Consider the following 128,907-nt stretch of genomic DNA (forward strand, 5'->3'; position numbering starts at 1 on the left):
AGCTGTTTAATTCTTTTAAACAGTTCCTTTTGTTCCTTTCCCTATGCCCATAGTTCTTCCTTCTTTATTAGCTTCGTAAGTGGCTTAATATTCTTTAACTATTAAGCTATAAACCTTCTGCAGTAATTACAGAACCCTAAAAATAACCTTAACTGCGTTATATTTTCTAGTTCTTACCAATTTACTATAGCCTTAATCTTTTTTAGATCTATGCTGAGTTAGCCTAGTTTAATAATAAATCTAACAAAATCTGTCTTCTTAGTGAAGAACTCGCATTTCTCAATTGCTACTAGCATTTATTCCTCCTATAGTCTCTTTAAAACCCATTCGACGTGTTCTCTATATTCTTCCTTACTTATTAAGTAGATGATAATATTGTCGAGGTATACCATAATAAATTTATCTAAGTGTTCTCTTAATATATTATTAATACGCTTCTAAAACGTTACTAGTGCGTTTATAAGCCCGAATTGTATAACTAATGGTTTATACAGTCCTTCCTTTAACCTAAAGACTGCTTTCCATTTATTGCCTTCCTTAATTCTAATCTAATGGTACGCCTATCTCAGATCTATCTTTATAAAGATTTATACGTTACTAATCCTATCTTAGATTTCGCTAATTAAGGGTAAAGGATACCTATCCTTCCTAGTGATGCTGTTTAACTATCTATAGTTAATATATAGCCTAAGTTTTCCTTTTTTTTTTGGTACGAATAGTACTGGATATCCTGCTAATAACTACAATGGTCTAATATATCCTTTTTAAAGATTTTCCTAGACAAACTCCTTAAGTGCCTATAACTCTTTTTCTGTTAATTTATAAGTTAGGTAGAACCTTAAACTTATTCCTAGTTCTAGCTCTATCTTATAGTCCTATACTACATATTTTAACAGCTTTTTACTTTCTGGTAACCATAGCTTCTTACTATATTTGTGGTATCTTTTTAGTATATAGCTTAATCCCTAATTAGTTTCCTTATATATTGCTCTAACTTAGTACTATACTAACTTAGTTTATTATCGTATCTTACGTTATTATATATCTCTAATATTAACCTAACCTATAACCTAATTGATCTTTAGATTATATTCCTATAACTAAGGCATTCCTAACACTACCTTATTATTTCCTAATAGTAATATGTTAAAAGATATCTTGACTTATCTCCCTTTAATGGTTATCTAAATTAGTCCTATTTTGAGATTAATAATGCCTCCTCTATAGGCTATTAGATCTCCTAAAATTGTTACTAATAGGTAAGGGTGCTCCTTTTGCCTATATGGCAGCCCCATCCTTTTAACTGCTATTAGTAAGATATAGTTTTATATTACCCCACTATCTACTAACACTTCAAACTATTAATCTTGCTAATTAACTTTTAGGTTTAGGTGTTGTCCTTAAATTCCTTTAAGGGTTTAAGGCTCTACTACTGGCTCCCTTTAGTCCCGTGGGCCTTTACTTTTCCTAACTATTAGCTACTTAATCCTATTACGCTTAGCTTATTCTTTAGCTAATACCTAGTTCGCTTTTTATCTTTAATATACTATAGATAGGTGTTCTCTAAACATTCCCACTATTATCGTCTATCTAAGCATTCTTCTGTAAGGAATCTTCCTGGTTAAAGTATTAAATCTCCTTCCTCTTAAACTTCTGCTAGATGCTAGCTGTATATATACTTAGCATTCCTATACTATTATTTATCTGTTATCTAGTATATCCTTATAAAATATTTCCAATTCTTTTCCTTTAAATTCTTGTGCATCTCGTATATATCGTCTACGTATACAATCCATGATAGCGTATAGTATGCTAGGTGCTTTAGGTTAACTCTTAGCTCGTCTTTATCTTTAAGTTTAAACCTCTATCGCACTAATCTAAACGTTATAACTTTATTCGCTGGTACTAAAACGCGTCTTTCGCTTCTCTAGTCCTCTAATTATTCCTTTAAATCCTTTAATATAATAATTAAGGCTCCCTTAATATAATTCATCGCTTTTTCTATAATTAGGTAGTCTTAGATAACTTTCTCGTCCAACTATATATAGAAATCTTCCTACTCGTTATTATGTCGTTGCCTATACCACTTTTAGTATAGCTACTAGAGTATATACGGTCTGTCCGTAAGGAAGTATCTTCTTATTACTGCGTTATAACAGCCCTTTATATGTTGTTCTTTAAACCTAATTAGAATCCCTAGATCCTCTTCATTTTCCAGTTTAATAAGCCACTTAGCCCTTAGTATGCCTATTCTTAGCCTATTAGTAATTCTTTGTATAGGTACTCTGTCTTTTATACGTCCTAATATGCTAGATTTCTTATCTAGTTTCTTTTCTTGCTACGCGATAATTCTTACTCTGAATTCTTCTATGGTTTCTTTTGGTTTGCGTCTTGTAACTAGATTCTTAAAGTTCTCTTACTTCTTAATCGCTGTATTAACTTTTTAATCTTTAGGTTAAACACTGTATTTACCTAGTAAGTCTTCTAGGTTTATATATCTGTCTCCTATTTTAACCGCTATTTATACTACAGATTCTCTAATCTATAAAGAAGCTCCTTGCCTCTTGCTTATAGGTGTCCTAATTTATACTCCGAATTCTTAACCCCTTAGATTCTTTAATCCTAAGCTTACTTCTTTCTTAAGCTGCGCTCTAGCCTTAGTCCAACTAGGCTTTATTAGTATTCTCATCTCGTCTTAAGAGTCTTAAATCTCGCTTATCTCGTCTTAAAAGTCTTGCGCCTTTAGGAAACTTCGTCCTAAGCTTATTCGTATGTTACTAAACTAAGCTGTTACTCTATCCTATCGGTTTTCGTCTATTATAGGTTCTTAAGCATACCTTATCTCATCTTAAGAATCTTAGTCATCTTTTATCTTGTCTTAAGAATCTTAAGCCTATGGCCTTTTGCCTTTATTAAGTAGTAAGCTAGCACTAGCAGTCGTCTACTTGCTTAATTGTCTCTAGATATTACTCCTTCCGTCTTATAAAGCGATGGATGCCGTATCTAACGGTGTTATAATACCCGTTACTAAACCTTGCTCTATAGCGGTCTTAGTCTCTACTTCTATTACGTTATTAAGGTTTAGATACCCCTAGTTAGTTCCTTTACTATCCTTATTGCTGTTAATTAATAAGTACTCTAACTCTATTGTTATTATTACTAATTATTATCCGTATATTACTATAACATCTTAATCTAGCTTATAGAGTTAATCTTATTCTTTATCTAACTCTTTAGTTTCTTTAAGTCCTTTTAACTCTAGCTCCTGTAGCCAATAGCTTATACCATACTTAGCGTCTTTATAAATTTGGCATGCGTTATTATAATAAAACACAAAACTTTTAATTAAACATTCTTTTGTTCCTCGCAGTATACTATCATCTCTCTATATATATGTGTTACATACTATTAGTCTAGTTCCCTTTACTGCGTAATAACTTTAACCACTTCTATAGTCTTTGGCGAAATAACCCTATTTTCTATAATTTATATAAGCTCCTTCTTTAAACTATTACTTTTATTGTGGAGTTTGCTTAAACGTCTTCTATTGCTAAGATCCTTGGTTTAGCCTATGCTCCTTAGTCCTATAATTACTCGATCCTTAACCTCTAGGTTTTTATAGTTTCTTACTTTATCTCTTATAGGTTTCTCTGGTACCACTTAGGTCTATTAGCTCTACGCTATACCATAGTTTCTAATTTGGCTTTAGTCGTTGCGTGCTCTATATCTTATATAACTATAGAACTCTATCCTAGCCTCTTTTAGCCTATTCCCTTTAGAAGATCCTATTATTAATCTTAATCGCTTAATCTATTAATTCCCTTAGAGTATCCGCATCTTCTATTAGAATAATTACGTCCTAGACTTTAGCCTTTAGTCCCTATTTATATTATGCCATAAGCGCCTTATTATTCCATTTAACCTATATAGTAAGTATTTAAAACTATATCGTGTACTTAATTACTAAAGTTCGCTATGTTAGGTCCTAAAGCTTTTTCTTTACTATAGTTATTGCTTCCGGGTCCCTAAATATCTATATTAATTATTTCGCGAATCCTACCTAGCTAGAAAATACAAATCATACCTTTTAATTAGTAGTAGTTATTCCGTTAGTCTGTATTTCCGTTAAGTAGGGCTTAAACCATTTAAGTGCCCGTCCCGTTAGGAATAGTCCTACATAGGCTATTTAATCCATTGTCGTGGCTAACTTGGCCCCTTCTTACATGACTTTAAAATACATTTATGTTAAGAATCCTTTAAGCTTCAATCTCTCCCCTAAGAATTATTTAATTAAAAGTAACTTAACCTTTACTACTCCGATTCCATTAAGTCTCTCTTTAAGTATTTAGTTGTTCTCGTTTAACCTATTAACAATTTCCTATAACTACCCAACCGTAACTAGTTGTAAGTTAGTATCTTGTATACTTATATCTCCACTTAACCTTAAAGTAGTTGCTGCCGTTAACGGCGTCGTAGTAGCTGCTTTTAGTGGCATGTTATTTAACTTATTAAAACTATAACCGTAGTAGTAATTATGTAACGGAGCCTTATAGTAGGAACTACGGTGGACTTATTAATGGGCTAGGTATATAGGTATTATAAGTAAGTTAATAACGTAATAATAACTAGTAGAGTAGTTGCCTAATAGATTAACTCCAATTATATTCTAAGAATTACTACGAGGAAGGAACTATCTAGGTAGGGACTAAAGGCCCTTAAATACACAACCGTACTCCTAAGAAAGTCGTTACTCTATCTGCTCTGCCTGCTCTATTCACTCTATTATAGATCTCGCAGATTACACAGATTACACAGATCACATCACGTGACTCTACTTACCATTCCTCGTCATATGGTTCCACGGATTCCATCCTAGGCCGTGCTTATATTAACTAACTAGCTTCCTCCAACTCTTCTCCAAGTAGTCGTAACATTGTACTTAAAGCGTCCGTAACAACTCGCGCGCGTCCACTAGAACCACGCCTAGTAATAGCCCTCTATAACAAGAATGGGCGAATACTATACTATAAAGCGGAAAGACCTTTATTAAGAAGGTATCTAATAAAATATAAAGCCTATTAGATGTGTTTAGTATCCGTAGTTATAGGGGAGTAACCGTTAGCTATAATAAACTAATATAGCTAGTAGAATGGCTCCGCCAGTCTAGCGAACCTTAGGCGCCCCTCTAGTAAACCCTTAATTAAATCCTCTAATGGCTAAGTAAAATTAAAAATAAATATAACTTTTTCTTACCGGCGAACTGCACCTGGGCTACTATAACTGCGCTTCTATAATATAGAAAACCTACCCCCCTAAAGATAATATCTAGGTATATAATTATAATATAACTAAATATAGAAAAAGTAGAGGGGCTTAGGGGATAATTAGAAATAGAAGTCCTTATAGAGATTTATAAAGAGGTCTATAACGCTGTTATAGTCCAATACCTTAGGAGTGGAGATATTAGAGTTACCTTAAGGGACTAATAGGTAAAGGAACGAGCCGTAAGGGTAGAGGATAGGCTAGGAGAACGTATTGGTATAAAAGTGCTCTACAAAGATTACCTAGTTAAAGTTTTAGCGGTTTCCCTAAGCCTTAGGGTAGAAAAGGGACGCTAGGCGGATAATATAGTAACTATATATAAGATAGTAAAACAAACGGAACGCCTTATACTAGGACTTAAGATTACCCAAATCTAATGGCTATAATAGGAAAATGTAAACTAAGTATATAATGAGAATAATAAAAGAATATAAGGGTTGCTAGAGACTTGCTAGGGAGGCGCCGGTTAAACGCATAGCTCCCTTATCGTCAGCATATATATACTAGGAATGCAAAAACTCCTTATTTAAAAAGGTATTATTATAAATGGCCTTATATATAATATAAGGCTCTATAACTACAGACTCCGCCTAGAATAATGCTATCGCTATATATAATAGGGATATACCTAATCCATATGCGCAGTATAGGTGTGCTGCGGCTATTGTATAGGCCCCCACGATATAAAATATTGCTTAAATTAAGACCAAATAAAATGCGCAAACTGCTACCGAAGCACATATAAGGCGTAGGAGAGAGAAGACTGCATTAAATATAGGAGACGGAAGGTAAGNGCTTAANAGCTNCGGGAATAACTNNACGCTAGGTTATATAAATGGAAACAATAGGCGATAAGCTAGGGGGGCGTAGGTGCCTTTTTAGCGTTTCCTACCTTTAACACTGGGGGGCTAGGCTAACTATCCCAAGCCTTAACGGGCTAGAAGTGACGCTGCGTGATATTACCAGACTATATAGGGATATAAGGGTTATAGGGAATATAAGGGAGAGGACGCCCTGTAGGAAGACCCTTATGGACAGCTATAGTAAGCTTAAGACTAGGATAATTAAGAATTAGACTTAACGCGGTAAATATAATATTTATAGCTGACTTTTAAAGGGTATATAGCTAACTAGTAAGAATAGGGGAAGAACCAGAGATAATAATAGATTTAGATATAGAAGCGCTAATAGGAATATAAGATATGGGAATAGAAAGCTCTATATAAAATGAGTAGTAACTAGGGTGTAGATATAAGAGATAGAAGTTCTAAATATCCTAGAGAAAGTGGAAATAGAAAAAGCGAGGAACGAAGGAGAGGCGAAGGACCCTCGCTAGGGGTCCGCTACCTATCTATTATATAGTATAACTGCGGTAATATAAACTACCGTCTTATAAGGCCCTTACTAGATAGCCTAGACCTAAAGAAATACTATATCCTTACTATATAAGAGCCGTATTATAATGCCTATATATAATTAATATACTACCCCTAAGGATTCTAGCTCCTATATAAACTAAAAGCAGCTATACGTGTATGCTTTATAATTAGTAAGGCTATTAGCCTGTCCTTGTGGTTCTAGTAGGCAGTTAACCTAGATATTGCAGTAATAATAATCTAGATATATAGGGGACCGGTATAGATTATTAATATATATAACCCTAGGGTTAAAGGGGTCCTATAAATAGAGAATATTATATTAGTAATAAGCTTACTAGAAACTAAAGGTATAGAGTCTATCCTATTAGGAGATATAAACCTCTACCACCCGCGGTAGGGGGGTATCTATATTGCTGCTAAACGATAGGTAGAGTGCCTACTAAGAGCTATAGACACTAGGGGCCTTAAGCTAGCCACCCCCCTAGGAGTAATTATATGGTAATAAGGCACCGCTAAAAGTATAATTAACCTTATATTTATGGACGAAGGCCTATACTAAAGACTTAAAAGGTATAAACCTAAAGAAGAATGGGCACTCGCCTTAGACCATATCCCTATCTAGATATAGCTAGATCTGAATATTAAGGCGTAACTAAATAGTAAAAGATACGCAATAAGAAAGCTTAAGATAGATAGCTTCCTTAATATAGTTAAATAATAACTTTAAGACCTAGAAGAAATCCACCCGATACTAAACGAGCGAGGCTTATTAGCTACCCCTAAGGAAATTAACTGAAGACTAGAAAGGATCTAGGCAGTAATTAAAAACGGGCTAGAAGAGTACTGCCCAGTCTTAAAACTGGGCCCCTATACGCGACACGCATAGTCCGTATAATGCGCAATTTTTGTCACCAGCTAATAACGAGCAAGAAGAAAATATATAAGTAGCTATAATCCTAAAGATAAGAGATAATATAAAGACATAAAAAACTAGCTAAAGAATACCCTAAAAAAAGAAGTAAGGAATAGCTGGAGATGGTTTATAAATAAGCATACTACTAACCCAAGCCTCCCCCATAATAAAGGTCTTTAAAGGATAGTAAAATGGGTAAAGAAAAAGGTGGGATATTTAGTAGAAGACCTATACCTTCCGCCCCTGTAAAGACTAGGTGAATTACTAGCTATAAGCGATAATAATAAGAAGGTAAAGATCCTTATAGAAAGATTTTTCCCTTAACTAGCTTTAGTAGACCTTAGCGATATTACAGGCGAAGCACCGGTAACTCGTTTGAGGGTTAATAGTGACATAACAACTAAAGAAATGGCTAGAACTATTAGCCGCCTTTTAAATAATATAGCACTAGGACTAGATAGGATCCTAAATAAAGCCTTAAAGACCTGCGGATTACTAATAGCACCTTAGCTTGCGGATATAGCTAGAGTATGCTTTATAATAGGCTACTACCCAAGACTTAGAAGAGCTATAACAACGTTTGTTCTATATAAAGAAGGTAAAGCAGACTACTCACTCCTAGGAAGCTACCGCCCTATTGCCTTAGAGAATACCCTTAGTAAGATCTTAGAAAGGGTAATAGCGGACCGTATAGTAGATATGGCTGAGGAATACGCCCTACTACTATAAAGCTAAATAGGGGTAAGAAAGAACCGCTTAACACTATTAGCACTTACGCTACTCGCTACCACTATTAAATCTGCATAGGTAATGCGAAGGGACTTTATAGTATTAATGCTTAGCCTAGATATTAGTAGCGCCTATAATAATATACCCCACAAGCGTCTCCTATATATCCTTAGGGTAAAAGGCTTCCTAGAATNGATTATATAATTTATTTAAGGGTTTATAGGTTAAAAAGAAATATTACTAGTCTTTAGCGGATACTAAAGCCCCCCTATTATAGTTATAATAGGAATACCATAAGGATCACCCCTCTTGCCTATACTCTTCCTTTTCTTTATAAGCAACCTACTTAACTCCTTTAAGAAAGGGGCGACCTAGGGGATAGGCTTTATTAATAATATAAACCTAATTATATACGGGCTAACAGCCGTAAAGAATTATAGAACACTAGAGAAAGTATATAATACCTATATAGAATAGGTAAGATAATATAGAGTCTAATTCTTACTAAAGAAATACCAGCTAATCTATTTTATAAGAAAACGTAACTAATCTATAGATCTCTAGCATATAATTCGCATCTAAGGCTTTAGGGGTTAACTAGTTTAGGGCCTAAGAGTATTAGGAGTATAGGTAGATAGTAAGCTCCGGTGGAGCGTATATACGGCATAAGCGGCCCATAAGGGCTAAGTATAGTATATCGTATTATCTAGGATCGTTAATTCTATATAGGGTCCATGCTTTTAGAGGTCACGCCTACTATATATAGCAGTTGTCTGGCTAACTATAACGTATAGGTCTAGTATCTGGGCCATTAAAGAATCTAAGAAAGGCCCCCCTAAATCGCTCCTTAAACTACTCTAAAAGGTCTAAATAGCCTGCCTTTAGAGTATAATAGGCGGATATAAGCGAACGGCCACAGCTCTGCTTAAGAAGGAAGCTAATATTCCCCCCCTATAACTATATATTAAAGCCACTATAATATAAAGGGCGTAAAAGGAACGCAACTTTAATGTTATAAAGTATATTAAGATACGCCTAAATAAACTATAGAGGGACCCTAGGGCGCCTTATAGGAGAACAAACTAATAACCCTAAAGTAGGGAAGATATATTAGAGAAATAGGTGAAAAAAGCAGAAGAAGAATGGTGCTGCTTTAGGGCCTAGGCCTATATAAAGGAGAAAGGAAAACGCGTAAGAGGCTAACAAGGACAATAGTAAGAGAGAGAAAGGAGCTAAAGTAGAGTATAAAAGAACGCCAGGAAACCATCTACTGCAATATAATACTAGCTAAACTAACGCTAAAGAGGTATATGGGAGTTAAAGGTATAGAGGCTGACTAAGGCAAGAGGAACCTAAGCCGTAGCATAGTTAACGCTATGGGGGTAGATACCCTAGGGCTCTAAAAAGGCCTAATAAAGGCAGAAAATATAATAGTAACGCTCTTAAGAACAGGAATAATAGGACTAAAAGACTAGCTCTACTAGGTGGGTGTTCTAGTAGGTAGCCTAAGATATAAATATAGCTAGCTAAGACAGACACCAAAACACGTAATACTATTATGCCCCTTATGCACTAACTAAGAAGTAATACTTTTAGTAGCTAGCATAGAGAACTATAAGACACTACTTTTAATATAAAAAGGCCTTAAGGCGGTTACCTAGTGGCTTATTAGCTAAAATATACTAAACTAGTTCTAGGTCGCAAAGGAAATAATAATAGAGGGCAGGGGGGCGAGCAACGGGCGCCCCCTGATGACCCTATAGTAGCAGAGTAAAGTATACAATACTAGCGCGTCCGTAGGCTAGTTACGGTAGCAGTGGTTCCCAAGGAGGTTAAAAAGTAAAGTAGTAAGAGCACTATAGGTGACTCGCAGGCGCCTTACAGGCGCCTCGTAGGCGAGTCCCAAGAGGCAGGGAGATGGATTACAGGGTTTTCTCAAGTTAAGTCTTTCTTAAGTTGAGTTTTCTCCCTATATGTAAATAAGGAGTAGTCCGCGTGGGCCTAATACTAGGGATCCGAATCGGACGTTAAGCAATGAATTATTATTATATACCTCTTCTTCTTCTTAATATCTTCGTAATACAGCATTTATTCAAGTTTCGGGTCAGAGGTATTTGTTCAAGCTATTACAGGTGTCTCGCACCTGACATAAAAGTCGATTTTTAAACATTTAGTGGCTATCAAAACGACGTATAACCCCTTAGACGCTCAAGGGATAATTTAAGAGGGATAGGGAGCTATATACTTTCCCTACCCCGTAACTAAATTCTACTACGGAGCCTCTAATTTATAAGGTAACTTAAGGCCTTATCCTATAAATTAGGCGCTCCGTAGTAGGATTTAGTTACGGGGGATACGTATATACTACCTCTTGTCCCTTCTAACGGTACTATTCGTCCTACCGTTAGTGTTACGGTACTGACGCGTGTAACCTAGATAGGGCCTAGTTAGGGGGGTTCGCTTACGTCTTGGCTCCATGTATATAGACGTGTCCTTTCCACGACCTTTTTCTTCTCCTCATCTTAATATCCGGGTCCATAGACATTTCAATTATATAGGCTTGCATACGTTCTAAACGGCGCTCGTGCCTCGATTGACTGAGTCGCTGTGATAGTTAGAAGGGAAGGGATGCCTTTTAAATTATCTATAAAGCGTCTAAGAGCTTGTAGATATTATTTTAATACTAACTAAATATTTTAAAACTACCTCTTACTGCTTTTTATAAGATATAGCTTAACTATAATAGTTATATTATATATTCGTAATGTAATAAATTCCATAAATAACTATCTGCAAGGTGCCACTCGACTATCTCTATATATTAAAAAGGTAACCTAATATCTAGTATACTTGCTAGATACGCTGCGTAGAATAATATATAAGATTGATACGGGTTATTAGCAGGCCGTAGACCCCAGCCGTAGACCTATTGTCAGCTCGTCTATACCCAATCACTTTCTATCTATCTCTCGCACGGCATGAATAGGTTATAGTCCATTTCAAATATATCGATTGTGGGGGGTATAGGCCTATAGGGCGGGATCTAGGCAATATCCTAGCGTTTATAAGGCTTTTTAGGCCTAAACTTCGGAGATCTAGCCTAAATCCTACCCGGTGCCCCTAATGGGATAGCCCGCCGCTAGACCTAAACAGGACTATAAGTAACTAATCTAATATATATTATAAGGGGGGTAGGTAGGTAAAAAGAATAACCTATTAAGTGTAGTTGTAAGCAATAATGTTATTAACCGTATTGAACATCTAGTTAAATACCTAAGTTATAGGGTTTTCGGCCAAGTAATGTATAGACACATAATATCTATCTCTCGCATAGCATGAATAGGTTATAGTCTATTTCAAATATATTGATTATAGGGGGTATAGGCCTATAGGGCGGGATCTAGGCGATATCCTAGCGTTTATAAGGCTTTTTAGGCCTAAACTTTGGAGATCTGGCCTAAATCCTACCTAGTGCCCACTAGCGAAGCGCCTACTACCTATAAAGAATTAAGTTAAAACGGGAGCGATTTCTGTAGTATAAACTATATAATAAAATTAAGACATTATATAAGGAAAGAAGGTAAGGAAATAAGGAGAATGGGTATATATTATTAACTTGGTCGCTTAGTTAACACATTACTATAGTCCTAGTAGAATTTGGCAGACTTAGCAGAATTTAGCAGAATTTAGTAGAATTTGGTAGAATTTGGCAGAATTTGGTAGAATTTAGTAGAATTCGGTAGACTTGGCAGAATTTGGCAGAGTTTAGCAGAATTCGGCAGATTTAATAGAACTTAGTAGAGGTTATAGATATTGCTAATATTGTAGGTGTTGCGAATATAGGATAATTTTACGGTGGTAGGCAGAATATAGCAGAATATAGCAGATTGCGGTAGAATGCGGCAGGTAGCATATATAAGGTGTTATGGGGTGGTCCCATAATAAAAAGTATAGAGTCCCTATATTAGGTCCCTAGCTAGTATAGGTATACTCCGCTAGAAATTTAAGTTTAATTAAAGTCGTTTAGTTTTTAAGGTATTATAGTAAAGTTTTACTATATCTAATGTCCATTAACCTAACTGCGCCGTTTATAACTCTATAAAGCCATAATTATACATATGCTGCGCTATACCCCTACGGAAAGAGTAGTTAGAGTAGCCGTTAGGTAGGATACCGCTGGCGGCTAGGTAGGTTAATAGAATCTTACACACTGCTAGCGCCGAAAATGCTTTATTATTAACGCTAAATAATAGATCTAATAGAGGCCAGGGGTTACGGTTAAATAACCGTATTATTACGGCTATGGGGTATAGATAATCTCCTAGTATAGCGGCGATCTGGATATTAACGCTACTATAGGTTTTATCTATCTTACTCCGTTTTAGGTGGAAGACTATTAAATAGCCGTTAGGGGCGATCCTAATATTATTATAGAGGGCCCTTATAGTGCTAAAGTCCTTAGCTTTCCTATTTGGGTACGTAATCTCTCCTATATATAGGAAACCCGTAAACGCTATTATAAATGCCGCGTCTATGTTTATATCCGCCTTATAGGGTCTAGAGGTAATAATCTTATCTAAGATATCCTTTATAATTGGTAGTTTAGTCTTTTTAGTAGATAGGAATAGTAATATAACCCCCACTAGGGCCCTTTTAATAGTATAGTCTTTAAAGGCGGCGATTAAGTGACCTAGGTCTATATAACGAGATTAGATTATAAAGATATAGTTAGAGAGGGTTTCTAGCTTAATCCTGCCTATTAGAGGGGCGGCTGTACTAAACGCTTATTAAGTAATCTACTTCCCTAAGTTTATCCTCTTAGCTAGATATAGTAATAAACTATTTAGGGCTAAAAAGGCCTCCCAGCTCTTAATAGCGGAGGAGTAGCCTTTCCTTATATTAGCTGCTAAGCTATGCTATATAAGTAGTAAAAAGTAATAAAACCTACTAATCTTACTTTAGAAGGTTAGGGGGGGTTAATTAAATAACTCTAGGTTAACTGTAAGAGTTAGCAGCTACCTAGAGGAGAGATATTATTTTTCTAGTAAGAAGCCTTTATTTATCCGGTAAGAAGCCGTCCTTTATTTAATAAGAAGCCGTTATTTATCCGGCAAGAAGCCGTTATTTATTTACCACTTAGGGCACAGTAATAATAATTTCTTATAGTTAAATTACGAGAGAGTATTAGTAAGCCTATTATTGGCGCTAGAGACCTATATAGTTATTATAGTAATATTATTTATTATTAAGGATATAAGTATCTCTTAGAGTAATTAGTTTCTAAAACCTTTTATAATATTATTCTAAATGCCGCTATAAGTAACTATATTGTCTATATAAATATAGAGAGACCTATACTACTAGACTAATAACTACTTTTTAAATGCCTTCGTAATAGTATATATCTCTTTTAGGTTAATATAGTTATCTACCTAGTCTAGTAGGGGATAATAGCTAAAGGCCTAGGTTTAGGGTAGGGAAGCCATATAATTAGGCTAGTGGCCATTCTCTTTACTAAAGTAGAAGCCTTTATAGCCTTTAAGTAATAAGGCATTAGTAAATAAGTAAAACTATAGCCTTTCCTTATTATTAAAGAATAGTATACCGTTACTTAATATAAGAACCTCGAGCTAGAGGTTAAGGTCTTTTTTTAGCTCTAGGGGGAGGTATTAGGGTATATTTCTTAATAACCTAATAGGCCATTTTATTAATTAATAATTAATAATTCATCGCTTAACGTCTAATTTAGATCCCTATTGGGCCTACGCGGACTACTCCTTATTTACATGTAGGGAGAAAACTCTATTTAAGAAAAATGAGAAAACCCCATAATCCATCTCCCCGCCTTTTAGGACTTGCCTACTTAGCGCCTACAAGTCGCCTATAGTACTCTACTACCTTACTATTTAACCTCTTTAGGAACCACTACTGCCGTAACAAGCCTACGGACGCGCTAGTATTACAAACTATTACTCTACTACTGTAGAGTTACTAGGGGGCACCTACTACTCGCCCCCTTACCTTTTATTGCCATTTCCCTTGTAACCCGGAACTGATTTAGCATATTTTAACTAATAAGCTACTAGGTAACCGCCTTAAGGCCTTTTTATATTAAGAGTAGTGTATTATAGTTCTCTATGCCAGCTGCTAAGAGCATTATTTCTTAATTGGTGCGTAGGGGGCATAGTAGTATTACGTGTTTTGGTGTCTATCTTAGCTAGCCATATTCGCATCTTAGGCTACCTACTAGGATACTTACCTAGTAAAGCCAATCTTTTAGTCCTATTATTCCTGTTCTTAAGAGTGTTGCTATTATATTTTCTGCCTTTATTAGGCCTTCTCGGAGCCTTTAGATATTTACCCCCCATAGCGTTAACTATGCTATAGCTTAGGTTTGTCTTGCCTAAGTCAGCCTCTATACCTTTAACTTCTATTTACCTCTCTAGCGTTAGTCTAACTAGTATTATATTACAGTAGATAGTTTCCCAGCGTTCTTATATATTCTACTTTAGCTCCTTTCTCTATCTTACTATTATCTTTACTAACCTCTTATACATCTCCTAAGTTCCTTTTCTATATAGGCCTGGGCCCTAAAGCGGCACCATTCTTCTTCTACTTTCTTTACCTATTTCTCTAATATCTCTTCCCTACTTTAGGGTTATTGGTTTATTCTCCTATAGGGCACCCTAGGGTCCCTCTATAGTTTACTTAGGCGTGTTTTAATATACTTTATAACATTAGAGTTGCGTTTATTTTACGTCCTTTATATTATATAACAGCTTTAATATATAACTATAGGGGGGAAATATTAGATTCCTTCTTAAGCAGTACTATAGCCGTTTGCTTATACCCGCCTATAATACTCTAAAGGCAGGCTATTTAAACCTTTTAAAGTAGTTTAAGGAGTAATTTAGGGGGGCCCTTTTTAGTTTCTCTAATGGCCCAAATACTAGATCTATATATTATGGTTAGCTAGACAACTACTATATATAATAGGCGTGACCTTTAGAAGTATAGACCCTATCTATTATTCACACGCTTGCGGAGAAGAGGATTAATTAATCTGATTGGTGGGTACGGGCTTAAAGGCATCAATTGAGAATGGGTATATTCGCAAGGCCATTTGCAGGGGATTGCCCTGCCTTAACTAAACGTGATGCCTATGGACCCGTGCGCAAGCATATCGCTACAGTATCTATTTATAAAGCCCAAAATATACAACTAAAGAAAAAGGTGTGGGTAGGAGGGAAAGTAAGCAAGCAAGGCTCAATTTTGTAAATGTTGATGATGTTAGTGTTGCTAAGATACAGGGGTGCTACTACAGTGCTCGCTTAGCTATATAGACATGTCCATCTATTATTTACACGCTTGCGGAGAAGAGGATTAATTAATCTAATTGGTGGGTACGGGCTTAAAGGCATTAATTGAGAATGGGTATATTCGCAAGGCCATTTATAGGGGATTGCCCTGCCTTAACTAAACGTAATACCCATAGACCTAGAAGTGCAGCGCCTATACCACACAAGGTAGAGTAGGGGGAAGAAAAAATAAAAATAAAAAAGGGGGGGAAAGAAGAGATTTAAGTTAATATATTAGAGTGCTAAAATAGGCACTCTTATACGCCGTTATGCCTAAATACCTTTGCCTATTATATCTAGGGCGAGTAACAATAAAAACGGTATTAGCGTTCTATGTTAGAAGTTTACACTTAGCCGGAATAGGTCTTTTAGGGATAATAAACAGTAAAGCTAGAACGCTTGTGAGGACCACCGGCCCAGTTGCTATATTTAGCCGTCCGTAAAACCGTTGTCTTAAGCGTATTAAGCAGCACCTTTCCGAAATAAGTGTCCGTTATAGAGCTTAGAGTAGAGGCCAAGAGCGGCGACTCTGCACTTTAGCTTATTCCTAACTGCGTAGCTTATAAAGGCCGATCTCTTAAAGTAAAAGAGAGGGGTGTTTCCGGGTTAGGGGTTATTTTTAAATAGGTATTTTATAGCTTAAACTGCGCATTTAGGTTGCCCTAAAGCGGCAATTGTAATTAAGACTCCTTAGTAATTAACGTCCGTTTTACTCTACTTTAGATATAATGTTATATAGTCCTTTACTAGCGTTATATTATTTCTAGTACATTTTATAGTAAAGAAGGCGTGGCTATCTTTCTAAGCCTTAGTATAGGTAATCTCGCTTAGATAAAGGAATCCCGCAAAGGCTATAGTAACGGCGGCGTTAAAGTTAAGATCCTTAACGGATTAGGTATTTAGGGTGACCAATTAGGCGAGGATATCTTTGGTAATTAGTAATCTTTTAGCTATAGTAAAGGGATTTATAGATATTGCACCGTCTAGGATCCTCTTAATGATAGGATTATTAAAGACGGAGGTGTCATAATTAGCGTTAATATAGTGGGATCGAATTGCGGAGATATAGGCTCTAACTATAGTAGGCTTAATACGGCTTATTCCTAGACTAGCATTACCGAAGATCTGTTAGGTAATCTATTCTCCTAGGTAGTAAAGGGGCGCTAGGTACTTTACCGCTCTATAAAAGTTGCAGTAGCCCTCCCAACTCTTAATTACGGGATAGTATAAATCTCTCGTTCCATTGGAGAGGCCGTGCTATAATAGTTGGCTAAAGCATTCTAAGGGGGCTTTTACCTTAATCCAGAAATTAGGTAGGGGGTTTTTAAGAGGGACCAGGTCTCCTATTTCAGCGTTAGATTAAATATAATAAAGAAGCGTATAGTAACGGTAAATTAGAAGTATCCCAATATGGGCATAGTAATAACACCCTATCGCAATTAAAACGAGATAGAGTATTAGCTAGCCCGTTTTCTGTAGAGGAAACCTACTCCGCATAGAGCGTAATATTATAGGCTGTAGCTAGTTAGAGGATCTTACGGAGCGGGTAATTACCCAGTCCTTTTACCACCGTATTTTAGAATCCTAAGAGTGCTACCGTGTTATCCGTATAGATACAGACTAAGCTATACTCCTACTATATTGCCTAAAGCTGGAACGAGGTTATAATCGCTCGGACCTCCCGCTTATTAATTAGGGTAAGGCGGTGTTCTACATTAGGGTAGTAGCTTAAAGAATTGTCTTAGGGTAGAGATACCGAATAGGGCGGCTATATTGTCCCTTAAGAATCCTTAAGGAAGAAAAAGGCCCTATAACTAAGAATCCCGGATACGTCTAAGAAGAGATAGAATTATTTTTAATCCGTATCGTTAAAAAAGAGGATACTATTTAAAAGGGTAAGAGCATCCCTCTACTATAACAAGTCTTAGCGAAGTTCAGCTGTTAGCCATTAGTGAGGATAACCACCTGCCTTTATAAAAGTGGAGATAAACTCCTAGATAGAGCGGTTATATAAACGCCTAAGCCTAATTACCCGGGCGCTCTAAGCGAGTCTACTAGCCAGTTTTTAACTCTAAACCAGCGTCAGGGATCTACCACTTAACGCTTTATCAATCTCCTTAATCGTAGTAGCCTGTTTCAAAGGAGAAAGACGCAGCTTAGACTTTAGAGTATCTATAATATAACCTAGGACTTTAGCCGTAGTGCCTTTAATATTCTTTAATTCGTTTTATAGAATACCTAATTTATCGCTTAATTAGTTATATACACTAAGCAATTAAGGGAGGATAGAAGCGTTAGAGAGTATAAAGATAAAGTTATCTAGATAGTGCTCTAAGGCGGCGTTCAGGATATATTAGATAAGTATCCAGTAGAATCCCTCCGTAAAAAGATTAAATAAAAAGGGTGCAGTTTAAAGGCCGAATAAGAGGCAATATTTAAAATACACTATACCCTTCCAGGAGAACCCTATAAGGCGTTAAGCTTTAATAGAAAGTGGGATATTCCAAAAGGCGTCCTTAATATCCCTCTTAATAATTATGCAACTACGGCCTATATATATAACGTATTAGAGAACCTAATCAACTATTAAATATTATAGTATAGCAAATGCTATAGGGATTAAGTCGTTAACAGATTGGCTAGATAATAAGGATAAGTTATAAATACGGCGCCATCCCCTATCCGCTTTAGGTACTAAACCTAGCAGCAAGGATATAATAGGAGACGTTGCTATTACAATCCTGCCTATGTCTAGATCGGCGCTAATCTTCTCTAAGATTAGGACCGTATTTACGGCTATTAAGGCTTAGTTCTTTTAGAAGAGGAGCTTAATTTCTAGGTCTACCCTAATCTAGTATCCGAACTTTAAGATACTAATAATATTGCGTTAGAGGTTGCTAGGGTATAGGGATAGATGACGCCCCTATACTTAAATAATTAAGGGGGAGGGAGAGTCCTGTAGAGGAGAGGAGGGCAGGAAGACTAGAAATAATGGTATAGTATTTAGCCTACCCATACTATAAGGGTAGAGCACAGTTTTAGCGGAGTGTAGGTATAGCTTAATAAAATCCTCTTCCTTCTCTTCCTTTTCCTTATTAACACTTTCCTCTAGTAATTGCTACTTGTAATTCCTCACAGCATACAGGCTACCGCACTTACTGTAGGTATACGGGAACTTGCAATCCTTGCCCAGGTCATACTTCCCTCTATTAAAGCTATAATAGGTCCTTAAGATATCGGTACTTACTTACGCGCGTTTTAAGATAGATGCGGATTTATAAGTACTAGGATTATAATAAATATCCAGGAAGTTACTAGAGATCTTCTAGTTAGCTAGCTCTAACTAGTTCTTTTAAATAACCATAAAGTAGTGCTCCAAGGCCATAGTCATTAAGGGAGCAATTTAGTAGGTAGCAGATAGCCAGATAACTTAATTATAGAAGGCAAGCATTTAGGGAATAAGATCTACCAAAAGATTCTTATATATAACAATCAAAATTATTATATAGTTAAGGAAGCCCTCTACCCACACTTCAACGGACAGGTAGTCCTTTATTATCCCTTCTTTCGGTCTTATAGAAAGGACGCTATTAACAATAAGGATATTATTCTAAGGCTTAGACCAGAGCTAGTGTATCCAGAGGCGAGAGAGGTTATTAGGCAAGAAAGTACCCTAAAATACCTTAAGTATCTCTTTATTCGGGACGCCAGGGAGGAGGGTATTTAGGATATTAGCTGTAGATGGGAGCAACTCACCTAGTTTATTAATTGGGGTTAAGGATAACACTACCGTAGCTAATCTCGCTATTACCGTAGCGAGGCTTAATATATGGAGTTCAGTTACCCAATCTTCCTGTTCTTTTCGGACGCATAGCATTTTAGTATAGTCCTCCTATTCCTAAAGGAGTCTTATTTTCTAGTTAGTTGCCTAGTTCTTAACCTCTTTTACCTAAGCTCTTCTAATCCTTAGGTCCTCCTTATATAGTTACTAGAGCCGTTCTTTAGCTTTTTTAGCGGCTAAAGTCTCACGTTAAGCCGCGGAGAGAGGCGCCATTATAGAGGATGGAGACTGTAACGCCGGCGTATCGCCTAAAGGTGTAGGGGAAGGTAAGGGAGACTGGTAGGTAACCTCTAAGGAGTTTAGCTTATTAAGTGTGTTATTATTAATTGAGTTTTTAAGGTTTTTACGGACAATTCGCGAAGGTTTAGACAAGCGTATAGGTCGTTAAGTCATTAACAGCAACAATCAATTATTAGAAATTGAGTAAATAAGGCATTAGCTCTTAAATGAGACTAATATAGAAAGCAAGCAAGCAAGGCTCAATTTTGTGAATGTTGATGATATTAGTGTTGCTGAGATGCAGGGGTGCTGCTGCAGTGCTCGCTTAGCTACATAGACATGTCCATATAAAATTAACAATCCTAGATAAAGCAATAAACTGTACTTAGCCTTTATAGGCCGCTTACGCCGTATATACGCTCTACCAGAGCTTACTATCTACCTATACTCCTAATACCCTTAGGCCCTAAACTAGTTAACCCCTAAAGCCTTAGATACAAATTATATACTAAAGATTTATAGATTAGTTACGTTTTCTTATAAAATAGATTAGCTAGTATTTCTCTAGTAAGAATTAAACTCTATAATGTTTTGCCTATTCTATATAAGTATTATAGGCTTTCTCTAATATTCTGCAATTCTCTACGGCTATTGGCCCGTATATAATTAGGTTTATATTATTAATAAAGCCTATCCCCTAGATTATCCCTTCTTTAAAGAAGTTAAGCAGGTTACTTATAAAGAAAAGGAAGAGTATAGGTAAGAGGGGTAATCCTTATAGTATTTCTGTTATAACTGTAATAGGGGGGCTTTAATATTTGTTAAAGACCAGTAATATTTCTTTCTAGCCTATAAACCCTTAGATAAATTATATAATCTATTCTAGGAAGCCCTTTACTCTAAGGATATACAGGAGACGCTTATAGGGTATATTATTATAGGCACTACTAATGTCTAGGCTAAGCATTAATACTATAAAGTCCTTTTGCATCGCCTATATAGATTTAATAGTGGTAGCAAGTAGCATAAGTGCTAATAGTATTAAGCGGCTCTTTCTTACCCCTATTTAGCTTTATAGTAGTAGGGCGTGTTCCTCTACTATATCTACTATATATTCCGCTATTACCCTTTCTAAGATCTTACTAAGGGTGTTTTTTAAGGCAATAAGGCGGTAGCTTCCTGGGATTAAGTAATCTACTTTACCTTCTTTTTATAGGACAACTGTTATTATAGATCTTCCGAGTTATAGGTAGTAGCCTATAGTAAAGCATACTCTAGCTATATCTATAAGCCAAGGTGCTATAAGTGGCCTATAGGTTTTTAGGGCCTTATTTGGAATCCCATCTAGTCCTAGTACTATATTATTTAAAAGGCGGCTAATAGTTCTAGCCATTTCCTCTATTATTATGTCGCTGTTAACCCGCAGGCAAGTTACTAGTGTTTCGCCTATAATATTACTGAGGTCTACTAGAGCCAGTTAGGGGAAGAACCTTTCTATAAGGATCTTTGCCTTCTTATTATTGTTGTTTATAGCCTATAATTCTCCTGCTCTTTATAGGGGTAGTAGGTATAGATCTTCTGCTAGGCGCCCTACCTTTTTCTTTACCCATTTTGCTATAGCCCAAAGGCCCTTATTATAGGGGAGGCTTAGGTTAAAAGTATACTTATTTATAAACCGTCTCTAGTTACTCCTTACTTCTTTTTTTAGGGTATTCTTTAGCTAGTTTCTTATGTCTTTATATCGTCTCTTATCTTTAGGGTCATAGCTACTTATATATTTCCTTCTTGCTTATTATTAGCTGGTAACTAAAACTGCGTATTATATGGACTATGCGTATTGCGCATAGGGGCCTAGTTTTAAGATCGGGCAGTACTCTTCTAGCCTATTTTTAATTGCTGCCTAGATCCTTTCTAGTCTTTGGTTAATTTCCTTAGAGGTAGCCAATAAGCCTCGCTTATTTAGTATTAGGTGGATTTCTTCTAGGTCTTAGAGTTATTGTTTAACTATATTAAGGAAACTGTTTATCTTAAGCTTCCTTATTACATATCTTTTTCTATTTAGTTGCGCTTTAGTATCTAAGTCTAGCTATATCTAGATAGGGATATAGTCTAGGGTAAGTGCCTATTTTTCTTTGGGGTTGCACCTTTTAAGTCTTTAGTATAGGCCTTCGTTTATAAATATAAGGTTAATTATACTTCTGGCGGTGCCTCGTTGCTATACAATTACTCCTAGGGGGGTAGCTAGCTTAAGGCCCTAGATATCTATAGCTTTTAGTAGGTACTCTAACTGTTAATCTACAGCAATATAGATACCCTCCTACTATAGGTAGTAGAGGTTTATGTCTCCTAGTAGGATAGACTCTATACCTTTAGTTTCTAATAAGCTTATTACTAATATAATATTCTCTATTTATAGGACCCCTTCGACCCTAGGGTTATATATATTAATAATTTATACCGGTTCCCTATATATTTAGATTATTATAACTGCAATATCTAGGTTAACTACCTGCTATAACTATAAGGATAGACTAATAGCCTTACTGATTATAAAGCACACGTATATAGCTGCTTTTGGTTCATATAGGAGCTAAAATCCTTAAGGGCAGTATGTTAATTATATAAAGGTATTATAATACGGTTCTTATATAGTAAGGATATAATATTTCTCTGGGTCTAGACTATCTAGTAGGGGCCTTACGAGGCGGTGGTTTGTGTTACCGCAGTTATACTATATAATAGATAGGTAGTAGACCCCCAGCGAGGGTCCTTTAACTCTCCTTCGTTCCTTACTTCTTCTATTTCTACTTTCTCTAGGATATTTAAAGCTTCTATCTCTTATGTCTACACCCTAGTTACTACTTATTTTATATAGAGCTTTCTATTCCCATGTCTTGTGTTCCTATTAGCGCTTTTATATCTAAATCTATTATTATTACCAGTTTTTCCCCTATTCTTACTAGTCGGCTATATACCCTTTATAGGTTGGCTGCGAATATTATATTTGCCGTATTAAGTCTAATTCTTAATTATCCTAGTCTTAAGCCTACTATTGCTGTCTATAGGGGTCTTCCTATAGGGCGTTCTCTCCCTTATATCCCCTGTAACCCTTATATCCCTAATTAGTCTAGTAATGTCGCGCGGCGTCGCTTCTGGCCCGTTAAGGCTTAGGATGGCTAGCCTAGCCCTCTAGTATTAAAGGTAGGAAACGCTAAGAAGGCGCCTGCGTCCCCCTAGCTTATTACCTATTGTTTCTATTTATATAACCTAGCGTACAGTTATTCCCGCAGCTGTTAAGCCCTTACCTTTCGTCTCCTGTATTTAATATAGTCTTCTCTCTCCTACGCCTTATATGTGCTTTGGTAGCAGTTCGCGTATTTTATTTAGTCTTAATTTAAGTAATATCTCGTATTATAGGGGCCTGCATAGTGGCCGTAGCATACCTATACTGCGCATATAGATTAGGTATATCCCTATTATATATAGCGATAGTATTATTTTAGGCGTAGTCTATAGTTATAGAGCCTTATATTATATATAAGGCCATTTATAATTATTCCTTTTTAGATAAGGAGTTTTTGTATTCCTGGTGTATGTATACTAATAATAAGGAAGCTATACGTTCATCCGGCGTCTCCCTAGCGAGTCTCTGGCGACCCTTATATCCTTTTATTATTTTTATTATATACTTAGTTTATATTTTCCTATTAAAGCCATTAGATTTGGGTGATTTCAAGTCCTAATATAAGGCGTTCCGTTTATCTTACTATCTCCTATATAATTGCTGTATTATCTACCTAGCATTCCTTTTCTACCCTAAGGCTTATAGGAACCGCTAGGACTTTAACTAGGTAATCCTTACGGAGTACTTTTATGCTAATACGTTCTCCTAGCCTATCCCCTACCCTTACGGCTCGTTTCTTTACCTATTAGTCCTTTAGGGTAACTCTAATATCTCCGCTCTTAAGGTATTAGACTATAATAGCGTTATAAACCTCTTTGCGTATTTTTATAAGGACTTCTATTTCTAATTGTCCCCTAAGCCCCTCTACTTATTCTGTATTTAGTTATATTATAATTATATACCTAGTTATTAACTTAAGGGGGGTAGGTTCCCTATGCTGTAAAAGCGCAGCTATAGCAGCCTAGGTGCGGTTCGCCGGTAAGGGGGGGTTATACTTATTTTTAATTTTATTTAGCCGTTAGAGGATTTAATTAAGGGTTTACTAGAGGGGCGCCTAAGGTTCGCTGGACTAGCGGAGCTATTCTGCTAGCTATATTAGTTTATTATAGCTAATAGTTACTCCCCTATAATTCTAGATACTAGACGCGTCTAATAGGCTTTATATTTTATTAGATGCCTTCTTAATAGAGGTATTTCCGCTTTNTNGTGTNGTATTCGCCNNTCTTTNTTNTNGAGGGCNATNNCTNGGCGTAGTTCTAGCGGTCGCGCGCGAGTGCGAGCCACCGTTGTTCGACGTGTGCCTCCCCTGCGATGCATGCATCTTAGGGGGATTCTCTGGGTGTTTTTCAGGGTTCTTTTGGTTGGTTTTGGTCTTTTTGGGCCGGGTGCAGCAAGAGCTCCTTTTACGAAATTTTTTTTATGGCAATACTAAGTATATACACAGCTGGCTAGGCCATTTTATTATAAAGTCCTATAAGGAGTAAGAGTATAAGCGCCTAAGGCGGATAACTCTTATATACTATGCTAAGCGGCCCGCTAGTTGTTAGGCTTGCTATAATAATAGCTAGCCCTTTTAGAGGGCTTTGGTTACCTAATTAATAGCTTTTTATTACTTAGCTGGTAAGAGTTTTATCTCTATCGCTATAGTGTTAATAGTATAACCTAATACTTCAGCCTCTATACCTTTAATATTCTTAGCATTATTTTAGGGTACCCCTAGCTAGTTAGTAACTAAGAGGTATACCTCCCTTAGTAACGGCAGTATAGTCGGACACTTAACCACGAATATAAAATTATTAAGGTAGTGCTTAATAGTGGAGTTAATCTATTATGCTAGGATTTAGTGGAGACCTTTAGCAAATAAGTTAAAAAGGAATGGGGCTGTTTGTAAGCTAAATAGCAGATAGTATTTAATATATATAACTCCCTTCTAGATAAAGCCGAGTAGGTAATATAACCGTATTAAAACAGGCACTATCCAGAAGGCATCTTTAATGTCTTATTTAACTAGGTAGCAGCCTCTACTAACTATAATTATATATGCTAGTATAGTCTTTATCTAGGTATAGTGTAGTACTACCTAGGCTAGGTTAATAGAGTTATTAACTAAGAAGCCCTTAGGTGAAGAGAGGTCGTAAATACAGCAAAAGCCGCCATCTACCTTAGGCACTAGGCCTAGGGGTAAGGTAACTATAGAGTTGGTGGCCTGTATACGGCCTAGGGCTAGGTTAGTAATAATCTTTTTAGAGATAAGGTCTTCGTTATTGTGTAAGGAAAGGTGGTTTTTGTAGATATTAGGTAGTATAGGTAATAAGGGACCTATCTCTGCCCTATAGGTAAGGATATTTTATAAAATTGCTGGGAGATTTCTAGGGTACCTATAAAGGAGCGTGCTCTAAGCGAGAGGTCTTAGAGGTAATAGTGAGTTAGCTAAGAAAGTCGTTTATAAGTAAGTTTTAAAAAGAGGTACTAAATTAGGCCTGCCTTAGAGCCTTGGCGTCTATAGTAGGTCTATCTAAATAGTTAAACCTAGGAAGATGTCTTTATCTACTATCGAATTCTAGGTCTAACTACTTACGGCAGTGAGCTACCTAGGGCACGACTTTAATGGGTGGTTTTTGTCGCATTTAGAGCATACGTGGTGGTAATGACATAGATCTTCTCTATAAGCCTACTGGTTGTTCTAGCTGTAACAGGGCTTACTAAAGGGGAGGGGAGGGGAGGTATTCTTTCGCGATCTTTTTAATGCTATACTATGGACTTTAAGTCCCTGGCTCTATGCCTTTATATTAGCTGCCCGGTAGTATAGGGCCTTAAATTAGGTAGGCATGTCCTAGTTACTAGGCTTAAGCTAATTACAATCTATAATATACCTATAGTAGTTAAGCGCGAGGTCTAGGATAGAGGTCCAGTTATAGGTTACGGAGTAGTCGCGGATCTTATTTATCTAGAGCAACATTCTTATATAGAGGTTAGTTGGGCATATACAGAGAGTGCTTACGATCACTATATAGTTTATAAATCTAGTAAACTAGACCTCCTTATTCTTATAGACCTTACGGCTAGTAGTAGGTCTCTTTAAAACAAGCTTTCCGTTTTTAATAGTAGCCATATTAGAAAGGTCTAGGCGGCTAAAGTATACCTATAGACGGGCTAGGTTCTCTAGGCGGAAGNATCCTTTTTATATATTATAGAGGTCTCTTCTAGCTAGGCTAGGGAGGTTAAGCTTAAGCGTGCCTAAGCCTTCTAGTAGGTTATAGGACTTACCTAGTTTATCTGCCTTAGTAGTAGAGGTATACTCTAGTGGAGTAGGCTGCTTTAGAGCAGCTAGCCTTGCCTAGTGAAACTCCTCTTCCTATTCTATCTTTTGGATCCGTGCCTATTCCTCCTGCTCTCTCTTTTAAATCTCTAGGTTATAGAGTTATTGGGCCCTCTTATCTTATTTCCTAGCTCTTTCTTCTTCTAAAGATAAAACTATAGTATGTTTAGTAGATGGGATGGTAGTAGATAAGGAGGTAGATAATAGGGCGGTTAAGCGAGGAGTTTTTGAACGGGTGCTATTGGCTGGAAAGTCGGTTATAGGCCTTGATAATTATCGCCACTAGGAACACTAATCGCAAGCAATCTATGATGAAAAGAACGACCTATTGAGTGCAGTTGCAAGCGATGATGTTATTAACCGTGTTGAACATCTGGTTGAATACCTGAGTTGCAGGGTTTTCGGCCAAGCAATGTATAGACACGTGACATATAATTACTCTTGCCCTTATAATCGCCCTCACCCTTCGATTCGCCCTCAGATTCAGTCTCAGACTCGGCCTTACCCTCACGCCTACCCTCGCCAGGCTGCATTATATAAGGTGTCTAAATCTATATGTGGGGCGGCCCAGCTGGGTTTTCTCATGTCAGGGGGCAGTTTTCACGGAGCCGGTCACCACCGTCCTTCAAGCGGTGGGGAAGTTTTTGCTGGTATTGTACGAGCAGAGTAAGCACACGGGGATTTTCCCAGACTCGGATGGAGCTCCCACATTGTCCCACGAGGCATCTCACATATCCTTATGACCATAGTAGATTAATTGCAATGCAATGAGGTTTTGCATCAACGTGCGCAGCATATATTGGAGTAATGAAAGTATTGGGTTGGGTTGTGATGGACCTAAGGTCCCAAGCTTCATATCTACTCTATCCAAGTAGAGATTGTTGATTTGGAAGTAATAATTTAAGAGAGATTGAATTTTTAGGGAGGGAAGGCTAAGGAGGCAGGTGGCGAGCATTTGTATTAGGGTTCGGGTGAGTATTTGAGAGTGTTACTCTCCAATTATAGCTTAGTTGAATGACGTGGAAAGCAGAGCGAACTACTCGCGATCCGGCAGCACTGATCGAAGACGGGAATTGTGCCCATATTCACAAGTAGAAGATTAATGGCAACAAAATTTGTGAACTTTCCAACCTTGAGAAGCTACATAAGTCGACAGGAGGGGTAAGGATGCTACAAGATAGCTGAATCAAAAAACATAAATGGCGTAAATCTCTAGTAGCTCATTTCCGCCTGATTTCAACGCCGTTTGGAGCTTAGCGGCCCAGGGAATTGTTTGTTACTTCCGATTTCTGCCACTGTATACAAGTCCACAGCGTATATGAAATCTGACCAACGAGTCTCAGTGTGAGAAGTGTCTATAAAGAACAGATCACCGTAACCTAAACCCGGTTCTAAATCTAAATGCCTTCGCGCATGGCAATTTGAAGAGTTTGGGAGAATGCTCTCCCCGAAATCGATAGCAGATAGGTCCTGAAGTAAGGTCCAGTTTCGGGCCGAGCAGTCTAGACCTGTTCCCAAACCGAGAAGGTCATCGCTGTATGGAAGCTGAGCTGACGTAAGGTCCACGTTGCCCTATGGCGCTGTTAAGATTACAATTCTAAGACGAAAGAGTTGACACATACCTCGAGCCTTGGTTGTTCAAGAAAATCCAACACATCGCACATTCGTTTGGCATCTTGCGTCTGCTGTAGCGATGTTCCAAAGGTTGTTGGCTTGCGCCCGATGATGTAACCAAAGTCGGAATGGTAATTCGGATTCCACTTGTCGATTGCTCCTGTAAATAAGGTAGCTAATGAAATATCACAAGCTGAGTCAGCGGCCTTCGTAGGATTTTCGGAATCGTGAATAGTCGTAGGAGCAACTTTGGGCGAAATGAGATTTGGGGAAAAACAAGAAGTTTTTGGATTTAGGGATGGATCTAGAAGAGCGATTTGGAGTCGAAGTTTTCCAGGATTCCGATTCTGCCGAATACAGGACGAACAAGAACCACAACTGAACTCAGGAGGTACACTTCGAGTTAATTCTGATGCGGTTGGTCTTTGAACAGGATCCTGTTGAACCATCGAACGGCAAAGATCTAAAAGCACTCGGAGCCCAGCTGCGCATTGAGGGCGCAACGTGGGAAAATGCAAAGAGGTAGTCCACTTGAGGATTGGAATTATGTTTTCGTAGTACGGCTTTGGTATTGGCTCTTTAGGAATCACGGGACCGAAAGCCAGATTGTGCGTCATGGAGTAGTCTGGAGGGTTGTTCAAGTGACTCCTGAGCCTATTCATCGATCCTTCATTCGTGACTGCAATAATTTCCAGAAAGACAAGACCTAGCGAGAACACGTCTGCTTTCGTGCCGTGTTTTCCATGCGCAGCAACCTCTGGAGCAGCATACATCGGAGTCATGGCACTGATACTGTCAGTCGTGGATTCGGCATCTGTCCACGTTTTGGAAATGCCAAAGTCTGTGAGAAAAACTTTGGAGTCTTTAACTAGTATATTTTGAGGCTTGATGTCTTTGTGTCGGACGTGAACTGAGTGAAGATATGCCACTGCAGAGGCCAAGCATCCAATAGACCTAAGCAGAACATGGTTCTGCGGCAACGTATCCGGGTGATCAAGACATTCTTTAAGGTTGTGCTCTGCTACCGGGCTCATAACAACATGAAGTGATGAATTACCTACGTACTGGGCAACGAACTGTATGATGTGCGGGTGATTCAAGCGCTTCATGATGTCGACTTCCGCCCGGAATCGCTCGATGGTTGAGGTCCCCTTGCCTGGGTTGCGTATCGTCTTCCTTGCAAATGTCCGACCGGTAGGGCAATGCTCAACCTTCTCGACAATGGAGTGAGACCCGTAGCCAAGCATATCGAGCGTGTGAAACAGTATATCTGGCCTAGGAACTTGATTACCACGATCATCTTTGCAATTTGAACTATAGTTATGATGGCAGTGACCAGGCTCCCTTTCAGGGCATGGCAAAAGATCCTGAGCATCATTTTTTGACGAGCCGCTAGGCTGTTCGAAATCCAACGCGCATTTCCTGGAGGTAGAGCTATGTGGAGCTCCTTGGGATGGCCCACCCCAATCCCCACCCCCATCCCCACTTCGATTGCTGGAACCAGAGCCGGAGCCGGAACCGGAACCACCACGTCGGTCGTCCGAGGGTGGTGCACCGGTACCTCCATTTCCAGGTGAATAGTCAGGGTTATTATGGTCATTATCCGGCGGACCGGTCGGGCCTTTGGCATGCAGGGACCTTTTATTTGGAGGATCAATCCAGGGATCCTTCCATTCCTCCATAGGTTGCTTTTCAAGCTTTCCAGTGAAATGCTGACCCACGTGGTCGCACCTTTGTTTCCACGAGTGAAAGGAATACCCACAGAAACCGCATCTCCGCCTGAATTTAGAATAGTTCACCTTATGGGGAAGAGGTGATTCAACATCTGCGTGTGTATCTTTAATGTGCTTTTCCCACTTGTCCTTTCGATGATGTATCCAGGGTTTGGCCGCCGGACACGACAAGCAAATAAAAAAGCTTTGAGGTTGATTAATTTCTTCGTGCCTCTTCCAGTCCCCACATCTCTTGAAAGTACGTCCGCATCTGGAAGTACATGAATACGTCTGATTTTCGGTCTTTGGCTGTTTCGACTTGTGACACCTGTTTGGGGATTCAGCTAGATATTTGTCGACCACGGTTCTCGGCCACCCGTCCAAATCCGGCGGACGCACGCCTTGGATTGTTCCGCGTGTGATTTCGGCAGCATGATTTCCGGGAGCAATATCATTCTGGTATGCAATTCTATCCTCAAATTCATCCGATCGATGTGTCAGGCATATCTGGGCTGGCTCCACAGGCGTCCTTTGCGTTGCTAGAGTTTGGCCAGGCTGCATTCGTTGCTGTCCCCTCTCGAAATGCCGAGGCAAATTCGCGGGACTCAGCAAAGTAGGATCAATATTCTCCGGAGGACACATAAATGATCCGGTCTGTCCGGTATACGTCATTGAATTTGATTCACCATTTGGGGAATCCTCGTTGGCATTGAGAGAACGTTTCTTCCTAAACCACTCTCTGACATCGTCTTCTAGGAGCCCGCAGAGAACAACGAAAGACTTGATTTGTTCAGGAGTTGGGTCCGGATAGCCTCTGGCGGTGTACCAATCTTCCAACACCTTGAATTGATCCCCAGCAAACAAACCCCCCGACAGAGGCACTCCAACATCTGTATCTGTGGCTGGGAGGAGGCTAGCAACACCGCTTGGCCCTGAATAGCCTAGGCGTCTTTTCTTCACACCATTGTTAGGCCACTCCCCGGTCAGCTGTTGTGCGGGCCGTCCCATTGACGGTTGGACTTGGGCTGGATAGGAGACGGGCTGTGTCGACTCTCCAGTACCAGAGTTCACTTCACTAGTACCATAGGCCGAGTCGTGAGTGCCAAAGCCGACGTCGTTATAGCTGAAGGCACTATAATCGGAGGGCTTATATAACATGAGTAAATGTAACAAGAATATACCTATCAGAAGACTCACCGCGTTGGAGGAGAGAAAGGGATGGTATACAGGATTTTGTGTGGTCCCATAACCGTAGATTTGGGCATCTTGGTTCATTACTTCCGGCCATCGCCCAAGGCCATCAAAGGCTCCCGGGAATTGTTCGGATGCGTCCATGCTCAGACTTAGCCGTAGGCAGTCATCCAATTTCCATTTATCAGAGACTGAACAGAAGGCAATTGTATGAGCGAAGCACTGATTTCCTCGCAGAAGACTAGGGAAAGGCAAAGGAGATGTGGTTCCGTGGATTGTTCGAAGAGAGGCACGTCGGGTTTTGCCAGCACTGACTCCCCTCGCAAGGGCAAAAGTGGCGGCTCAAGTGCTTTTGACAATAATTCGACCGCGCGGTCATGATAAGAGTAATTACGAGGGCGATTGAGGGTTTAAGTGCAAAGTTGAGGGCAAAGTTGACGTATTGGGAAAGGTTAAGGGCGAAAGACAGGCCAATTCCGCACCTTCGCCCTTGGCCGGCCATACCAGAGGAAGATGATGAAGTGGCGTATCTATTAATTCCGAAAAGCTCTTCATGGTGCTTCTGCTGGTAAAATAGCACTGGGGGATTGTAGAACCAATAAAGAAGGAGAAAATAACGTGGTTGTCTAGGGTGGGTATTATCTCGAGATGAGAGGAGTTCGAGTTGTGGGAACTGATGATGAGGGCAAAAGGTGGGTGGGAGGGGGTGGCTTGTGAACTCCCTTTGGTGCCACGTCGTGTATCGGCCAAAGTGGCTGCAGAGGGCTTCAAACTAAGGGCTTCGAGCTAAGGGCTTCGAGCTAGGGCCTCCGCTAGGCAGATAGGTTCGCATTTTGGCGGCCCCTCGAGCAAAGCGGTCAGCAGAGTGATCCAACTACCTTTCCCACCCTCTCTACCGCCTTTCTCCTTAATTGACTTACAATCTTGTTTCACAGTTCGAAACTCTTCCAATTGTATGGCCGTAGCGGCCTATAATTCCTAGGGTTGAAGTTCTAATCCGCAAGTGCGGCTTGTAGCTTTCAGAGCAAAGTTGTGTAATCGAGATCTAGGTCCTATTCACGGCTCCATTTAAAACCTGACACCAAGAATCCCACTTTTCGTACGCGGTCACAATACCTATACGCTCAAAAACGGGCTTCCTCTTCATCTATAAGCCGCAAGATTAATTAGATGTCACCCTATCCGAGCTCTCTCAATATCCTCAAGCACTACATGAGATAGCCATCGGGTACATAATGAATTCCGTCTTTCCTGAGATTGTAGTCAGCCTGGAAGTTCTCAACCAGAATATCCTTCGGCAGAAATCTGGACCTTGTAGATGTCACTCTCGTCTGCAGCTCCATTGCTGACCACATAAGTATTCGAGCGTTGCAGGGGCGAGGTAGCTCTGCACTTTGGGCTGGTCACCGGAAACTTCGCCATGAGGGTTAGACCCACTGATGTAGCATGGGGGCCTCAAATCTCAGCATATACATCCTCCATGTTCTCCGGTGAGTGCCCGTATTGTAAATTTCTTGAATGGTGGACCAGGATTACGTGGATCCGGTTACTCTTTCTGGTCAGCCAGAGTAATTTAGAAGCCTATTTGTGTCAACTATTCATAGTAATGCCGGGGCAGGATCTTCTTCCTAAAGGCCTGCAAGATATTTGACCATTCGGTACGGTTGCATCCGTTTCGCAATGCCAGAAATGGCTGGAAAGCGGTCTTTCTGAAAGTGAGATTCAAACCGGCGTACTTCTCTATAAGAGAGTACCGCCACATTGACGGCCTGAGATTCTCAAGATTAAAGCCGGATGCATGGCGGGCCTTGGGGTGCCTCTCATCCCGAAGGTAGTTGCCGTCATGGGATTAGAGCGGTAAGGCGGGGCCTCTTGAAGAACAGCAGTTTTAGCATGGACGAACATACTATTTATATAATCACAATCCGTCTACTCACTCTGGTAACTAGAGAATAGTAGACCTGGGATAGCTCAGATATCTCGATATGTTGGTTTATGAATGCTGTCTGCGTATCAATTCCTAAGGTATGCAGGTTATACTGAACGTGCATTCTTATTTTTAGTCGATGAACTAAACCACTCTAAGAAGATCCGTATGCTAAAATATATGAGTTCGTTTTATGTGGGTCTTTAGTAGCTGATCGTTAAGCAATCAGTTTCATATTCATGCAAAAGCAAGGATGAAGGTTATCTCGTGGTACAGGCTGTCATGGCCGCGCTTACTAACAACCAACCTCACCCAGGTGTCCCTGGGGTCGCCATCGAAAGAAGCCTGACCAGCTCCGTTGGACTTACTCCCAATTGGAGACGGGTGCAAAAGTACTTGCTTCATGCCTCTGAGAGTCAGGGCTACAGAAAGGCAATGCCATATTGTTCTTCTGTGAAAGCTGCGCAGAATATGGGCTGTTCTGCTGGACTGCGGTCTACCTGGATTGCCCTTTCGTACCGCTAAATCCTCGTGCAACGTTAAGTGCCGAAGAGGTCCAACATACGCTCAAACAAGTCTGTGGTCTAATATCCGCAGAAGATATCAACCGTAGTGTTTCGGTATTCGCCTTTGTGTACAGTATTAGTGCAATGCGATTTTCTAGTACGGTTAAAAAGAGGTTTCAGAAGGATATTTCAGTGGATGATTTGACGCAATGCTCGACTATTCAAGAACAAGCTCGAGTCCTGGACTCACGTCAAGTAAGGACCACTGAAGCTATTCAAAAACGATTGGAGCCTCCAAGCGTAGAGGGTATGGCCCATTGCTCCGGGCAAATGACCAAAGCTTCGCAGACTGGAGAACGAGCTGAAACTTTCCTAGAAAGGCTCGGACTATCCTGGAACGATGTTGAAGATGTTATCCCAGCTCCAGAGACGGTGACCTCAAACCTGGACACAAAGGGATATGCATTGCCCGACGTGCAGATCATGATCAGTTAGTCAACGCATGGAAAGCTACACTGTGCCATCACCCAATGCTCCGCGCAATCCCATGTGACTTACCTAATGAAGAATACACATCCTTGGAGATAGACCCACACCAGGCTCGCGTTAAACGCTTATTCATTGTGCTTCGGGGGAACGATCGTCGGAGAAACTGCTCCATACTCACCAAAATCGACGTTGAAGAACCCCAGCGGCTTAGTTCCACATTCCTCGATGAATGGGCAGATTTAGATATGGGCCCCTTAGTCCACGTCGCCTTCGTCAATATTTGCAACACTAGGACTGGTGCGTTTACTCGTTGGCAACCACGCCGCTTACGACAATCTCTCGATGAATCTCCTTTTGGAAGATCTCAACTCCGCCTTAGATCATGGATTGACAACGAAAGATATGCCACTAGCGCCTGGTCACACACCATAATATAAGGATTTTGCTGACACATACTACCCTGCATCGAAGAGGCAATTTGGCTATGGAGGCAGTGACATTTCATGCCCAAAGGCTCCGTGGCATTGGGAATCTCAAAAGTCTCTTTGGCCAGTTCAGCGAGCTCCTCATTCTTAAAGTGGCAGTGTCTCTATTCAACATGGCACGCATGGACACAAACGCCACGCTATTTGCAAACGTAGAAGCGGGGCGCTCATGGCCATTTGTAAAAGACTGAGTAACTCCAGGCGAAGCTCTCAGTATTGCTAGCCCTCTTTTTCATGTTGTTATCAATCGTATTGACCCCGACGAGAAAGTTGTCCACCTTTTGAGACGCGTACAGGGGGAGCAGGTTCCTTAGCCGATACTGCCAAGCTCCCTTGTTCGAAATCCAAAGAGCGCTTTCACCCGAAGGCGTGAAGGTCATAGACGAGGTAGTGTTGCACCAAGGTTATAACTAGGCTCATGGAATCCAAAGCGCGGCGTCCGAACAGAATCAAAGTACTGAACAGTCCCCAACATTAGTGAAGTTCCAGAGAATTGCGTACGGTGATATAAGTTTCGCTTGGACATGTGATCTGTGGGATCCACAGACATTATATGTGAATGCAAGCTACGATGATTGCCAATTGCCTAAGGCAGAGGCGATGCGGGCGCTTGAAGAAGTGCTTTTGCACTGGAGTATAGCTACCAGATCCGAATAATGCCGAGAAAAAACTGTCAGATTGTGTCTTCTGGGGTATGGAGGTAAGGGAGGTGAGCGAGTTGATCAAAAGTTTGGAATGAAGATGAATCACAGTGCGCGGCTGTTACGACATCCGGAATGAAAGCAAATGCACCTGTGTCTCTTGTATTGAAGCGTAACAATCACATGCGAAATGCGAGGTAACCGTATAAAATAAGCTCAAGCCTGGCGAGGTTCGCATTCCGAAATTGGGAATTTGTGAGCCTTGGCATGGTGTTCATTCGCTTCCTCTCCTCCACTTTTTCATGCCCCGAATCTGCCAAGCCCACTTCTGTTTGCAAACCATCTCCGCCCGCACCTACACTTCTCGTCACTAAACCCGTCATAATGAGCGGCACGGGCGAGAACCGGTAAGCATCCGTCTATGTAAGCCATTTAAGCATTATCTAACCAGTCAGTAGCGGCTGGCGGCGGTCGGGTCAGCCCCAACAGCAACGCCAAAACCAGGACAGATCCTCAGGCACGAACACTCCCACAAGAGACAACGCACGCCAGCAAGCCATGCCATCTCTTTCAGGTAATTCCTGGGCGATGTCCGACAAGGGAAAAGGTGGGTCGACTGGCGGTGAGAGACCAAGAAGTATGCAGCCGATGCCGGTACAGGGGGAACAACATGTTCCCGTGAGGGACTTCAATGCTGCAGAGGTAAAGGATTTCTTGAAGAAGCGTATGTCTCAGCTTTCGAAATTTCCTGTCCTGTTTTGTGCTTGTTAAAAAAGGAGGCTGTAGAGGTTACCTATGACTCCGCCTCTAGCAGCAGTACGAATAACTTTTCGAATTACAAGCTAACTTTGCATTCAGGTTATCAGGAAGCAATTGCAGGTACGATAATCTAATCATTTACGGACAAAGCCTCCTCGTTCGAATGTTCCTAACGCACTTCTCCTATCCAGACCAACCATCGCCGTATCACAAAGCCGAAGGAGATTCTGTTGCAAAGAGATATAGTGGAGCCTGGAGTTCAAAGGGTATGTCCCTCAGCTGTCTGCAAATGATATGTGGACAGTTGGCTGACAATCTCAGCTATGAGCCACTTGATGCCTAATGGGCAGGACTTCTTCACTCAATTGAAGAAGCAGCTACAGGCCCTCGAACAAGGGAAGAACACTTGAAGCTAGGCTAGTCTTCAAGCATATTGTTGTATTCAGCGGCATTCTTGGAGCATTGCCGGAGTTTTTTGGGCAGTTACATTTGTGATATAGGTTGCTTAGTGGCCTTTTGACTTAACTCTAGTCATTGAGGGCTGCACATGTTGGTCGGACCACTACTGTTCACGGAGTTGGAAGGAATCATGGACTGCTTGGACTGTATGTCTTCCTACACATGGTGGTCAATGATACCCGTCTGGATTGTCACGATGGTGTAAGCTTCAGTCATGGTCGAAGTATCTTTGGGCGCGTTGGGTTGTACTCCACACCTATGTAAAATAGGGTAGCTGGATTGGCTTATTGTTACGCCTGCACTGAGCGATACACCTGTTGTTCCCCTATTGCTGTGATTGCTGCTATGATCCTTGGAATATGTGACTTAAGGGCCGGGATGCTGCAGTATTGATGGTCACTCGGCGAAACTCGCCAGCAACGTCGTGCTGTGGACTTCATACGAACAACACCAACAACAGCACATCTCCATATCTCTCCACACTTCTCTAGAACAGCTGCCTAGCTTGCTCCGACTATAGCCCCCATTCATTCGCTTCAGCATTCGGAGAAGCTTCAGGCAATTTTCAGGCAGGCACACTCGGGAATTTACTTTGTCCCCGTTCACGGCCGCCAGCCACGAAGCCCATTAGCCAAGCCACCACCTCCGCAACGAATCCACACCTCCACCTTACGCGGGATCACCTCCGAACTATTGAATATTTACAATTTCGGAGATAAAACCTTACAGCAAGCATGTCTTCACCTCCACAGACCCCGTCGCACCGCCCTAATTCGCATCGGCGACATCCCTCAAGCCTTGACCTGTCCTACAACAACAATGCTACCCCTTCCCGCTTTTCGCTGAGCCGTCGCTCCTCCGCAGCATATTCACCGGTGACACCTCGCTCGTCCCATGGGTTTCAGACACACAGCAGCCCCGCACCCGATTTTGGTGACGGGGGCGGAGAGGATGGGGGGGGGTTGGGAAATTTGGCGGATGAGCTGGCAGACGCGTGGGATGACGAGGAGGAGCTAGCTGAGGGAGAAGAAGGCGAGGATCTCTCTGATATTCCGCGAGAAGAGGTTAATGGGCTTGGACTTGCGCTCGATCATGACGGCTCCGCTGGCATCAATGGTATGAGCGTGGGGATCAACGGGCATCACATTCTTGAAAGCGCTATTCGAGACAGTGGTATCGCGCTCGAATCTTCACCTTCAGCAGCCTCGAAAGCGACGCTTAGTCCAATTAGAGTGCCAGGAGGCAGGCATAGGCGGAATCGGTCCAGGTATGACGGATCTGATTACGGCGGTGATTCGGATTTGGAAGTCAGCGAGGGTATTTCTGCGGGATTGGAGGCAAGAATGGCAGCGGTGGAGAGTTTGGCGAGGAGGGGCATGGAGGAGAATGGAAGCTCTACAGACCAGGTGGTGCAAAGAGTTACGGAGAAGTTAAGGGATCTAGGAAGTCAAGCTGGGGTGGAGAGCGGTGCTACACGGTAAGCCTACAAGACTCCTTATTTCCCATTGTAACCCCGTTCTGGAAAGATTCCGTAGGACGTATCATGTCGCTAACAACGTTGAATAGGCTCACAACCGCGCACTCAGCCCTCACTACACATCTGGCCCACCAGACGCGCACCTTAACATCCCTCTCATCTTCTCTCTTCTCTCCTCTTTCTACTGCTCCGGACCCTGAAGCTATCGACGCCCTCCTCCCTCTCATAACATCTACCCTAGACCTCCTCCCACACCCCCCTTCCACCCCTCTCTACGCCCTCACCTCCCTCACCAACTCGACCCGCGAACTACTCCAAACCCTCTCCTACCTCTCCGACTCCCTGCACATGTCGCGCCAAAGCACCGGCATCGCGGGCCGGCGGCTGCGCGGCGTGAAAGAAGCGCTGGCCGAGTGGCGGAAAGAGACGGAGATCCGCGAGGAAGGCATGCGGTGGATCGAGCGCGGGGAGTGGGAGAAGCGGCTCGAGGAGCGCGAAGCCGGCCGCGTATGTGGCGACGTCGTCGGCGGCTTCGAGGAGGTGTGCGGCATGTGGCGGCGGCGGCTGTGTGAGGGGTTGGGCGTGGCCAGTGCATGAGCTGGTAGCCCCCAATCCCAAAACCCACCCCCCGAATCTTTACGAGGGGGGGATGGCGGGGAACGAGGAATGGGCTGGGATGGTGGCGGGTTCGGGACGACTTGGAGGCGGTGTGCGAGGGATCTGGAGTTCGAGTTTGCTGGGGCTTCATATCCGCGTTCGACATACCCCTCCATCTTTCTTTTTCTGGTAGACGGGCGTTCTAGCGTTTTGGGGAAGAGGCGCTTTTGCGCCCTCTTAAAGACTGGCGTGAGCTGCATCAGGCGTACCAGCGCATCTTTTCGTATGTAGATATTAGACCGCCTAATTTTGGGCCCAGAAAAATCGTCTTAGTCAATATACATAGAAGCGCTAGAAATAGGTTCTAACCCCGTCTTTTCCGTTCTAAATGCTACAATCTGATTATATATGGTTAGTTTACTCACGTATGCATAATGGCATGTCTTGAAATGCGATATTGCGACCCTCCTTGTCCACCTCCAACGCCGACCCAGCCTCCCAACAGACCATTAGCCAAGGAGCAAGAATCCTCACACTATCCAACAACCGTCCCCATCCCCTCTCCCTCTCCTCTCCCCAAATACCGCTGCACCGCCTCCTCCTCAGCCTCGCTCTCCTCCTCATCATCCCCAAATGCCGCACTGCCCTCCTCATCCGTCCCATCAAGCTCAAACTCCGCCCCGTCACTCTCATCCAGCTCTGCCACACCACCTGCGTCGACTTCCTCGTCCTCCACCCCGCTATCGCCGACGAAGACGCGCGACTGACGCCGGATCTCCTGCAGAAAGCTGCCGCGCCGCTCCCTCGGCACCGTCTGCTCGCGCGGTGAACGCAGCTCGAACATCGAGGTGGACCGCTGGTCCGTTAGCGCGTACGGCGGCCCGCTCCGCGCGCCGCCGTCGCCGCTGGACTTGCGGCTCGGAGGGCGCGGGCTCGTCGGCGACGCGAGCGCGCTCCACCACCCCGAGAGCCGCTTGCTGATGGAGGGGCTGTCTTGTCGCTCGTCGCGTCGGTTATTGGTGCTCTTAGAGTAGGCGGTAGCGGGGACGTCGGTGGGGGGTGTGGCGGCGGGCGTGGCGGCGAGGGAGAAGCCCAGGGGAAGGGCGATGGGGGAGCCGGGCCGCGGCGAGGACGACGACGATGACGTGGTAGAGAGCGGGTTTGCGCCCGCGCTGTCGTCCTTGGCGCGTCTCGAGGAGCGCAGCAGCCCGCGGATATCGTCTTCAGAGAGGATGTTCGCGATGCCGCCGTCTTGGGTGCGGGCGGGGCGGGTGGCGCGCCGGCCTTGTTGGATCAGCCGTTCGAGCTTCGCGCGGTTGGCGATGAAGTTGAGATTCGGGAAGGTGGATTGCTGCCCGACGTGGATCATGCGGGCTAAACGCTGCGGGGAAGGGTCTGAGAGGATGTGGTAGAAGTCTGAGGGGATGGATTTGGGCCAGATGGTTATGGTGCCGCTGAAGCGCTGCAGCCAGATTTCGCTCCAGTCCTGGCCCATGGGGCGTGGGAGAAGCTCAAGATGGCGTAGCACTTTAAGCCATTTGGTCAAGTCGAGTTTCAGATACTGCTCAGTAGCGGAACCAAGAAAACCGCCGCGCCAGCCACGGCCCCGACGATGAGTAACGGGATGGCCGACAGAGCCACGGGAGGAAAAGAAGAATAGATTGATATGTGGGTTAACCTGGCTGACGATGCTGAAGCGTACGTTAAAGTGAAGGTTGAGCGTTTTGAGGGGAATGTCTGTGCGGAGAGAGCCATCTTTCCATTTATGTCCAAATGAGTAAGGAGCCAGAGTTCCATCTCTAGTCTTCTTCATAAGCACAACAGGGTTGAGGATGCCGGGGACGGCAGCGGAGGCGAGGACTGCAGACCAAATCACACAGTCAGGGGAAGTGAGATAATTTGCCAAGATAGTAGGAGAGTGCGGATCAGATGGTACGCATGAGACGTTGAGAATGCGTCCAGTCCGATTGTAAGCTTCCCGGAAAGTCATGCTGCCCCTACAAAACCATGCACAGCGCTGTGCCCAATCAATGCTATCGAAGCGGGCACCGGTACGATACCAACGCTTGATCCATGTAAGGGTATCGTCATGACATGCAGTAATGCGATGAGCTAGGGCTGGGACAAGGAGCTTCTTCAGTTCGTCGTCTGTACGGGTGGCCAAGAGAGCGGCAACGAGTGCACCCCCTGAGGTACCAGTTATGACTTCCGGTATAAGGTTGGCATCCAGAAGAGCCTTGGCAACTCCAAAATGGTAGAACGCAAAGGTGGCGCCACCAGAAAGGCAGAGCGCGGTACGTCCAAAGTTCGAGCTAAGATGTTTGAACATTGTTCTTTTGCTTTCCTGGTCAATCTGTTTGGTTCGTAGAAGTAGTTTCAAGGAAGATTCAACTTCATCCACGAAGCTCTGCACCAGGTCTTTTGTCCCGTAGTAAGTCTCGCTGTAGAGTCTCGGGTTCTCGAAACCAACGAAATTGTTCTTTACGCAAGCTTCCAAAAGACCTCGCAGTTCCTCGACAGCCTTTTGAGGTTCATGGGAGGCCTTACCATTACTATTACTATTTCCTGTTTCATCCGATTCTACGCGCGACCGCAGTTTGGCCAACTGCTCTATAACCCTCCTAGTCGTTTTACTGTCGTAGTATGCATACTCGTCGACCATTTTCCACGCATCATTCCCAAGATATTTATCCAGCTCTTTGGCCGCATCCACCCACTCCTCATATGTATTTGTACTTTGTAAATTCCTCCGTAACCTCTCTCTTCGCCCTCGCCATGTGACCCAGTGCTCGTAAAGATAAATATATAGTCTTGTGAGCAAGTAAGATGTACTTAGAAATAGCAACCAGCCGAAGGCCACTATGAGGAAGGGCCATTTCAGCAGGATGTAAACGAAACCCTCGCGAGTCTCATCCCTACCACGCCGAGCCGATCGTTTCTGCTTCCTCCTTCTCCGAACCCGCTGATGTATGGGCCTCCAGTCGTTGAGCGCTGTGATGAAAGTTCTCGGTTTGGGAGCTTGGGCGGTGAGGTCTTCCGCGGAAGGAGAATTCTCGGGAGCCGCGAGAGCTCTGGAAAATTGAGTGAAGTCGTCCTCGATCACGAAGTCATTATCGAAATCGGGAAGAAGGGTGAAGTCGAATGCGGGGGCGGAGTAGGGAGCAGGGCCATCGGTCTCTTTCTTGACATCAGCCATGAGGAGAGGAAAAGCGTTCGATCATTGAAGCGTTGGTGAAGGGGTGGTCGTATAGGCTAGGGGATATTTTGGCGGAATGGTGTGGTGACAGTCGGCGTTTGTTGGTCATGTCCGTAAAATCGGCATTCCATGTGACGTCGTTACAGGTACATATGCAAGACCGCGCGAGACCCTGAATGGTCCGGGCTGTAAGGCGACTGCGCCCGTCGAGAAAGCTTCTTTTGCTATCGACATCCCACCGACATCCCACCAATATCCTACCAACAACCTGACCCAATTGACCCCTATGCGCCCGTCTTCACTCCTCATGCGTACTCTCTCGCGCACTCGTGGTCTTGGTTCTATCCTCCCAGCAAGAATATCTCGCATACTTGTGCACAACAGACGGCCACTCATTACTCTCGCCATAGAAACATCATGCGACGACACTTCTGTCGCCATACTTGAACATAGGGATCGCTCACGGTTTCCCAGGGCTGTTCTCCACTTCCACAAGAAGATAACCTCGAACAATTCTGTATACCAAGGTGTCCATCCCATCGTATCACTTGAATCGCACCAAGAGAGTCTTGCAACTCTTATCAACGAAGCCATACAGGAGCTTCCCAGTGCAGATCTCCGCGAAGGTGATGATGCAATTGCCGTCGCAAACCAAGCATGGCGAAGAAGAAAACCAGATTTCATCTCCGTCACCCGTGGCCCTGGCATGCGCTCCAACTTGTTCACTGGGCTCGATACCGCCAAAGGGCTAGCAGTAGCATGGCAGGTACTTGATACTAGACTGGGGGAAAGTAAATGGATTGAAGGCTAATGGTCTAGGTTCCTTTGGTAGGAGTACATCATATGCAAGCACACGCGTTGACACCACGTCTGGTTGCCGCATTGCAGCCGTCTGGGCAAGTCACTTCAGCGGGAGGCTTGAGTTGGAATATTTTCAGAAGTAACAATGGACCTGGTCCGAGCTCGAATAGCCCGGACTTTCCCTTCCTTTCCGTACTTGTATCCGGTGGTCACACCCTTCTCATCCACTCGACTTCCTTGACGGACCATAGTATTCTTGCATCGACGTCCGACATTGCTATCGGCGATTGCTTAGATAAAATTGCCCGCGTTGTTCTTCCCGCAAACTTACTCACAACTCCAGAGGGTACTATGTACGGAGCACTGCTTGAGAAGTTTGCCTTCCCAGAGATGGTGAAGGAAGAAGTGTTGCAAGAAGATGACATCGAAGAAGATGTTGATTATGACGATTGCGAAAAATACAAATCTCCATACTTTTTGGAGGATCGCCCGGCCAAAGATTACGGCGAGGAAAATGCAGCTGCACAGGCATATGCTTACACAGCGCCAAAGAGCCGCGGCGAAGAACATACAAAACGAGTAACTGAGTGGGGCTGGGGATTCAGCCCGCCTCTTGCTAATTCAGCCGGTGGACTCAAGTCCAAGAGCATGGAATTCAGCTTTACTGGGTTGGTGACAGCTGTGGAGCGTGTTGTCCGGTTTTCTATGGACAAGGCAACGGGGAAACTTAGCAAAGCTGAACGAGCAGCTAGCGACATTACGGAGGGAGAGCGAAGGGCCATTGCACGAGAAGCCATGCGAGCTGCCTTTGAGCACCTTACCGGCCGGGTGGTCATGGGTTTGGAAGAAATTAAAGCCAAAGATCCTGAAGCTGCAAAGTCAATCACATCCATAGTTGTAAGCGGCGGCGTGGCTGCCAATGGATATTTGCGACACATGTGAGTCAAGCCGTTGAGCAGTATTCTCCCTTGCTAATTGACCAGAATTGGACGCATGCTCACCGAACGTGGCTACCCGAACATGCGGCTTATTTTTCCGCCTGCAAGTCTTTGCACAGACAACGCAGCGATGATTGGATGGGCTGGTATTGAAATGTTTAAAGCTGGGCACACTGATACGCTGTCGATTCGAGCTCTCAGGAAATGGCCGCTTGATCAACTACTACAGCCTCCAACGGGAAATTAGACAAGAGATCTTGCGACGGTCTTAAGAGTCGCTCTACCTGCCCAGCTATAGGTGGAAACCGAGCACAGGATTCAGCTGGCGCGTATAAGTCAGCTGGGAACTAGCCGACGTGGGCGGTTTTCCGTAATAGCCGCTATGTACCCACTGTCTAGGATTCTAAGGAGCATCCTGGGACGAGTGACCGAGGCTCTGCGAGTTCTAGTAAGCTGAGATGCAAAATTTGCCATGCACGACCTTCATGAAAATTAAAGGCAGAAGGTCAGCGAAGAACTATCGCCTCCGGGGCCTGGATGAGCAGGCTCGGCAAGTCGGTAGTGGATCGCGGCTGTGGAACGGAGATATTGTTCTAGATAGTTCAGAGTTGGACACGTTGTCTGTAGGTCATGAGCAGCCATGAGCAGATGTGAAGCTTCACGCCAACGACAGAGAGAATTTATCCCTGGGCCAACCCCACATATGCAGGGCTTATATATATACAAGCTTCGTGTTCCTAACCCTAACGCTGGGCGAATTTCGGTTGCTGCCGGATCCGCGGAACGATGCTCATCAAATTTACACCAGTTACCCGGTCCACTCCGCTTCCCCATATTCATCCCCACTATATTCTCCGTGCACTGTCCTATTTATATCTCTCCTATCATCCCACCCCAATCTTTCTCTCTCCTGAACTTAATACAAAATTACCGAATCAATGACTCGGCTCCCTACCTGCGGATGACTTTCCACTTGCGGCCCGTAATGCGGTCTGTAATGCAGCCATACAGAGGCCGATCGCATGTGAATAGATTATAGGTGGGACACAAAAGCTCAATTTCTCGTATTTTTCATCTGTCGTGAAGGTAACATGTCGGTCTAGACGGCAACAATACTCGTCGGGCAATGAGGCCAACGTCATATAACATTCCGCACTTCTCTCAACCTCCTTCCGTGACACCGTCCCACATCTCGTCATCGTCATCGTCATCGTTTTCTCTACAGCAGACTATCCACTAGTCTCGACGTCACCTCCAACATGCCAAACCTTCAAGCCAAGCTGCTAGCTCTCGCAGCTGTCATTTCAGCGTTAGTTCCCATCTCCAACCCAATTCCAACCCTACATCTCTCCACTGACAACCCCGGCCCCCCCCAGCTCCCTCGCCGCGGAAAACTACAGCGCCTGCGCCCCCGAGCCCTGCTACACCATGACCGTCCCCGCAATCCTCCACTGCCCCATGCTGCCCGCCCTGACAACCGCCTGCCTCGAGCCCGACTGCATCCTGCTGACCACGACCACGATCCCAGGCCCCAACCCGGCCTGTCCAACCACGCCCACCGTCACCGCCTCGGGATCCTGCCCCACGGCCGCCACGTGCCGCCGCGGCTGCGAGGTCTTCACCTCTACCGTCACCGGCCCCGCCTGGAGCTGTGCCTCCGGCCCTGACGCGACCAGCACCGCGGACGTGAGCCGGTACCGCCGCTCCGCCGCTCCGCACAACAAGACCTGCGCGATGACGACGACGACGGTCACGCGCCCGCTGCCGTGCCCGCTGCTCGTGCGTCCAGAGGAGCTGGTCGCGTGTCCGCTGGCGGTCGAGGAAGCGGTCGAGGTCCGGGAGCGCGATGTCGTGGCGGCTACGACCGGATTGCCCCGTTACGGTCGTGACGGCGACGATGAAGTGTCCGACGTGTGCGGTTAGCTGTCCGCCGCTTCCGGCGTCGAAGATTACGCCCGTGACGCTGGCGCCGGTGCCGGTGCTCTCGACGCTGGTTAGTGTGCCGAAGTCGACGGCTTGTACGGCGTGATAGGAGGGGGGAAAGTGGGTTGGGTGAGGGCAGGCTTATGGACTGTGGGTGAACGTCACGCAGAGATGAAAGAATTCTGAAGATTTTGAGGGCGACGGGCATGCGAATTCTGCTTCTGATGTATGAAAATTACTGTGGTTTCGTACTTTGAAATAAAAGGCCGATGCATCGAAAATGGATGAATGATACTAAGTCGTTTCGAAATTGTTTCAAAAGTGATATTAACAGATACTATAAATCTGTGGCAGAGCTTCATTGGACTGGAAATAACCGCGAAGAAGGATGTTTAAGAATTAGGGTATATGTGCCCACCCAAACACCGTCAAGACTCCCGCCCATTTCCTGGCCATGTTCGTACAAGTTTGAAGCAACCTTGAAACAACTCGCCACCGCAAATGCTCATCATTTACGGGACTTTTATTCAACAAGCTTCACTCATAGTCGATTAGGCTATGCCTACATTTCGTTCTCTAGGTTCGTTGCTCCAGCTTCTTAGGCTTCTTCGGTTTGGGAAACCCTTCAGCGGCTGAATCATTCTTCCCTTTCTCACTCCCCTTCCCATCCTCCGAAGACGCTGGCGACGCATTCGCCTTCGCTTTCTCCTCCTTCACAGTCGTTGCCCCTTCTTCACCGGCGCGGCTTTATTAACTTCACAAGCATGAATGTGGTATTCCTCAACTTCGTTTGTTTCGCCATCTGGCCGCTACCCTCTACACTCTGTTATTTAGTAAAGCAGGTTTCAAAAGGCCCAGGATCTTCGTCCTCCTCTAGGATGATCCGTTGCTGCAGACCAGTATGTGCGGTAACGCCGTGGCTTCTCTCATCCCCTGAGGCCGAATCGAGTCCGTCGCTGCAAGGGCTGTTATATATATATACGTTAGGACTAGGACTATTTCCCTAAGGGCGGCTCCGGTGAAGGCTTGACTCATAATACTAGGTGCGAGTTCTTGTCCTGTAGATCGTGACCTATGTAGGTTTGAGGATATACCAGCTATTAAAAACTGATCCATACCATCATCAGAATGATAAGGATAAGACAAAGGAGGGCGAGGATGATGAGGGCAAAGACGCTGTTGAGGGCCACGCTGTTGGGAGAGTAATCTTAAAGTCTCCCACTCGTCATCATCATCCCACCAGTCACCCAGGCCCCTTTCAGAAAGTAGGACGTTGGAATGAATGAGACTCGTTTTTGGCTTCAGTATGGGAGTACGAACCCACCGTTTCTAAAAGAGGAAGGGGTTGAGGTAATTTTATTTCCTGTCCCGCGCACGTTTCTTCAACTACATGATTACGTGGTATGGAGCTCCTGTTGGGATTGGTGATTGAGTGAATATGCCCCAACGCTATTAGCTCGCGGGCTTTCATGCGGCGCGCATGTTCAAATAGAATTTCCGTTTCATGTGTGTCCAGTTCACGAAGTATTATGACATATTCGTTATCCGCCTGTGAATATTTTGAGCAACCCGGGGTACCGCAAGAATTCACACAAAAATCAACCGTACCTGATCTTATTCCCAAGGAAGGCCGTAATGGCGTAAAGTATCAATGCTAAGGTGGCGCGTGTGAATCTTTACATACGGGCTTTGGGTTTACAATTTGTTGTAGGTAAGTAGCCTGTGTCAGTCCAGGTAGTGGAGGTCATTTTCCTCCCGTTTCCCGGAACCTTGCCCCGATTCAAATTGAATAATCGGAAGAAGGTAGTCGAAGTCCCGGATAAAAGACGAGCGCTTTTGGTCGGGCCGTATCCCCGGTTGCTTCCCGGAAGCCATCGCCCGAATTTCTGTGAAGGTTAAAGTCTGCTCCTTAGCGGTCGCCATCCTGATATCGAATATAGAATCCAAAGTCAGTGACTGCACGTTAGGCTTTGCAGGCCGGTACTGGCCCAACTTATCCTCATGGTCGATATTTGCTACTTGTAGGTCTCCAAAATCTTTTCTCACAAGTTCCTCCGCCGCTTCCCGTACACGCTGGATTTTCTCATCCAACTTCCCCTCAATCTTTTTCAGCTCTTCTTCCTTTTCACTTTTGTCTTGCTCTACCTTTATATGTTCTAGCTCTAGTTGGAGAAGAGCATTAGAGTCGCATTCCTCCCCAAAGGGTTTTATGTAATCCTCGCACTCGATTGTGGTTTTGGTTTCATGTTTGTCGAGGTTCGCGATTCTTTTGTCTTCTAGGCCTTTGTCCTCAGCACGCCCGAGATGGCGTAGACCCTATATTTAGATTGGCTTAGTGTGCGCTGCGTAAACTCTGTTACAGCCGATGCAGACGCGCCGATGCGATGTCGTCGGAAATTTGTGTGTCGGATATTTGTGTATCGGTGACAGCGGTTTGAACCAAAAGATATGGTCATGCCCCCCAACAGCTTTCAGGCCCGGATCCTTGTGCTGACTCTCGACTTCTGCATCTGCTATCTCCAAATCTCCAAAGCCCGGTTTATGCACTTCTCTTGCCTGTCTTTGTAACTGGTTAAGCTCTGCCAATTCCTGCTTCATATGCTCCAATGCTTCCATTTTAGGGATATTCAAAATCCTGACGCGAGCAAAATCTGAAATTTGATCTTCGGGTGGTCCGATAGTGGCTTGACCAGGTATGGCGGGCTGTGGAGCAGCCGTTTGATATGAGATCATGTCGGTTTCGGTGACTGAGCCTAAATCCTCTATTCTTAAAGGTTCGACACAACGATAACACAGGCCGAAGTTTTCACTAGGTTACCGCAACAGTAAGAATGAGGTACGGTAAGGTGATGAAGAGAACGTTTTAGTTGCCGAAGGCATGCTTACCGCATAGTTTCAGCGATAACTTACCAATTAGTATCAGAACGTGGTAATTCTAGCACAGGCTCCAGGCACTTTGGACACATAGCCTGCTTACTCCCCTTTAATTTGAAAATCATACTCATATTAATCCTGCGTCCAGGTCTGAATGCTTTTTCGATTGCTCCTGATCGGACAACATCGGCCTTGGAGAACACATCATGCAAAACATATTCGCCTGTCTCGATTTTTTGTAGCCCAGGTACATTTGAGAACTTCCACTTCAACACAGTTTCAAAATGCTAGGTAATATCAGCCAACTCTAAATAAATAGCTCGCACGTTTCAGCGCTTACCTCCCAGGTATCAAGCCACTGTATGTTAAGAGGACACAAGCGGTTATGGGCGTCCTCAAAGGTGACGGGTTTGTCAAATTCAACTTGCCGTGGCATTCTACTTAAGCCAAGTACGGTATCAAAAATTCGGAAGTTAGTTATTAATATCATTGCCATTACGCTGCGGAATTCTTCCCAGTAACTGCATAATGGCTTAGCACTTGAGAACAAATAAACGAGTTTCCAAGTCTTACCGTGCGAGCGCTGAGACAATAACTGCGTGCGCCATTAGTTGGGTGACTTCACTCCGATCCACCTTAGCCCCTATACGGATAAGCGCTGTTTTGGTGTCATTATGAGCGGCAGTTGCAGAGGACCTAATTGGGTAAGCTGGTAGAAACTATGAAGGTATTAAAGGTCCTAGGTTCTTACATGATTATTTGGGACATCAAGATATTTAACGAAGCAACATGGCTTTGCAGCTGGGCTTGAAATCTTCTGACATCGTCTTTAGTATATAAGCTCCATTGAATTTTTCTTAAACCGTCCCTCCACTTCTGTATAGAGCCACCAGGCCTCAACGAAGGCTCATGTTTTTTAAGCCTGCCGAGGTATTCCAGGATTGTTTGACCAGCGTTTGCTGCGACGCATTTCAAGCCTTCGATCTGATCCTGGTTTGCGACTTCGAGACGATCGACACACTCCAAGGCCATTTTCAAGCTCTCTAGCTCTCGCACAACTCCATGATACTCCGCAGCAGCTCCAGTAGCGTCTTTAAGCGCGTTTATAGCTGTCACAAAGGTCTCTATGAACGCGATAAAGTCGCCGATCGAGACGCCAAATGGGAACATTGCCAAACAGACCGGTAAGGTTAAGAGGTGTATGGTTCTTCGTTAACCGCCCGTAATTAAGGATGTTAAGGAACTCTTAAGGCTGAGCTCGTGGCCTTGCCAGCTGATGGGACGGGGCGCAGCTCGGCGTAGTCACGGAAAAACTCGGCGTGGCCGGAAGGTTAAACTGAAAGTTCTGGCCACGCCGAGTTTTTCCGTGACCACGCCGAGCTGCGACCTAATAAGACACCTGTGCTAATTAGGGGTGCGATCCGTCCGAAATGTGAATCCTGATCTAACCGGATTCGGAAGGTCCGGATCCTGACCGAAATTCTGAGCCGGATCCTCTATCCCTTCGACCGCTGGCGTCCAACGCCAAGGCCGCACGGACAGCTATACCCTGATGGCAGCTACACAAAAGTACATATGATTGGCTAGATCCCTTATCGATAACGTTGGACCCAACTCAGCGGTCGAAGGGATATTTTAAAGGCCTAGATTTTGACGATTCTCCGGGTTTTATATAAGAGATTTTAGAGATAATATTACGATGCATGACGTTAGGCGATTATAGGATTTTATTCTAACTTTGTTTTAGCTGTAGTTCAGCTAAATCCTTTGCAAATAGTAAGGCTTTGTATTTCTCGCAGCTAGATAGGTAAGCACGCAGCATATTAGTTTTCCACGATCGTTCGTAGCCGCAATGGGTGCATTGGGCTCGCTTAGTCTTCGCGCCTTCCTTCCTGAACTTCCGGAAGGCGACTGCGATATTAAGATCCTTATTTCTACCACGTTTAGTAGACATATTAGTGGTAATAGAGCTTTGAATCGTCGAGAAGATGACGATTTAGTTTTGGTGGGGGGCCGTGCGAGTAGATTTGCACGCTGACATAATAACTTAAATTAAGGTTACACTAATCAGAGGCCTAGGATTTTAAAAGACGCTAGTGACTGTGCGAAACCTGACCGAAATTAATTCGGACGTCCGCAAATCCACCCCTAGTGCTAATATATCGAACGCTATGACTAAAATGGCGTAGTGACAGTTGCTTTTTTGGCAACATCAAACGGTAGGTACTCCGTATCCCGTCAACTATCCTACGTTATCGATAAGAATATGGCCAATTAGACAGCATGGATTAAGTACGGTTCCTTAGTGTTATATGCACGGGCCATACATTATTGATACTGTAGTACCCTAACGGGAAGATGTATAAATTTAGGACACCAAGGATTAAAGACTATGATTATTTTGTTTTAATTACCTCTAACTTTCGATGCAATTGTATACCATGGCACCCAGCTATCTACAGATGTGGGTGTTCCGAACGCTGTAAATCTATTCCCGAGAGCAGGGTTTCAAATCAATCAACGAGATTTCAATATTGAATTGAATTAATTGCCAAGACTCAATCAATTCAACCAACTGAGAGTTCGTTGGCTTGGCAACCCAATCAATCTGGAGGCCCTGATTGAATTGATTTAGTTAATAAATAATAAAGTTTTTGATATTATATAGATATATTATATACTAGAGTTAACAAGTCATGATGCCCTAAACCTTATTTTTCTTGATCTCCCTCACAAAAAAAAGTTTACCCGAGTGTTTACACCGCCACATCGCCGCCAGAGTCTCAGCAGGTAAGGAGAGCTCTATCACCACTATGGTTTCCAACGCGTCAGATAATGACCATACGGCGATTGGCTTGCACGAGCAGGTTACCCTAAGGACATTCAATGTACCAATCCGATTGCATATTGGCAAGCCGGGGTGAAGGAGACCCTATCCACGACTCGCTCGCATGGCTCTCGATTTGACCAATGTCGTCAGACCCAACGCATATCTAGCCTCACGGGCTTGCTCCTCACTGCCAATCGCGCACGACTACAATCTGATATAATTGGAGCCTCAATGGCGGTAGGATCATGGGATAAGGAAGGCGTAATTGATATGGTAGATGGGCAGCTGAAGCGGCCGTAGAAAGGAAAGGCATAGATGCGGCAGGAAGGCAAGTCAGCACCACCATGTCAAGACTCGCGATAGCTGCTGACTCCTTTACCAGTTGAATTCAGTTGAAATGGTTGCCAAGATCTCAATATTGAGTCAACCGATTCAACCAACTGAGCTCTCTTTACAAAGCTTTCAATTCAACCGATTCAAGGCCTCAGTTGAGTTGAGTTGAGTTGATTGATTTGCAACCCTGCTTGAGAGTTCGTTCACGATCCCAACTCACAAACCTCAGAATCCATTCTAGAAATATATATATACAGCAAACGAGGCAAAAAGAAGAGTATAGAATGTACAACAGCAGGTATTCGCTCAAGGTCACCCACCGAACTACTAATCCACCAGTAGATAGCTTAAATATGCCGGAGCGGACGGGACGGCTTGCTTCCTATCTCCTATGATCGTACATGCCAGGATGACTTTCAGGCACGATACTTATTGCAAAAGCCTTTGTGACACAATTTTGAGTCATAATCAACTTTCCGTAATCAATGACTTCCAGGTGGAACACCCGACGAGGCCACGGTGATAAGACGGATTACATGTACCTGCGTCTTCCAAGTATTCGAGTATTCGACCAATCTTGGGTGTTCTAAGTTATTTATAGTGACATCCATGTGGCGGGAAGCACCCACTTTTCGTAAGTAGATCTTGCAGCCCGAATGGCAGTTACAGTTAGTCTCCGTGGAGTTCATGGTGCTCTGGTGGCAGCCTTACCCAGTTTGGCTCCAACTAGAGAGTTCTAGCCTTCTTTGCAAGCAGGGCCAATATCGGGCAAGGTGTCTGAATGTTAATCCAAGAAACTAAAACTCCGTGTAGAGAAAAAGCAGAATACTCCTCAAGCAGCACTAAAAAATAATATATTGTGGACCTTTGGGGTGATGTGCGCATCGTATAAGCACTTCAGGGTATGCTGTCTTTACGCCATTTCACAGCTTTGCGCCAACCTCCCTTTTAGCTTGTTCGCGCAATATACGCTTCAATATCTTCCCACTCGGTGCCTTCGGTATTACATCAACGAACTTTACGCCTCCGTCCAATCTTTTATACTTCGCCAAGCGTTGCGCAATATAACTCCTTACATCACCTTCGGAGAGCCCTTGGTCTTCAGGCTTGGGTACAATATATGCGCGGGGGAGCTCCGACCCACGATTGGGAGAATGTATGCCGACTACTGCTGCGTCAATGATTTTTGGGTGGTCGAGTAGCAAGCCTTCGATTTCCGCTGGTGCCACTTGGAAGCCACGGACTTTGATGAGCTCCTACCCTTTCGTCAGCGAGTCCACTAATACGTTAATACAATCCAGAATAATATACCTTCTTCCGATCAACGATGTACCAGAGTTTAGTCCTATTGTCACAATAGAGTATATCGCCTGTATGAAAGAAGCCGTCTTCATCGAAGTCTCGCGCGTTGGCCTCCGGGTTGTCAAGGTAACCCCTAATCACCCCAGGGCCCCGTACGCATAACTCTCCTCTAACATCATATGCAGTGATTTCCCTGCCTTCATCATCTACAAGTTTAACATCAATATTGGGAACGAAACGGCCCACACTCCCTGTATCGTCGTTCTCCGGGTAGTAAAACAAGCTAGCAAGACAACTCGTCTCAGTCATCGCCCAGATCTGCGTAAACGGCGTCGCGGGATCAAGCAATTCCTGGAAACGCGCTTGCATGATCTTGTCGAGAGGAGCGCCACCTGTTGAAGCGGCTTTCACAGAACTGAGAGCCTTGATTTTGTTTGGATTGGGCGACATGACTATTGAAACGACGATTGGCGGAACGAGCAGGAGATCGGTGATTTTGTACTTCTCTATATTTTCGAGGAAGGTGTCGACTTCAAATCGACGCATGATGTAGTTCGCATGACCGGATCTGAGGGCGCTTGTGTGAGTCGAGGGCGCCGTGGCTGCGTGAAACATTGGCAGAGTTACAAGTCTAGAAAGCTAAAATTTGCCAAGTCAACATATTGTAGAATGGAGGTAGCTCCAGACGCATCCCTTGAGACATACCTCATATGGCCTTGGCCGATGCTCAAAAACTGTAGTGTGCTGGGCTACGAGGTTGTAGTGGGAGAGCATGGCGGGCTTAGGCAGCCCTGTAGTTCCGCTCGAAAATAATAGCATGGCAGTCGTGTTCTTCGATGTTTCGAGGTTGTCGAACCTAACCCATTCCTGCTCTCCATGATTCAGCAGCGTCTTCCATGATGCGAACCCAATGGGAAGAGGCTGGTTGGCGGTATCGAGTATTAGAATATGGGATTTTGGAATCCTGAGTTCTCGAGCAACATCGCTAATAGTGCCTACAATCTCGGGTTCTGATACGATGAAACAGGCTTTCGAACTTTTGACATGGTGCTTAAGCTCGAAAGAAGTGTAGGAGGGGTTTGTCCCAGTGAAGATTCCTCCCGCACCAATAATTCCTAGAACAACGATGGGATAGTAAATATTATTGAAAGAATGCAAGCACACGCAATCGCCTGCTTGAAACCCTGCTCTTCTAAAACCAGCAACAAGTTTGCGGATAAGCGCCCATGCTTGAGCGGCAGATATGGACTGTGATTGATCCGCCGCGTTTATAAAAACCTTTGGTATGAATGATAAGTTATTGGGTATTCATGCTCGTTGAAGATACCTACAGGCTTGTTGATGTCAAAAGTAGGATTGTCACACATCCATGAGAGGATATCTTTTGCAGGAACCGGTATATGTTCTTGGGCAAGAAATGGCATGATGAGGAACACGAAATGGTAGTAAGATCACAGAATTTCTAGTAGTAGAAGATGCGAACCACGAAGCAAAAACAGAGGTTTATATGGAAGTTGAAAACACTGGGGCTTACGCTAATCTCATCAATGCTGATCCCTACCATAGCTTACCAACCAATGATGATTCGGGTCGATAAGAACCAACCAATTAGATTAGTTGAATTCGATGTCCGTACTCAGGAATCTGGGCAACGGCCAGGGCTTAAGGTGGGGTTTTTTGGCACTCTGATTCGGCCGAACGTTATACTAAATAGGCTAAACAAGGTCTATATCGATTCTGGCACGATTGGAAGGCATAGTAGTGGTGTAATCGCGTTATTTTGATTCTGTTGTTCGCGCACGGACCACCTACCTCGAGGACCCAATCGTTAAGGGATACCACCACATCTCACATTGTAGAAATTAGGGTAGGATAACTTCGTAACATGACGGTGAGACTTTCCTAGTGGTTGTCTAAGAAAATCGAGCTGGGGTGAGCAGACGTTTCACGGATACACCTTGTGCACGCTTTTCTACCCTACTAAAAAATAATTTTATTTAAAAATATAATAATTAATATATATAGCTATTATTACGACCTAGTCTAGATTAGCCTAGACTGGACTAAGCGGTGCCGAGCTGGACTAAGCGGGGCCGGACTAGACCAAGAGGGGCCGGCTCGGCTAACGGGGCCGGAGCCAACTCTAAAAGCTTCTTAAAAGGAAGGCCCACTTAGAAGTTAGAGGAGGTAGCGGTTCGTAGATAAATAAGGCCGCTACTAGTTACACACCCCCTAATTACTGCGCGTACACCCCCCCAATTAATACGCGCACATTCCCCACTAAACAGGCTTAGATCCTTCCTCTTTAGGTTCGAACGTCACGTGTGTTTAACTTATGCATCTGCATCGCAAAAATCAAAACTTTTAAAATGCAACTTCTGTGACTATACCACCACAATCAAGTCTTAATTTTAACTATAGTACAACTTGTAGAGTTCAAATTAGAGCTGGAATGCGCCAAAGGACCCCTTAGTAAAGTCGTGCTGAAAGGGCAAGGCCCCACGACCGCTGTGAAATATTGCCGCTAACACTTGGCCAGCCATCTGCAGAGGCATCTTAACTCCCACCACTATTCTTACCACCTGTAATACCACCTTCAGCGGAGGTGGGTTAAGAGCCATGGTAGATGTAGGGAAAAGGTTGCAAATGCGAGGTGTTAATTTAGGTATGGGCGCGTGGTATTGTTTTCGCGATTTGCGTGTAAACAAGTCAAATATACGTGACGTTCTAACCTAAAGAGGAAGGATTTAAGCCTGTTTAGTAGGGGTATGCACGTATTAATTGGGGTGTACGCGCAGTAATTAGGGGGTATGTAACTAGTAGCGGCCATAAATAATTAAGATATCCCCCTAATCTAGAATAGAGTAGTTTAAACCCTGTTATTAAATCCTTTTTAACAGCTATATAATAAGTTTAATTTTAATTAAAAAAGTACTTTTAGCAATTCTTTATTATATAAAGTTATGATTTCAACATTTGATAATATATATTTGATTTTTTATAAGAAAATCATTAAGTTGTAGATAGTATAAAACGTGTAGTTTAGTGGTTTTTGGTGAGAAAATGCACGCACGAGGCTTATGCGATGGAGCCGCTCGTATCCATTAATTAGCGTGCAACTTTCTCTCCGGCAGTTCGGATACGTGTAACTATCAATCGCTTATTCACTTCAAACTTCAGAGAGATGGCCTCGCCGCAGCAGCTGCAGTCTCTCAGCGAGGCTAATACCGCCTCCCTAACACGTATCCTTAATCGCCTCTTCTCCGCCTTCGACCCACACTCGATCCACATCACAAATTTGACAGCCCATGGCATGACAGTCATCTACGCCAATGGCACCCGAGAAACCTACCTCCTGAACTCCAAACGAGAGATACCATTTGACCCACCTCTCAAGTCCCTGGACGAGGCACAGGAGCGCATCAATGCTATGGCAGCCGACGAGATAGTCGGTTCGGCCGGGCGAAGTGATATTACAATTAAGGAGCACAGATGGCCGCAAGGCGCAACAAATCGGACCATCGTGGGCTTCGGAGCATTGATGATAGTATGCATATTTATACGGGGCATGTTCGCGCCTGGAAGTGCATATTACGAAACTTTGGGGCTAGATCCGAATGCCGACGCGGCGAAGTGGTGCTACAGAATATTATCCTTCCTCTCCATAGGAACCTTGGTCACACACATTCTCGAAGCAAGCATCATACTCGCGCCCAAATTGCACAAATACAATGTGCCGTTTGGTTCTGGGCTGTGGTGGAAGTGGTATTTGGGTCACATTGTAGGAGGTATAACATCAGCATGGACATTGGATGAAATTGTGAAAGAAGAGGAGAAAAAGCGGAAGAGGGCATAAAGAACCAGAGGTCATATTCTGTTTGGTAGCTGAGTATACTTATCAGAATAATTGGACACGATTCATTTAGTCAGTACCACGCAAATGGGCAGACTTCTGATAACATACCGGATCTCAGGTCCGCAGTATTACCAGAACTACGCTGTGATGGAGTCCCAAATATACTTTTATGCGCAAAACTGAAGGAGCCAGTAAGCAATAACTTAATACCTCACTCATAGATGATAAACGCCGCCTACCTAATTCATGCTAGTATCTTAATACTCACCCGGGAGGGTGTCTCAGCCTACTTCAACAACTCACCTTCGAGATTTATCATTGGATAATTTCGTTTATAGTGCCCCAAATTGATAGGATATAGTTATATATTTGGGATTTGCTCCTCTGCGTCTGGCATTTTGCGCAACTGCGCCGACCGCCAATGGCTTACCGCCGGCTCTGAAACATACCCTGTCTCTAAACAGAGCACTGGTGGCATGCTATAAGCTTCGAACTTCCAATTCTTTCCCCATAAATGTTCCCTGATTTTATCTCAGTTGACCCTGGCTTGAAACGTCTCCATTTACCGTACCTCAACCCTGTATTCACTTCCCAATACTAACTTTTAGTTTACTATTTGCAAGCTCCGTATAATGCTCCAGAGCCTATACCCCCAACAGCGTATTACCAAAAATGCTAAAACTCCACCTAAAGCAACGTGCTTCCTCGCCTTTGCCTAAACGCGTTAGAGTTACTGGTCCTACAAGGACCAGTAACTCTCTGAGCTCCAAACCCATAAAATCAAAAAATTCAAGTCTAGCAAATGCATCTACAAGAAACGTCCCTGAAAGCGACCTCATCCCGCCAGCGGCTACGGTGACTAGCCATACGAGCACGGCCCTTCATACCAGTATACAATGGTCGACCGAGGATGACGAGACTCTGATGAGCGCACGGGCTTCGGGACTCAGCTGGCAGCCTATTGCCTCCAAATACTTCCCCTCGAAGACCGCTAACGCTTGTCGAAAACGGCATGAGAGGCTAATGGATCGCCGTAACAACGAGGATTGGGAAGGTGGAAAACTTGAGCTCCTTGCCAACGAGTACATGAATGTACGCCGGGAGATGTGGAGTATCCTGACGTCGCGACTGGGAGAAAAATGGACCATGGTAGAAGCCAAGGTAAACTCCTTGTCTTTCCCGCAAGTTGACAATTGCTAAGATCCTCCCAGTGCATGGAACAGGGACTCAAAAATCTCCAACAAGCTCACCGTTCTGCGCAAAGGAAGAATCGAATCGATTACAAGCAGGATAGCAGAATCAGAGTGTCCGATACTGAGCATAACGAAGGCCATTCGCTCCAGCACGGTGGGTCAGACATTCAATCTATGCTGTCGACTACTCCAACAGTCCCATCTCAGCTTTGCCCAAAAAATCAATCTGCTCTAGGTAAAAGTTCGCCATCCGTGCCAGACGTATTGAGCACCCAATCGCTTTCACTAATTCCCGAGTATCCCATGGACAATGTATCGGAGAGTAGTGCAGAGGATTTGACACTTATGAAATCCCGGCCACTTCCCCCCGACTCCTCCAAGCCTCGTAAGGCGACGCTAGCGATTGACTTATCGGAAGCCCCTTCTCAGAACGAGGGAGGCCTAGTCCCCTCTCCTCTAGAGAACCTTTCTGGTGCATCTTCTGGCCGTGTCAACCACCATGAGCGGCGGCAAGGCTCAGCACCCATCGTTGTGCTCCCTGAGCTCTCTTCTTCGTCTCCTCGTATCTTCTCCGACAGCTATAACACAGAATACAGCAGCACCTATGACGAGACACCTTATATGGAATCTCCGTCCTCTGAATCTACGAACACTTATGACTGTGACACGATTGTACCCCCAATCTTAGGATTTGCTAAGCAAAAGTTAATTAAGAACATCATGATTGAACTTCACTCGCTACTTGGATGGAATACGGGATTCCGAACTAGGGGCGGCAGCGCCGACACTTCCGGATCTCATTGTGCTGGCGGTTCAAATGCTAGTGCATCTTCAGAACGCAGTTCGAATTTAAAGCGAAAGCGAAACAATGAGCGAGATAGCAATTCACAGCCTCCAGAAGACGATCGCAACAACCGGCCCAGCAAGCTACCGAAGCTTGGGCCATCTAGCCCTCATGACAACCTGTCTTTGAGATTCGCTTGTCCGTATTTCAAACGGAATCCTGGTAGGCATAGGAAAAGTAGGACTTGCGCTGGGCCAGGTTGGGCATCGGTACACCGAGTAAAGTAAGTTAATCCTGCCGCAATGGTGGCGAAAGATATTGACGTTCTTATAAGGGAGCATCTTTACCGACGTCACGCCCTGCCAATTCATTGTGCAAGGTGCTGTTTGACCTTCAAAAGTGAAGCAGAGCTGAAGGAGCACTATCGATCTCCAAATACCTGTGATATGCGTGATGACGAGCCTCCAGAGGGGTTTGATAACGAGCAGGAGAAGAAGCTGAGATCCAGGAAGAGATCCACACATACTCAGACAGAAGAAGAGATGTGGAAAGAGATGTATCGGACACTATTCCCCAATGACGATGAGGCGACATTCCCATCTCCATGTAAACGTTCATGCTCGTATCAGCAAGTTCTGCAATGCACTAACTTAGTCATAGATTATGACGACCGTGACGATGTTAGTTGGATGCGCCACCGATCCGATGAATTCAGTCGCTACGAGGATTACCTTAATCGTGAGCTTCCACGCCGCATCCGAAGCGAGGTCGAACTTGCAGTTCAAAAAGCTTCTGAGCCACTTGGGGTTCTCATCAAAAGACAACTCCCAGAGATCGTGCGCAACTGCCAAACAAAATTATTCCAAGCTTATCATCAGTCCCTTGATAGCGAGCAATCATCCCTTCCAACAAAACAGCAGGCTCAGGATAACCCTAACCAAGCCAATTGTTTTAAATCGCCTACAGTCCTCCCCAACAACCAACTAGCTCCATTTTTTGTTCCTCCGCCAAGTTCGGGCGATAATCGGGCGATGGCCTTTGGAACGGTCACAGATTTTTCGGTTCAATATCGACCACAACACCAAAACAACCTAACTAACTCCGAGTATGGCTCTCGTACAAGCAACTTGAATGGCAACTTTAGTCTCCCACCTCTGGATCTCTTCGATAACAACAGCAGCTATGGCAGCAGCAATGCAAACGTCGCATCTAACGCCATCGCCAGCCTTGTGAACTATGAGGTTATACCTGAAGAGCTTGATATCCCAGCTATATTAGATGGTGCATTGTCTGGTGTTACAGCTCCGTTCGAGAGGGCTGTGAACGACTCATATACTGACCACGACTGGAACTATTCGAATTCGTAATGAGCAACCCTACAACGGATTCTCTTCTCCAAACAATCTCGCACATTTAATTCAAAATTGAAGCAAGGCCAGTCAATTATACGCACTGTTTCCGCATGTGCTATCGGGATCTACGACATGCGAAATAAGAATACTTAGTGCCGGCATGTTCATGAATTTAATGAGTCTTTGCTATGGCATTATCAACCCTGTTTACAAGACGACTGTCAAAATGTAGGATATAAGTTGCTTGATTCTTCTATTTAATACAGGAGCCCTCCCTTTAGGGCCCACAATGGGTTGGGTAATCACCCTAAATTACCCCAACGTGTGGGTAAACGGGTTGGGTAAGGGTTAGGAGTAGGCCTATTTTATTTACTCTACCCAAACGGGTAGGGTATTTTGGGTTAGGTATTTTGGGTTATTTTAAGTGTACGATTTTTCATATACCCACTCCGTGATTGGATAGGGAGTAAGGTAGTATCAACGATGCGATAACTTATAATAGCTTTCACTAGTTATTTACTACTAAATTATCATTTTGGCAAATTTTAGTATTCAAATCGATTATAATCTAAAGAGCAGTTAAAGTCCCGTTACCTGCCTTACCTACGTTATATATTAGCTTTACTTTATAAAATTAAGGAATTTTATAAAAATAGAGGTTGATTCCATTAAATTTATATAATATACAGTGTATCTATATAATAGTATAATATTTAGGCAGACTTCAGGGGTTTAATACGTATAGTATAATCTTAATTCTATTCAGTAGACCTCTTACTCTATAAAGTAGGGCTAATATATATACACGTTAAATCAACAGAGTTAGACGATATTTAATAATTAATGATTATTTAATATTTTCGGACAGACAAGTCAATAAGGAGAACTCTGTCGATTGATCTATGAAGGAAAGAGACTATATATATAGGGTACGTGGTATGAAGGCTGACGACGATACTGACAACGATTTGTAATTGTCTCTTCATTGGCACTCCGTCGTTACATTGGCACTAAGTCGATAATAGGTGATAGAAACATGGTAAGCTTCTTATAGATACGCCCCTGGACACTATATATCCGAGACCGTTACGTCTCTATAGTAGTAGAAACCCTTATTAAATTAAAGAGACTGCGAGTAATAGAAGATACCTTCTATCACCGTCTTTTACTATTCTAATATAGACGGAAATCCCTTTGCTTTTACCGTGTAGTCGGTTACCGAGCGTGCTTTGGGGGATATTATAGATCTTTGCAAGCGTATCTAATCGACTTAACCTTGCTAGGTATAAGATCTGTAGCCGCTAATTGACGCACATCCTCGCGCTGATCCATAGTAATTAACGTGGTGTTGAATTATCGTGTGTTGAAAATGTTGGTGGCCGAGTAATCAAGGCCCGAGCTTATATTTGTTTGGTTCTTTAGATATCAAAGAGCAATATTGGAAGTACACTTACCTAAATTTTGAAAACTCTATTCTAGCGTCGTGCGCCCGAGTCTAGTGGAGGCTTCATCAATATTCAACGATTTTCCCGCTTTATTTTAGATCTCACACTACATCGATGCCTGCCTCTAGTTCGGCTGGGCGAGATTGACTCGTTCTTTTGATCGCTGTCGCCCCTGGAGCAATTTACCCTCCTATTTTAAATGAATTGGGCGGTTTCCATCCAATTGAATAGCAGAGTTTCAGAGCGCTTCATGTAGTGTTGCGCCACATCAATAAGCCACGTTCTTGGTGCCTTGGGTACTTTAGCTGAAGCTGACTGAATCTTCATAAGTACGAGCCTTGTGACTTTCACACTCATACTTAAGTAGATGCAAGTTTGACCTAGGCAGGGGAAAATGTTAGTCTTTCTTATTATATCAGCACTTTTTCCTCTACGTGTTTATTCACAAACCTCCAACTCAGTCGCCTCTGACTCTGGCTACCTTCAGCAACGCGGTTGTGTCAAGAGCTGCCTATGGGGCGATATAGCAAATGGAGATCTTAGTATCAACCTTGGCTGCACAGCACCATGGGTAAATGAGTGCTATTGTCGCGCAGATCAAGCGCCTGTTGCATCTTCCTTCCTGTCGAAATGTGTCAGCTCTGTCTGCTTAGGATCAGCTTCCGTCGATGTCAGTCTTGCGCTATCTGTCTACGATCAATATTGCGCGACAGCAATGGGCACACCTGCGCAGGCGCGAGCCACAACCACAATCGATCCAAGCTCTCCTATAGTTACTGTGATGATCATTTCCACTGTTACTAGTAGTGCTGGTACTATGATTCCAACGACCGCCAGTAGTAAGTGGCCGTACATCTTGTTCGCATGGGCCATGGTGGGCTGCACCATCTTCGCAGTGCGTCATCCTGCTTTACTCTTTTCTCCCCTGAAGATTTCATTTTGATCTATCACATAGCATGACCTAACTTCTTTCTCGATTAGGTCCCAGTTCTACTGTTCCGACCGATGATCACCGGCAAACCATAACCCTCCATTCAACCACTACCGTCCGAAATCCCTTGAGTACTGGTAACAAATCGAGTGAAGGCGGCGTTGGAGATGGGCTCACCAGGTCTGACAAGATCGCGTTAGGAATAGGATTGGGTATCGGAATTCCTTCTGCATTGGCGGCAATCATTACTTGTTTTATCCAAATGTCGCATAGACGACTGTAGTACCTAATCAAGAGTCTGTAACAGTGTTCAGTAATTGAAATTCGAGCCCGCTAGGAATACTTCATGGTAACGTACTCTATAATTCTGAATGTTCCCTTGACAAACCCCACATGCTATATTACTTATTTCTTGTGCGTCAGAGAATTATCCTAAAGTAATTTGGGCTATGTGGAAATACCCTACCGCGGGGAGCTCACCTGGAATCCCCGGATTCCATTAGAATGTCCGTGCATTTGCGTCGCGCCGCGAACTCCCTCTAGTTTCCCCTTAATTCTATAAAACTGTTTAAAGTTCCCAAGTCTTACCTGACGGCAAACGCAGCAGCAGCTTGGCTACCTAAAACGCAGCGCCGTAGCAAGGTTAGCGACTGAGTCGGAACTAGGTGCAGCGCCTCCGGAAGGCTAGCATAGCAAGCATTGAGGAAGCCGTTGCAATAGAATTATTAGATATTGCAGATACAATGGAAGCGGTAGCTGTAGCTTTAGCGTCTAGTGCTATAGCAGAGGATCTTCGGGATCTTCAACCGCCGCACCCTATACCGGCGAGCTACGTTAGCGTTCATGATATTCTTAGACATGGTCAAACCGAATCTCTCAGGGTACATAGAGCAGCAGCTAGTCGAGTCGTTCCTCATCGTTACGTCAGGCATGAGATGCGATCGTGATTTCGACCGTAGATGAAGTTGAGCGGATGTCGAGATAAGCGCAGGCGAAAATGTCGTAGAATATGTATAGCATAAAACGGCCATCCAATTTGGATGGAATTCCCACCTAATTATTGAGACCTATTTATCTGTGGTCATTAGCACTTCTTAGGAAACAGCAATCATGCTATTGAATATACAGTCGCTAGCGAAACCGGCTTCTATATCTACAGTAACGTTACGCACTAATACCAAGACAGTCGGAATTCGCATCCTTCGGGTAAAATTAGATTATGTGCCTAGGGTCTTGGTGGTGGTAGATGAGTTAACCATCTTTTCAGGTAAGATCAAGGGTTGCGGCTTTGTGATGTACGTTTGGGGATGTCTCTGCCGCGGCGAATTTCCTCGGGCGCGGAAGATGGTGTCCCCTAAAGTACGCATACACCAATCGGAGAGCTTCGGGCAGGCCTTGCTCCATTCTATTTTACCGTTGTCGTTTTTATCTTGCTCTCTAACAGGCTTGCATCTTCACTAAAGACCTGTAAATCTTCCTTTTATTAAAATGTCGCCTTTTTCTACCGATATAACCTAGCTGGCACCACAAAAGACATTCAGAGCTGCTTCGGTATCAATTCAGTCAGTCGATATATTCGAATACCCTGAAATGCAAACAGATGCTGTATCAACCTGAACCAACCTTCCGCACCCGCTAGTGAGGTTATCCATATTCAATATTGATTAACGATGATTGAATATTGAATATTATATATATATATGGTAGTATTATACCGTTTTACATAGTCATATACATAAAATTAGGGTATACTATAGGTCGCAGTATAGATGATAGGTAGAAAATAGGTAGAAGATATATAGGGGAGGGAAAAGAGGTAGGTGGAGGGGGGAGCATTGTGTCTAAATGCCTGTGCACGGCTGTACACGCCTGTGCACGGATCCTACTTTACGTGTTTCAATTTTGTATGGAGGCTTGGCTCAATATTCAATATTCAATAAAATGTTCAATATAAGTTGGCGGTTGAATATCAATATCAATACGCCCTCATATTGATATTGAATATAGAATACCTCACTGGCACCCGCGAACCACCTCACAGGTCCATGCAATTTGCATAGTATGTAACCGTCGCTGGCCAATCCGAAAACAGCGCCCTGATTCCGACCTGCTTCGCCAGCACATCCAACACCGTATACATATCACCGTCATTATTGATTACCGGCGCCACATACTGATAATAGTAATCCCCCCCATGATTCAAAAACCCGGAGCGCTCAAAGCTCCAACTAATAATATCGAGCCCTGCCTTCTTGGCCGCAATGCTATACTCGGACGGTATGATGCGATTCTGCGCGTCCAGCTTGACCAGGGCGAAGAAAGCCGGCGCGACGATCTTAACACCATTCTTGGCAAGCATGGGTAGCTGCGCTGTCGAGTTACGGTAGCCCTCAGGCGTGTCGACCTGCTCGTCGAGAGCGACGGCCTGCTTGCCGAACTGCGGCTCGTGTTTGATCCAGTAGTAAATGTCGTCGATCAGGAAGCTCTGCGGGAAGACACGGGAGGGGCTGATGCCGGCTGTCTTGTAGTCGTCGATGATGCTCTGAGCGAATTGCTCTTGCGTCCAGTCGAGGTATGGCATTTTCACCGTTGGTGTTTTGGCCTCAGGGGTGAATTTCAGACCAAAGGAGTCGATGAGCCTGATATATTCTTTGTGGGTCATCAGCGTGCCGCAGGTTGAGTAGAGGTCGGTACGGAAAGGGGGCGTGCCGCCTATATACTGAGTTGCGTTTGTCGCAGTGGGCACTGATGCGTCCATCTTCCCGCAGAGTGTCTTGAACTCGGCGAGTGTGATATCGCTAGTGCAGCATGTAGCCGACGCTGGCGTGCCTTTAACAGGGTCTGCGGGGACGAATGGCTTGGTACATTTCTTCGCGAGCTCGGGAATCACGAGAATGTTGGTCGTTGTGTGCAAGTCACATTGAGAGTGTCGGCACACGAGCTGCTTGTCTTTTGTGAAGGTGACGTCACATTCGATAACGCCTGCGCCCATGCGCGCAGCAGCCCTGTAAGATTCTTCGGTGTGCTCAGGGAACTGCAGGGGTGCCCCGCGATGGCCGAAAGTGAAGTCGGTTGTGTGGAATGGCCCTTCAGAACACGACTGCAATTTCTTCTTAAGTGGTCCTTCGTCCATATCGTTGACTACAAAGTATGGTCGTGGGCCGAGTTGGACATTGATCCTATCATGGTCCTGACGCTCGCCATTCCATAGAAAGGGAACTGCAGAGGTGAGCCCGAAAGTCAAAGTGAAAACGAGAGTGGCGCGCATGATGGGAAGCTAGATCTCAACCAACAGCGTTGATTTCCAGACTCTTCGCTCGTCTTGATGCTTAAAATCGTCCGCGAAACCAGAGCAGAGAAATAATACGGAGAATTGGGATCAATCGGAATACTTATAAGATCCCAGAAGCCTTACCATGCCTCTCTGAACAGAAAAACCTACCCAAAAAGCTTGTAGAATACCGAAAATCACTTAGTGGGGCTCCTGAGTAAGGAGCTCTACAGCCGCAAACCCCGCCCGTGCTAGGATTCTGTGCTTCTACTGCTCGAAGCCTGGAGTTGAGCCCTGCTAGCCAAGGACTCGGTACCTGGATCTCGAGTAGAGGATGAGATATGACATACACGTGGGCCCTGATACGTCGGCGGGGTTGCTGGAGGGGGCTGGCCAATACGATTATCTGCTCATTACATGCTTAATCAACCATCCCTGATGCTTTCCGTGCACATGGGAACAGATTGGGAAACCAATTGGCTGGAATGTGGAGGAAAGCCAAGATGCCAAGAGCGGGGGTTCAAGACTTCCGCCTGGGCGCCTCGTGGTTTATCTTGGGAGCCTTGGGCCATGGTATTTTCAAGAGTTTGAACCTTCTTCTTTGAGACTTTATATGCGGTCATGCCGGTGATGGTGGGATAGTGCCCACGCACTGCCTAGATAGGAAGGGCCCTGGCGTATGGCGGATCGTGTCGTCGGCGCTCTTTTGCTGACAGAAGGTGAGTGAATTCGGGAAGCCCGAGTGGGTTGAGAGCCAAGCTTCGTGTGCCCTTCCCCGATAACAAACAGAAGCAACGGGTAGATAGCTTAATGTTATTGAGGGGCACTGCTTGTCTTGATGGTGGACGTGGAAGCGAGGGAGAGGCTGGCCCGTGCCAAATGAGACAACGCACGGACAAATTCTTCACATTCGGGTATACGACGTTTCTGCCATCAAGCCAAGGTTCAAGATTTAATAGTAACGTGAGACACGGCCTGAGTTTTGCTTGATTTGAACATCAAAATTCGCCAAAATGTCAATTTGGTGGTGAATCGGGAGGCGGCCTACTAGCGCGAACAAAACTCAGCAAAACCCCGTGTCTCACGTTAGTCCGTTTTACTTATGATAGACTATTCATTCTATATAAGGCCTCTTTGAAGATCCCCTATGGTCTATAACGGTCTTTGAAAGTCGAATGTTGACGGTTACTCGTAGAGATCCTGGGAATTTTCCTCGCAACGCTTGATGAAGATTCTGGGACATTCGAGACCAAATAATCCGGAAAGTAACTTCCGAATCTTCTGCCAAGCTAGCGGCCTAGCAGGCGGTAAGGGGGGCTAAAGCACTACTTAGAACCTATTTTAGCCTCCCCCACCTACCCCTTACCTATGGGTACGTGGTTAAATTCAGCCCTACTAGTCCTATTTTTATGCTCTACACGTCTCTCTTCGTATTCATATGCAAGAGAGGCATAAGGGAGAAGCAATAGAAAGGGGTGGTTTAGGTAGGAAGGTGGGTTTAGGTGAACAGTGCTTAAGCTTTGACATTCTCTTTTTAGCTACCCCTTTTCTACTGCATCTCCCCTCTCCCACCTCCCATTTCTCTCTTAACTCTGGCCGTGTCTCTGCCTGCGCCTCTACCTATATCTTTGCTCGTGTCGCTGCTCGTGTCTCTTTTATAGGAATACGTAGAAGCGTAGAAATAAAGAGGCGTAAAGAGGTGTAATAAAGATAGGCTACTTAATTAATCTATAACTCCAGAAAATAAGCCTTAAGCCACTAATTTTGTACCGGCAGGATTAAACTTGGCAAATGATTCAGACAGTAAAGTTACTGCTAAGAGTTACTGTCCAGATCCTAACGCAAACCAATGAAACCATTCCATGTTCTAACATAACATCAACATATTTGGTAACATGTGATGTCTAAATGTCTTCGCGCAGCAATCAATAGTGCTAGGAAAGAGTAAATAATGTGATGTGCAAATGGAATACTGCGGTTACGTGACAGTTAACTTTGACTCACTGAAGGTGATCCCACGATTGAGTTTCGACAGCAATATTTGAAACCCTAAAAGCGCTTAAATAATCCAGGTTGCCATAGAGTGCTTAGAGAGCACTCAGACTGTAGAGAGGGCTTTAGACGAAGGTAAGCTTTCCACAGCAAAGTTACTTTCACTAACTGCACGCCAAAAATCTATGGGGGGTCTTTACACTCTCCATCATACAAAGCCTTGCCCCATACCGCTTTCAATTTAAGGTCAAACTTCAAGCCAAGCAAAGCTACACCAACGTTTCCAAAACACCACGAGGGTAATATCTCTAGAAAATACTACAATTGAACAACTACACCATACTAAAACAAGCTTCTTCTGTTCTATTTCGTAATGGTTTATATGTGGTCATCTCGCCGTTCCACTCCCTCCGCAGCTATTCCTCTTTGGCCACCTCTGGCCTCCGCGACTTCACTTTCGGCCTCATCAGGAACGAATGATCTAGCACCCACGGAGTCCAAGAACCCAAAGGCACCCATTACGAACGCATGACACGTCTGGGCCCCTCTCCACAACCAACCCCACGCATCCAGCCCTCCGAACCCACCCGCTGGATCTCGATAGGGGGTGCGCTACGCTCGGGCACCTACGCCTCTTTCCAGGGCCACGCCGAGTTTTGCGGTCTGCGTGAACTGCTCCGAGAAGCCTGTATACCGAGCGATGCCGCGAAGTACTTCGAGACTTGCGTCCAGCGGTTCGCGGAGGATGAGCGTTACAGCAGAGTCCACACCAAGTACGTCAACAGCCGCGATTTCGGACCCCGCACCGAGGAAGTGCTATAACAGCAAGCGCTGCTGGATGCGCTATTCCACCAGCCAGGACAGAGCGACTTCATGGACGCGAACGCGCCAGGAGCCAAGGCAAAAGGGTACCTGCGAGCAGGAGCCGGCGCCATCTTCGCCAGTATTGCGAGCCCAGACGGTTGGGAGCTGACCAAAGCCGTGAGGCTGAGGCAATCTATAGCAGGCTCGCTTCGTAGCAAGAAGTCCGGTCTGAGAGCGGCAGTCTATCGCGCTACGAGTAGCCGTGATTCATCCCAACGAAGGAAAAGACGAACACTATCATGCGTGCCTGGAAAATGTCTTCTATCACAGGGCCGTCGAGCGCCTTTTTGCGGAGGATTTGGGGGTCCGAGGGGGGGTGCTGATGCGGGAGGTACGACGTAACCACAACTGCCGCTGCGGTGCCGTAAATCGCCTCATTCTTAAGATCAAAATCAGATGCCAGGCGGATGACGATGCAGACATCGACATACCACCTGCGTATCAGGAGCAGGAGGGCGGGATTAAGTCGACAGAGCGTAGTGAAGGGGTGGAGTTGGAGATCATGAGGAATGATTTATCAAACTGTGAGCAGGCGCTGGAGAAAGTTAGCATGGATTTGTAGAGTGAAGCGTGTATGGATTTTGAGAAGACCGAGACAAGTATTTGTAATGGGTAGATGATGGTTCTCATGCTGATGCTGGAAGTTTGATTGTTTAGCACTCGAGTCTTTCTTCAGCGTGGATGCGCTGGCTTAATTTTGCACTAAGAGTGCTTGGACGCTACTGTTAGTAGATATGAGCCAACGCATAGATTTTTTCTTAAACACTGCTTGAGATCATTATAATATTCACAGCATACATAACTTAGAAGACTGTTTAGCGTCCGTGATTCTGTATAAGTATAGTTCTTTACCACTTTGCAGTCCAACTGGACGTCGACCTAGTATAGTCGTATGATTCTAATAAAAAAAAAAAAAGGATAAACACGGAGAGGCTCCTGAACATCGGCGTTGCATTTTGCAAAACCGTGTTCGTGGCTTGGGGCCCTCCCCTTGTACTGGTCAAGATTTATCGGATAGGAGGCCTTACAGCCACATCTCCTGGGGCATCTCGATCCTGCAGGTGAACGGGAATAATGCTTGCTACGGTGAAGCCTTTGGGAGGAACCTCAAAACGATAGGCTAGCTGATTATTTCTGCTCTCCACACTAGTTCTGAGTTCTGAGTACTGATTCTCCACCAATGATGTACCAGATATCCCAACAGGTCTCAATACTGTGGTAATTTGCTTTTCTAGTCAGCGCTAGGGGTGCCGAAGCATCCCGGAGCAGGAAGACCCTTATGCGCTGCGATGTCCTCGGGGAACGAGCTTGTGTAATTAAGTGGATGTTAGCGATTCGCATGCAGACGGCAGCCGATATTGACAGCTTGAAATAAAGATGGCCAACTATGTGAAGAGGCGGTCAAAGAAAGCAGATTGGTCCACCAAAAGATCCTCAACGTAAATAATGCGAAACGGGTAGTTTCCCAGCTTGACTTGTTTGTTAGTTAATCACAGGTACTCGACAGCGATTGCCACCAGGATCGTGAGATGTCGGCTAAAACCAAACATAAATAATTGGATGGCGACTGTGTTGTGGTGCAGTTTAAGGGGAGCTGAAAATGGGCTGGGGCAAGGCCTATCATGTACCAAGTCAAGGGTGTAACTCTTAACGCCACGAAAACCACCTTTCTGGTTCATGGATCGATATCAAAGTGCCGGACACTTAATCGATGGCTATCTAAAGATTTACGGAGGTAGCTCCGTCCGCCGAGTTGTGGTGATGATGGGATTATTAAGAAGATAACGCAAATTGAAATAGAAAATTCCGGAAATGTTTGAGGACTAGCCCGCTCTGTGGGATTCCTATAGAAATAGAAATGAAATGAAATTCCTAGCGCATTGTGCATTACTCATTACTCACTTATTCCTATTAATCCGGATACGAGTTCGGCCTATCGTTTTGGAGCTGAATAGATGAAGAGTAGAGTCGCCACGGTGCTATTCAGCTCAGGGGAACGGAGGAAGGATTTATCGTGCATCGACCTGCCTAATCAACCGAAGTCCGATATCGCAAAAAGTATCAAGGGCAAGACATTAGTATTTTAGTCTACTTTTCAAGGCATCGAATGAGATACGGTGGTGGAGAGGCTGCTAAGGTTCAATTACTGATGGCTTTGGGTTGCCCTATGTATACGAAGACTTCTGCTGTTGATAAGGCTGGCACCTGCCTGTTTGTGCGCGAGTGCTACTGCCACTTCCGGAGAACGAGATTGAACGGGTTAAAGGCCCGTTATGCGAGGCTTCGGAGTGTAAGAGTGAGATGTCAAGGTTGGAACGTGGGTTTAATAATCCGGGCTTCGCATTGGCAAGAGTCGCCGCGTGAAGCCAGGCGCGTGCCTCAGGGACGTTGAGGGATATGCACACCATAAGCTTTTGCTGATCGACGTCCGGTCGGCTGTATGCACCGCCCAAGCGGCATGGGGTTAGAGTCGCATCGCAGTTACTCGGCATGACGAAGGGGCCTGGGGGAGGGGAGGCATCGGAATGAAGGTCGGATGCGGGACGATGAATTAAGATCTTCGCGATCGCCATATTTTCGGACGCGTTGGATTTGCGCTAACGAGGCTGCGACTGGAGAGTCAAAGCGGCGGCTTTTCTAGAAGGCTACTTGGTTAGGGATGGTTAGGGGTGATCAGGGATAAGCTGAGTAGCCGCCATGGAGTGGCGATTTTGCAGTCGAACGAGTGGGCGGGATAAGCATGCCCAGGCGGAAGTAATTCGGAGCGAATTGGCTGGGCGTGGTTTCTGTTGCGCCTCGCACGCCTCTTCGTCAACGCCTTCGCGCGATGCTTTCGGGGGATAAGGGATGGTCTTGTGATCACGTCCGACAGGGTGGCTCAGCTGCGCGAAACTCTGAGTGCAGCGGCCAGCCACTAACCCGTCATCCTCAACTGCAGCCTTGATATTTTCCTATTATTGTATCATTGTATTATTGTGTGTGTGTGTGTGTCTCAGCGGAGTGCATGGCACAGTCTGCCATCAGGCCATCCGGCAGAATCGTGGAAATTGGAGGCAGAGGCTCGAGATAGCACCGAAGCAGTGGGCGGCGCGGGCGTTCGTTGAAGCTAGTCAAAGCCGTCGTGTGCTGTAATTGGAGGCCTAGCGGCGCTGCTGGTGGCTTTTTCTGAGCGTCGTTTCAGATGCACGCTCAGATCTGCGCGCATAGACAGGCTGGAGTGAACGGGCTTGAGGGAATGCAGCCGGCAGCGCCAAGAGCGCCGCTAGAAGCGGTAGAACAGCGAGAGAAGACACAACGAAGGAATGGGCGAGTAGAAGCGGAATGCCCCAGACGCGCCCCGGACAGCTACACGTATCGCGGGCAGCGATGGCCGGCGACGACGACCACTGCTGCTCTGCCAGAACACCGCGCCGGCGCTCTGGTCGTCGGCCGTTCGCACCTGTCGTCGCAGCGTGGCCAGCGTTCAGCGAGGGCATCAGCGGGCATGCTCGCTCTAGCGGCGGTCCAGCAACAAAGAGCAGGGAGGCCCGTAGCCGTCGCCGTGCAGTAGTTAAGTTAGGCTGGCCGTCGCTTCCTCGTTCTCATGCCCACACCCCTGCCAACGCCCCATGTTCCTCGCCAGCCAGCCTTTTCCTGGAACACTTGCAGCCAGTCACAGCGCGGCAATGTGCCTTCCAGAAAAGATCCTTTCCCCACCCTCTCTGTCCTTCGAGTCCACCCACTTGCACTAATCCCGTCGCTCCCTCTCTCTCCCTTGGAGCCAACGCCCTTCTTGTGTGACCCTCATCCTTCTTCCTCACACCAGCAACCCTCAACCGCCGGCCCTCTTCTCCCCTCCTCTGATCGCTCTCCCTCGTCCCCTCCGCTCTCCGGCGATGCTGCTCGCTGCGCATCTTTTGCGCGTGCGATGTTTGCGACACTGACGCTTTTATCCACCAACCCCTGCGTCTGAACATTGCAGTTTGCTGCAGCCGACTCCTCTGCTGAAGGCTGCTGTCCCCCGCAACACCCCCGCAGGCCTTCGTCATTGTCGTCGAGAGAGAGAGGGAGAGAGCTTCCTCTCGAGTCCGTTGTGTTGTGCGCTAGTTGTGTGCAGCGTTGACCGTTGACCGGCTATTTCCCGAGTACAGCAGAACACCTGCGGCTTTGTTTCAGCGTATCGCACCCTCATCTGCACTGGCGTCTTGCCTGCGTTGCGCTTCGTCGCTCGCAACTTTTTATAAAAGTTCTTGTAGCCTTGGTCTGTCGCTGCCTTCTTCTCTTTCTTCTCAGTTTAGACGGAGCGAGAATCGAGTTGGTCGTCGATTCAGATTAGATCTCAGAGTCACTCTCGCGCTCTTGTGGCCACTAGCACCTCCCCACGCCTTCCAGTGTTTGCAATTTTGCGTCGCTCTTACTCATTCTATATTTGGCAGTCGAAACAAAGCATCAAGCCTTTGTTGTTGCGCCAATTGAACTTCCCGGCGCTTTGCGCCTCTGACCGATCACCACCTACACTCTCCACAGCCTACTGCTACCTTCATCAGTAGGACTCTTTGTCCAATTCTCCGTATATTCTTTGACTCGACACCGCGAAAACTCCCTACTATTTTGCAACGCCACCAGGCAACCTCCCGAAAGTGCGGGAGGCTTCAGACAAAGCCCGGAGACCAGCTTCACTGGTCGCCAGAGGAAGGAACACAAACATGGAACATGGCGCATGCAACGTCATATACATCGACAGGCGGGCGAACGATGAGCATGTCCGGCGGGAGACATTGTCGAATTCGCTAGCTGCGAGGACAAGCACTGGAAGCTACTCGCCTGGATATTTCAGTTTTGGAAAACCTGCACCGGCCGAAATTCATACTAACATCAATGCCATACTATCTATCTTTAACGAAGGTATGCTCTTGGCTGACCAACCTCGCGTCCGCACGGACATGGTGTAGAGTTATTTGATCTGCAATGCTGACATTTCTTACAGTTCACATCTGCGGTTCCGGCGCATCGTGTCTTGATAAGCTAACTGTCCTCCATGGTTCAGCCCCGGACAATATCCCAACAATCGTGCTCATAGATGTGCCATATGATGAAGAACAAAGGCTAAAGCGGCTGTCACGAGAGCCTCGCACACCCTCACCCACATCAACTCGGAACACCAAGGTCGACCCCAACGAACCAGGGGATATATACGGCATGCATCTTCTGCAGCACGTCTCATCGGAGATACAATCACGAAATTTGTCAAAGCTTGTTGTACCAGTAGTTGTGTTGAGCGGGTTGGACCGTGAATGGGCCTCCTCAAATCTTCCGTCTCCAAGCGTCCATGGATCGCAAGTTTTAACCGATACAGTGCGTCTGGTTCGCTATCTCGATGCAGGAGCTGTGGACGTCTTGTCAAGCCCGCTTTCGAAGGATCATGTGCATGGACTAGCAGTCCATGCGTACCGAGTTCACAAGGAGGTTTCACGGGAAGAATCAGGTTTTCTGACTAACAAGCGAAATAGAAAACTGTCTTGGGTGGGTGTTGGTGTTGATGACTCAAAACCCTATGCATATCTCCGCGAGGCAATGGTTTCGAATTTAATGGGTGGCATTTGCAACCCGGAAACTGTAGGAGAATCGCTAAATTCATCGTAAGACGGCCCAGAAGACGCACGAAATGATTTGATGTCAGCTGATCGGCTTTATAGGGAGCTCCAGGTGGATTCGGAGAGAGAAGATGTTGTTGCAGCGGCGATCGGGTCGTGGAGTTTCTCTGCACATGACTTTACGGATGATGAACTATTATACGGCGCGCTTTTGATGCTTAAGCATGCACTTCAGACGCCTGAACTAGAACGATGGCGGATGAGCGATGGTAGAGAACTACTCGCCTAAATCCGTATCCTGACACTGACCTTGGCTGTAGAACAATTGACCGTTTTTCTCCTGGCTAGCCGGACGGCGTATAATGAATTTGTGCTTTATCACAACTTCCGGCATGTTGTGGACGTTCTTCAGGCACTCTTCTACTTTCTTGTCCGGATAGGCACATTACCACCATACGTCACTGGCAGCCCACATCCGAAAACATTTGAGAAACCCGCGATCGCAAACCTTTTAAAACCATTTGACGCCTTGACTCTTCTCATCTCTGCTATCGGCCATGATGTCGGGCATCCTGGTGTAAACAACGCGTTTCTGGTGGCGCTCAACGCTCCTCTAGCGCAATTATACAACGACCGCTCGGTTCTGGAATCGTTCCATTGCGCTGCATATTCGCAGATCCTTCGACGCTATTGGCCAGAAGCATTTTCAGATATCGGAATGCGGAAACTGATGATCAACAGCATCCTTGCTACTGACATGGGCCTACATTTCAAGTACATGAGTGACCTTGGGAATGTACAAGAAAAGCTTGCTCATAACGGTGGCAAAGTTGATGGATGGAGTGCCAAAATATGCGAGGAATACAAAGATCTAACATGTGGCCTGCTAATCAAATGCGCGGATATTAGTAACGTGGTAGGTTCCCTCGCGTAGAAGAATCTTGGATTCTAGCTAATGCAATACGAAGGCACGAAAATTCAAAACAGCAGAGCGCTGGGCCACCATTCTCACCGACGAGTTCAGTAACCAGGGTGTCATGGAAGAGGAACTGGAGATACCATCCTGCCTGTTTGGTGGACCTCCGGTTCGAGACAACATCATTAAGATGGGTGAATCTCAGATTGGCTTCATGAACATATTTGCTAGGCCCCTTTTCGAAGCGGTTGCGGATATCCTCCCGGCTATGCAGTTCAGCGTTGAAGAAATCCTCAGCAATATGTCCATCTGGGAAAAGAAGATTGAAGAGGAAAGAGACAGTAAGAAAAAAAAGCCTTCTCTTAGTTTGGGACTTCTGACTCCAGGGTTCGCTCCAGATCCCTCACCAAGTCCGTTCTCTGGAGGACCCATGAAGCCTTTCAGCGAAGTAAAACCACAGCCATTGCCGCATGCCAACTTTGACGCTCCTCCTCTTCTCACTCCTACTAAGAAGTCACTTTCAGATGAATCTAACCGCCGATCATCAAGTGGCTCACATACACAACTAGCTACTGTTTCGGCTTCACGTCGCTCTTCGCTAGGACCAGACAAAGGTTCTCGACGTTCCTCCGGAGCTGGCATCCCAGTTGGTCGCTCACTCAACCCTGTGGAGAACCAGAGTCAGTCCAGGCGTGGAAGCGGCGACGCCAGTCTGACTGCAATACTCGTCACCCAGACGCCTAACGCTTCTGACAAGAAGGCGAAAGAGGCGACATGCGGTCCTCGTCTCCGCTCAGTCTCACCTGCTAAGCGGAAAGACACTAAAACGAAATCACCTAACAAAATGCCCAGCAAGGCTGCCAATGATGGCGACAAAGACGGCGCGCGGCCGGTGACAGCACCATCGCCTTCACGATGCAGCCAGGGTAAGAACACGAACCTAAACAATTACCCGCCCTACACATCCTCCAGACCCTTAGGCACCGGCCCTGACTTTGATTCAGCGACACATCTTTTTCCAATTAATCACCCACCATCCCAGAGCCATTCCGAGATTGACCTCTCTCACGCGTCCAATGGCAACCTTGACGGTCCGCGCATGCATCATTGGGACACCAGTAAGAGAAGCGACGACAGCAGCATATCACGCCCAGATGGCGAACGCGAATCCGGCAGACATAGAGACTGGTGGAAGCAAATGAGTCATCGACGGCGCACTCGTGACTTACGGAACGGTGACGGTGATGGGTATGGCCAGCACAAAGAAATCTATTTAGCGCCCATCACTTCGAACACGAATTCAACCTCTTCAACAGGCCCTATCCAAGAAAGGAGTATAACTGGAAAATTCAGTAGGCTCTTCAAGTGGAAACAGAAGCCGATGACCAGCAAGCAAGTTGTGAATTTTCCTCAACTCAGACAAGGACCGACAAGCAATCCTGATATACCATTGAAAAGCGGTGATTGAGAAAAAATAATTTAAGGCCAGATTCGTATCACTTCACTCACTTTGGTAGGAAGCTAGGCTGTCTTTGAAGGCATAGGAAAGAAAAACTAGGTCATGTGGAATGAATTTGCTGCAGGTTGAACTTTTTACGTCCATTTGTGAGCCTTGACCTCTCCTTTGAATGGTCATAAGACCGCTGCCATTAAAGCTTCTGCATCAATTGGCTCCTGTGAGTCTTTAAGCTATAATCCAACATATCGCGATGTAACTGTTCATCTTGTAATTTTGGCCACTCTCCGACACCGTCTTATTTCGCACCTTCTGGAAATTTTTGAGCGTTAACCCGGCGTAAGGAGATAACTGGGACGATTACGTTGTCATCCGCACCGTCGGACTTCTTTTTCAATATCCCATCGCTTCCGGGAGTTGTTCATGCCATCGTGCCTACTTTCGGGGCCCTGTCTCTTATTTTGAAAAAGGGATGGTTGCAAAGCATTCTGTTCTCGCTAGTTGCTCTGGGCTTTCAATACTCCGCTACGCATTTATGGCGGACTATTAGGCAAGTTTTTCCAACTAAAGATTGCGGCAACTCGGTTGGCTATTTCTGGTTTGGGGGGTTTGGAAAATGGCGGTTTACATGGCATTCTATCTGTACCTGATATGCTTTCGATACTGTATGCCCGGACCCGATGGGTGACATGGATAATTTTTGAATGGGCTACAAAAGGGGGAGTGGACTGGGGGTGTTTCGGATGTCTCCTGGAAAATCGCTGTGGTGGTTGGAGTGAAATGGACGGTGATGGGGAGGGAAAGGGGCATATGTAGCTCTTCCGGACTTGAACCTCTTCGCTCTCCCTTGTTATTGCAGTCTTGTACTTTTGCTTTATGATTCTGAACTTTCGACCCAAAGTTGAAGATGTTGCCAATGCCGGGCAGGGAAAACGCTAACTGTATAGTACATTGCCCACAAATTCATTTCTCTTTTTTTCAGAAAAACCTCCGGTACAGTATGAGAAACTTAAAAGAATCTAAATAAACGAAGAACAAGCTCCCGATAGGATTGCCGTAGCTACGACTTTTGTGGAAGGTCTAATGCGTGGAGGTTCCCGAAGATGCGGCCGATGCCTTATCCCTTGACACAGCAATTTGGGTCCTTAGGGTATCGATAAGAATCAACCAATCGGAAAAGCTGGGTTAATATAAATATCCAATTACGGGATAAACAGATGTTAAACGGTAACTTGACATAAAAGAGAAGTTGAAAGAATTAGGAGTTTTTCTAGGATGAATAAATGAATGGCATTCTCCTTTGACACCTTCAGGAAAGACGCAGAAGAAATCTCTATCAACAAGACTTCTCTTATCTACTCTTGGTTGACGCGCGTCACTAGAATGCAACCCTAGCAAACAAGTCGCTTCAAAGCTCTCGCATTCATAGTCGAACTACACAATGCTCTTGGTCTTAGTCTTTATATCCTTAATCCTCACTCCTGGATGTCGATTCATTGCTGCATTTCAGATGTAGAAAAAGCCTCGGTACCGCCGTAAAGACCTTGGTCCATATATCCTTGCGAGAAAATGAGCAAAGCAGCACCATGAAAAGCCCCCACTCGCCAACGCTATGCTACAAACCATGCTCCCCCCAATTCCTACTAGGCACCACATTCCATTCACTTGGCTGTATTGTCATTCTATCAACCGCCGCCTCCTCTTCCAACAAATCCTACAAAAAACCCCTTCCAGCCCTTCCCTGCATCTCCCTTGCCCCCGACGGCGCCCGCTAATTGCCTTACATATTCCTCCACCTGCGCTTCTTGAGCCCCCATGTCCCTCAGTTCCTCCCTGAGGCGTTCTAGATAGGGGCTCCCGACCTTTTTCAAAATCTCTGCTTGTAGTGCCGCAACCTCGAGCAACACTTGCCTAGCCTGCGGATCCTTAGAGTTGAAGCCCTGCGAGGCAGGAATATTCCATGCGAGCGGCGAGAACCGCGAGACGGCAAAGCTATCGAAGCCAGGTAACGGGGCAGTGGAAGTAGTGGGAGAAGTAGGATTGGTGACAGATGAGGCAGTTTGGTCAGGTCCACCCCAGACTGATGTCATGCGGACAAGGACCGAGATGGCGAGGCGGGCGTTAGGGTAGTCAGATGAATCACGAGCAAAATGCTCGATTGTCGATATTATGGTGTTAAAGGTTGATTGGTTCGCTATTAGGCAAATGAGTAACTTACTCAGAAAGTTGGGCATTGAGAAGGCAGTGAAGCTGCATACCGTTACTGACGAGGACGGATCCGAGGTCCTGATTTAAGATTATAAGAATAAAATTGAGGTACTCGCGACGCAGCTCCGCGAGCTGGATCTCGTCGTCTGTGCCTGCAGTTGGTTCGGCCAGAGTAGCGAAAACGCGTTGTAGAAGAGGCGTCAAGAGGGTGTTAAGTATACCAAATATCTCAGCTTTAAACGTATAGATGACTTGGTCGAGAACGCGGAGAAACATTGCCATCTCGTCCTTCGTGGAACTCAGTGATAATAGTCCATCGATCCAACGGGGTAGCTGTTGAAGGAGGCGTGAACTCAGGACGGCGATCATTCGCGAGAACGCGAACCGAGCTGCTGTCCTAATGTCCATTGATGAATTAAGAGATTCTAAAGCTACGAGAATTGCCTCGGCTGCCTTCACAAACTCTTCAGAGACTTCGCTGGGTGGTGGAGCTCCGGGCGCCACAGGAACCCAGTCCGAGAAGCCACGAGCTAGAGTGCCTAGCGCCATAATGATGTGATGAATTTGCAATACTGCTCGTTCATCACCATTCTTTGCCGGTCCAAGGGTCTGTTGAATGTCTGTAAATAATGGGGCCATGACCGACTGCGTGTAGAGTATTTTGTTCTCTGTAAATACAGTGGCAGTCGAAGAAATGCAACCAATGGCTTCAAACAAATAGAGCTGAGCATTGAAGACAGCATCTGCTGATTGGTCATCTTCATCAGATGACATATCGTCATCTCCAGAATCATCAGGGAGCTCGGCTTTAATGGTAAGAAGGTCACTAATTGCTTCTATGACAGTTTGAGAGACGCTCCCGACTTGTGTCCTCAGAGGTCGTACAAAGCGAAGAAATAGATACCATGACCTAGTACGGACTCGCACGTGATCATGATGGGTTAACCGGACGAAGTTCTCAAGTGCTCTTGGGATTAGTTGTGAGTTTTGTTCGAAGAATTGATAGTAACGGACACATATTTCCATGTACTGAAGCTGAATGGATGGGTGCGGATACGATGCAATGTCTGTAGGCTAGTCAGCATGATTTCCCAAGAAGGAAAATCCACATACTGGACTCTACCATGCTTGACATCATTTCGATGAGCCTATCTGATGCCACGGAGGAAGGCTCCTTCTTTTGATATAAACCCTGATTCTTCACTGCCAGCTCTCCAAAAAGAAACATCTCATGCATGGCCAGGTCTAAATCTCGCCAGTTCAGCGAGGGGTCGTTCGACGAAAGTTTTCTGAATGTATTAGCAACAACGCGGCTGAGAGTCTCGATGTACAGAGGCTCGTCTGTTGCTGCCACTGTCTGTTGGAGAATGTGAAGTCGCTTTCGTAGTTCTTGGAACTCAGCCTCGTCCGTTTGCTCGTCTTCCTCGCCCCAAGATGCCGTTTCATCATACTTCATCTTGCTAATGATCGCGTCGAGTACCGGAGATAACATGCCAGAGTATTGTGGTGGCAGTACTCCCTTCGCCTTCTTGAGCTTCCTGAAGAAAGTAAGGAGATCGGTAAGAGATGGGATGACTGTCGAACAGATCTCATCATATTCGTCAGCAAAAAACCTAAGTAAGTAAGGGACGAAGATTTGAGCCAGTTCTTCTGCATGCAATCGCGTCGGGCCATCGATGGAATCATTGTCTAAGACTTTGACGATGTCAAAGACGGTATTGTTAACGAGCTTTGCTACGGTTTCAGCTAGGTCAGTGTCATAATCTGGGGTAGATCTCAGGTCAGACAGAGCAGGGCTTCCGATCAACTGTCCAACCACATTTCCCAAGTTAAGAAATAGAATCAGCTCGATCTTATCTGCCGGCTTCATCTTCTTGCCTACAATCTCGGTGAAGGCATCAATTGCAGCGTCCCGGACTTTTCCCTCTGGGCTCTCCGGAGATGATATGCCTTGCTGACCAGCCATTTGAAGAAAATTGTTGAGCATAGCCTCGTTTACAACGAGAGATATATCGATCCAACTGACCCACCGACTGACAGTCTTCAAACACATCTCAACAATCATTAGATTAGTCTGCCTCCATTTCGCAAGGATCTCCTGCCAGGACAATGAGATCTTCCGAGCGTCCCTGGCTCTGACTAGGTCCTTAAGCTCCGTGTTCCGCTTCTGCTCGTCTGATGACCTCGACACGAGGACATCTGCAATCTCATCATTTACTTGCCCAAGCATCCGCAAATATAGTATAGTCCCAGCAACATTAACGGTGCCAATAGCGGATTCATCGCCAGCTAACGCCCGAAATTCGTCGAAAAAAGTTTGCCAACCGGAAAAATATAATGAAGTGAAAAGATAGGTCATGGTCTGCGTGAGCTTATTCTGAATGTGTGCCGTATCGACGGCATCCTGGCGTGAACCTGGTGTGTATATTTGGCGTACGTAACTCATAAGGTTTTCCTTAATGTATCCCAGACTCTGAGAGTCCAATCGATGCTCCTGCACTGCATTGTTGACCACCTCCAAAGAAAAGTGGCGGACTACCTCGAGAGGTCGAGGCTCACGTGTGAAGAGGACAAGGCAAACCTGCCAGGCAGTAGGATCGGCACGAAGTTGGTTGAGAAACTCAAGCGCTTGGGATCTGAGGTTTTGGTCGGCGGTAGGGTTCCAAGCAATCTCGATGGCATTTTCGACCTGTTCCAGAGGTGTGAAAGTTAGCAGGCTGTTATTGGAGGAGTCACAAAAGGAAAGCTCCGAGTTGACTGATACATCGGTCGTCTGGGCTCATACCTGGGCCTCCATGATATACCGCCAACTTGGGTGCGCACAGAATAGAAAGAACGGGTCAGGTGGAGAGTTTCCGAGCTATTCTCATGAGGATGTACAGCAAGGCAAGTGGCGTGGTGGTGATACTGCAGTGGCGGGCGTTTTATTGCTACCGGGTCATTGGGCAGAGATGCTGTGCATAATGAAAACGGTATAGGCGGTGAATAGCGGAGAAGCGGCAATTCAACTGTGTATGCCCTTGATTAGTCGGGAGCTAAATTATTGTGGTGATGTGTTCGAAAGATTCTGGTAGGATCACACACACTTTTTTCGTGAGTGGGATGGCGGGCAATGCAATTCACTTGACATGGGCCACGAAGTGGGATGTCGCTCGCATGTCCTTAAACTTTGTCGTGTGCTTGAATTGCATCACACCACAGCGTAAGTCATCTTATTTCACCATTCCAGAAGACATCCATATGACGGTTTGGGCTTTTCACCCAAATATAAGGCATGACATTCTTGGCTTCTCCTAAATCCATTTATCTATTCTAGAAAATTTTGTCACATAAATAAGCCATAATTAGCCTCAAGGTAATGCATAAAGCAAATCATAGTATAGTCCTCCTCGGTATTTACAGCGGCAGGCGCGGCAAGAATATATTCAAAGGCTACAGCTTTCATGCCGGTATTTATATACACACCTCCCAAAGTCTACAACTTTTCCTTGCAAGCAGAATCGCTTCTGAAGCGGTAAGCTCACACCTCTAGATGACAGGCTGCACTTGGTCAACCTACTAGGCCAGCAAAAACTTCGCGGCATGAGCGATGTGATCGTCGGCAAATGTTGAAATGAAGTAGTAGCTGTGGTCATAATCTGGCTGCATTCGTAGGTTGATGTTTTTGTCGTTTCCGGCCTCTTTCGCCGCCTTGATGAAATTTTCTGGTAGCAGTTGACCCTGTTTGTAGAAATTATCCCCAGTCCCCTGTAAGTCTCGTCAATTTCTTATCTCCCGAGCATAATCTGTATCGTATGGTGACTAACCACGTCGATGAGCAAGTCTAGAGGGCCTTTCCACTGCTTTACCAATTCGGTTGTGTCGTGCTCCTTCCATTTCTCTTGTTGATTCTCTCCAAAGTACCCTTTGAATGCCTTCTGGCCCCATGGACAGTTAATTGGATTGGAAATCGGAGCAAAAGCTGATACGGACTTGTATTTGCCAGGGTTCTTCAGGAACTGATTGAAACCGCATCAGCTACTGCATTTTCTTTAGGGCCATAAATGCGCACCAGCGTCAATGCACCATGTCCACCCATACTGTGTCCTGTGATGCTGACTCGGCTGGAGTCCAGTTGATCAAACGAAGAGAATAAAGCTTCAGGAAGCTCTTCGGTGATGTAAGTATACATATTGTATCCTTTCGCCCATGGCTCTTTCGTTGCATTAACATAGAAGCCGGCACCTGATCCGAAGTCATACGCGTCATCTTCACCCTCAATCTTCAACCCTCCTACACTAATTTGATTAGCCACACATGAAAATACCAAATAGAATGATGCGCACTTGGGCTGGTGTCTGGGTAGACGACTGCAATGCCCTTCTGACTTGCACCATGCTGGAAGAACCCCTTCTCCGCGCAATTGTCCCCCGTACATGTCAGACCTGACAGATAGAATAGGACTGGGACCCTCGAGCCTTGTTTTGTAGCTTGCGGTGGTAAGTAAAGGTTGAGCGCCATTTCGCAATTCGTGCTCGTCGCCTTGTGGGTGAGCTTCAGTAATTTGCCGCCAAAAGACGCGATGGTAGCTGTAGTGTTGAATGCCATGATGACTTTGATTATGAAGGTCAAACAATAAGTGATCTTGTTCAAGAAGACTTGCGAAAGAAAGAAACTGGGAGTTGTGACGAAGCTTTTGTTCCCGACTGATGTTTCATGCGGGGCAATTCTGAAATTCTACCACCCCCACCTTGGGCTATATTATTGACGAAAAGAGCAATAAATTCCGAGGCGACCCCAGAAAATCCTTAACTTCCTGACGTGCTAAGGGTAGCTAGAACGCGATATACATGTCACTGAACTGTAGAATTAGTTCCTAAAAAACAAAAAGGAAACGAAATGAAAAGACCGGATGAAGAATTGTTTAATTTGCCACCTAAACTCCTGTCGCCTACCCAAACCCTCATTCGCCACCTCTTCAAACTCCATCGATGCAAACAGACGGTCCACGAATCGAATATCATAGCAGTTCCTCACACGTCCAATCCTCATACCTGTCACATGTATCAGCTCGTGATTCCTTTTTCGGAGTAGTTGGTAAAACCAACCATCCATCTGGAAGATATCTCCGCACCACCAGCGGGATTTTCTTCTCTCTTAATTCCTTAATAGCAATCTGGAGAGGGTCGGTCATTCCTTCTACATCAATTAATACTGGAGCATTTCCGCTGTGAACTTTTGTCAGCAATAGTTCAATAATTCAATGAGGCGCATCTCCCAATTCGCGTTCCAGCTAGGAAAACCCCACCTGATTTGCAATGCGCGAGTGCCTAAGACTCGGGCTCTTTCATACTTTGTCATGTATGGGGTGGTTGTGCGCTTCTCGTTGGGCACCCTCTTCTCTTTCATGTTCTTTACTGTATTTTTCTGCTCAGTTTTGGCGGCAGCTGCAGCGCTTGGATCGCCTCCAACGACAACATTATTAGGTCCGTTTTGGTCGTGCTCTACACCATCGGGGTCTTCCCCTCCACCGACGTCTTCCTTATGATCGTCGTCTTCATAGATGTCGGGCTCCGCATTCTCGTCGTCAAAATCGTCTAGTACTTCTCTACACAAGAACGACATATGTTAGAATTTTATTTAGAACCAAGGTGACTTGAGACAGCTCTTCTTGTATAGAAAGGGCAATCGAGATATCCTCGACATACTCATAACCGCCAACATCTCCGTCATCGTCTCCACCCCCATAGTCAGACATGATGCAAATGTGAAACTGGTCTTTGGCGTAGGTACTACTTCGACCTTCTTATCGTAGAGTTGGGCGTAAAGGCGCAAAGATGAATGGAATCTCGAACCTTAGCCTACTTCAAAAAAAGCCATCGGAGTTTGTGGTTTCGCCGACGACCCGAGAAACGCCAAGATTTCGCGTCAACGAAATAATTTCGAACTCAAGCAAAGACTACTATTTTTACTCTCTCAACTGTGAAAGATATTACCTACTACCCCTCCATACCTCACACGATCTAAATAATTACGATAATAAAATGACTTCTCAATTAGCCCGAAAGCGGAGAATTGGGGATGGCGACCCTAAGGCCACTTGCAAGAGATCTCGTCCAGGTCAGTAGCTTCTCAAGGCATGAATGAATCTCGACTGAGTAAATCATACACAACTCAGAGGCCATTGGTGATATCACGGACTCTGAGTACCCAAATGAATCGGATTCCGAATTTAATGAAGAACATCCTACTCCACGTACTCCACTCACATCCACAACCTCCCGAGCGAGCAGCGAAGCCAACCGCTTAAACTGCTACCACTGTCCATACGACAACTGTGGCAGATCATTCAATCGCCCTTGTCGCCTGGCCGAACATATTCGAACTCACACAAACGAACGCCCTTTCGTGTGTTCCCAAGATGGCTGCACCAAGTCCTTCCGCCGCGATGCACACCTAAAGCGACATATCACCTCCGCCCACTCTGGAGACCGCAAATATGCTTGTGACTGGAATGGCTGTGAAAAAAAATTTGCCACTGGAAGTAGGCTCCGTCGACATCTAGAAGCACATAAAGAGAAGGAGCAATTCCGCTGCACCGACTACCCGCCTTGTAACGATATTTTCAGGAAGCACTCCACACTTCAAATGCACATAAAATCCACGCACCTAAATCAAAAACCCTTCCCATGCCACCTCATTGATGAGACAACGGGCGAACCCTGCGCTCATGGTTACGGGACACTTGGCAGCCTCAACGCTCACATCGGCAGGGTTCACGGAGGCACGCGCTACTCTTGTACTATATGCGTTCCTTCAGAAGAAACCACTAAACTTGGAAATGGAGTCACGTCTTCGTCTGCTGATACTGTAGGTTTCCCTACATACGCAGCACTCCAAGCCCATATCGCCGCCGTCCACCCTCCAACTTGCACCCACTGCGGTCTCACCTGCGCCTCGAATAATAGTCTCAGACAACATATCGAGATCGCGCATATCATTCCAATTGATGAGCGCCGCAATTTCCCATGCACATATCCGGGCTGCGACCGTGCTTTTACAAAAAGGGGAAACTTGGATGTGCATGTCCAGGCTGTCCATAACAAGGTCAAGCGTTTTGTGTGTGGCGAATTTGATGTCAGTAAATCAAAAATTCTGGAGGTGACTGGCTGGAATGGAGGAGGCGCTTGTGCGCATGGCTTTTGCACAAAGGCAAATCTGGAGGAACATATCCGGACCCAACATCTTGGACTTGAGGGAACACAGAAGACCAAAAGGAAAGCAAAGTCGACAACTGCGCCTCGAACTGCGAGGAAGAGCCGTGCATCAACTTTAGGGAGATTGACAGGCGTTGGGTACGAGGAGAGTGGAAGAGACATCACTTGTTTAATGCCAGGATGCGCGCACCGTTTCATGCGCGATTACGATCTAGAAGTTCACCTGAAGACAACGCACTGGCTGCCGGAGGAAGAGATCAAAGAGATAATAGCGGAGAGGGATGCCTTACAAGGAGGGCCTTTCTGGATCGGAGGAGAAGATCATTACGAGGACCAGTATAGTGAAGGCCAGAGGCAGCACGGATTCCAGGAACCGTATGGATACGAGGTGGATTTGGAAGAGCAAGAGGCAAATAGGATTCTAGACCACGAGATGGGTATCACCAGCATGGATAGTATGGAGATACGCAGCGGTATTACTTGGAGCTCACAACAAATTACTCCAAGCCAGGACCAAGATCACGGAATCGGGAGGTTTGAAGTTGGGGCTGTTGAAACGCATGGTAACGGGATGATGGGTGCAGCGATCGACTACTTGCAGCATGACAGGCATATGGCCGCTTAGGTTGTTGAATCATGGTCACGGAGTATTCTGCTACGTACCTCAATTTCGGCACGTATTTTGGTTGTTTGAAAGGAGCATACTTTAGAATTTTTGACGACTGCCTACGAGCGCAGCGGCAGAGATATCCAAAAAGGCTTTATTTAGATAGATTGGCAGCTTTACCAGTCTTGAAGGACTTTCAGCGCGTATTGTAGGGGAAGAACTGGCAGCGCTCCCGAATACTGCCCGAAGTTTGTCCGAAGACTCCAAATCTTTCTGTTCTACTCGCGTATATAGCAACTTTGGCCACTAGCAGAATGTTTGATCATTCACATCCGAAATTTTCAGGATTGCTTTCACTAGCATGTCAGTGGAACCACAAGGTGATCTCTAAAAGATATTACCCCTATTTGCTTAGCCTCAAGCACGTCTCAACATAGCCACGTTCGTCAGCCTCAATCCATTAAACAGCTGCCACTTCAATGATAGTATCTTGGTATATAGCAGCTCATGAGGCTGGTTCTGCCATCGAGCCTGCGTATATATTCACCATGCTGAACCACTTTCAATTTCAGTCATTCTTTCTCGGACAGGATCCGAAAAGTAACTCTTGGCAGTAACTTTACTGTGCGAATCTTTTCCAAGTTAAGCGGAAACTTGGGCGGTGAGGTAGCCGAGACACTACTCGAGCACCTATTTTACTAATACCCCCCACTCCGGCATGCCCCATAGGCCGCCGCACGGTTAAACGGAGGTGCACGTACTTTTGTCACCGCCAAGATCAACGTCATGTCAATCAACACCCAAGCTCTACACCAAGATTTTCCTACCTTAGTTACTCCTGCTGCCGCGCCTCAGAGAAACTCAGTCAGTTAAATGGCAGGCTTATAAGAAGCTAAGAAATAAGAACGCAATTACAGTAATGCAGGCAGCTATTTAATTAATCCCTCCTAAACATTTGCTTAAACCGGAAGCTAGTAAGCACTATAATACTCGAGACTTAGAACAGGACAGGAACAAGTTGCCGTAGTGGATTCGGGTCTATCAGATAAATAACCTCCCCCTTCCTCGGCCCCTCTCCCGACAGCACAGATAATATGGCATTTTTTAGTCCTACTACAAAGCCCAAGAGACCTTATCTGCCTCCTGCAAGGCCCGAGAGACCTCTGATATAGTGTCCTTGATAGGAAGTTCCTCAACCTAAATCTTATAATTAAATATTTCTACGTACAACACCATGCCAAGGATCATGATGTGATTGCTCAGATATAGCTTTGCTATAATGCAATGGCTTTACGCCAATTAATTGATCTACGGCTCTAAAATCTAGATCTACAACACTAAAAATAAGCTCCAAGCAACTGGTTTTACACCGGCAGAATGAAACTTGGCAAAAGATTCGGACAGTAAAGTTACTGCCAAGAGTTACTCTCCGGATCCGCTCCGATTCTTTCTCGTTGCATCAGTTGAACTTTTTGACACTAAGCTTTCCTAATATCATTCATCCTCTTCGAGAGTGACTCTTTACACAATCACACAATCCACGCGCCTTTACTTAGCGCCTCCTTGAACTCCAACCTTTTCTGTTCTACCTCGCCTCACCAAAAACATATCCTGGCACCATGGGCTGCACTTCCTCCAAAGAGAAAGCGAGCCTGCCTCCAAAACCGACGCCCCAACCAGACCATACCAACAAATCCAACTCTACCAAGAATCTGGTCCCCACATCCAGTACCCGGTCTAAAAACTCCAAGGGTAAATCAAGCAAGTCAGATGTCGTTGCTGAAACAAGCTTGTGTGACACGAACGACGAAATATGGCGCAGCCAACGGCACGCAACGCCTAGTCTAACTTTTACATCCATTGACCAGAATCCTAGCGCCCAACCAAATCCTAGTCCGAGCCCAGATTGTGCGGCGCCGTATGCGGGCCATAAGCACAGTCACGAGCATCAGGGGGCTAACATCACCACGTATGGAAGCCATGNCAGCAGTTACGGTGGACTTGTCAACCACAGTGGGCATTATGAAAGTTCCTCAAGCGGAGCTTACCACTCTAATGGCTATAGTCATTCAGGTGGTTATTCTGGAGGTGACAGTGGGGGTTACTCGGGCGGCTGTAGTGACAGTTGAGGTGGAGGAGGCGGATGTTGAGAGATGGAAATAATGAGGTAGTATTTCTTGCCCTAGAGCCACTCTAACTTCTTGGTGTTCTACCACGGGTCTTGAATGTGTACTGGTACTAACACCTGTTCACACTTCCTTAGCACAATATAAATTACCAGTCACCGACATTCTCCAAGTATATATAGAAGAATACCTTCTGCAGACCTTCGATACTCTAAGTACGTTATAGAGACATCTAAAAAATGTATCAAAGCCATGAGCTGTTCTCAGAACCCATCGTTATAGAAATCATGCCGAGTAAGGCGTGTCAAAAATGAGTATTGCTGAAAAGGACTATGCTGAGCAGCATGAACGCCCTCGGCAGACATTGTGGGAAGCTGAGCAGTAGACGTTTTTTAATTTAATTAGTTCAATTCAATTGTCACCTAGGAGCATGCAACTTTCTCACGAGTCAACTTTTGGAGAACTCGGTTTGATTTCAATGCTAATCAGTCCAACAATCTTTGTCCATCCGTACTACGATCCATGCCTGTTAACTAGGAATGAGTCTCGGAACAATTTTAAATCTAGCATCAGGAACGGGAAGACGGACCACCCCCGGGACAACCCTTGTGACAATATATCGTCGCACTCTAATATCGTTGTACATAATCTCTCTAGGATGATACCAGACTTTACAAGTGTGCGCAATAAGTCAAAATACAGTCTTAATCTATAACGAATCGCTATCTGTTTCCGCCGAAATACCAAAAATATTATCTGTGCAACTAGCCCCTCTAGCAATACAGAGCGTAAGGAGTACTCCAGCCACACAGATACCTTGTATGTCCAACTTGCGTGCCACTTCGATGATCGTTGTAGAAGTCGTGAGCTTCGGCAAGAAATGGCTAACATATGAATAGGAAGAAACTCACGAACCGCAACAATACTTTCGCCTTCAGTTGACCATCACCTCCGGCAGTCTATGCAAATCATACTAGTGTCTGTGAGTTATGCAATAGGGGCTGGGATGCTTGGATATACTGGAATGTTGTGGAAGAAAGAGAAGGCGCCATTTTACTTCGTTGTTGTGCTCGCCGTTGCCTTCGGAGGGCCATTCGAGCCGCTTTACGATGAGGCAACAATGCTGTACTTCTACTCGCCAGGCATTTGGTCCTTGTTCTCGTCTTTCGATATCCCGCAGCCGATTTGGGTGTATAGTAGCTACGTGACACTATACGCCCCCATAACAGTGCCCTTAGTTTGTGCCATACCAAAAGGCCTCTTTCGACTTGACCTCTTCAAGTGGGCTAGACTAGAACTGCTCACTTCATGTGCCTTTGAGATGGTTGGAATCAATGGTGGTGCTTACGAGTGCTGGGAGCCGCACGTATTCCGGGTCTTCAACTCCCTCTCTGCATGGGGATCCGCGAAGCAACGTAGGTTATCTGCTTCAGTGTCGCTGCGGCCCATTTACAGACACGAGCGGTGGGAGTTAAACGGTCATTTGGTCTCTTCGTACTCTTCCCGGCTACCTTCCTTCTCACGAATCCTGGTGCCGGCGCACCGAATGATAATTACGCTTCATGCAACCAATCCTACTCCCGCTCTGGTTACGGCCGGGCCGCTTGTGACAATTAGATTTGCGTTAAGTCTCATTTGGGGTACATCTATCTTCTCCCATTCGATGGTCAGATTGCACTTTCTGACAATGATACGCCATACAAACCTAAATGGAACTACACATAACAACGATCTCGAAAACGGTATTTTTTTGGCGTAATGCTCTTAGGCCCAGAAAGTACAAAGGTATACGCGAAACGAGCTCCTTTTTGAGTGTAAGTTGGGTTGGTTTTATCATCGCGTTTGGCACAATAGGATAGAAATTATTAAAATACAATACGTATAAATAGAGTTTCTGGGTATGATGCGTTCGGTGATCGCCACGTACCAATATGAATATAAAATGGGCGTCCGAGAGCCTTTAGCATAAGGAAATTTATATTAATTTCTCAGCTTGCCACATCCAATTCAAAGGGTCGTAACTCCCTATTATCGCCGGGAAAAAGGGAGGAAGAGGAGTTTATAGTCTGGCAAGGTCTTAGAAGAACTCACAATTTTTTCAGCTCTCAAGTTCAAAACTACATAATGGGTCAATTGCCCTAGGGTATCTTCTGTCCATTCTAGAGCCTTAAATACTTGAATGCTTGTTTAGAGACGCTAGAAGAAGTCGACGAATTGTATGCAAACTTAGTCGGGACTAGGGACAAAATAGAAACATCTATTTTATGTACGTGGGGTTTAGGACATCGACTAATGGGCAGTGCAGCGCTATGCTAATGGAATGGGAGAGCACAGCAAGGTGGATGGGCCGGCGTATCAAGACAAGGAGTAAGAGATCTGGGTGGGAGATGAGAGTAAAGGTTACATGAGGGAAGATAGCTGATGTGCTGGTGAGAGGTTGAGAAAGGAGAAAGATAAAGTAGGTGAGAAGAAGGCCCCAGAACGCCATTCCACGAGAACGTATCCATGATACGTGCATCGCCTCTCCTCCATCGACCAGCCATGCAATTAATTCCTCGTATCATATCAGTGTTTATGCGCTTGGTCAGTTTCTTCATCCGATTCCAGAACTAGTAGCAGGTCATGTGCCTGACTGCTCGTGCTCGAATTTGTGGTCTCATCCAAGCTCAGCCTGCAACTCCCTCTCCTTCGTGAATAACGTCTACTCACTCCCCACTCCCAACAAACCAACCCCAAATCCCTCCCTCTTGCAGTCCTGTCTCAACTCCACAGGCCCGAACCACCGCCACTACCACTGCACCCAGCACGCTCATACCCCCTAAAACTTTGAATACCACAAAACCTCTTCTTCTTACCTCATCACTCAAATCACATAAGCCAAGCGGATCCCTCGAATCTACTCTCCCCGCTCTTACGTATCTTTGGCCCGAATTTGTTGCACTTTTGGCATTTCCGTGTCTAACCACCGCCCAATCCGCCCTTCCAGAAGGGGGAGAGGAAGATGGAACAATACTTCCACCTCTTACTTCCTCGCCCACACGCTCTAATAACCATTTTGCCCTGTCTCCCCTCTGGACCTCTTCAAATCTTTCCCTTTCGTTCCGTAGACTCCGCTGCAGATCAGTTGCCCATTTAGCCAAACGCATCTGTGCTAGACGTTCTTCGCGCTGAGTATGATCTCTTAAACGCGCTAACGTGAAATCCGAAGGGCCTTCAAGGCCTTCGAGTGCGGTATGCGAAAGTGAAGGAGAAGAGCCCGGGAATGGCGATTGAAAATTGGAGTTGGAATTGGGGTGAGAAAGGTAGAACGGAGAATGAGGATGAGGTACGAGAACGCCTGAGGGAGAAGGTGAGGAGAGTATTGAGGAGGTGGAAGAGGTAGGGGCGGTTGTAAGGCGGCTGAAAGGATCTTGAAGACCGCTCTTGGCACTGAAGCCCGCTGTATTCAGGCCTAGTGAAGAACTGCGCGAGTTTAGGCCCCTCTGTTGGACGTGCCCGTGCATAGTCATTGAGTCTCCCGGAAACTTAGTCTTATTTCGCCAGGCTAAGAATTTTTTCGCCGCTGAGTATCTTAGCCACGCAATGGCGTCCGGATCAAAGACCTGGGCTATAAGGACAGCGAGTTCAGACGGTACAAGCGGTTGAATGTAATCGGGAGACATGAGAAGGGATGCGTCCATTGTTTCGCTATCCGACCCGGGAGTAGAAGAGATAACATACGGAGGCGTTGGGGCTCGGAAGTAACCTTGATTTTGTGAAGATTCCGAAGTTTCGTTCATATTAAGATCGGGCGAGGAGTTTGGAGGGGAGATCGAGAGCCCTTGGACAGCAAGTAACGCATCATCTAGAGCTTTACCGAAAAAGAAAGGCTTTACAGAGGAAGATTGGAGACGAGCGAGCACGGAGGTCTTAATCGAGACAATTTGAGAAGGCGTAAGCGTGTCAGCTTTCGAAATGAGGGGGATGACATTCGTTAGAGAGGAAAGGCGTCGCATATATTCTACATCTTTGGAGATGTCGTGGTCTGCTCTGACGTCAGTCAATATACTAGATGCGAGATTTTTCTTACACCTACTAGGTGATAAAAGGTAGAAAACAACATCGACCTGCACCCCGCCATTTCCACTTAGGACACTGAGCAGGTCGCCATCACTAACAGTATCTATCGAAGCATTTCGGTGAAGCAAGGACTCAATGTACTCTATTACTGGATCCATATCTTCTACGCACGAAGTACTTTTGCCGTATCCTGGGGTATCGATGAAACACAAATTCCGCTCGAGAACTGTGTCCCCTCCGCTCTTTCGTCTCCGGAGGGTTCGATTTTCCTCCATATCTGCCCACCAAAAGGGATATGCTCTTGTACTCGCATGAACTTCTGTTATTCTTGTTGTGCCTCTGACCTCCGGTTTCTTCCTTCGGGACTTCGATTTTGGGGGAGGAGAGGATTGTAGCACTGATTGGGTTGGGGATAATGGATCGACATGAACGATATCTTCACACAATTGAACGATAGAGCGGATGAGGGAGGTTTTGCCGACACCTTGCGGGCACCATAGTTAGCACATGCGGGTCAGTTTTGAGGGCACAAATATCACGATTGACTGTTGTAGGAGACTTAGAGACTTACCGGCTTCACCCGCAATCAGTACCTTCAACCTCCCCATGTTCTTACCCTTCGCAGTGAATGGCCTTCGACTAGGCATCTGTATACTCGGCATAACCAGCTGAGGGAAGCTACCCGAATCCTCGATCTGTGTGTCTTCTTCCTCCTCTTCGCCGCTGGATGCGATGGCTTGACTGGCAGCTTCATCGAGCCCAGACTCTTCATCCGACAGGCGGAATGACTTCAGGGATACTGACTTCGGTGTACTAGGAACTACAGAACCCGGAACTGGTGAATCGGCATTCAGCGGTGTTATTGGGGTGGAGAATGTCTGCTGGGAAGTTTGCTGAACGTGGTGTTTCTTGGGCGATGTGTCTCTCGAACCCAGACAGTCAGGTTTCATATCCTGTACCTTATCCGAACTCTTCGAAGCAGGCCTAGGACTTGTTTCGCCATCCTTCCGATTCAACCCCGATGTACCTTCCTTGCAAGCATCCTCTTGTGTGTCATTTCCATCCCCAAAAGCCGTTTCCAGGGCATCTGCTAAGCTTTGGACGCCATATGTGCTATCCCTCTGCTTGCTTGTCGAGCTAGAACTTGTAGACTCTGCGAGAGATTGCTCCATCTCCTCCTCGCTACGCAGGAAAAAAGTGGTGGGTACGGTATGGGCTGCAGAGACGTGAGCTGCGGAATGCTCGGCGACGCTGGACTTGCGGGATCTCGCTTTGACGGGAGGAAGGGCGTCGCCGCCCACTGCTGGCCTCATATTTGCGGCAAGAGGGTTAGAAGGCACAGCTTTGGCAATACTAGGTGAGTGGGTGCTCCTCAGGCTCGCAATGGCCAGCTGGATAACGGGGTACTCCGACGATGATGGTGCGATTGGAGTGCACCCCTCCAAGGCCAAACGAGGGCGGGGCGGCCACGTCTGAGTGGTTTGTTGGGATCAGCAGAGATAAAGAAAGAGAATGAGCAAAACCAAGAGCAAAGCGGGAGAAGGGGGGAGAATTTGCTCTGAATGTACAGTGTGGGAAAGCGGATCTAGGTGACGGAGAGGTATCAAATGGCGGGCCCAAGTGTGAAAGGCTGCATGATGATGGTTGGTCACCTGCAGGCTGCCTAATCAGGAAGCGGCTGGAGGGGACAACTCAGGGCCAGCACCTCCCTTCCTGAAGACGGCCTAAGTATCCCAAAAACCTCCCACCTCGACCAACGCCTAGTCGGGCCAGCGAGATATTTCGGATTTGAACAGCGAACGTATGACATTGTAGAAATGCATTTTCTGCAGCGTCTATTATACACAGAAGCATCTAAATTACAGCACCGCTTGTCCGTCCCCATCCCGCAGCTTCCCAACTTCCTCCACCAGCCTGCTTATTCGTCTCCTCCAAATAAATATTGCCATAGAAATTTCCAGAGCAAACATGACAGAAGAAAAGACTCCTGCCTGCGTTCGCCGCACCCGAAAAAGACAAGAACACCCGATTCTTTTCTTCAACCGTCCGTGTTATGCCATACCACCATATATTGCAGATCGCGACCCTATCAAACTACATCCACGTTCCTACCTAGGCGGGGAATCACCCGGATAGCCAACCACATGAATGCGAAAGACTAATAAAAGAGAGAAAAGGCACAAGAAGAAGATATCCTCAGAGGCGAAGCCTTGACGGCAGGTAGATGAGGAAAAGGTATAAAAAGAAGATGCAAATGAGAACTCGCTATGCTAAGGGTAAGAAGGTTATCGGTGCTGCAAACTAGGTAGTGAGCAAACAGCCAAACTTTTTGTCGAAAGGTAATCGGCAACTTTTAGACAGGGCAGCGTGAAGAGAGGAACCAGTATAGAATACAAACAAATGAAGCCGTAATTCGTAATTGCCGCGAAACCACAGAACTTCTGGGGGAGGTGATGTTATGTCCGCAATGCGCTTGAGGCTTGGTAGGAGAGGCAAGGGATGTTAAGTATTACTAGTGGTTCGCAAGGGGATGTTCCTCTTCATGCGGCCTGGGGGCCTCCACGGGCGCGAGGAGTGACATTTCCGCCTCTACCACGGGGGACGAAGCCACCACGTCCTCCTTCGTTCTTAAAGCCGCCACGTCCTGGGCCACCCGGGCGATCTTGTCCACGGCCACGCATTCCTCCGCGCTGGAATGGGAATTGATTCGAACGCAATCGACGCTCTTCAACGTAGATATTGTCATCACCAACCTTGTGGGGGTTTGCGTTAACAGCTGCCTGGAAAGCTGCAGGAGTAGCGAAGTCGACAAAAGCGCAGTTCTGGACGTGCGGTTAGCAAAGGTTACAGATGATATATATACGAATATACCTTCTGACGGCTGACATCGAAGTAAGCAATCTCCCCATGCTTAGCGAGAGCTGCCTTCAACGCATCCGCATCAACACTATCATAAACGTTCTTAATGTATGCTCGCATGTTTTGTACCTCTCCAGCAGGGGTCTGGTTTTGAGACCGGGATTGGCGCTGCTTGTGCTCGTGGCCAGCGGTTTGCCATCCAGTCGAATCACCCTGGCTGTTGGCTGGTGAAGGCTCGCGGGTAGAAGAAGAGGCTGCGGGAGCAGGTGGTGCAAAAGATTGTGTCTGAGCAGCCGGAGAAACTTTCGGCTGAGCGGGGGTAGAAGCGGTGGTAGGAGCAGGAACAGCAGGAGTAGCAACGCGGTTAGCAGACGCGGCGAGACTTGCCCATGTGCGTGGAGCGGCGGGCTTTGGCGGTGCGGGTGTAGTTGCGGTAGGCGTTGCGGCAGGCTTTGGAGCCATAACAGGTGGGGTTGGCGCAGCATCCTTAGGCTTCTCAACTTCAGCAGGCTCTTCAACAACAGGCTCGTCGGCTTCCTTGCTCGGAGTCTCCTCAGTCATAGAGACGGCAGCAGCTGGTGCCTCGTCCACATCGGCTACCTCAGCGGCCTCGGACACTGGAGTGCCATTGACTTCGGCAGGAGGCGGCGAAGCCTCACGAGCAGTCGACTCGTCCTGCCGAGCGACTTCTTCCAACTTATGGTCAACTTCGGCAATATCCTCCTCAGTAGGGATTTCAGAGCTGTCCTTAAGGATTTCGCCTTCAGGTTCATCAGAAGTTGTGGCAGGCTCTTGGACACCAGCTGGGACTGTAGACGGATCCTGCTGCAGTTGCTCCTCCTCTAGTTCTGGTTCGTCCGCAATGTAGCGGAAGATATCGTTCAGGACGAAGTATCCGTTAGTTTGCTCTGCAAGAACGAACGTCTGCACAAATTTCTTGTGAGGTTCTCCCTTATTCGAGATCTCGCCAATGACTTGAATAACAATATTCTGGTCAGAGCCCTGAGAATCGACATTGGTCACGCGGACCTTGCAGTCATGGAAATCAAGCTCCTTAATGCGGTCGTTGATAGCCTAAAGGACCAATTTACTTATTAGCGCTTGGACCTTGTTTGTCACCCAAACCGTCTGCTCGTGAACATACCCGCTGACCGATGCACACTGTGAGTTTCTCCTCCTCAAGCCCAGAGACAAACTGCGAGCGCTTGTTGTAGAAAAGCTAGCGAAAATATTAGTAGTTACTCTATGAGCTGTACGCAGCTACTAGCGGAGATGGAATTCTTACATAGAGTTTCTCGGGGCTCCGGCTAAGAGTAGTGTAATACTGCTCGACAAAGTACCAGCCAACCTCATCCTTGGGGATTTCGGGGGCTCCACCATTCCCGCTAGCCGCATGACTGGAAGTATTTGATGGGGCTGCACCGTAGCTGGCGCTATTGGCATTGGCAGCGTTGTAGTTGCTATCCATGCTGCCATATGTCTGCGCTTGGTGAGGTGCATAGTTACCATTAACAGGCATAGAGGGCTGTTCGGGCGTTGCCATCTTGACGGTTTTGATGAGGAGAAGATATTAGGTAGATGGATTTAAACGAAATGACCGGCGATAGGGTATACGAAGGTAAGGCGCGCTGAGAAGAAGCTCTATAATGGCTGAAGCTCTCTAGAGTGGATACAGAAAATGTTAGCTGGGTAAGATGGAATTGCTGGGTTGTGGACGGATACATACTGGTAGAATTCGTAGGGGAGGCGATGAAGTTCGGTCTTCGGCGAGAGACGACAGGTTTCGGGGGAGTGTAAGAGCCAGACAGGGGAAATACGCGACAAGAATGGGTAGCAGAGGAAATAAAGCTCCCTAACGAAGAGGAGGAGGTCAAGATGTAGAGTATGGTTCTGGGTGTGCGAGAGACTGAGAAGCGGCTCGTGAGGAAAGAATATTCGAGGAGTTTGGGGCTGGTCGGTGCTCGTTTCTCACTAGGGCGGGCCCATTCAGGCCGGGTAGGCAGAAATCGACTTCGCGCCAACGCTCCCGTCCTGCTCGCCATCACCATCTTCTTCTAAACCAATATTGAACGGAAACTTATATGGAACTAGCTCCCTCTTCAAATCTCTTCAAGCACTAAGCCTGTTGATTAAAATGTCGCTTGAATGGTGTGCGCAGGAGCTTCTCATCAAATCCCGAAAAGGTCCCATTGGACAGATCTGAATTAGATTAAGTAGTGACAAGTTCGAACGATATTTAGCCACATAGATAGGAAAATTGGAATAAGCAAAAGTTACCCGTCTAGAATCCTTCGTTGACTATTTTCTTTGATTCTTAGAGCTCTTCGGATTTGAAAATAAGCACGCGCGCTCATAAGGATCCGCTTCTTCGCTGATCTGACTTACGGACAGCGATTCTGATGGTTCGTTTGTAAGCGAACCAGGAAACAACCATATTTACGGAGAAGCTAGGCGTGATGGAATTCATGTTGATTATGTTCTCTTGCTAATAATGGGCCGTCGGATAGCACTACTTCAAATGTTATTCTGATCCTTCATATAGCGAAAATGGGAATCATGATGTATGATATACCCTTGATCGCCAAATTCTGGTGTCTTGGATTTGACGCTTGGAGATTTGAAGGGAAGGGGGCACGTGCATACTGCTCCCTATACCCCCTTGAATTCTCTGGTACCCGAGCCTAAAGTACATATATTAAGTATATATATTATAACTATTATAGTTAAGATATAGCTTATAAAACAGGATAAAAAATTATTTTTAAAACATTTGGTTACCACTAAAGCTACGATCATAAGCTCTCAGATCCTTTGTGGAGAATTCGTTGGTTATAACGAGCAGTTCGTCCGTGCACACCAACGAGATAAGATTAAGCGAATTCATCTATCCAATGCCTCGAAATTTCAAGCCCACTCCCTGCCTCTCCCTTCATCTCTGAATTCATCTCCTTCAAGGATGCCAAAGCAACTTTGGGTGGCTTTATGGGAAGTAAATTTAGTTGGAACCCAAGAACTTAACTAGTGGAGCGACCGAGAAAATGTGTGCGCACCAATGATGCACTTCTTGGGTTGTGGAATTCTAGAGTCCCAATTCGGTATTTTTGCAGACGTTTCGTATTCGGATTGCGATGAAGTATAAGGAATGCGTACTAGTGTCAAAAGGGGACGTGCATAGCCCCATATACCGGGAGCCCATGTCAGTCTTCCGCCAATTTTCCCGACATGCGTCACAGTCTAACGTGTATACAGGGATTCAGATCCTTTGAGACGCCGACGGACTCTCCAGAGCCGATGGCACCAAGGCTCTCTGCTGGACAAGCCACAGCGTTCGGACCGTGAACTTCTCTATTCGCTGGCTAGTCCGAAAACAAGGGCCTGACGGGCTTCTAGCATGAGCCGGATGCATGTCATACAATAGCAAGAGAGCCTCCATCTCCACGTCGCAATAGCCATGATCGCCTCCCCTGGCATTTATGGCAGCTGTGCCTCGCGGCTGTGTTTTTGTAGACAGTTTCCAATCTGTGAAGAAAGTTATAAGTGTGAAGGATTCTTCAGTGTAGCCCCCTCATTCATACTCACCTTTACCCTCAACTTTCTCCGGCACCGTTTACTTTCTGAACAATATCTCTTTCGGACTTTCCTAGCATAGTTCTCAACACCTGAGACATACCTTTTACAACAACTTCAACACTTCTTTGCAACAGCCATGGGACCACTCGTGAAAGGAGCAACCGCTCTGATCGGACTAGGTACTGAGGCCTATGCACATCACAAACAAAAGAAAGAGCGCAGCAAGTCTCCTGCGCTGCACTCTTCTTCTCCCATGCATAGTGAGCAGAGTGACTCGATTTATGGCGGAAATCCCGCTCCATTCCCACAAGGGACGCTCGCACCGCCCCCAGCCTACCCGGGAGGACGACAACGGAGCAATGGCTCAGGATCGAACATTTCTGATTTAAGTGCGTACGGATCAGACGGAGACGAGTGGGCTCGGGATGCAGCTCAAGAGCAGCTCCTAACCACTGAATCTAGTGGAGAGATCCGGACTGTGGACCAGCTCGTTGATGACTTCACACGACGGCACCCTCCACCACAATATTACACAGATTCGGGCAGGCTACCTTGCCCTGTCATAATTCCACAGAAGAGACCGGAAAGCAAGACTCAGGGTTTCATCCGGGCATATGCTCCAGCATTGAATGACTGCGGTATAGACCAAGCAACCTTTTTGGACTTCTTGGACAACTACACCAAATCAATCAAGGTGAGCTCTCCTATACTCCTCAAGACCGACTTCTAGTGTATGTCACGAAACTACTTATATTTGGAAGATGACTTACTGGTCTCCACAATAGGGCGGAGGATACTTCCATGCAGTCAACATTGCCATAGCTACAAGCGTAATCGCCTACACCATTGCGTCTGCTTCAATCAACCCTGCAGTCCACTTCGCGTAAGCCTAGTAACACCAACCACGTGGGATATGGATAATACTGATATTCGTGAGACAGTGCTTTTGCAGTGCACACTAGCATCGAAGGTGGTAGACGACTCCATAACACGAGCCAGTGAGCTAGACCATGACCAATGTATCCAATAACTCATACTGACCTACATTCTCACCACACAGAATTAACAAATACCTCGACCGCATGAACGAGGAGCTCTTCAAACCCCACGGCCTCTACGCTATGTTAATGACATACAAGCCAAACTCCGATGATGCAGACTTGACTGTCGATGTCAACACTAACATCCTCAAATCGGTGTACGCACGAAACGGCGGCGACCGCTCCAAATTCCGTACCGCAAGCGGCAAGACTCACGGTGATGCTGAACTTCCTGAGTCCGCGCCCCTTATCTTCCCCACCCTTGAAGCTGCCGATCCCGAACAGAAAAAGAACGCATTCAAGCGTGCTGGAGCTTTCATCCGCGATTACCAGGATCGCAAGGCGAGAGCGCAATTCGAGTACAATAACCCAAATTCGGCCTTAAATGTGGGACCAAAGCCAGAGTTTTCGAGCATATTCGCGGATCCGAACCATCCTATACACAAGGGTGGGCCATTGAATCTGCTCACGGGAGGTTACCTGAACAAGGGAAGACAAAAAATTACGGAGAAGGGAGGCAGCGGTACAGCAACAGTGCTACCTATTCGTACCAGAAGGCAGGCTGGGCGTAATGGGGGAGGTGTTGGAGGCGCTAAAAGTGGTATCAAAAGATTAATCGGAGAGGTAGGTTTATGTAAATTGAGAGCCCCTTTAGTGTGCAGACTGGCTAACAATGAATGGTAGGATGTCATCTATCTGATGGTGGTCAACATGCCCTCAGAACCTGAGCTCAAGGAGGTGGCGCAGTGGGAGGAGCAGATGAAAAAGGCGCAACACTCCCAGCAGTGGGGTCAGCAGCAGGCGCAGCAGGCGCAGCATGCGCATCAGCAGAGTGGATACATTTGATCAGAGCGGCAAGGCATGGTGGACAAATTCTTCATGATACCTTTCCATTTCTTTGCTCAGTATGATTAATATTGTCTATTGACAATTCCGCAAAAAACGCCTATCAACTTAGGTGGGTTGTTCAAATTTCAAGGTAATAGAAGACACTCTGCTTTTACCATCATCTGTAATTGTTAAGTGGGTATTATATCAGACATCTAGAGATAACCTGCCTCTTCAGAAGTCTTTGTATCTGCCGCCTGGGAACGGGAGGTGCGTGCTGGTACACTTTTGACTTATTCCATTGTGCCTTTCAGGCAAAGCGCTTAGCAATATGCGCCATTGACGCCACGCAACACGAACCCTATCTCTGATCCTCCGAAGCCACAGTCATTTTTCATGTCAAGTCAGCGGTGCCTACAGTCAATGGAAACGTCGCGCCAGCGGACGATTTAATTCCGATCGGCATGTCGATCTGGCCGTTCCGCTGATGCCCTTCTGCACGCCTTGACGCTAACCATAACTAGTGAATGGTCAGGTGGGTGGAGTATAATGCTTGATAGTCCAAGCCCTCTCGTGGTCATCACGAAAAGCTAGGTAAGAGAATAGTGCAGAGTAGAGCTGCTCGGATCCTGCGGATCGTGGTTGGTGGAATGTTTAAAGACGGTCCCTGGAAGGGATGGGCTGGAGAATATGTCACGGCGATATGTAAACGAATGAGGGGGTCGCTGAATTTGCGGGGTTGATGAGTAATGCCCGGTTTCAAGTTTATGAGAGCAATGAGGGGGAAATACAAGAGTTGTTGTAAAGGGGCACGGAGCTGAATCAGAAACTGCAGCGTTCACTCCACCCAATATGAATTTAGCAATAGATAGGGATATTTCACAGCGTAGGGAATGAGAGGTAATGACTGACGTTTAACAACGCATCAGATCCAGTGTCCCAAGCCATGAGAGAGTAGTCTTTGTGATTGTGGTTGGAAGAAAACCATGCTCTGCCATTATGAAGGAAGATGCTAAAAAATACTACAAAGCAAACCAAGGCGTCGCGCAGAGAATACGATGAGAACGAAGAAGCATGATAGAGAAGGCGTAAGGAAATAACAGCAGTAGCCTAATGTCTCCCATGTCTCGTCCAAAAATCATCTATCCATCATTCCATTAATATGGCAAGTGACGGCATCAAGTACCATTTCACACTCTGCTTAACTTAAAAGAATGCGCTCAGGAAAAAAGTATATCCCCCTATCCTCTCCATGCCTCTCAACGATGCAGTGTTACGCCCAATATGCCAAGCCCGTCAGCTCCGTCCGGTTCTCATAACAATACTATATGCTCCGCATTAGCTATAGCACTTTACGGGCTGACCTTCTTTTCGTCCAATTCATCGGTCGACTCTATCTTTCGATGCTTCGGCACAAAGACCGCATCCTGGCCAGTCATCCGCCGTCCTAGCGCACGCTCTAGCTTTGCACCCAGCGCAAGCTTGCTCATGTTTTCATTCTTTTCTGTGGAGACGATGTAGCGTTGTTGCTGTAGCCGCTTATCTTCCAGCCGCTCGAAGCCAGCGTTCCAGGATTTAATGGCAGCAGCTCGGGGATCTCCGGCTGTGGATGAGGCGGTTGATAAATGTGAAGGAGCGATTGAAGGTGTCAGGGTTGGCGTGGCGGAATACGTTGAGAGGCGAGTACTCGCGCGATAGTTGGAGGACTGTATGGGGGTTAGTCAAGTAGTTTGGTGATTTGGACGGCTAATAGTGAGATGCGAGGCGCTCAGCAAGAACAAAGGTGGTGAGAGGAGTAAGTGATAAAGTTGAAGAGCTCATGAGACGGCGTTGATAGCTATGATGCTTGTTGAGATGGAAGCTTACATTGGCGAGGATTGGCCTCGACGACTCAAGAGAATTGGTCATTCTTGCGACTCTTACGCTTGGGCGTTGGACGCTGAGAAGCTCTGGTGCTGATGTGTGGAATGACGGTAAGGTTGATGTCTCCTAGCGACGAACCACAGAAAACCGTCAACGATGTGAGGTTGCTGGTTGAGAGCGGGTATTTGCAGAATGGGGGGTGAAGGAAGAAGGGTTTGAGAGTCAAGGTCGACCTTGTCAGGATCAGCCGTTTCGGTCCCGTCTTGCGTTTCGCGTTTCACAGCCCCGGCTTTTGCTCGATCGGCAAGGGGGATCTTGAGAGGAGTTTGCAGTGAGCAGGGTGCGAAGGGGGTAGCGCAGAGACCGGCGGGCTCGGAAGAACGGAAAGCTTAGGAAGCACAGGTCGGCGATGGCGCAGCGGGTCTAGTTCTTTGCTCCTGTTCATGTGCGACGGCCGTGTCTTTGCCGTGTCTTGCCTGGGTCCGGGGCTTAGTAGGCGTGGTGGGAGAGGTTTTTCTGAAACGGTCACACAGCAACGGCAAGGAGCGCGGACAACGGGCAACGTGTTTGAATGCGCCAATCTTTGCGTTGGTGGGTAGGGGGCGTTCTGATTATCAGGGCGCGGCTGCTTTGAACGGTGTTCACGGCTCCTGATTCGGCACCTGAACCACCACAACGTTCCGCTCGCGAGGATGCCACGTTTTTGAGGCTGCCTGGACACGCTCCCGTCCATGCCCGATGAGCCTGTTGCGCGCGACTTTGGAAGCCACTTTGCCCCTTTTTGATGTGCCCGGCCATGGTCTCTGCGCCCACGAGGCCTTACCGGGATGCCTGCCGTCTTCTCTTTTCAGCCTCCTCCATCTGCATCTTCAGGCTGGACCTAGCCAACATGGAACGCGAGCCACATGCTCCCCAACGTCGCCGTCCTGCGCAATGCACCTCTGACAGCCAACGGTGCTTGCATGGCAAAAGAACAAATTCAGTAGTCCACGGCCCACGTTCCACAGCCCTGCAATAACCCGCGGAAATTCTTCATGGGGTTCAAGATAGCTTACGAGCACTCATCCAGTGATGCTGAAGGAGGCAATGGTGGCTGCTTGTCGATGAGCTCCTACGTGGCTCAGAGCAAATGCGATTAATCAATTTCCCAGCATTAGTGTTTGGTCTCTGGATTCTTCATTACGTTAGGACCAAGATAGGCATCAAGTACGCCCATCTACCTCTAATCTCGCCAATAGCTTTGAGAATATAGGTGCCTTTTATCTTAAATTTGTCCACTACAGTCTACATCGTTCCGAATTATGCCGAAAATTTGTGCCAGAGCACACTTCCAACATGGCACAATTGCAATTCCTGTTTCCACACCCACTTTAATTTGTAATGTCACGCATAGGCGAACTTATATGAGAGCTCCTATATATGGCCCCTTTCTCATTTGACTTCCATTCCATACATTCTTCGCACTCCGCATTGCTCATCTCCTTTCTGCAAACGTTCAGCAGCTTCTAGCTTTTGTAATATGTTAGCCTACGTAGCGCCTATCACCAATCCAATTCATAGACTGATTAATATGCTCTAATTTGGGACTGTTTCTAAATTCGTCCCAAAAGCATCCGCGAATGGTTGTTAGCACATCCTCATCTATCGCCGACAATAGGCGTACACACAATCTAACCTTACTCCACCGTTCAGTCACCGCCACGCCTTATGTATTTTTGGGTAGGTGTTTGAAGTAGATACATTAGAGGTCCTTTACCAATTTATCTGAGTAAGAACATATGATCCTTTCTTAAAAGGTCTACATCGATTGTCTTAGAGTTTGCTAAAATGGCTGCCGGTACCCATGAAGGCATAACCGAAAAATAGCACTAATTGTATGCTCCAGCCATTGGATTTTTTGCTGAAGCCGAAAAGTCACCTGTATCCAAATTGTTTTCGAGATTACATCATTACGGAGATATCCTCATTTCAAACCCTTCATCATGCAGAGTTCATTTTTCTCAGCGACCGGAAATAAGGTTCTCTCGTAAGTCATGTCAGAAATTCACGACACCCTGGTAAATCCGGTCAATCCGTTCCTCGCCCCTTGCACCAAGACTCTGCCAACAGTATCACATACACTCTATTTCCATCGATGATGAATGTCAGACGAGTGGCGCGAACACGTTGAGAAGATGGTCTCGCCAGCTGCCGAGCGCCACTCAGCGCTAATTGAAGATCCCATCTGGGTTTTGCTGTGGCTTGAGCAACTTCACACCTGAAAATATCCCCGGAAACGACTTACAGACTCTCATCATGAGAATATTCCGCTCCTCTTACGGATAGTGCTCTTTTATTAGGCCTATGTTTTATGCTTTTATTTGTGTTTATAAAATGTCTACCGTTTTGTACCACAGGCAGCACGGCACGGATACCTTCCGGTGTCTCTTTGCTCTGGCCCAGCGTAGGTGAGCGTGCCTATCCAGCAAAAAATACCATAGAGTTTGTCAGGGCAGTGCAGTCGAGGCAATCAAAGCGGCATAAGCAATGCAAGCCTTACCAAGACTACCTGTTTCTCGAAATAACTCTAGTCATTTGGCAACTTGCCTCTTCTCTTGCCGTACGGCAAAATTCAAGGAAACGTAACACGAATGAAAGACATATAAATGGCCTCTTGTATCCTTCAACAACTCCTCCCATCATCTGACATTTACAGCCTTCTCCGTTTTCTTGATCTCTATATTCCTCTTTATTCCTTAAAGTTATTGCACCTTCATTAGCATTCTACTTATTACGCAACTGACCCGCTTTTCGATCATCACCAGACTAAATTCAAGAATCTCCCGAACTCGAAATGAAGTCCTCCATTGTCGCATCCGTCCTTGCATTTTGCGCTCTTGCTAGTGCCGCTCCTGCTTCCCGCACTTCTCGCCGCCAAAATACCCTACAGGGTACGGCCATTCTCCAATTTCAAATTGCGCCAGACACATTTACCAGCAACACGGAGATCACTATCGGCACCGTCATCGATTTTGATGTCAACCCGTTAGAAGTGCTATCCATTGGCATTGCTACCACCACAGACGTTGCGAACCCAGCGGCTATTATCTGCAAAGCCCTCGATCAATCTTCCGTCGTTGGACAGTTCACTGCCAAGCGGGATGCCGTCTTCTCCTCGCTCCAGACAGTCACTTCAATCAGCTGCGAGGATACCAGCACCGCAGCCAAGCCCAGAACTATAACTCGAAGGACCAACTCAAATTCCATTCCTCCAACCAGCCAGCCCGAGGCAATCCTTCAGTTCGAGATTGCACCAGATACTTTCACAAGCGACTTTGAGATTGTCCTTGGCACTGTTGCTGATACTGATCTCCAATTGATTTCTGCTACGATTGCGTCTGTCAGCGGCGCAAAAAATCAAAATAACGTTGTCTGTATGGCTACATCAAACTTCTCGTCTAATGTTGCTGGTGTCTTCACGCTTGCAACGACTGCCGTGTTCAACAATGGGGCACTAGAACAGATCACCTCCATTACCTGTGCGGAAACTTCCTAGATCCACTAGTATCGCTGCTGCCTGCACTATGTTAACGGTATGAATGACGGGGAGTCTTGGGGGTGATATTATCATTTAGTCCTTACATGGCAATATTTTCCAGTTATAATGTCGCTTTTGTTTTCTTTGGATCCATTCTCCTGTATTTTTTTATATAAACCGACCTGTCACTATCTTTGTTCATAGAATAATGGCGTTGGCTGGGTTATTACCATTTGCTCACGAACTTTCCAAACTGCTCCCTGTTCTGTTGGTATGAGATTATTATGTGACTGTTCTACGACGTAACGAATGCCAGCACATATAATGCCCCCTCTTTGTATAGGTGTTTGTGTAGGTATTTGTGTCCAGCCCTCCTAGTATATTAGTGCTGCATGTTATTAAAGCTTTGGAGCTCTGTGTAGGGCTTCGAGTAGAGCTTTAAGGGGGAGACCCCGACGCCTGCGCTCTATGTGCTCCATCTACTGCGTGGCCAATATACTGCGTAGGCAGAACCCTTGCAAAGCCTTTGGTAGAGCTATATACGGAGCTATGTATAGAGCTTTTATAGAGCTTTGTGCATGGCTTACTCCTAAGCTTGTCCGCAAAGCTCCTCACGAAGCTCCTCTTAAAGCTCTCTGCCTCCATGCAGATACGGAGCTTGTAACTACATTAAGGCCCGCAAACCTACTCACAACACTTTATAAGGTAGATATATTAGGGAGTGTCTGCTAGAGAATATAATCGAATATTAACACTATTTTGGCGTGAACAGCTACGACCTAGGCCTAATTAAGGAGTCGGCTCTATTAACAAGTTTAATATAGGGTTTAATAGCTAAAGTCGGTCAAAATAAGTCAGTAGAAAAGCAGTCAGTCAGAAGAGAAGAAAAGAGCGTATTGAAGAAAAAGCTACCTGTCTATCCGTCTGTCCTACCTAAGTTATTAAAGACTCGAGGGCTATGGGCCAATCTATATACCTATGGAAGAAGGCCTGTGCTTTACAACCTAGGTGCGAAGGATTTGGAGATTATGAAGGAATCCCCGTTGTTAATTAATACGTCTCGTGGGCCATTGATTAACGGAACGGCACTGTTAGAGACACTACGGAAAGGTAGGATAAGAGGTGCTGCATTGGATGTCTTTGAAATTGAGCCTTTGCCGGTGGACAGCTCACGGCGATCCGAAGAATTGGGGAAACAGGGTAAAAGTAACGTGTTTTTGACTCCGCATATGGGGTACGTGGAAGAAGGCGTTCTTAATGCGTGGCATGAAGAAACTGCTGAGAATCCGGAACGATGACTTGAAGGGAAAGATCTTCTGATATAGGTACAATTATCATGTCAGGTAGCAACTCAACTACCTCTGTTTCAAAAACTATGCAGTAATCGTATATACTTACGCACACAGGTGGCCGGAAAAAGTGACCCTGCAAACCACAGAAATCACAGAGAACGTAATGTCACTCAACTCTATGGATATATGTCGACCTGAATCGGATTTCCATTACCTATCGGCCTATTTCTATTACTTACTCATTACCCATCACCGACTGAGTGGCAATATCGACCGAGTGGCAATTGAGTAACAGTTACATATCGTCGTCAGCATCGCCGTCAGTCTTTTGCCACCTACCTTATGTATATAGATAGCTTCTAGAGCCAGCTTCAATCGACAGAGAGTTCTCATCCTTGGTCGTTCTGTTCGACAATATATTCAGCTATGATAACGTAGGCTTTTAAATTGTAAACATATTAAGGTGCTAAAGTACCTTAAAATATTATACCTACGTTCAGGGATGCACATAACTATTACGCTTGGACCAAGTTAAAACTTTTAACACCATTTATGACCACAAAAAGCAACCATCTATAATATATCACCTTTGCCAATAGTGTTGGTTTAAAGAAAACTCATATACCCGGAGGCTGGGCGGCTCGGAATTGGAGTCCTTATACAATCATAATCACCAATTTTGGGCGACTATATTGATTATATGCACCCCCGCCTATGTTTTTATTATTTTATATCTTTTATGGTTGTTATATTATAAGCTGTAAAGAAGACGACTATTTTGCAGTGCCAGGTTTTTTGCCTCCCGCGTGTTGCCCCAAGCGAAATTAAAGCATTTACCTCTATCCAACACTTGTTGAATGTTTATAGATTGATAGCAGGATGTGTATTCATAGGAATTTGCTGAATGCACTTGGCGTACTCTTACAAGCTAATCAAGAAGAAAAAGAACAACCGAGAAAGTTATTTTATTTTCTATGAGGAAACAAATGGTATGAAATGGATGATCGAGAAGTATAGCCTTAAATGAGAGTGACAATGCTCAATTTGAAAGGTGCTCGTGTTTTCGAATATTGCGAGTCCTGTTGGATAGATAATATTCCAAATGACATCATTCCGCTGCATCACGCGAGTGGGATCTGAGTGTTTTTGTGACATACCTGTACGAGGGGGCTGGCTGCAGCTTATTTAGATAAGGAAATCTTCAACTGTCTCTAACCAAGCTTCCTTCACGCCGTTGCCTGGTTAGATTTGAAGCCTATTCATATTAAAACCATGGTTTCAACCGCACGTACTACAACGTCCAAGCTCTTTCCCCTACGACCACCTGAACCGACAGCGGAGCAGATCAATACAGTGAGTTGTCGGCTCCATGAAATACACTTTCCGAAAATATGACAATATTCCCAAAGCATGGCCTAATAGCCCTCCAGGGTCTTAGTGCCTGTCTCAGAGTGCAGAGACTGGCCTCCTCACAAGGCAAGCGGCCTTTTGCTGCCGTTCTTATCGGCCCCGATAACAGCAAAATCCTGCTTACCCACTTCTCCATCTCGCACGTCGAGCATGCCGAAGCTTCCCTAGCGCGCCTCGCTGCACTGCACTTTACGCCGGAATACCTCTGGACTTGTGCCCTCTACTCTACATGGGAACCTTGCGCTATGTGCGCGGCTACCTGCTACTGGGCAAACATAGGGCGAGTGGTGTACGCAGCGAGCGAAGAGAAATTGCTAGAGTTAACTGGTAAGGGGAACGAGGAAAATTTCACATTGAACTGGCCGTGTAAAGATTTGTTTGAGAAGGGTCAGAAGGATGTGCAGATCTGGGGGCCGGTGGCAGGGATGCAGGAAGAAGTTGTTGAGGAGAGTGATAAATATTGGAAACCAATTCGGGAGGGCAAGGGGCAGTAAGTGGTAGGGGGTCCGACGGAATATCTTGGCACATGATTAAGCTTAGATATGCAATTGTTCTGAGAAAGTATTTTTAACCAGCTCTTAGAGCATATAGAAAATTTTCTCTTGGTAATTGTCTAGTAGACAAGGCGTGAAGACCTTGAATGAAGGACAAATCGCATTAGAAGCGGGAGTCCTAGGATCGTTGAGAAGTAGGAGGAAGGGAGAAAAATCAATTGCATAACTGCGGCTTTGGGTTAAAAGGTTATTACCTGACATAAAAATATATAGCGGTTCCCAACGTAATCTTTATCGATGGCTACCGATCTTTATCGATTGCTACCCGATGCTGTGCTAGCTAGGTACGCACGTACGCTAGTCGGGGGTTTGCGGGGGACGTTCACTGCGTCTCTCTAGGTGGGTCAGGCCTGGTATGAACTCATGGATGCTTCTCATAGGCATCTCACCATACCACTTTTATGCAGCACCCACATATATATGTGCTTCTGAAAGAGGACGCTTTTGCTTTTAAATGTGCTTGTGATAAACCCGTGCCGATCTTATTCCCGGTTAAGGGTCGGCTACTCAACAAGATTTTCGCACCCTCTTCTCCTGAAATTCCAATACCCAGATACTTCTGCTATATGATGCAAAAACATTTCATATCAGACATTGGGACTTGCCCATATGTCCTCCAACAACAATGAGAGTGGCAAACTTCCTAGGACTCCATCAATTACAACTTCGAATATCGAAAGATCAAGTGGTAACAGCTCTTTGAATACCGAAATTGTTGCGAGTGCGCCATCTAAAATGGCTATATCACAGATTCTACCTGCTCGTCCAGAAAGAGTTGGGAACAAGCAAGCCTCCGAAGACCAACCATCAGAGAAACAGAACCCTAAAAATTCCACCGAAGGTCAAAAAAATTCGAGAGTGAAGATGTATATCGACCCAGTAGTCTGGTTTCTCCAGGATCAGTGGTTTCTTACTACCCTTGGCATTCTCATTGCCATTTCCAGCCAAGTCCAAGTCCCCCCATCCCACCAACATATCAAGGAAAAAATTGTAACCTACCTCACCGTGTCTATCATCTTCTTCATCACCGGTTGCACGCTTCCCACCAAAGTTCTTCTGGCAAACTACTCTCGTTGGAAGATTCACCTATTTGTCCAAATACAATGCTTTCTTATGACTTCCGCGACGACATTTGGTATAGTTAGCGCTTGTGCTATCAGTAAGACATTCATGGATCCGTGGCTCTTGATAGGCATGATATTTGCTGGCTGTGTCCCTACGACTATCTCATCAAATGTAGTCATGACTCGCCAAGCACACGGTAACACCGCTCTCACAGTCGTGCAGTCAACACTGGGCAATTTCCTGGGCCCCTTTCTGACGCCTGCCTTGTTTTCCATGTACTCCTCCACCGGAGCCTGGTATACGCATGTCCTCCCTTCAGCTGGCGGCGCATACAGTGAAATTTACCGACGTGTCTTCAAGCAGCTGGGGCTCTCACTATTCCTCCCCCTATTCATCGGACAGGTGGTACAGAATCTCTTTCCTGGGCCAACAAAGAAAGTTTTCACGGACTGGAAATTCAGCAAGCTAGGTTCGCTGGCTTTGCTTACCATCATCTGGCAGACATTCGACCAAGCATTTGGCAGTGGTGCTTTCAACAGCGTCAAGCGGGACAATATGGTTTTTATTGTTTTTATATCGATCGCGCTATTCACCCTCTGGCTCTCCGTCTGTTTTGCCACTTCCTTGATGTGGCTGCCGAAGCAAGATGTGATAGCTTGCTGCTATTGCTGTCCTGCGAAGACGCCGGCGATGGGGGTGCCATTGTCGAGTGTGATGTATGTGGGTTTGGCGGCGGCCAATGAAAGTAAAATACAGATTCCGATGGTTATTTATCAGGCTTTCCAAATTGCGGCGGGAAGTGTGCTGACCATCGTGTTTCGGAAGTGGATACGGCCGGCAGAGGAGATGCAAGAAGAGAAACGGAAAGAGGTGCGAGAGAGGGAGAGCGTTTAATATCGCGATTTTTGGTTTCAATGAAAGAAAGAGGCCGAGTTAATGTGGTCGATGATAAATGATAGACTGCTTGAACGACGGAAAGACTTGGAAGTATTAGACTAGAAAATACAATCGTGTATCGTTCCAGTGCTAAAATAAGTTGAGTTTCTGGAGACTAACTAAGGCTAGGCAGAGTGGCGGGTGAGGTGGTAATGCTCTCCATATTTCCAATTAATGAAGTGGTATTAGAACTTTTCCGCACTCTAAGACGGAATAAATCAAATTTATGGCCTGAAACCCAATGCGGGGAAGTTTATCGCGGGTAGTGGTTGCCCGGCCATCTGATAAGATAAGTGTTTTCTGTGCAATGCCAGGCACCAACATCATCTCTAACTTCAATTTCGAGTCCTTCGCTATTCCACAAGCATACACTGTATATTGTGGATTACTCGCCATGGCTGTCAACGTTGAGCAGTCTCCGTTCTTTACTGAGCGGAGGGTTTCAAACCAGGTCACTGTGAAGGGTTTGTGTTCCAATAGCTCTAAGAGCTCCCAAAACTTTATTCTAATCGATTTTCAGACCCTCCGAAATTTGACTTAGAATCCTACATTTCCAACTATGAAGGCGAGAAACTCCTTTTCCTGACGTCAAATATGCTGCTAATTTATCCTATCTCCCAGGCCGAACACGCCTTGACCGCCTCGCCCTCATCGGCTCTACCTCCACATACCTCGCCGTCGACGCCTTTCGCATGGCCATCACTGAGGCAAAGAAGGGCAAGGACACGAGTGCATACTTGAAAGTTGTAGAATGTCTACACAATATCCTGCCCAATGATCCCATGGGAATACCAGACTTGAGCTGGGTGGAGCAGAAGAATAGGCAGGTGAAACAAGAGACAGAAAGGCTTGAGCATGAGTTGAAAGCTTATAAGAATAATTTGATCAAAGAAAGCATACGAGTTAGTATTCACATTCATATAATACTGGATGGACACATTTTCCTTGGCCAAGAAAGGGCTGTAACTGACGGTTGGACATCCTGCAGATGGGCAACGAAGATCTTGGCCAGCACTACTATGCCACTGGCGATCTTTCCAATGCTTTCAAGGCTTACTTTCGCATGCGTGAACATTGTACGTCTGCCAAACACCTTGCTGACATGATGCTGCGTCTCGTCTTCGTTAGCATCGCGCAGAAGAGCTGGATCGGGGCTCAATCCCACCTCATCAAGGTGGAAACACAGGCCCCAAAGGGCGAGGAAAGGGCCAAGTTAGAGCCCATAGTTTCAGCATGCCGTGGGTTGGCTCACATGTGTTGCGGCCAATATCGCGAAGCCGCGGAGGCTTTTCTACAAACATCCCCGGCTTTCTTGTCAGCAGATCCAGCAGCCGGCATCCGCTTCCAAAAAGAAGTCCTAACAGGTAATGATATCGCCGTCTATGGTGGCCTATGCGCCCTTGCCTCAATGGATCGCAGCGAGCTTCAAGAGTTAGTACTCGCCAACAACGACTTCCGTAATTTTCTGGAATTGGAGCCACATATCCGGCGCGCTATTTCTCTCTTCTGCGGCTCCAAATATAGCGCTTGTCTCGAAGTTCTAGAGGCATACCGTACAGATTACCTACTGGATGTATATTTAGCACCATGCGTGAGGGAAATCTATGGACGAATTCGCAGCAAGAGTATTGTGCAGTACTTTATACCCTTTAGCTGTGTCACGTTGGAAGAGATGGCAAAGAAATTCCAGATGACTGGAGAAGGAATGAGCATTGAGGAAGAGCTGATCTATATGATCAATACAGGATTGCTAGATGCTAGGATTGACCTTGTAGAGAGAGTATGTTGAATTCTTCTTGCTTTCGTACACAGCATCTTTAACCTTTTTTAACCATTTTCTCGTTTTTGTCATACGATCGGTACTATTATTTACTAGTTCGCTAATTGGTGGATAACAAGCTTCTTGTCTCTCCGCCGACCAACCCCCGCCATGCTGCCCACTCCTCAGCTCTTGCCATGGCAGAGAAGTACGACCACACTCTGCGTCTCCGCCTATTGCGTCTCAACATGCTAAATGCTGCACTGGAAGTCCGCGTCCCAAAGGGTGATGGAGGGGCTTTGGGTACATCTATGATGGGTGGGGAGAGCATTGGCGCGAGTTTGAGGAGGTTGGGCCAGATGAGTGGCTTCTAATGTCGGCTAGGGCAAGGTCGGATGGTTCGTGGCAAACAGCGGGCATGCATTTTCTGGCGTTATCAAACCCCTTCGTATGGACGCGCTGGGGGGTGCTTTTGGCGTTTGACTCCCGGTGATAGCCTAAGCGGTATTAAAAAATAGTTATAATTATTGCTATCCCTGAGTCTGAAGTGATGGGAACGAGATAATGGGAAAGCCCAGCTTCTTGATTTTTCTAAGCCTATTATGGCTTAGCCTCAGCCTGGCGAACCAAACTCTTCCCAAAGCTCGCCTTCCCTTCCCTACATCATACCGTCTATCTACATGGATCAAGGAAACGAGATCAAAACCTGCATAGTCTGCAACAATCTGAATCTTCTTTGGAATGCATCTACCTCGATCTTCAGCCTTGAAGTGGAATACGCCAAATTGAAAGATGTGGCGAACAAGGGGTGCGGATCTTGCGCTGCAATCCATGATGGATTGAACGCGTATCTCGAGCTCCTCGGTGTTGGAAACATCAAGTCTCTTCGACTATACTCCAAAGGTTCAGGTACCCCGTTGGTTATTGAGCCAAAGGGCCCCACTTCTTCCGGTGAGGATCCGTTGTACGTCAAGAGCTTGGAGTTCTTCGTGCAGCCAGGTAGGCATGTTTCCATTGACCTGCGTTAACGGTGTGTAAAACCATACCAATCTCTCTTTACCTCAGTATAGGGGCGACGGTATTTCTTTCTTCCTTCGCTCGACATTTCTAAACAATCCCTAAGGCGACCCGGCTGTCTGGCCGATCATCGGTCGAGACCTAAATGTATCAGAAGACTCCTCCTCACCTGTAGCCATGACCCTCGCGAGAGATTGGCTGGAGGAGTGTCTCGACAAACATTCAAATTGCCCGCCGGGGCTCAGGGATGTGACACTTCCCACGAGAGCCATTCACGTGGGTTCATCAGCCCGCGATCCGTTCCTGTATGAAAGCAAAGGTGAGACGGGCAAGTACGCCGCCCTCAGTTACTGCTGGGGCCGGCCGCCACACCCATGGATTACGACGCCTTCAACACTGGATGACAGAAGGCAGAGCATTCCCTTACAGGATCTCCCAAAGACTATCAGAGATGCAGTCGTCATAACTCGCCATCTCGGTATCCAATGGCTGTGGGTCGATGCTCTCTGCATCATCCAAAAATCGGCCGATTGGGACAAGGAAGCCGGGAGAATGGGCGACTACTACGGTAACGCTACCGTGACGATTTCCGCAGACGGTTCGACTAATAGCCATACCGGGTGCTTTGTGCGCGGCAATCGGCGTTTGTCTACCGCTGTGCCTGTTATGTTCGGGGGCAGGCCAGCCAGAATTTACGTCCGAGTTATGGGCGCCTGGCCGCTCGAAGGGTCACATCCTCCCATGGGCACTCCGGGAGGCATCCTGAATACGCTGAGCACGAGAGGCTGGGCGCTGCAGGAGCAGCTGCTGAGTCCTCGAATCCTGCATTACACCTCCTCGGAACTGGTCTGGGAGTGCGCGACGCATATGCGCTGTGAATGTTCTGTCAGACCCAAGAAGCCGCTAGTCATGCTGCTGAGAAGGAGGTTAATCAGAGAGGGTTATCCGTCAAGAACCGCGCTAGATGAAGCCAAGTCCAGTAGAAATGCGAAGGAGGTCCTTGATGGACTATTATTGCGGTGGAACCAAGTTGTGTACGACTTCTCGCTGCGCAGCCTGACTTACGCGTCTGACCGATTGCCTGCTTTGTCGGGTCTTGCGGCTGTGATGCAGAGACGCACCGGTGACGAGTACATAGCTGGCCTTTGGAAGAATGAACTGGCGGTATGGCTGTGCTGGCAGACTCACATACCCCGAGGTACAGCAACGGGCGCCCTTGGGAGTTTACAATCTCCAAGCAGCAGGCAACTGAGCTACTGTGCGCCCTCTTGGTCCTGGGCTTCAGTCACTGGGCCCGTACACATTCCGCTCGCAGACAGAGAGTTCGTCGGTGGCAAAGAAGCCTTGGAATCGCCCATCGACATCAGACTCGACATCCTTGGCGTCTACTGCACACCAGCTGGGTCGAACCTCTTTGGGAGTCTCAGCAACGGCGAACTCAGATGTTCTGGGAGAGCCATGCTAGTGACACTACATAGGCACCGGGAGACTGCTCAGCTATATGTCAAATGTCTTCGCTCCTCAGGCACTAGTGGTCCTCCAACAGCGCTCGTCTACCGTGACACTTACGACCGCAACGGCGAGATCGAAGTCGGCCGATCTTACACACTGCTCATCGTTCTATCGCACAGACCTGCGAGAAATGATCCGGAATATCCATCCCTAATGTACGGTCTTCTGCTGCTCGAAAGTAGGATAGGAACACACAAGCGAGTAGGGCTAGCTGTGGGATTTCCAAATGATGTGATTGGTAGATACTCCACGGCAGACTGGGAGGCTGTGGCCGAAACTATGGAGATGGTACTTGTGTGATACACTATTTTCCTGCAGACTTGCTTGGCTTGCTTGATCAGTAATCGAGCAAGCCAGTAAGCCTAAGGGCCTAATTTGGGCAAGCCAGCAATAGGGAATATATATATATATTTTTTTTAATAGAGATCCAAAGTTCGTAACAAATTTTTTGTATTATAGGTAACGATTTATAAGTATATAAATAGAGTAAATAAGACTATTTAAGTAACTACTCAGCAATTAACTCTTTTTTCTATACTAAAGGTATTAAGATTATAACACATCTATACTCTAAATAGTCTTTCTTACTATACCCCTTTAATAATATTACTAATTTACTTATTCTCTTTTATTTCTCTTATTAGCTATACTTATATCTTTATATTATCTCTTACCCAACTGGAGCTCTTGCTGCACCCGGCCCAAAAAGACTAAAACTAAGCAAAAGAACCCTGAAAAACACCCAGAGAATCCCCCTGAGATGCATGCATCGCAGGGGAGGCACACGTCGAACGACGGTAGTTCGCACTCGCGCGCGTCCACCAGAACCACGCCCAGCAATGGCCCTCCACAACAAGAACGGGCGAATACCACACCACAAAGCGGAAAGACCTCTATTAAGAAGGCATCTGATAAAATATAAAGCCTATTAGACGCGTCTAGTATCCGTAGTTATAGGGGAGTAACCGTTAGCTATAACAAACTAATACAGCTAGCAGAATAGCTCCGCCAATTTAGCGAACCTTAGGCGCCCCTCTAGCAAACCCTTAATTAAATCCTCTAACGGCTAAGTAAAATTAAAAATAAACAAAACCCCTTTTTACTGGCGAACCGTACCTGGGCCGCTATAGCTATATATCCATAGCATAGGGAACCTACCCCCCTAAAGACAGTATCCGGGTATATAATTACAATATAACCAAATACAGAAAAAGTAGAGGGGCTTAGGGGATAATTAGAAATAGAAGTCCTTATAAAGATTTATAAAGAGGTTTATAACGCTATTATAGTCCGGTACCTTAGGAGCGGAGATATTAGAGTTACCCTAAGGGACTAATAGGTAAAGGAACGAGCCGTTAGGGCAGGGGATAGGCTAGGAGAACGTATTAGCATAAAAGTGCTCCGCGAAAATTACCCAGTTAAAGTCCTAGCGGTTCCCCTAAGCCTTAAGGTAGAAAAGGGACGCTAGGCGGATAATATAGCAACTATATATAAGATAGTAAAACAAACGGAACGCCTTATATTAGGACTTAAGATTACCCAAATCTAATAGCTTTAATAGGAAAATATAAACTAAGTATATAATAAGAATAATAAAAGAATACAAGGGTCGCCAGAGACTTGCTAGGGAAACGCCGGTCAAATATATAGCTCCCTTATCGTTAGCATATATATACTAGGAATACAAAAACTCCTTATTTAAAAAGGCATTATTATAAATAGCCTTATATATAACGTAAGGCTCTATAACTATAGACTCCGCCTAGAATAATGTTATCGCTATATATAATAGGGATATACTTAATCTACATACGTAGTATAGGTATGCTGCGGCCACTATATAGGCCCCCATGATATAAAATACTGCTTAAATTAAGATTAAATAAAATGCGTAAACTGCCACCGAAGCACATATAAGGCGTAGGAGAGAGAAGACTGCATTAAATATAGGAGACGGAAGGTAAGGGCTTAACAGCTGCGGGAATAACTGTACGCTAGGTTATATAAATAGAAACAATAGGTAATAAGCTAGGGGGGCGCAGATGCCTTTTTAGCGTTTCCTACCTTTAACACTAAGGGGCTAGGCTAGCTATCCCAAGCCTTAACGGGCCAGAAGCAACGCCGTGTAATATTACTAGACTATATAGGGATATAAGGGTCATAGGGGATATAAGGGAGAGGACGCCCTGTAGAAAGACCCTTATGGATAGCTATAGTAAGCTTAAAACCGGGACAATTAAGAATTAGACTTAACGCGGTAAATATAACATTTACAGCCGACTTTTAAAGGGCATATAGCTAACTAGTAAGAATAGGGGAAGAACCGGAGATAATATTAGATTTAGATATAGAAGCGCTAGTAGGAACATAAGATACGGGAATAGAAAGCTTTATATAAAATGAGTAGTAACTAGGGTATAGATACAAAAGATAGAAGTTTTAAATATTCTAGAGAAAGTAGAAATAGAAAAAGCGAGGAATAATAAAGAGGTAAAGGACCCTCGCCGGGGGTCCGCCACCTATCTATTATATAATATAACTGTAGTAATATAAACCACCGTCTTGCAAGGCCCTTACTAAACAGTCTAGACCTAGAGAAATACTATATCCTTACTATATAAGAGCCGTACTATAATACCTATATACAATTAACATACTACCCCCGAGGATTCTAGCTCCTATATAAACTAAAAGCAGCTATACGCGTATGCTTTATAATTAGTAAAACTATTAGCCTGTCCTTATAGTTATAGTAGGCAGTTAATCCAGATATTATAGTTATAACAATTTAGACATATAGAGGACCGGTATAAATTATTAATATATATAACCCTAGGGTCAAAGGGGTCCTATAAATAGAGAACATTATATTAGTAATAAGCTTACTTAAAACCAAAGGCATAGAGTCTATCCTATTAGGAGACATAAACCTCTACTACCCGCAGTAGGGGGGTATCCACGTCGCTGCTAAACGATAGGTAGAGTGCCTACTAAAAGCTATAGACACCTAGGGCCTTAAGCTAGCCACCCCCCCTAGAGCAATTATATGGCAACGAGGACCCGCTAGAAGTATAATTAACCTTATATTTATGGACGAAGGCCTATACTAGAGACTCGAAAGGTATAACCCCAAAGAAGAATAGGTACTTACCTTAGACCATATCCCTATCTAGATATAGCTAGATTTGAATATTAAGGCGCAACTAAATAGTAAAAGATACACAATAAGGATGCTTAAGGCAGACAGTTTCCTTAATACAGTTAAACAACAACTCTAAGATTTAGAAGAAATCTACCCGATACTAAACGAGCGAGGCTTATTAGCTACCCCTAAGGAAATTAACCGAAGACTAGAAAGGATCTAGGCAGCGATTAAAAATAGGCTAGAAGAGTACTGCCCGGTCTTAAGACTGGGCCCCTACACGCGATACGCATAGTCCGTATAATACGCGGTTCTTATAGCTAGCTAACAACAAGCAAAAAGGAAATACTTAAGTAGCTACAACCCTAAAGATAAGAGATGATATAAAGACACAAGAAACCAGTTAAAGAATACCCTAAAAAAAGAAGCAAGAAATAACTGGAGATAATTTATAAATAAGCATACTTCTAACCTAAGCCTCCCCTATAATAAGGGCCTGTAGGCCATAGCAAAATGGGTAAAGAAAAAGGCAGGGCGACTAGTAAAAGACCTATACCTACCACCCCTATGAAGAGCAGGGGAATTACAGGCCACTAATAATAATGATAAGAAGGCAAAGATCCTTACAGAAAGGTTCTTCCCCTAACTGGCTCTAGTAGACCTCAGTAATATCACGGGTAAAGCACCGGTGACTCGCCTACGGGTTGACAGTGATATAACAACAGAGGAAATGGCCAGAACTATTAGCCGCCTTTTAAATAATATAGCACTAGGTCCAGATAGGATTCTAAATGAGGCCTTAAAGACCTATAGACCACTTATAGCACCCTAGCTTACAGATATAGCCAAAGCATGCTTTGTTATAGGCTACTACCCACGACTCGAAAGATCTGTAACGACGGTTGTCCTATAAAAAGAAGGTAAAGTAGATTACTTAATCCCAGGAAGCTACCGCCCTATTGCCTTAAAAAACACCCTTAGTAAGATCTTAGAAAAGGTAATAGCGGACCATATAGCAGATACGGCTAAGAAACACGCCCTACTACTATAGAGCCAAATAGGGGTAAGAAAGAACCGCTTAACACTATTAGTACTTACGCTACTCGCTGCCACCATTAAATCTGTATGGGTGATGCGAAGGGACTTTATAGTATTAATGCTCAGCCTAAACATTAGTGGCGCCTACAACAACGTACCCTATAAGCGTCTCCTATATATCCTTAGGGCAAAAGGCTTCCTAAAATAGATTGTATAATTTATCTAAGGGTTTATAGGTTAGAAAGAAATATTACTAGTCTTTAGCGGATACTAGAGCCCCCCTATTGTAGTTATAACAGGAATACCATAAGGATTACCCCTCTCGCCTATACTCTTCCTTTTCTTTATAAGCAACCTGCTTAACTCCTTTAAGAAAGGGGCGACCTAGGGGATAGGCTTTATTAATAATATAAACCTAATTATATACGGGCCATTAGCCGCAGAGAATTACAGAATGCTAGAGAAAGCTTATAATACCTATATAAAATAAGTAAGACAATATAGAGTCCAATTCTCACCAGAGAAATACCAGCTAATCTATTTTATAAGAAAACGCAACCAATCTATAGATCTCTAGCACATAATCCGCATCTAAGGCTTTGGGGGTTAACCAGTTTAGGGCCTAAGGGTATTAGGAGTATAGGTAGACAGTAAGCTCCGGTAAAGCGCATATGCGGCATAAGCGGCCTATAAGGGCCAAGCATAGTATATCGCATTATTTAGGATTATTAATTCCACATGGGGCCTATGCTTCTAGAGGTCACGCCTACTATATATAGTAGTTGTCCGGCTAACCATAACGTATAGGTCTAGTATTTAGGCCATTAGAGAATCTAAGAAAGGCCCCCTTAAGTCACTCCTTAAACCACTCTAAAAGGTCTAAATAGCCTGCCTTTAGAGTATAATAGGCGGATATAAGCGAACGGCCACAGCACTTCTTAAGAAGGAAGCTAATATTCCCCCCCTATAACTATATATTGAAGCCGCTATAATATAAAGGGCCCAAAATAAACGCAACTCTAATATTATAAAGTATATTAAAACACGCCTAAATAAACTATAGAGGGACCTTAGGGCGCCCTATAGGAGAACAAACTAATAACGCTAAAGTAGGGAAGATATATTAGAGAAATAGGTAAAGAAAGCAGAAGAAGAATAGTGCTGCTTTAGGGCCTAGGCCTATATAGAGGAGGAAGGGAGACGTATAAGAGGCCAGTAAAGATAATAGTAAGAGAGAGAAAGGAGCCAAAGCAGAGCATAAAAGAACGCTAGGAAACTATCTACCGCAATATAACACTGGTTAGACCAACGCTGGAGAGGCGTATAGGAGTTAAAGGTATAGAGGCTGACTAAGGTAAGAGGAACCTAAGCCGTAGCATAGTTAACGCTATGGGGGGTAAACACTCTAGGGCTCCGAGAAGGCCTAACGAAGGCAGAAAATATAATGGCGATATTCTTAAGAATAGGAATAATAGGACTAAAAGACTGGCTCTACCGGGTAGGTGTCCTAGTAGGTAGCCTAAAATGCAAATATAGCTGGCTAAAACAGACACCAAAATACGTAATACTGTTATGCCCCTTACGCACTAACCAAGAAGTAATGCTTTTAGTAGCTGGTATAGAGAACTATAATACACTGCTCTTAACACAAAAAGGCCTTAAGGCGGTTACCCAGTAGCTTATTAGCTAAAATGTACTAAACCAGTTCCAGGCTGTAAGGGAAATGGTAATAGAGGGTAGGGGGGCGAGTAACGGGCGCCCCCTAATGACTCTACAGTAGTAGAGTAAAGTTTGCGATACTAGCGCGTCCATAGGCTTATTACGGCAGCAGTGGTTCCTAAGGAGGTCAAAAAGTAAGGTAGTAAAAGCACCATAGGTAACTCGCAGGCGCCTTATAGGCGCCTTGCAGGCGAGTCCCAAAAGGCGGGGAGATGGATTACGGGGTTTTCTTAAATAGAGTTTTCTCCCTATATGTACATAAGGTGTTAAACGGACGATTAGGAATAAGAACTTTGTTTTATTAAAGAGGGCTCTAAAAGCTCTCTTATATATATTAGGTAGGTCCCAAATATAATGATAACGACGTCGTCATGTAGTAGGTTATAGTTAAGAGAAACAGGTAATGAGACGTTCGATAAGACATACGAGCTTAAGATACGAGACAACTAAGACATAGTTCGTATAGACGATCTAGGTCGTCAGACAGTATTATAATAGTAGTAAGGAACTTCAATTCAGGTCAACACACCCCCTTAGCTACACAGAGCCTTCTAGGCTGCTATAAAAAATACTAAAAAGTCACAATAGCAATTTGGTGTTAAGTTAAAGGAAATCCTCCATATATTTACCTTGCCCAAATATCATTCAAATTAAATCAAATTAGATCCTTAATATCAATAAAGTTCAATTACTAAACGAACATCTCGTGCTTTTAACGAGGCAGAGCCTTCGTCAGGCCGTCTACTGTCATATCCGCAGTAGGCACCCATTTAATATTAATGCTTCCTTCACGAACTTCCTAGCGGAGCTAGTAGTAATAGATATCGACGTGTTAAAGCTTAGTGTTAAGCTCCGCGTCGCTTTTAGTAAGTAGTTAAATCGTCTACAGGTTGTTGTAATATATTATTTACTTCTTATTGGGGTCAAATCCAATTTCTTTAAAGAATCGCTGCTACTAAATTGACTTAGTAGCTGCATGTAATAGGGCTAGGAGCTCTGCTTCTATGCTTAATTTTGTTACTAACTTCTACTTCATAAATCGCCAGTTAATTAGCCCTCCAAATAAGGTGAATAGATAACCTTCTATGCTCTTTCTACTCACTGGGTTGTCGCCAAACGATACATCGCTGGCCCTTGCGAAGATCTAGTTTATCACATTCTCCTTTAAGTACTCAATCGCAAGAGTCTTGGTTTGATTAAGGTAGGCAATTGCCCTTATAGCAGCTGCGTCGTGAATTAGTAACGGATTTTGTAAGAATTCTAACAGCTTACTTACTGTTCTCGCTATATCTAGACAAGTGATATTAGCTGTATAGAGCATAGATCCGACTTTCCTCTAATAGGTGTAGGTATCTTGCTTAAAGGCTTACTCCAGATTAGGCTTAAGTTCCTTAATACCCATTAGTGTATATATCTTGCGATAATCTTTAACTTCAAAGCTTATTACAATTTTGTTAATATAGGAATCTTAGCTAAGCCAGAGCTTCCTATTCTTTCTATTGTAAATAATTTGAATTCCTAAAAACCAGGTAAGATCACCTAGGTCCTTTATCTCGTACTTTCTTATAAGGTGCTCCTTAAAGGTTTAAAGCTTAAGTAGGTCTTTCTTCCTAAATACAGCTGTAATATCGTTGACGTAGAAGAAGACTATCAGCCAATCATTGTAATATAGGCAAGGCTCCTCCGCCACTGGCTTTAAGCCTTCCTTTTTTAGCATTATTATTAAGTCACCATGCCATAGCAGAGGTGATCGCCTCAATCCATAGAGGGCTCTTTAGAGAAGTAGGCACTTGCCCTTAATCAGAAATCTATCTGGACACTTAACGTATATGACCTTGTTAATCACGCTATTTGTGAATGCATTAACAGCGTCGCCTTGCCAGCAGTCCAGGTCAAATATTGCGATAATAGCTATTAAGGCTCTAAACGATCTTGCTACCAAAGTTATAGTATAGGTGTCCTCATAAACTAACTCTTATAGATCACCTCGTACATAAAAACAAGCTTTAAACCTTATCAGATATCCGTTAATATCAGTCTTATATATAAATACCCAGATAACAGGCACTGTTTTAGTATGGATCATCTCATTAACGACTTAAAACGTTCCTCGATTTTAAAGGTCCGTATATTCCTTTTGGGCAGCAGCCGCGAACTCTTCCTTATATTAATGTCTTTAAAGCTCCTTCTAATTCCTAGGCGGCGGTGGGAGCTAATTATGGTATAGCTTTTTGTAAAATGTGAGCCCTACATTAAAGGCTAATCTTTAAGCTGGAAGGTTTTGGTCGGTGACGTCAGCAAAAAAGCCTACGTAGATCTTTAATCGTCCTTTAAGTCTCTTTCCTTTAACCACGTTTTACTCTCCTACATCACCATCAATCTTCTTCTTTAGCTTAGCTTTATCGGTTGGAACCAGGACATAGTGCGGCTTCTTTACCAAGGTATTTAAGGACGGTGGTAGAGGCTCCGGTGAGTTAGGTTTTAGTATCTTATCTAGAGTAGGAAGCCCTAGAGTTAAGTCATCTTTAGAGCTTAAATCTTATTACTTACTACTCTTAATATTAGGCTCTTCCTCATTTCCACCAGATTCCACCTATTGTCTCCCTTTGGTGTCAACTTAAATCTCGTCTTAAGTCTCATCGCTTTCGTTAGATAATAATTCCAATTCATTTTAGAGATCCTATATTTAATAGACATTAATAACTTCCAATATTTAGTTAGTTCTAACTCGGAGTACATTTGCTAGATCTGGCTGTAAGTTATTATAGAGTAACCGCTTATTAAACTTCACGTCTCTGGTTCTTATAACCTTCTTTTAACTAGGAATATAGATTCGGAATATATTCGTCAAATCATATCCTACCAGATATCCTATATAGGCCCTTAGCGCGAGCTTATTCAGGCGTAGAATATTATACTTAAGAGGGTAGGCCCTACAGCCGTAGACTTATAGGTGGCCTATATTTGGTTTTAGTGGTGATATACCTATAGCTAACTGGATTCTCTTAAACGGTGTCTTCCACCTAAGTCTTCTACTGGGCGTTTAATTGAGTAAATAGGCAGCTGCTTTATAGACTTCAGGATATAGCTCCTCTGGTAGATAAGCCTCAATTCTTATACACCGAGCCTTCTGTATAATCACCCCCCCAGATCATTCCGCTGGACCGTTCTATAATTAAGTATTAGGTGCTAATCTTTCAATACTAATTCCTCATTCAGCTGCCTATTCCTTAAATTCGCCTATAAGAGATGTCTCTCCATCTATATAGATAATGGCTACCTTAAAGCCATATCGTCGTTCGATGATATTGTAATATTTAATGACAATTTGGGTAAGAGATGACTTCTTAGCCATCGTCTCTACCTCATTTATTCGCGTCGCGTCGTCAAGGAAGTATACCGCGTACTTATTGCCATTAAATGCGACTATTCTGGGTATCAAATCAAGGTGGATTCTATAAAAAGGAACCAGCGACCAAGTTAAAGGTCTTCTAGATACCACCTCATAAGCTTTACTTACTTTATACGATTTACATTCTACCGTCATTAAGCCTTTTATAATCGCGCCCGTCACTAACTAAGGTAGTTACTTAATCGCGTCTTTTCCTGCATAGCCCATTCGCTAATGCTATATATAGCCTTCTGCCTAATTCAGCAGAGGCTTTAATAAATGCTTTATTGGCTTTAATTGAGTCGCAAATGAAGCCTTAGGTGAGTCACTTTTTGGCTTATTGTATTCAATAGTGTTTTGACCACAGTGGCGGCCACAGTAGGCGTACGTCTCGTCGTCGCCATAGAAGAAAGTGTTCTCTTTATTGTTCCAGTAGACTCCCTTATCATTAAGCTTATCAAGACATACTAAGTTGGTATAAAAGCCTAGTATAAAGGCTGCTCCTAAGAGCTATATCTATCTCTTCCCTTTTGGGTTATCAATCGTAACTACAGCTGTACTATAGCCTACGATTTCTTCTATATACAAGCCCATGTAGACGCGTTCTAACGTAGGCTTAATATCACTAATAAACCTAGCTCTATCGTTAAAGACGTATAGGCTGGTTCCTAAGTTAAGAATCACACTATCACGAAGCTCGTAATTAGAAGTTGTATTGTTGGATCCTATATAATAAACTATAAAGTTTCCAGTAGGCCCTTGTAAGCTCTAATTGCTGCCTTTTTTTAGCTTTTTATTAGCTCGATCGTCCTTATTAGCTTAATCGTCCTTTTTAATTTACTCAATATAAGCCTTAATTTTAGGCGTCGCATTAGCAATCTTCTTATCCACCTTCTTCTGAATTTCGTCACTTGGTTTTTTCAGCCAGGCAGGTATTAAGACAAATGACATTAGCTAGCTAATAGGTAGAGACACAGAATTGTACAAGTGATCTGTTTTATTCAAGGTGGCTCTAAGAGCCCTAATATATATAAGAGAATTGACCCCCTATAGGGGTCCCTAGAGGGTGGTGTAACAAGACGATATTAGGCTAATACTAATTTCTAACAGCCGTTATTACAGGTTAATATTACCCATAGGTAAAGCTACCTCCGTGGCCAACACACCCCCTCAGATCTGGCGTAGAGTGGCAGAGCTAGATTACCGGATTAGGCAGTCGGGATAGACGAGCTGGTGGTGAGCTTTGCCGACCGTCAATTGACCAGATGTCTGATATCGCGGAGCCCTACCACTTTAATAAACTTTTGGTGATTTTGCTTTGAGAGAGCTTTAGTTAGTCCGTCTGCAGCCATCTCGCTTGTCGGTACCCATTGTACGACGAAGCTTCCGTTTTGTACCTCTTGGCGAAGCCAGAATTGATAGATATCTACGTGTCGGAGTTTTGTAGATACCGTAGGAGTCTCTTTCATCACGATCCGTACTGACTGCTGATTGTTATAATTAATGATAACGTCTTATTCTGGATCAAATCTGATGGCTTTAAATATCCGCACTATATGCTCGACCTCCCCACCAACGTGTGAGAGAGCCAGGAGTTCTGCCTCCGTAGTAAACTTAGTAACTGCTTTTTGTCTAGTTGCCTGCTATGCTATAGATCCATTAAATGTTATTTTTACCCGATATTATATCACGTGACTCAGTTGTCGTTAACCTTTTATCTTAACCTCCTACTTAGATAGTTCAATCAACCACTTCTTACACTTGATATTCTGCAATCACGCTTGCCTTAACCTGCGCGTTTAATAGGTTATGAGCCCAGTCTACTCAACGCAATTCACGCCTTTTTATCATCAGTTTTTCGAGTTAAACACGCCCTCTAGCGTCCTTGTACCTCGAGACTTAAATTAGTATAAAAAACGCGTTTAAACCTCAACTCCTTTTAACGTACATTGCTTGCTCCTCAGCTTTTATAAGCTTAAGCCTCGTTCTCACAAGCTACTAGCCTCATAAGCAACTTACCTCACGAGCTACCTCACGAGCTGTCTGCCTTATAAGCTGCCTGCCTTACAAGCTATCCGCTTTACAAGTCTTTAAGCTATAGGGCATCCAATACACCCTAAAAAAGGCCCATCGATTGCAATGACTTAAAGGACACTTATTAGTGGTTAACCAACACCAAATCGTGACGGCGCTGGGGCGCGTCACCTGCTAAACTCTGCCATATTCTGCGGACCCTGACTCATGCCAACTAATTAGGATTTTCCATCCCCGGGATGGAAAATCGCTATTGGCTCGCTTACTACTAGCGCCTTAGCGACCCCTTTATATTTGCGTTAACTTCTAACGGCCTTCTTCCTAGTGGTTGATTGGATAACGACTACACTAAGACGGATAAGCTATAACTATTGGAAAGTCTTTATCCTTAAAGAGGATTATCACCACTTTATCCTTATCTCTTAACCCACATACTAATTGTCTCTTTCACTATATCAGAAACTCCTACCGACGAGAAACGTCTCGGTATTATCCTTAAAGGCTAAGACAACTACCTCTTATAGTCTACTGAAAAACGCTATAAGCTTTATTTAAGAGCGCTCTAGAAGTACGTTACCGGCGAAGCAACTGCTCCAGCCGATAACGCCTCTTCGAAAGATAAAGAAAAGTATACTCTTAGGGAATCTTAAGCCTTTTGGTTGATATACGAATCGGTTGGCCTTGAACTCCAATTATATATTAAAAACCAAACGGCGAAGCATGCCTGGGAAATACTTAAGGGACTATATACAAAAGTCGGCTGGGTCTCTCACCACCTTAGACTTAAGGCGCTTATTAACACGCATTTAGGCGACTCCCTTAAAGAATATTGCACCAAATATAAAGCTGCTGCTGAATAGATAAAGCAACTTTCTAAGGAAATACCTTGCTTAAATCTGACTTGTACTAGGCCTATACAAAACGGGGTAACAGACACTCAGATAACTGGTATCTTTCTTTATAACTTGGGTGATTACTATCAGAACTTCCGCGATAGCAAAATTACGCCTAGTTGTAAAGAGGACACGCCTCCTGCTCTTAACGATCTTATTACAAAACTCCTTAGCCTTAAACTCTACAAGGAAGCTCATCAACCAGTTAACGACGAGCCGTCCGCAATGTCACTAGGCGCTCGGCCACTCCTAAATCAATCTTACACGGCACCTGCCGCTACACCTAATAAAAAATGGTGTGATTTTCATAAGTTACCTAATCACTGGACTCGCAACTGTAGGGCTATAAAGATATCTACTAGCAAACCCGAGAGTAAGAAAAGGCGCCTTACCTAAAATAAAACTCCTCCACCTAACTAAAGCGACGATTAACTAACCGACTTCTTAAGTAACCACAAAAGGATCCTTATGCTTTATAACACAGTAGATTCTCGACCAAATGGATGGTATTTCGATACTAGAGCAACACACCATACTTGCAAGGATCGTAAGCTTTTTAAGAACTTTCGAGGATGCAGGATTAAAGTCAACTCCGCCACCGGCATTACCTACGCTACTAGGTACGGCGACGTCGACGTCGTCACATCTCTACTGTGGGGCAATAACGTACTTAGACTCCGCAACGTGCTCTATATTCTAGACCTCTTCGTTAACCTTATATCTAGCTCTACCTGCCAAAGAGATAGGATAACCATTAATACCGTAGACTGCTTTCTACGTACTAGGGACAAAATAAAACTGGCGCACTTCTTTATACAGAGAGGACTTTACCGCCTTAATAAACCAAACGATCTATGCACTACTCTCTTACTAATAGGCTTAGATTACAACTCTTGGCGGTGGCACGAGAGACTTAGCCACCTAAACTTCGCAGATATGAGACGTCTAGGACTTCCTACCAATCCATTTAACTGTAAAACCTATGCCGTCTCAAAAAGGCATAAATTATTCGATTACGGCCCTTAACAGCGTGCTATAGCTGCAGGCGAACTGGTTCACATTAATGTTATCTATCTTACGCCAGTCGGCATTAAAGGCTTTAAGTACGCTATTACTTTTACCGACGACTATACTAGATGGATGGAAGTCCGTTTCCTTAGGTTAAAAGAGGCTTACAGCATTTAAGACGTTGTTAAGAACTACATTGCCTGGTTAAAAAAGCAACTCGGCCCTCTTAAAAGGGTTTGATCTAACAACGGCGAATTGGATAACTGGCTTATAAAGAACTGGTTTACCTCTCGCGGCATTAAGCTTAAATTCT

At 45.1% G+C, this 128,907-nt stretch overlaps 32 protein-coding genes across 32 annotated transcripts; 19 read left to right on the top strand and 13 right to left on the bottom strand.

Annotated features, from left to right (window-relative positions):
• Positions 1-12,431: 12,431 nt before the first annotated feature.
• On the bottom strand, positions 12,432-12,884 carry K441DRAFT_591540 (uncharacterized protein; the record flags this gene model as incomplete). Its single annotated transcript, XM_067644838.1, has 1 exon — positions 12,432-12,884. A coding segment is annotated over one exon (453 nt), but the record flags the coding sequence as incomplete, so codon positions are not given.
• Positions 12,885-27,394: 14,510 nt separating this feature from the next.
• K441DRAFT_621993 (kinase-like protein) lies at positions 27,395-29,322 on the bottom strand. Its single transcript, XM_067645990.1, has 2 exons — positions 27,887-29,322; positions 27,395-27,836 (listed from the first exon to the last, which is right to left on the bottom strand). Exons 1-2 carry the CDS (start codon positions 29,123-29,125, stop codon positions 27,501-27,503), a joined length of 1,575 nt encoding a protein of 524 aa, XP_067497423.1. The 5' UTR covers positions 29,126-29,322; the 3' UTR covers positions 27,395-27,500.
• A 3,668-nt stretch (positions 29,323-32,990) lies between these two features.
• K441DRAFT_682178 (uncharacterized protein) lies at positions 32,991-33,709 on the top strand (the record flags this gene model as incomplete). The annotated part of the gene is made up of 2 exons (XM_067651549.1): positions 32,991-33,123; positions 33,177-33,709. The coding sequence occupies 2 exons, from the start codon at positions 32,991-32,993 to the stop codon at positions 33,707-33,709; spliced, it is 666 nt and encodes a 221-aa protein (XP_067497424.1).
• Positions 33,710-35,213: 1,504 nt separating this feature from the next.
• On the top strand, positions 35,214-36,371 carry K441DRAFT_700841 (uncharacterized protein; the record flags this gene model as incomplete). The annotated part of the gene is made up of 5 exons (XM_067653287.1): positions 35,214-35,236; positions 35,288-35,553; positions 35,688-35,708; positions 35,780-35,854; positions 35,910-36,371. 5 exons carry the CDS (start codon positions 35,214-35,216, stop codon positions 35,996-35,998), a joined length of 474 nt encoding a protein of 157 aa, XP_067497425.1. The 3' UTR covers positions 35,999-36,371.
• Positions 36,372-36,488: 117 nt separating this feature from the next.
• K441DRAFT_621999 (uncharacterized protein) lies at positions 36,489-38,121 on the top strand (the record flags this gene model as incomplete). Its single annotated transcript, XM_067645991.1, has 2 exons — positions 36,489-37,524; positions 37,614-38,121. Exons 1-2 carry the CDS (start codon positions 36,782-36,784, stop codon positions 38,119-38,121), a joined length of 1,251 nt encoding a protein of 416 aa, XP_067497426.1. The 5' UTR covers positions 36,489-36,781.
• Positions 38,122-38,656: 535 nt separating this feature from the next.
• Positions 38,657-41,317, bottom strand: K441DRAFT_591704 (patatin-domain-containing protein; the record flags this gene model as incomplete). The annotated part of the gene is made up of 1 exon (XM_067644847.1): positions 38,657-41,317. One exon carries the CDS (start codon positions 41,315-41,317, stop codon positions 38,657-38,659), a length of 2,661 nt encoding a protein of 886 aa, XP_067497427.1.
• A 307-nt stretch (positions 41,318-41,624) lies between these two features.
• Positions 41,625-43,303, top strand: K441DRAFT_591702 (uncharacterized protein; the record flags this gene model as incomplete). The annotated part of the gene is made up of 3 exons (XM_067644846.1): positions 41,625-42,083; positions 42,137-43,056; positions 43,102-43,303. The coding sequence occupies 3 exons, from the start codon at positions 41,625-41,627 to the stop codon at positions 43,301-43,303; spliced, it is 1,581 nt and encodes a 526-aa protein (XP_067497428.1).
• Positions 43,304-43,500: 197 nt separating this feature from the next.
• Positions 43,501-44,322, top strand: K441DRAFT_331602 (uncharacterized protein). Its single transcript, XM_067641220.1, has 2 exons — positions 43,501-44,095; positions 44,160-44,322. Exon 1 carries the CDS (start codon positions 43,697-43,699, stop codon positions 44,093-44,095), a length of 399 nt encoding a protein of 132 aa, XP_067497429.1. The 5' UTR covers positions 43,501-43,696; the 3' UTR covers positions 44,160-44,322.
• A 162-nt stretch (positions 44,323-44,484) lies between these two features.
• On the top strand, positions 44,485-44,979 carry K441DRAFT_682183 (uncharacterized protein; the record flags this gene model as incomplete). The annotated part of the gene is made up of 1 exon (XM_067651550.1): positions 44,485-44,979. The coding sequence occupies one exon, from the start codon at positions 44,485-44,487 to the stop codon at positions 44,977-44,979; it is 495 nt and encodes a 164-aa protein (XP_067497430.1).
• A 683-nt stretch (positions 44,980-45,662) lies between these two features.
• Positions 45,663-46,112, top strand: K441DRAFT_331593 (uncharacterized protein). Its single transcript, XM_067641219.1, has one exon. It carries the CDS (start codon positions 45,744-45,746, stop codon positions 45,984-45,986), a length of 243 nt encoding a protein of 80 aa, XP_067497431.1. The 5' UTR covers positions 45,663-45,743; the 3' UTR covers positions 45,987-46,112.
• A 1,509-nt stretch (positions 46,113-47,621) lies between these two features.
• Positions 47,622-49,114, bottom strand: K441DRAFT_331648 (uncharacterized protein). The gene is made up of 5 exons (XM_067641221.1): positions 48,605-49,114; positions 48,427-48,549; positions 48,194-48,374; positions 47,866-48,140; positions 47,622-47,788 (listed from the first exon to the last, which is right to left on the bottom strand). Exons 1-4 carry the CDS (start codon positions 49,021-49,023, stop codon positions 47,886-47,888), a joined length of 978 nt encoding a protein of 325 aa, XP_067497432.1. The 5' UTR covers positions 49,024-49,114; the 3' UTR covers positions 47,622-47,788; positions 47,866-47,885.
• Positions 49,115-51,852: 2,738 nt separating this feature from the next.
• Positions 51,853-53,795, bottom strand: K441DRAFT_700847 (acetyl-CoA synthetase-like protein). Its single transcript, XM_067653288.1, has 4 exons — positions 53,650-53,795; positions 53,024-53,596; positions 52,328-52,957; positions 51,853-52,272 (listed from the first exon to the last, which is right to left on the bottom strand). The coding sequence occupies exons 1-4, from the start codon at positions 53,740-53,742 to the stop codon at positions 51,940-51,942; spliced, it is 1,629 nt and encodes a 542-aa protein (XP_067497433.1). The 5' UTR covers positions 53,743-53,795; the 3' UTR covers positions 51,853-51,939.
• A 1,673-nt stretch (positions 53,796-55,468) lies between these two features.
• K441DRAFT_669855 (uncharacterized protein) lies at positions 55,469-56,561 on the top strand. The gene is made up of 2 exons (XM_067650188.1): positions 55,469-56,365; positions 56,428-56,561. The coding sequence occupies exon 1, from the start codon at positions 55,503-55,505 to the stop codon at positions 56,172-56,174; it is 672 nt and encodes a 223-aa protein (XP_067497434.1). The 5' UTR covers positions 55,469-55,502; the 3' UTR covers positions 56,175-56,365; positions 56,428-56,561.
• A 136-nt stretch (positions 56,562-56,697) lies between these two features.
• K441DRAFT_622010 (uncharacterized protein) lies at positions 56,698-57,442 on the top strand (the record flags this gene model as incomplete). The annotated part of the gene is made up of 2 exons (XM_067645992.1): positions 56,698-57,335; positions 57,386-57,442. Coding segments are annotated over exons 1-2 (546 nt in total), but the record flags the coding sequence as incomplete, so codon positions are not given.
• A 512-nt stretch (positions 57,443-57,954) lies between these two features.
• Positions 57,955-59,349, top strand: K441DRAFT_647495 (uncharacterized protein; the record flags this gene model as incomplete). Its single annotated transcript, XM_067646860.1, has 3 exons — positions 57,955-58,434; positions 58,486-58,757; positions 58,812-59,349. Coding segments are annotated over exons 1-3 (1,254 nt in total), but the record flags the coding sequence as incomplete, so codon positions are not given.
• Positions 59,350-63,774: 4,425 nt separating this feature from the next.
• K441DRAFT_669858 (glycerophosphoryl diester phosphodiesterase) lies at positions 63,775-65,386 on the bottom strand. The gene has a single exon (XM_067650189.1). The coding sequence runs from the start codon at positions 65,145-65,147 to the stop codon at positions 63,915-63,917; it is 1,233 nt and encodes a 410-aa protein (XP_067497437.1). The 5' UTR covers positions 65,148-65,386; the 3' UTR covers positions 63,775-63,914.
• A 6,201-nt stretch (positions 65,387-71,587) lies between these two features.
• Positions 71,588-72,363, bottom strand: K441DRAFT_739986 (uncharacterized protein; the record flags this gene model as incomplete). Its single annotated transcript, XM_067654364.1, has 1 exon — positions 71,588-72,363. Exon 1 carries the CDS (start codon positions 72,032-72,034, stop codon positions 71,588-71,590), a length of 447 nt encoding a protein of 148 aa, XP_067497438.1. The 5' UTR covers positions 72,035-72,363.
• A 328-nt stretch (positions 72,364-72,691) lies between these two features.
• On the top strand, positions 72,692-75,963 carry K441DRAFT_591641 (HD-domain/PDEase-like protein; the record flags this gene model as incomplete). Its single annotated transcript, XM_067644842.1, has 5 exons — positions 72,692-72,890; positions 72,973-73,624; positions 73,682-73,848; positions 73,900-74,495; positions 74,548-75,963. 5 exons carry the CDS (start codon positions 72,692-72,694, stop codon positions 75,961-75,963), a joined length of 3,030 nt encoding a protein of 1,009 aa, XP_067497439.1.
• Positions 75,964-77,636: 1,673 nt separating this feature from the next.
• K441DRAFT_690839 (uncharacterized protein) lies at positions 77,637-82,746 on the bottom strand (the record flags this gene model as incomplete). The annotated part of the gene is made up of 8 exons (XM_067652425.1): positions 77,637-78,145; positions 78,210-79,226; positions 79,273-80,916; positions 80,997-81,178; positions 81,734-81,906; positions 81,966-82,157; positions 82,211-82,431; positions 82,485-82,746. The coding sequence occupies 8 exons, from the start codon at positions 82,744-82,746 to the stop codon at positions 77,637-77,639; spliced, it is 4,200 nt and encodes a 1,399-aa protein (XP_067497440.1).
• Positions 82,747-82,833: 87 nt separating this feature from the next.
• On the bottom strand, positions 82,834-83,897 carry K441DRAFT_669864 (RNA polymerase Rpb6; the record flags this gene model as incomplete). Its single annotated transcript, XM_067650190.1, has 4 exons — positions 82,834-83,192; positions 83,247-83,366; positions 83,447-83,746; positions 83,847-83,897. Coding segments are annotated over 4 exons (505 nt in total), but the record flags the coding sequence as incomplete, so codon positions are not given.
• Positions 83,898-84,124: 227 nt separating this feature from the next.
• Positions 84,125-86,297, top strand: K441DRAFT_647509 (uncharacterized protein). Its single transcript, XM_067646861.1, has 2 exons — positions 84,125-84,258; positions 84,317-86,297. The coding sequence occupies exons 1-2, from the start codon at positions 84,183-84,185 to the stop codon at positions 85,978-85,980; spliced, it is 1,740 nt and encodes a 579-aa protein (XP_067497442.1). The 5' UTR covers positions 84,125-84,182; the 3' UTR covers positions 85,981-86,297.
• A 1,642-nt stretch (positions 86,298-87,939) lies between these two features.
• Positions 87,940-88,129, top strand: K441DRAFT_669866 (uncharacterized protein; the record flags this gene model as incomplete). The annotated part of the gene is made up of 1 exon (XM_067650191.1): positions 87,940-88,129. One exon carries the CDS (start codon positions 87,943-87,945, stop codon positions 88,123-88,125), a length of 183 nt encoding a protein of 60 aa, XP_067497443.1. The 3' UTR covers positions 88,126-88,129.
• Positions 88,130-90,214: 2,085 nt separating this feature from the next.
• Positions 90,215-90,699, bottom strand: K441DRAFT_331980 (uncharacterized protein). The gene has a single exon (XM_067641224.1). The coding sequence runs from the start codon at positions 90,604-90,606 to the stop codon at positions 90,346-90,348; it is 261 nt and encodes an 86-aa protein (XP_067497444.1). The 5' UTR covers positions 90,607-90,699; the 3' UTR covers positions 90,215-90,345.
• A 94-nt stretch (positions 90,700-90,793) lies between these two features.
• On the bottom strand, positions 90,794-93,755 carry K441DRAFT_622030 (uncharacterized protein; the record flags this gene model as incomplete). The annotated part of the gene is made up of 3 exons (XM_067645993.1): positions 92,719-93,755; positions 92,164-92,631; positions 90,794-92,115 (listed from the first exon to the last, which is right to left on the bottom strand). Exons 1-3 carry the CDS (start codon positions 93,458-93,460, stop codon positions 90,794-90,796), a joined length of 2,532 nt encoding a protein of 843 aa, XP_067497445.1. The 5' UTR covers positions 93,461-93,755.
• Positions 93,756-94,359: 604 nt separating this feature from the next.
• On the bottom strand, positions 94,360-96,927 carry K441DRAFT_331977 (uncharacterized protein). Its single transcript, XM_067641223.1, has 5 exons — positions 96,733-96,927; positions 96,292-96,666; positions 96,151-96,225; positions 95,019-96,080; positions 94,360-94,969 (listed from the first exon to the last, which is right to left on the bottom strand). The coding sequence occupies exons 2-5, from the start codon at positions 96,547-96,549 to the stop codon at positions 94,688-94,690; spliced, it is 1,677 nt and encodes a 558-aa protein (XP_067497446.1). The 5' UTR covers positions 96,550-96,666; positions 96,733-96,927; the 3' UTR covers positions 94,360-94,687.
• Positions 96,928-98,474: 1,547 nt separating this feature from the next.
• Positions 98,475-100,676, top strand: K441DRAFT_622037 (uncharacterized protein). Its single transcript, XM_067645994.1, has 5 exons — positions 98,475-99,270; positions 99,362-99,459; positions 99,518-99,574; positions 99,637-100,240; positions 100,301-100,676. Exons 1-5 carry the CDS (start codon positions 98,713-98,715, stop codon positions 100,460-100,462), a joined length of 1,479 nt encoding a protein of 492 aa, XP_067497447.1. The 5' UTR covers positions 98,475-98,712; the 3' UTR covers positions 100,463-100,676.
• A 1,120-nt stretch (positions 100,677-101,796) lies between these two features.
• K441DRAFT_682200 (uncharacterized protein) lies at positions 101,797-102,352 on the bottom strand (the record flags this gene model as incomplete). Its single annotated transcript, XM_067651551.1, has 2 exons — positions 101,797-102,150; positions 102,311-102,352. 2 exons carry the CDS (start codon positions 102,350-102,352, stop codon positions 101,797-101,799), a joined length of 396 nt encoding a protein of 131 aa, XP_067497448.1.
• Positions 102,353-104,748: 2,396 nt separating this feature from the next.
• K441DRAFT_669872 (uncharacterized protein) lies at positions 104,749-106,120 on the top strand. The gene has a single exon (XM_067650192.1). It carries the CDS (start codon positions 105,141-105,143, stop codon positions 105,840-105,842), a length of 702 nt encoding a protein of 233 aa, XP_067497449.1. The 5' UTR covers positions 104,749-105,140; the 3' UTR covers positions 105,843-106,120.
• Positions 106,121-108,307: 2,187 nt separating this feature from the next.
• Positions 108,308-109,098, top strand: K441DRAFT_669873 (cytidine deaminase-like protein). The gene is made up of 2 exons (XM_067650193.1): positions 108,308-108,469; positions 108,547-109,098. The coding sequence occupies exons 1-2, from the start codon at positions 108,389-108,391 to the stop codon at positions 109,018-109,020; spliced, it is 555 nt and encodes a 184-aa protein (XP_067497450.1). The 5' UTR covers positions 108,308-108,388; the 3' UTR covers positions 109,021-109,098.
• Positions 109,099-109,710: 612 nt separating this feature from the next.
• On the top strand, positions 109,711-111,190 carry K441DRAFT_669875 (uncharacterized protein). Its single transcript, XM_067650194.1, has one exon. The coding sequence runs from the start codon at positions 109,816-109,818 to the stop codon at positions 111,037-111,039; it is 1,224 nt and encodes a 407-aa protein (XP_067497451.1). The 5' UTR covers positions 109,711-109,815; the 3' UTR covers positions 111,040-111,190.
• Positions 111,191-111,415: 225 nt separating this feature from the next.
• K441DRAFT_669877 (COP9 signalosome-like protein complex subunit 1) lies at positions 111,416-113,497 on the top strand. Its single transcript, XM_067650195.1, has 5 exons — positions 111,416-111,545; positions 111,602-111,646; positions 111,703-111,983; positions 112,070-112,861; positions 112,981-113,497. Exons 1-5 carry the CDS (start codon positions 111,476-111,478, stop codon positions 113,212-113,214), a joined length of 1,422 nt encoding a protein of 473 aa, XP_067497452.1. The 5' UTR covers positions 111,416-111,475; the 3' UTR covers positions 113,215-113,497.
• Positions 113,498-113,520: 23 nt separating this feature from the next.
• Positions 113,521-115,669, top strand: K441DRAFT_700866 (HET-domain-containing protein; the record flags this gene model as incomplete). Its single annotated transcript, XM_067653289.1, has 2 exons — positions 113,521-113,839; positions 113,964-115,669. 2 exons carry the CDS (start codon positions 113,521-113,523, stop codon positions 115,667-115,669), a joined length of 2,025 nt encoding a protein of 674 aa, XP_067497453.1.
• Between the last annotated feature and the right edge of the window lie 13,238 nt (positions 115,670-128,907).

This window comes from Cenococcum geophilum, assembly GCF_001692895.1.
Source record: "Cenococcum geophilum 1.58 unplaced genomic scaffold K441scaffold_77, whole genome shotgun sequence".
Classification (NCBI taxonomy): domain Eukaryota; kingdom Fungi; phylum Ascomycota; class Dothideomycetes; order Gloniales; family Gloniaceae; genus Cenococcum; species Cenococcum geophilum.

Excerpts from the sequence above, each read along its gene's own strand:
- K441DRAFT_621993 (XM_067645990.1), bottom strand. The coding sequence starts at position 29,125 with ATGCTTGGCTACGGGTCTCACTCCATTGTCGAGAAGGTTGAGCATTGC. Across the intron at positions 27,837-27,886 it reads TTGAACAACCAAGGCTCGAG|GGCAACGTGGACCTTACGTC; the intron begins GTATGTGTCAAC and ends ACAGCGCCATAG.
- K441DRAFT_331602 (XM_067641220.1), top strand. The coding sequence starts at position 43,697 with ATGAGCAGATGTGAAGCTTCACGCCAACGACAGAGAGAATTTATCCCT.
- K441DRAFT_331593 (XM_067641219.1), top strand. The coding sequence starts at position 45,744 with ATGAATGTGGTATTCCTCAACTTCGTTTGTTTCGCCATCTGGCCGCTA.
- K441DRAFT_331648 (XM_067641221.1), bottom strand. The coding sequence starts at position 49,023 with ATGTTCCCATTTGGCGTCTCGATCGGCGACTTTATCGCGTTCATAGAG. Across the intron at positions 48,550-48,604 it reads TTGATGTCCCAAATAATCAT|GTCCTCTGCAACTGCCGCTC; the intron begins GTAAGAACCTAG and ends TTACCCAATTAG. Across the intron at positions 48,375-48,426 it reads ATTGTCTCAGCGCTCGCACG|TTACTGGGAAGAATTCCGCA; the intron begins GTAAGACTTGGA and ends GCCATTATGCAG.
- K441DRAFT_700847 (XM_067653288.1), bottom strand. The coding sequence starts at position 53,742 with ATGCCATTTCTTGCCCAAGAACATATACCGGTTCCTGCAAAAGATATC. Across the intron at positions 53,597-53,649 it reads CTTTTGACATCAACAAGCCT|GTTTTTATAAACGCGGCGGA; the intron begins GTAGGTATCTTC and ends TTCATACCAAAG. Across the intron at positions 52,273-52,327 it reads ACATCGTTGATCGGAAGAAG|GAGCTCATCAAAGTCCGTGG; the intron begins GTATATTATTCT and ends ACGAAAGGGTAG.
- K441DRAFT_669855 (XM_067650188.1), top strand. The coding sequence starts at position 55,503 with ATGGCCTCGCCGCAGCAGCTGCAGTCTCTCAGCGAGGCTAATACCGCC.
- K441DRAFT_669858 (XM_067650189.1), bottom strand. The coding sequence starts at position 65,147 with ATGCGCGCCACTCTCGTTTTCACTTTGACTTTCGGGCTCACCTCTGCA.
- K441DRAFT_647509 (XM_067646861.1), top strand. The coding sequence starts at position 84,183 with ATGACTTCTCAATTAGCCCGAAAGCGGAGAATTGGGGATGGCGACCCT. Across the intron at positions 84,259-84,316 it reads TTGCAAGAGATCTCGTCCAG|AGGCCATTGGTGATATCACG; the intron begins GTCAGTAGCTTC and ends TACACAACTCAG.
- K441DRAFT_331980 (XM_067641224.1), bottom strand. The coding sequence starts at position 90,606 with ATGCACGTATCATGGATACGTTCTCGTGGAATGGCGTTCTGGGGCCTT.
- K441DRAFT_331977 (XM_067641223.1), bottom strand. The coding sequence starts at position 96,549 with ATGGCAACGCCCGAACAGCCCTCTATGCCTGTTAATGGTAACTATGCA. Across the intron at positions 96,081-96,150 it reads CAGTGTGCATCGGTCAGCGG|GCTATCAACGACCGCATTAA; the intron begins GTATGTTCACGA and ends TTGGTCCTTTAG. Across the intron at positions 94,970-95,018 it reads TCGATGTCAGCCGTCAGAAG|AACTGCGCTTTTGTCGACTT; the intron begins GTATATTCGTAT and ends CCGCACGTCCAG.
- K441DRAFT_622037 (XM_067645994.1), top strand. The coding sequence starts at position 98,713 with ATGGGACCACTCGTGAAAGGAGCAACCGCTCTGATCGGACTAGGTACT. Across the intron at positions 99,575-99,636 it reads CGACTCCATAACACGAGCCA|AATTAACAAATACCTCGACC; the intron begins GTGAGCTAGACC and ends CTCACCACACAG. Across the intron at positions 100,241-100,300 it reads TCAAAAGATTAATCGGAGAG|GATGTCATCTATCTGATGGT; the intron begins GTAGGTTTATGT and ends AATGAATGGTAG.
- K441DRAFT_669872 (XM_067650192.1), top strand. The coding sequence starts at position 105,141 with ATGAAGTCCTCCATTGTCGCATCCGTCCTTGCATTTTGCGCTCTTGCT.
- K441DRAFT_669873 (XM_067650193.1), top strand. The coding sequence starts at position 108,389 with ATGGTTTCAACCGCACGTACTACAACGTCCAAGCTCTTTCCCCTACGA. Across the intron at positions 108,470-108,546 it reads CAGCGGAGCAGATCAATACA|GGTCTTAGTGCCTGTCTCAG; the intron begins GTGAGTTGTCGG and ends ATAGCCCTCCAG.
- K441DRAFT_669875 (XM_067650194.1), top strand. The coding sequence starts at position 109,816 with ATGGCTATATCACAGATTCTACCTGCTCGTCCAGAAAGAGTTGGGAAC.
- K441DRAFT_669877 (XM_067650195.1), top strand. The coding sequence starts at position 111,476 with ATGGCTGTCAACGTTGAGCAGTCTCCGTTCTTTACTGAGCGGAGGGTT. Across the intron at positions 111,546-111,601 it reads AAACCAGGTCACTGTGAAGG|ACCCTCCGAAATTTGACTTA; the intron begins GTTTGTGTTCCA and ends ATCGATTTTCAG. Across the intron at positions 111,647-111,702 it reads CTACATTTCCAACTATGAAG|GCCGAACACGCCTTGACCGC; the intron begins GCGAGAAACTCC and ends CCTATCTCCCAG.